At 50.4% G+C, this 103,432-nt stretch overlaps 3 protein-coding genes across 10 annotated transcripts; 1 reads left to right on the plus strand and 2 right to left on the minus strand.

The window, feature by feature from the left end:
* The first annotated feature begins 1,700 nt into the window (after positions 1-1,700).
* Positions 1,701-14,275, plus strand: NCR3LG1 (natural killer cell cytotoxicity receptor 3 ligand 1). Of its 3 annotated transcripts, XR_011075490.1 has the most exons (6): positions 1,701-2,051; positions 3,311-3,658; positions 8,410-8,736; positions 11,179-11,284; positions 11,934-12,121; positions 14,040-14,275. XR_011075490.1 is itself a non-coding variant. In XM_068556487.1 (5 exons), the coding sequence occupies exons 1-5, from the start codon at positions 1,934-1,936 to the stop codon at positions 14,056-14,058; spliced, it is 918 nt and encodes a 305-aa protein (XP_068412588.1). In that variant the 5' UTR covers positions 1,701-1,933; the 3' UTR covers positions 14,059-14,275. The 3 variants fall into 3 exon arrangements, 2 of the variants coding, with proteins under 2 accessions (XP_068412588.1, XP_068412586.1); XM_068556487.1 differs by lacking the exon at positions 11,934-12,121; XM_068556485.1 differs by lacking the exon at positions 14,040-14,275 and having other exon boundaries at positions 11,934-12,327.
* A 3,623-nt stretch (positions 14,276-17,898) lies between these two features.
* On the minus strand, positions 17,899-19,963 carry KCNJ11 (potassium inwardly rectifying channel subfamily J member 11). 3 transcript variants are annotated; one of them, XM_068555726.1, is made up of 2 exons: positions 19,824-19,963; positions 17,899-18,820 (listed from the first exon to the last, which is right to left on the minus strand). In XM_068555726.1, exons 1-2 carry the CDS (start codon positions 19,835-19,837, stop codon positions 17,899-17,901), a joined length of 936 nt encoding a protein of 311 aa, XP_068411827.1. In that variant the 5' UTR covers positions 19,838-19,963. The 3 variants fall into 3 exon arrangements, with proteins under 3 accessions (XP_068411827.1, XP_068411826.1, XP_068411825.1); XM_068555725.1 differs by lacking the exon at positions 19,824-19,963 and adding an exon at positions 18,992-19,065; XM_068555724.1 differs by lacking the exon at positions 19,824-19,963 and having other exon boundaries at positions 17,899-19,065.
* Positions 19,964-23,611: 3,648 nt separating this feature from the next.
* ABCC8 (ATP binding cassette subfamily C member 8) lies at positions 23,612-98,069 on the minus strand. Of its 4 annotated transcripts, none has more exons than XM_068554587.1 (39): positions 97,922-98,069; positions 96,485-96,626; positions 92,423-92,544; positions 86,725-86,891; positions 84,853-85,092; positions 83,771-83,959; positions 76,569-76,733; positions 73,282-73,437; positions 68,477-68,611; positions 67,985-68,147; positions 58,860-58,900; positions 57,517-57,662; positions 55,319-55,424; positions 55,026-55,142; positions 54,523-54,598; positions 53,662-53,767; positions 45,468-45,500; positions 44,111-44,146; positions 43,245-43,343; positions 42,090-42,174; positions 41,346-41,426; positions 39,928-40,065; positions 38,299-38,424; positions 37,266-37,365; positions 36,798-37,039; positions 36,532-36,698; positions 35,361-35,430; positions 34,708-34,865; positions 32,913-33,005; positions 28,905-29,007; positions 28,249-28,362; positions 27,778-27,898; positions 27,497-27,627; positions 26,561-26,639; positions 26,246-26,354; positions 25,731-25,834; positions 24,825-24,958; positions 24,297-24,359; positions 23,612-23,749 (listed from the first exon to the last, which is right to left on the minus strand). In XM_068554587.1, the coding sequence occupies exons 1-39, from the start codon at positions 98,067-98,069 to the stop codon at positions 23,612-23,614; spliced, it is 4,743 nt and encodes a 1,580-aa protein (XP_068410688.1). The 4 variants fall into 4 exon arrangements, with proteins under 4 accessions (XP_068410688.1, XP_068410687.1, XP_068410686.1 ...); XM_068554586.1 differs by having other exon boundaries at positions 45,468-45,503; XM_068554585.1 differs by having other exon boundaries at positions 84,850-85,092.
* Positions 98,070-103,432: the final 5,363 nt, after the last annotated feature.

Below are 103,432 nucleotides of genomic sequence, written 5' to 3' on the forward strand. Positions count from 1 at the left end.
ATGAGACTACTGGAATGCAAGATGCTGGAGAAAGAGATATGTGCGTTTATAACAACAGCAGATGCCACTTGTGTTCTGAACTTGGCAGTTAAATTGATTTTAAAGGTGGTCTAGAGATTGTAAAACTCGATCACTGAGCATTTTGTTTTGCTTGGAGAGGTCAGAAGCCACGTTTTGGTAGTAAGGGGAAATGGGCTGCTTTCAGACATTTGACTGAAGCATCCTGGAGATATAAATTTAGCTTTAGGTTTCAGTAATATAAGATTTTTTTTTTAAAAGAAATGTAAGTTGGAGCTGGTAGCAGATGTTCCTATTCTATAAGTTTGCTTTACATCAATATGAAAATAAGTGACATTCTTTTTTTTTTTTTAAATTATTTATTTATTTATTTATTTATTTTTGACTGTGTTGGGTCTTCGTTTCTGTGCGAGGGCTTTCTCTAGTTGTGGCGAGGGGGGGCCACTCTTCATCACGGTGCGCGGGCCTCTCACTATCGCGGCCTCTCTTGTTGCGGAGCACAGGCTCCAGACGCGCAGGCTCAGTAGTTGTGGCGCATGGGCCTAGTTGCTCCGTGGCATGTGGGATCTTCCCAGACCAGGGCTCGAACCCATGTCCCCTGCATTGGCAGGCAGATTCTCAACCACTGCGCCACCAGGGAAGCCCAATAAGTGACATTCTTTACAGGTTGAAGGGTTTATTTTTTGTATTGTCAACTGAAAAAATACGCGCAACCTAAAAGTTATGTTTTTTTTTAACATCTTTATTGGAGTATAATTGCTTTACAATGGTGTGTTAGTTTCTGCTGTATCACAAAGTGAATCAGCTATACATATACATATATCCCCATATCTCCTCCCTCTTGCGGCTCCCTCCCACCCTCCCTATCCCACCCCTCTAGGTGGTCACAAAGCACCGAGCTGATCTCCCTGTGCTATGCGGCTGCTTCCTACTAGCTATCTATTTTGCATTTGGTAGTGTATGTAAGTCAATGCCACTCTCTGAGTTATGTTTTATTCGGCGGGAATTTTTAGGACTTTAAGCCCGGGAGGCAGCATCTCAAGTAACCCTGAGAAAACTGCTCCAAGGAGGCGAGGGGGCGGGTTTATGCAACAAAGCGCAGGTAGTCAGGAGCATCAAAAGATTATTGTTAATTAAAGAAAACCAGATACCCCAAGTTAAGGAATTAAGCCCATTTCTATGTATGGGAAGATGCAAGAGTCTGGGCTCACTGAAATCATTCCTTCGATATGTACCTCAACTATCTGGGGCCAGTGTCCTGTGTTTTTGAAGGGAGTGGCTGCAGTCTGATGGCTGCTAGATGGCAGGTATTCTTTCCTTCCTGAGTTGCCTCAGGGCTCACCAGCTTACCTTCTGGTGGTGGCTACAATCCCCGGTGACTGTGACAGCCTCTGTTTACTGATATGGCAGGAAATAATCCATTTCTCAGTATCAAAATAAAGAATGACTTTTCAGAACTGTGAAAAAAAAAAAAAAGTAATGTTAGTTTATCATGCTGATGGTAAGAACAATTGCCCCCAATGCGCTCCTGCATAGTGGATCTTCCTTAGAGCAGCGCCCAGGCGATCGGATCCTGGCCTCAGTTTACAGAGCGAACGTAGAGGCTGACGCGAACCCTGTGCCCCTGCCGGCCGGCGCGCTCGGAGGCGGGGACTGCCTGCCCACTGCCCGCCGCTCCCACTCCGGGCGCGCGCGCGCAGCCGGTGGAGGTGTGCCTGGGCAAGGCGCTGGCGGTCACTTCTCTGTGAACGGAGCAACCAAAACGACTTCTCGCAGAGTTGCAGAAGGTGAAAATGCGCCATTAACTAATTCTGCATAAAGTTCCAGTCACCGCGCAAGAGATGTTCCGTCCACCCACTCCTTAGGAGCTGCCCACTCCTAAGAGGAAGAAAGGCAACTAAGAAGAAGTTCGAGGATGCCGGTTCCGGGAGGCTGTGGCCATGGCGCAGAGGGCGGCCGGCCCCATGTGGTGGGGCTCCGTGCGGTGCTCCCGGTTCTGGTGCTGGTCCTGAGGCTCACGCTGCTCACCGCAGGTAGGGCAGGAGGGAGACAAGGAAGGAGGCAGGAGGGAGAGAAGGAAGGAGGCCGGGAGGGAGGAGGCGTGGCTTTCGCTACGCTGTGAGGTCCGAGTCCGGCTGGGGCTAAATATCTTAAAAAGCCCCAACCAACCCTGAACTCTCTATTGTGAAATGCGGATTCATTTACTGATTCAACAGTTGTATACTGACGCCTACTATGTGCGGAGTCGGCACTTGTACGAGCCTGTGAGCACGCGCTCTGATGTTCTTTAAACCTCTGCCTCTCTTGCATCATGCCAGTTGCTGGAACGGAGGGGCGTGAAATAAATTTACTCTGGGACTTCCCTGGCGGTCCAGTGGCTGAGACTCCACGCTTCCACTGCAGGGGGCACGGGTTTGATCCCGGTTGGGGAACTAAGATCCCGCATGCATGCTGCCAAAACAGGAAGTTTATTTCTCACAGTTCTGGAAGCTGGGAAGTCCATGATCAAGGTGCTGACCGATTTGGTTCCTGGTGAGGGACCCCTTCCTGGCTTGTAGATGAACACTTTCTTACTATATCCTCAGGTTTGGAGAGATATCTCATATTTCTCATGTCTCTTATTTTTTATTTTTATTTATTTATTTTTTGGCTGCGTGGCATGTGGGATCTTAATTCCCCGATCAGGGACCAAACCCATGCCCCCTGCAGTGGAAGCACAAGAGTCTAAACCACTGGACCGCCAGGAAACTCCCTCTCATGTCTCTTATAAGAGCACTAATCTGATTCATGAGGGCTCACCCTCATGACCTAATTATCACCCAAAGGCCCCTCCTCCGAATACCATCACACTGGGGATTAGGCCACAACATATGAATTTGGTGGGGACACAAACAGTCCGTAACACATCCCCCAAACACATTTGTGGATTAGAAGCAACATTGCTAAGATGGCAATACTTGCCAAATTGATTTACAGATTCAGTTCAATTCCTGTTAGAAACTTAGCTGACTTCTTTGTAGAAATTCATAAACTGATTCTCAGATTCCTCTGAAATTGCAAGGCACCCAGCATAGCCAAAACAATCTTGGAAAAAAAAAAAAAAAAGAACAAAGTTGAAGGATTTTATGTGGATTAATGAGGGGCCATGAACTAAGGTCCTTTGTATCTGAAGACCCCTCCCCCTGCCCCCACAAAAAGGGAAGTTGTTTCCCATTATATGACAGTGTTTTAGAGCCCCAGGCCTATGTTTCTTCCGAGGGTCTTCCATAACAGAATTCTCATATTGCCCCAGGTTTTCTGGAAGTGGAGATGGCAGGGAGGACTCAGATGGTTTTCCTGAATGAAAATGCGACTATCTTGTGCAAGATCCCTGGTTTCCCACACCTGGACATCAACAGTATGGGTATCACCTGGTTTCGGAAGGCTCAGGTGTCTGAAACAGAGATCAAACTGTTTGAATTTTTTGGAGACCACAAAGTGGCGTTCCGACCTGGAGCCAACGTGTCTCCATGGAGGCTGAAGAGGGGGGATGCCTCACTGCAGCTGCCTGGGGTCCAACTGTGGGAAGCAGGAGAGTACCGATGTGAGTTGGTGGTCACTCCTCAGAAGGCACAGGGGAGAGTCTGGCTGGAGGTTGTAGGTGAGTGCCTGAGGGCAGTGCCCTGTGATTCCCATGGTGATGGGGCTTGGGGTGGTGATGTAGATGGGCCGAGTGGAGCAGAGCATGGGCCTAGGAGTCAAATAGATGTGGGTTTGAGTCCTGGGCTTCCATGGACTTCTAGACAACTTTGGACAAGTTATTAATCACGCTGAATCTCAATGCCCTTCCCTCTAAACAAATGTAATAGTACTTTTCTAAGAGGATTGATTGTAGGGAGGAGGCTATGAAAAATGCAAGGAAGATGCTTAGAATAGTGTTTGGCCCATTTTAAGTTCGCAGTAAAAGATAGTCAAAGTAATTATATAATTTCCCTGGTGTGTGGACAGTTAGTCTTAAATGAAGAGGTACCTCTGAAAGGTAGCTAGGGAAGGAGAGAGACTGCACTCTGGTTCCATGGATCTGAATCCTATTCTATCTAACTTTGTTGCTTCCAAACTGAGTGATTGGGTCAGCCATTTAACATCGTTACACGTGAATTTTCCCATGTGCAAATGAATTTTCCCTCATTTTGCATGTGCAAAATGAGGTGATAAGTCATACCTGCCTCATAGTGTTCTGAGGATTACACAAGATCATGTATGAAAACGCTCAGCCAGTGCTGTTGTGAGGTAGGTGCTCAGTCAAGATTTATAACAACACTTTTCCCTAAACACGTTTTTGAGCTCCACTTTCTTCTATTATAAATAGGTCAGATACTCTGTGGATGAGCTTGGGGCTGCCATAACAAAACGCCACTGACTGGGTGGCTTAAACAACAGAAATTTATTTTCTCACAATTCTGGAGTCTAGAAGTCTGAGATCAAGGTGACAGCAGGGTTGGTTTCTTCAGAGGCCTCTCTCCTTGGTTTGTAGGTGCTTGTCTTCTCCCTGTGTCTTCACCCCCTCTTCCCTCTGTGTTTGTGTATCCTAATCTCCTCTTCTTATAAAGACATCAGTCATATTAGATGAGGACTCAACCTAATGATCTCATTTAACTTACCAACCTCAATAAAAACCCTACCTTCAAACATCGTCACAGTCTGAGGGACTAGGATTAGGACTTCAACATATGAATTTGGGGGGGCCGTACAATTCAGCCTGTAACTGAGGGGCAGTGTCTGTGAGCCCTCCATAATTGTACTTAAGACTTTGAATGTTTTGTACATATTAATTTTGGTAATGGGCATGTATATTAGAATTCATTTCCTCTGCAACTGACAGAAGGCCTAAAATAAAAGGTATTTTTTTCCAAAAATTAGATACACTTTATTTTTTAGAAGAGTTTTAGATTTACAGAGAAATTGGAAAGATAGTACCGAGTTCCCATATTACTCTTGCCTCCGCACCCCACTTGCCCCATTAGTAGCATCTTGTATTTATGGTATATTTGTTATAATTAATGAACCAATATTGATACATTATTCATTAAAGTCCATAGTTTATTCAGATTTCCTTAGTTTTTTTTCCCCTGATAATTTTCCTTGTTCTGAAGGCTACTTTGAAATTCATATAGCTACTCAAGTTCTCTTTGGGTTAGTATTAGTATGGTATATCTTTCTCAATCCTTTTACTTTTAATCTATTTGGGTCCTCATATTTAAAGTGGGTTTCTTGTAGAAAGCACATGTTTGAGGCTTTTTTTTATCCACTCTGACAGTCTCTGTCTTATACTTGATGTAGTTAGACCATTCATTTAAAGTGATTGTGTATATAGTTGGACTGATATGTATCGTGTTTGTATCTGTTTTCTATTTGATGCCCTTTGTTTTTAAAATTTTTTAAATTTTCCCCCTCTTTTTATGCCTTCTCTGGTTTTAATTGAATATTTTATATGATACCATTTTCTCTCTTTTCTCTGTATATCAATTATACTTATTTAAAATTTATTTTAATGGTTGTCCTAGAGTTTGCAGTGTACATTTACAACTAATTTAAGTCTGCTTTCAAATAACACTGTATTGCTCCATGGGTAGTACAGGTACTTAATAACAGTATTTCCAGTTCTTCTCTCCCATCTCTTATAACATTACTGTCATTCATTTAACTTTTTCATATGCTATAACCACCCAGTACATTGTTGCTATTATTATTTTGAATGAACACAATGATCTGTTAGATCAGTTAAGCATAAGAAAAATAAATGTTTTGTTTTGCCTTCATTTATTCCTTCTCTGACACTCTTCCTTTCTTTTTGTAGATTCTAGTTTCTGACCTATATCATTCTCCATCTCTCTGAAGAACTTCTTTTAACATGTAGCAAAGCAGGTCTACTGGCGACAGATTTCCTCAGTTTTTGTCTATCTGAGAAAGTATACTTCATTTTTGAAGGGTAATTCTTCTGGATATAGGAGTCTAGATTGGTGGGGTTTTCTTTCTTTGAATACTTTAAATATTTCACTCCACTCTCTTCTTGCTTGCATTTAAGAAGTCCCATGTCATCCTTATCCTTGTTCCTCTGTAGATAAGTTATTTTTTTCCTCTGGCTTCTTTCAAGATTTTCTCTTTTGTTTTTTTGCATTTTGAATATGGTATACCTAGGTATAGATTTTTTTTTTCTTTTTTTGGTATTTTTCTGCTTGGTGTTGTCTGAGCTTCCTGGATCTGTGCTTTGGTGTCTGTCATTAATTTTGTAAAATTCTCAGCCATTATTTTTCAAAATGTTTCTTCTGCTCCTTTCTCTTTTCTTCTTCTGGTATTCCTATTACATATGTTACCTTTTGCAGTCATCGCACAGTTCTTGGATATTCTGTTCCCTTCTGGTTTTTTTCCCCATTCTTTTTTCTCTTTGCATTTCAGTTTGGGAAGTTTCTATTGACATTTTTAAGCTAGCTGATTCTTTCCTTGGCACTGTGAAGTTTACTGATGAGCCCATCAGAGGCATTCTTCATTTCTTTTATAATGTTTCTGATTTCTAGCATTTCCTTTTGATTCTATCTTAAAGTTTCCATCTCTCTATTTACATTATCCATCTGTTCTTGCATGTTGTCTGCTTTTTCCATTAGTGCTCTTAACATTTTAATCATTATTTAGAATTCTCTATCCGATAATTCTAAAATCTGTGTCATACGAGAGTCTGGTTCTGAGGCTTGCTTTGTCTTTTCATACTTTTCAGCATGCCTTGTAATTTTTTGTTGAAAACCAGATATTATGTATCAGATAGTAAGAACTGAGGTGAATAGGCTTTTGGTGTGAGAGTCTATGTTGCTTTGGCTAGGCGTTAGGCTGTGTTTAGTGTTAATGCTGTACCTGTAGGTGCCAGAGTTTTCCCCCTTCATTGTTTTGTTTTACTTTCCCTATGAACACCTTAAACAGAGCCTGTGTTTAACAGCTCTCTCAGTTGTAATCTACTGTTATCATTCTGGAGCTCTGTTGATGTAGTGGTAAGGTGTTGTGGAGGAGAAGCAGTCTATAATCTTATGGTTAAATCTCATTCTTTGAGTTGCCTGAACCCCTAGGCTGTCTCACCTTCAGAAGTGTTTCTAGGTGAGGCGGGAAGGCTAGAGGGGGCTGGAGTTGGCTAATCATCACTATCCCAGGTCAGGCAAGACTCTGGCAAAGTCTTTTCCCTTGAGAGCATCCTTTATTATGGAGAATGCACTGGGTATATTTTTAAATAGTTACTTTTCCTCTCCCCACTGCTCAAAATAGGAGGGAATTTTTCTTGGATCTTCACAGTGAGAGCGTGGTGGGATTCTGGGAGGTAAAACTCATGAAAGTGTTGTGACTCCCCCTTAAGACTGGGCCTTTAGGAGTTTTTTATTCTCAGTCTTGTCCACACTTATCCTTTAGCAATTTGTCAGAGTTACTGCTTAAGTGTGTCGACCAGTTTATTACTCCAGTACCTTCTGCTTAAGGTTTTATGATCTCAGCTGTGATTCTCTCAATCTGCCTGTCTTTTTTCAGGGTGGTGGTTTGCCCTGTCACCTCAATTCTCTGATGGATCTAAGAAAAGCTGTGGATTTGCAGTTTGTTCAGCTCAGCTTTTTTTTCCTGTTATGAGGATAGAAGTGATGACTTTAGGTCTTTACATGTCAGAGGGAAGCCAGAAGGCAATAGTGCTTTTAAGAAGGTAGTTTATTTTCCTTTCACAAAAATGTAGCCAACCCAGGGCATGTATGGCAGTTCTGTGATCATCTAGGACCCAGGATCCTTTTGTCTCGTCACTTTGCCATCCTCAACCTGCATTTCCACCTTGTGCTTGGAAGTGGCTTCTCCATCTCCAGCCATGACGTGGTATTGCAGCCATTCTGCAGGAAGGAAGAAGTGGAGGGGGAGAGACACTGTTCTTTTCTTTAAGATACCCTTGTTATTTCAGGAGACTTCTTAGAAGTTGCTCTCACTACTTCTGAATACATCCAAACTTCCAGACCCTTAGTTCACATGCCTACACCCAGCTGCAGAGGAGGGTGGGAGAAGTAGCTTTAACTTGGAGGTGTCATTGAAGAATGGAGATTCGCAGCAGTTAGCAGTCTCTGCCACAACACTGTTCCAAGGCTTTCCTCAGATTCTCAACGGTGTCTATGACACAGAGGGGCTTAAGAAACTCTGCTTTATAAAATTGTGGTGAGTTTCGGGGTCACAGCATATCAGCACCCTTCCAGCACTGGGACCAGCATACCCAGAACATTTAGCCTAGGCAGAATACCATTCAGTTTACTCACCTTTCCTGAAGGCTTGCCATGGGTCTGACATTGGGCTGATAATAAGCAAGTCCCTACCTACCCTCAAGGCATGATTTCTCTCCCCTGGCAGCTCACCCAGTCAGTAGCTTGTTTCTGGAGCAAGCCATGGTGAAAGATAATGAAGACAAACGTATTTTGTGTAAGTCAAGTGGATTCTACCCAGAGGATATTAGCATAACGTGGAAAAGGTGGACCCAGAAGGATCCCCAGTTCCAGGAGCTTTCTGAGGACATCATCACTGGCCCCACCATCAAGAATGAGGATGGTACATTTAATATCACTAGCTACTTGAGGCTGAAGCCCTCTCTGGAAGACAATGTGACCATCTACCAGTGTGTGGTATGGCATGTATCCTCACTCATGTGCCAGAGTTTCAACTTCACCCCAATTCTGATAGGTAAGCATCCCCCTAGACATTTCCCCAACTTTTCATCTTGAGGGGAGTATAATATCAACTTTGGTTCCCACACAGTCTAGGGGAATATGGGGGCCAATAGGGAAGGAGAGAAAGCTTGGTCTGGTGTAGCTCAGCCCCAGAGTCAGCGGTCCAGATTAGGTCCTTAAGCCGGGACAGATGGTCTAATAGGTAGAGAGTGGTGATGACCTGGCTTCCAGGGTCATGGCTCTGGTCCTGCTGGTCCAATGCATCTGCCTAGAGCTGAGGGAGGTAAGGAAGGCAGAGGCTAACTAGTGGCCCTGGGGAATGTGGTCAGGGTGTGCCAGATGGTGCTTGGGATGGCCCTGAAGGGAGAGAGAAATTGTTCCTGGAAGTAAGGACTAGGGATTGTGTGGGTGGGTGGTGTGTGCAGGGATGTGTTTAGGATATGTGTGGGGCATGGGGAATATGAAATTGAAATATGCTTTGTGTGTATGGTATAAGGGATTTGTCTGGGTGATATGTATATGTGTTAGTCCGTATGGGCTGCTATTGGGTTGGCCAAAAGGTTCATTCGTTTTTTTCCATAAGATGGCTCTATTAGCACTTAGTTGTCTTTAACTTCATTCAAAACAGTTTTGTTAGATTGTACATGACAGCTGTCATATCAGTGTGCATTTAAAAAAAGACATCAAAATTGGTAAATTTTTGTGTAGCCATTTTAATATTGAAGATGGAAGAAAAAAAGCAACATTTTTGGCATATTATGCTTTATTATTTCAAGAAAAGTAAAAACGCAACCGAAATGCAAAAAAGATTTGTGCAGTGTATGGAGAAGGTGCTCTGACTCATCAAACGTGTCAAAAGTGGTTTGCGAAGTTTCGTGCTGGAGATTTCTTGCTGGACGATGCTCCACGGTCAGGTAGACCAGTTGAAGTTGATAGCGATCAAATCAAGACATTAATTGAGAAGAATCAACATTATACCACGCGGGAGATAGCCAACATACTCAAAATATCCAAATCAAGCGTTGAAATTCATTTGCACCAGCTTGGTTATGTTCATCTCTTTGATGTTTGGGTTGCACGTAAGTTAAGCGAAAAAAACCTTCTTGACCGTATTTCTGCATGCAATTCTCTACTTAAACATAACGAAAATGTTCTGTTTTTAAAACAAATTGTAACGGGCGATGAAAAGTGGGTACTCTATAATAATGTGAAACGGAAGAGATCGTAGGCAAGCGAAATGAACCACCACCAACCACACGAAAGGCCAGTCTTCATCCAAAGAAGGTGATGTGTATATGGTGGGATTGGAAGGGAGTCCTCTATCATGAGCTCCTTCCGGAAAACCAAACGATTAATTCCAACAAGTACTGCTCCCAGTTAGACCAACTGAAAGCAGTACTCGACGAAAAGCGTCCAGGATTAGTCAACAGAAAATACATAATCTTCCATCAGGATAATGTAAGACCGCATGTTTCTTTGATGACCAGGCAAAAACTGTTACAGCTTGGCTGGGAAGTTCTGATTCATCTGCTGTATTCACCAGACATTGCACCTTTGGATTTCCATTTATTCTGGTCTTTACAAAATTCTCTTAATGGAAAAAATTTCAATTCCCTGGAAGACTATAAAAGGCACCTGGAACAGTTCTTTGCTCAAAAAGATAAAAAGTTTTGGGAAGATGGAATTATGAAGTTGCCTGAAAAACGGCAGAAGATAGTGGAACAAAAGGGTGAATACGTTGTTCAATAAGTTCTTGGTGAAAATGAAAAATGTGTCTTTTATTTTTACTTAAAAATCGAAGGCACGTTTTGGCCAACCCAATACAACAAATTGCCACAGACTGGGTCACTTTATAAACAACAGAACTTTATTTTTCACAGTTCTGGAGGCTGGAATTCTGAGATTAGTGTGCCACCATGGCTAAGTGAGAGCCCTTTTCCAGGTTTCAGACTTCTCATGGTGTCCTCACATTGTGGAAGGGGCGAGGGATCTCTCAAGGGCCTCCTTTATAAGGCACTAATCTGACTCATGAGGGCTCCACCCTCATGACCTAAAGCTCCCCAAATCCCCACCTCCTAATACCATCATATTGGGCATTAGGATTTCAACATAAGAATTTTGAGGGGAGATAGACATTCAGTCTTTAGCAGTATACAAGTGATATAGGGTAGTGTAGTAGTATGGAAGCTTTGAACGTGTGCATGGCATGTGTATATTGTATGTGGTGTTTGATATTGCGGTGTTTTTCTGGCAAGTGCTAAGCAGGCTGTTTGATGTGTGGAGGTGTTAAGTGATAGGATGGAGGACGCAAAGACGTGTGGCAGAAGGTTGGTGGTTCTATCTCTGACAGGGAAGATGACACACAACCACACAGATCCTAGAAGCAGTCGTGTGGTCTCTTTGGCCCCTACCAGTAGGTTTCCTCTTAATGTTCTCCTCTTCTTTCTCTCTGCAGAATCTGAGAAGAAAACTGACTCGTGGATTGTTTGGTTGTGTATTGGATTGATCTTTACTGGACTGATCTTAGTAATTTTATTTTTATATTTTTTTCTTTGGAAAAGGTAAGAGGCTGCAAAGCAAAGTTTAGACTTATGTTTTGGAGTAGGCTCTGGGAGTTCAGAACTCACGGCCAATGCATGGTGTTGGGGAGTTCTCAGGGTTGATGCTGGGATATTCTGAGTGTGTTTATGGTGTGTGGCTTTTTCTGATGTGTTGGGGAGGAACTGTCTCATTTGGTCTCCATGTGGTGGCCTGGGACTCTGGGGAGATGCATTGTAAAGCCCCTCTGCCTTCTCATAATAAAGTCTCACTGTAAATCAAACCTGACCTCATTGTTCACACCAGGCCTGTGAATGATGTGGGCTGCACTAGTGTTCTCACATATAGAATCCATAGCTCAGAGAGGGGAATTCCTTCCCCCAGTTGCTCATATTTTTTTAATAGCTCAATGAGATAACTTACCACCCAGATTTTACTGGTTTAACCAAGAACTTCTAACCCTAGTGAGGGTGTTTCCAAACTAAAACATGTTTCCAAACATGTTTATCCCTCTGGCCCACATAGCAAATAAAATAACTCAAGCTGTTGTTGAGACCAGTGTAAATGTGTTGGTTAAATGGTTCTAGGTAATAAAATTGCCTCCAGTTATTTATGAGCCTGCCAAGGCAGAATCTGTGCAATAGCTAATATATCTCATTATAAATGCTTTAGGAAAAGCAGAACAATCCATTAATCAAGAAAAAAGGCTGTTTGTCTAAAGTTGGCCAACTGATTCATAGAGCCTGCTGGAGGGTGAGAGACACTGGAATCAGAGCCTGCTACAGGATGAGAGACCCTGGAAGCTGGAGCTAGTTGCTCTAGTGGAGGCCAGTCTAGATCAGATGACAGCCACCAGACATGTAAGCAAATCTAGCTAAGATCATCAGCACCAACAGAACCAACTCTCAAATGCATGAGAAATACTTATTTTTTCTTTTTCTTTTTCTTTTTTTTCGGGGGTGGGCTGTGTCACGGCATGTGGGATCTTAGTTTTCCTGGCCAGAGATTGAACCCGTGTCCCCTACGGTGGAAGCGTGGAGTCGTAACCACTGGAGCACCAGGGAAGTCCCTTTTTTTTTCTTTCTTTCTTTCTTTTTTTGAGAAATACTTATTTTTTCACAGCCACTGTGTTTTAGGGTGGCTTGTTACGTATCAAAAGCTAACTGATACAGCTCCCCAGGAAGTTGAATTTTGACCCAAAAGTGTGGTTACCATGGAGATGTGCTGCTGAGACCCCCTCCAAGACAGAGCCTGCTATGAAGAGTATACTTAGCCACCATGTTCCAGCTATGGCATCTCCGGGATCTGCTGTAGCTTTTGAGCTTATGCCATGCTCTCCTGGCCAGCCAATGGCTGATCAAGGCAGGAATCTTTGGAGCTCCCTGTTGGGGTGGCTGAGATTTTCTTGGAGTTGCACCGTCATCTGACGCTCTTGCTAGCCAATCTTCCTTTCTTCCTCCCTTCACAGGTATCAGACCTATGTCAAAGTTTCAGTCAGAACTGTAGTTATTTACTTCCCTCTGGTTTACCCTGGAGTATCTTCTCTTCCCCAATAATAATGGCATTATGGGAAAAACTGGAGTTGATCAAGTGAAGAGTACGCAGAGGCAGGGCTGCGTAATAAATTGTGTAGTGTATCACTGCTTCACTCATTGGCATCAGTGCCTGGAAGGACCTAAGTATGGGGGAAAGACAGAAGTTCACACTCCTGTACCCAGGTTGGCCAGTCTAGGTAGCCTGACTTTCACATCACTCCAGAGTTGGGCCAGCCCAGAGTGGAAATAGAGTAGCGTGTAGGTAGATGAAGATGTACAATGCCCCAATCAGGTGGTCCTGGCACAGAGGATGCCAGTAATCTAGATTCTAATGCAACAAACCCACTCTTTGGAACTCAGTTCTGACCTTAATCCCATTGTTCGGCCTTTCCGCAACTCCTTTCAAGTTGGAACAGATCTGTTGTTCTTCAGGCCTGCCCCAGTCTAGGGTCAGCAGCATTCATGTCTTCTTCCCCCAAGTCTTCTGCATGTCTTGGTACAATAGGGTGTCTGACACTGCACCTGGGGAGACCTCAGAGGTGAGCCCAGAGATGTGTGGGGATCCAGGGCTACTCCCTGCAGCAAGCTCCCTAGGAAAGTTCTCCCTAAAAGAAGATGTTGGAGAGGAACTCAAGAGCAGGACAGAGCTGGGAGGATGCTACCTGAGGAGAACGGGTTCCATAGAAGCTGGGTGAGTCCTCCCCAGCAGAAAGGCTGGAGGTCCACCTTAGTGGGCCACATGTGGGCCATGCGGTGACTGGCTGGAGATGCCAAATCCAGAGGCGTTAGGCCTGAGCAGGTTTCCAGTATGGCTAGTGGGCTAGTTTTTCCAGACTAGCAATTCAGTTTCACTACTGAAGAGGGTGGCTTGGCTTCCCTCCTCTCTTGAACTCAGGACTGAGGCCCAGGACACATGTCACAACACCTGGTGTGAGTTGGGGACAGACAGGAGTGGCAGATGTGCCCCATTAGTCTGCATTGCCACCTGACTGGCTGTGGGGAAGGTAGCCTGGAAAGTAGGGACCCCAGTCCATTTGCAAGAAGGCGGAAGATGGAGGGTTCATCATGCACTGGGTGGGAGAAAGTGTTGGTGAGGTCCTGTAATAGGGAAGAACCTTTGTATTCTATTACGAGTTAATCACTAAAGGGATGTTGCCTATAAGCTTAAATTATACATAATGGCCCGTCCCTGGGAACCCTGCCTCCCACGTGATGAGCATTAAGCTAAAATACCTTTGTTTAGCTCAAAGGAAACATCCTGACCAGGCCCACCTGTGAATGACTGCAGCAAGGAAGAAATTAACACATCCCCTCTGGAGGCTGACCGGAACCAGGGCATGTTTGACTTTACCCCCTCCCCTTTTAGTATAAAAGAAGCCTGAATTCTGACTCATGCAAGATGGTTCTTAGGGGCACAAGCGCACCACCTTCTCCGTCTGCTGGCTTTATGAATAAAGTCGCTGTTCTTTGCCTCAACAACTCGTCTCTTGATTTATTGGCCTGGCATGCGGCGAGCAGTACAAGCTTGGACTCAGTTAACAGTCCCTCTGGCTCCCTTGGTGTTTTGGACGTGATCTAGGCTGTCACTTATCATAGCTGAGTCTGTGTCAGTCTCAAATCTGGGACCTTCCTGAGTTATGCTTTCCCTTCCTGTTCTTGGTCTAGAGACATGACAGTTGAGAGCAAGGGGGCACCCCTAGAAAAAGGTGGCACTCAGGAAATTGGGACTGTGCAGCAGGGGGAAGGGAGCAGGGCTGTGGTTTGAGACAGACTTGGGTTCAAATCTTGGGCCTGCCACTTACTAGCTGTGAGATGTTAGCAAGTTAACACCAAGTCTGATCCCAATTCCTCATCTGCAAACCCAGAGAACAGTGCCTCTGTCAGCAATGGACCACAGTGACATGAGCTACATCCTTGGGATCTGGAGAGCCAGTTCTGCACACAGGGTGTGGACGAGCTTGGACTGCTCCATCTGCTCTCATGTGACGCCCAATGCTGTCCTGGAGGCGGAATATCAGAAACAAAATTCTCACAAAAGTTCCTGCTGGGCTGAGTGGAGCTCAGGGGAGCTCCCTTGTCTAGTTTAGACAAGTGCCTTAAAAAGGGGGTGCCCCCACATGGTGGGAGCACTACCAGTGGACAAGAACATCCGGTGGAGGGTGTCAAGGAAGGGCTGGTCCAGCTGTCCCTCCATGCCTGGAACTTTCCAGCTCCTCCCTGAGCTAAGCCTAAAGGCTAGGGGTCTCAGAGCCGAAAGCCTAGGACCAGTGGTTCTGAGTTTTGGGGATCAAGTAGGTCTTGTCTGTGGTCAGCAGGTGGCGCTGAGCCCTCAGTTCTGCCGGTTCACTGTCACCAGCTGTTTAAGGTGCATGAGGGAGTGGAGGAAGGTTACTCTGGATGGTCCCCAGAGAAGGTGCTGCCCAGGAGCTTCTCATTAGTGAGTCTGGCCCCCTCCTCTGGTCTTAAGGACAGCCAAGCTGAGTCCCAAGAGCCAGGCACTGTCCCCAGAACTCTGGGCCAACTCTGAGTAGCTTCTCATCCCTTCTTCCTCTAAACCAGAAACAGGTCAGCTCAGCAAGGAATCAGTGTTGGGGGTCTGTGGGTGCAGAGAGGGGGCATCTTAGAGCTTCGACCAGCAGCTTCCTGGCCGTTCGGCCCTGCCTCTGGAGTAGCCTGGGACAAACTCACTGATCCAGCCAAAGCCCTCTGCAGGCCTCAAACTGCAGCATTGACCTTGGCTTGTTGTCCTGTACATTATCCATCATTCATTCATTCATTCATTCAGCACTTACTCAGGGCCAGTCACAGTGCTGAATCAGGCACAGTCCCTGACCTCAAGGAGCCATGGACTTGGGGATGGGGAGACGGACCCATAAACACAGGCAAAAGTAGAATGCCCACAAGCACAGAGGAAGGGAAGGGACCATCGCTTCCTAGAGGAATCAGGGGAGGCTTCAAGGAGGCATCACTTGGCTTGGACCTTAATGGATTTCAACAGGTAGAGATGAGGCTTGGGCAGTCCAGGCAAAGGGAATAAGTAAGCAAAAGCTCAGATGTAGGAAGATAAATACAAGGAGGGGATACTGAGGCTGCCAGTGGGACGGCTGGTTGCACAGTGTCCTGGCCAGAGAACAGTAAGCTGTAAGGCTGGAAAGCAGGCAAAGCCTGAAATGACTGGTCACAGGTCTAACCTTGACCAGCAGGTGATGAGGAACTACTGGAGGCACTTGACATTGGAGAGAATGATGTCTTTTAATAAGACCACTCTGGTGGCTACATGGCAGATGGTGTGCAGAGGATGAGATGGAGACAAGAAGCCCAGGTAACAGGTGCAGTCACAGCCCCTGTCATCGGGGTCTGAGCTGGGAGGGGACATTGTGTAGAAAGTAAGACCAGGCAGAGAAACGCATCACCAGGGGACATATAACAGCACCTTCTCTCAGCATTTGCTTGCTCAGTTGTCTCATCACGTGGCTGATTGAACAGCAGTCTCAACAGTTAACATTTATTGAGCACTGGTTATGGACGAGGCACTCAAGCATTTGACATAACGCTTTTCACTTACTCCAACAATTCTATGAGGTAGGTACTATTAGTATCCCCACTTTATAGATGAGGCAACTGAGGCACAGAGAGGTTAAGTTATGTGACAAAGGTCTTAGAACTCAAGCAGCTGTTTTGAGAGCTAACGCTCCAACTGCCACACTAATGCCTGTGACATACCCGCCTCTCTCCTTGAGCCCCTCGGCCTTCCATCAGTCCCCTGGGAGTGGAGGCAGGGCTCAGGGCTATAAGCCTGATGGGTGCCCAACTGAGATGGTCAGACGGTCTTGTAAGGCTGGACTACCGAAGGCAGGAAGGGGAAGTCTCTGAACTGGGGGAAGAGGGCCAGCCCCAGGTCCCTTTCCTGGCCTCCCAGCTAGGGTCCATGGCACCTCTGAGATGTAGGCTGGCAGCTGCCAGCCCCTGCTCTCCCTGCCCACCAGCAAGAACAGCCCAGAGTTTAGGTCACGAAGGGGGAGGCTTTATTGACAATGGAGAAGGCAGAATTCTGGGCAAGTACACACAGCACTGCTCCAAGAGTCCGGCTTGGGGGTCAAGCCTGCCAGGACCGAGGGCCTTTTTGCCTCAGGGACCTCACCCACCCCTTCCATCCTGAGCTTTCCAACATCTCCTTTTCTAGCAACCCAAAGGCCCTCCGTGGCCACCCTCTTGACAAAGTGAGTGGCAACCACTGCGGGGGGGAGCCAGGCCAGAGTACAGTCTGAGGCCTGCCAAACGTGGTGGGCCCAGGACCCCAGTCTCTCCCCAGCCTCTTTCAGCTTGGCACGCCAGGGTCCGCCCCAGCCCACTCCAGCCTCCCAGGGCCGGGGACAGAATGGGAGCAGGCAGGTGCAGCAGCCCCAGCCCCTGGAGCCCCCATTGAAGAAGCCTTGGGGTCAGGGGTAAGGGGCCCGTCTCCCCTTCCCCGTGCCTGGGCAGGGCTCAGCAAGGTAAGCCTCCTGGTGCCATTTCCTCTCTGCCAAGCCCGCCCCAGGGAGGCTCCACATCTCCAACCCTCCAGCTAGACTGTGCTCCCTCATTGCCTGCCCTCCCCAGCAGGCCAGGCCCACCCTTTTGGCCATCACCTTTTCAGAGACCAAGTAGGGGCTGGGGCCTCACCACAGGCATCTCTCAGGGCCACAGAAACAGAGCAGCAGGCCTCCCATCTGGGGACTGTTCTTCCCCAGCCACCCGCCCGGCTTGCAGCCGGTCAGTCGTGGCGGCCAAGGACTAGATGGGAGTCCCAGCTTTAGGGCCTGACACTTCTCACAGCTCCCCTAGCCTGGGGCGGGGTCGGGGGGAAAGCCAGTCCTGAGTTGGGCCTGGGAGGAGCAGGGACAAAAATAACCCGGTACAGGCTCCTGCTGAGGCCAGAAATAGAGTAGCGACAAGTGCCTTGCAACACCCTGGGCGAGCAGCAGGCGGGGAGGCTGAGATGAGGAGGGCCCAGCCTCTTAACAGGTCCTGTCCTGGCCGAGGGGCCCGCACCACGTCCGCTCTACATACCATGCCACACTGGCCTGCACACACATGAGGAGGGGGGCCCAAGGGAGCAGGGCTCAGGACAGGGAATCTGGAGAGATGCTGAACTTGGCCTTGGCCTTGGCCACGGCCATGCTGCGCTTGCGCAGGGACCCGCGGGCGAGGGTCAGGATATCCAGCAGGCTGGGGTCCTCATCCAGCTGGCGGGCCGTGCAGAGCGGCGTGGGCACTTTGATGGTGTTGCCAAACTTGGAGTAGTCCACAGAGTAGCGGCCATCCTCCTCGGACACGATGGGTACAAAGCGCTGGCCCCACAGGATCTCGTCGGCCAGGTAGGAGGTGCGGGCCTGGGTGGTGATGCCCGTGGTTTCCACCACACCTTCCAGGATGACAACGATCTCAAGGTCGTGATGGTGGTGCAGGTCGCAGGGCGCCAGGTCATAGAGCGGGCTCTTGGCGTCAATGACGTGGTAGATGATGAGGGGAGCCACCAGGAAGATGTTATTGCCACCCACACCACTCTCCATGGGGATGTCCAACTGGTGGAGGGGTACCACCTCGCCCTCAGGGCTGGTGGTCTTGCGCACCACCTGCATGTGGATGGTGGCGCTGATGATCATGCTCTTGCGGAGGTCGCCCACGCGCAGCATGAAGCAGAGGCGGCTGTGGCGCAGGGCAATGACGGCATGCTTGCTGAAGATGAGGGTCTCAGCCCGCCGGTGGGCCTGGGCAGTCTTCATGAAGATGCAGCCCAGCATGATGGCATTGATCATGAGCCCCACGATGTTCTGCACAATGAGGATCAGGATGGCCAGAGGGCACTCCTCGGTCACCATGCGCCCGCCGAAACCGATGGTCACCTGTACCTCAATGGAGAAAAGGAAGGCAGATGAAAAGGAGTGGATGCTGGTGATGCAGGGCACAGCAGCAGCCTCACCAGGGGCCAGGTCACCGTGGGCGAAGGCGATGAGCCACCAGACCATGGCAAAGAGCAGCCAGCTGCACAGGAAGGACATGGTGAAGATGAGCAGCGTGTATGGCCACTTGAGGTCCACCAGCGTGGTGAACACGTCCTGCAGGAAGCGACCTTGCTCCCGGATGTTCTTGTGGGCCACGTTGCAGTTGCCATTCTTGGACACGAAGCGGGCTCTCCGCTCACGGGCACGGTACCGGGGCTCTGTCGGGTCCTCTGCTAGCCGCGTCAGCACATACTCCTCAGGGATGATGCCTTTGCGGGACAGCATGGCTCCAGCGACCACCAGGGGGAGGTCTCCCCCATGGGGGAGGAGCAACCACCTGACTGAGCCTTCAGCCTACTGTGGGGTTTCCGCCCTGGGACCACCCTAAGTCTGCACCGGCCTCACTTCTGAGATGCCTCCCCAGCTAGACTCATCCTCACCTCCACCTGGCCCCTCCTTCACTTTATACCAGCCTCACACCTCAGCCCACCTGCCCACTGCCTACTGAACCCCCCACTCTGCCTGTTCCCCACCTGGCTCTGGATCCCAGCTCAGCTCTCCTCCACTCGCTGACCACCCCTGGGCGTCTCCCTAGGACCCTTCTCCCCACTCAGCCTTCTTTCTCAACCCACCTCTCCCACCTGGGAACGTCACACCTCCGGATCTTACCAACCGACCACACCCCACACAACCCGCACCGTGTTTCCCGCCTCACCCGTTTCTGCCCCGGGCTCCCCTCCAAGCTCCAGTTTCATACCGTCTCACCTCCTGGTACCTCTTTCCTACCCCACCCTCCGTAGCGCTCTCGCCGCTCTCCGATCTCCCTCTAGCTCTCGTCCTCTCTGTCTCCTTGGGATCCTCCGCCCTCCAGAGTCACCACCCCACCCAGCTCCACTCCTGATCCCCTCGCCCCCAGCGCGACCTGGCTGGCGAGGCCCACTCTAAGCCGCGGCCTCCCGGCTCTGCGCCGGCAGCACGCACGCCGGCGCCGCGACCCCGCCCGCCGCTCCGTCCCTGCCACCCCCCGCTCCTCGTCGCGGCACCTGCTCCTGCTCATCAAGCCGCAGTCCTCGCCTCCCCGCCCCCTCCTGCTGCCCGGGCGCTCGCGGAGGGCCGTCCGCCGGTCCTTCTGTGTGTCAGTCGGCCCGCGGAGACCGACCTGTGCTAGGTGGGGTAGAGAATTGAGGACACCGAGCGCCGGAGGCGTGGAGTGGGGACCGGGGGCCGCCAGGGGGAGCCCGACCTATTCCTGGGCTGGAGGGCTGGCGGGCACAAGTGCAAGCCCCGCCCCTCGCCATTCACCTCCCACCGCCTTCCTTCTCCCGGCTCACTTCGTCTGGCCTTGGGAGTTTTACCAATCAGATGGACCAAAGAGGTTCCTCCCAGACCACGCGCTAAGAAATTAGGGCAGGGCAGGGCAGGGCAGGGCAGGGCGGGGCGGGGCGGGGCGGGGGGGCGTGAAGGGAGTCGTGACCCGCCCTCCCATTCTGGGGACCGATGCTCTGTCGCCCTGGTCCCACCGCAATTTTCCCATCCTGGGTTGGGTCAATATCCGCCTGGGTTTTGTGGGCTCCCAGCGAAAGGCGGTACCGAGGAGCTGTGTCACCAACCTGGTGACTGGGGTTGGGGCGGGGAGATTAGGTGGCCCGAGGACTCCTAACTGACCGCTTCTTTTCTTTGGCGATGATTTTAGTATTTTCAGAGTCACGAATCCTTTGAGGGTCTGATGAAAGCCACGGACTTCCGGGGGGAGGGGTGGAGATGTACCTTAGTAGGTGTAGAAACATAGTTTAATACCCACTACAGGGGATGCTGGATGCTGCAGCCAGAAGCCTGGGTGGTTGCATCTTCTCAATCATGACCCACACTTTCAATCCCACCCCTGCATTTTATTTTATCTTATTTTATTATTTATTTATTTAAAATTTTAAAAAATTTATTTATTTTATTTATTTATTTTTGGCTGTGTTGGGTCTCGTTGCTGTGCGTGGGCTTTCTCTAGTTGCAGCGAGCGGGGGCTCCTCTTCGTTGAGGTGCGCAGGCTTCTCATTGTGGTGGCTTCTCTTGTGGAGCACGGGCTCTAGGCACTTGGGCTTCAGTAGTTGTGGCACGCAGGTTCAGCAGTTGTGGCTCGCAGGATCTAGAGTGCAGGCTCAGTAGTTGTGGCACACGGGCTTAGTTGCTTCGCGGCATGTGGGATCTTCCCGGACCAGGGCTCCAACCCGTGTCCCCTGCATTGGCAGGCGGATTCTTAACCACTGCGCCACCAGGGAAGCCCCCACCCCTGCATTTTAAAGGGGGTTTGAGCTACTGGCACTTGCTTTACACCTCCTTACACCTGCAGCCTGAGGAGCTGTGTCAGGGCTGGTTTGGGCACTGGGGGTCCTAAGCTCTTGGCCTGAAGAGGAGTGGCGTTTCTACTGCAGGCATCAACCTAGGATTGTCCTGTGGCTTGGGGCCCCTCTACTACTCATGGTAGATCTTGGGCTATACTACCAGAGATGCAGTGCTTAGGGTGGGGAAGGGAAAATAGGGTGAGCAGAGAGGGCAGCTCAAGGAGACAGAGTTACACAGGAAAACTCTGGGGCAACTATGGCTGCTCAGCCATCAGAAAAGGAACCTTGGAGAGTCTTCCCAGGGAGTTCAGATACTATCGCAGAAACCCCTGGGGTCCAAGGAGGATGGACTAGTTATTTTGTGTGGTCCAAAGTATAAACCAGTATAGACACTGGAACAGAGGCAGGCTTTGATTTCACGTATGGAAGAGTCAGTTCTAATTACCAGAGATGACCCTCATCTATGGGGTATCCAAGTCGAGGCTGGCACACCATCAGGGGAGCTATTGAGGAATTTGGGCTAGGATGGCCTTAGGCATCTCTGCAAGACTTCAGTGTGAGCTGTGACGTGCCCCTGTGCCCTTGCTACTTCCCTTTAATCCCTTGGCTGGTCGTAGGCATGGGGTGGGGGGGGCGGTGGGAATCCTCTTTTCCCTCCTTAGGCTCTGCTCCTGGGAGGCCCAACAGTGGAGGGAGTGCTGGGCCCCCAGAGGCATCTCAGAGCTGGAAAGGTTAGGACTTGCCTCACAGTGTGGCCCTGAGGCCTCGCTTGCCTGGAAAGTGAGCCCCCCACCAAAAGTGCTCAGCCTCCTGCTCTGCTCCATCTTGCACCTCCTCATACTCATCTCCCCCAAACACTGCACTTGTCAGGTCCCTTTCGCATTCCAAAACCTTCTCCACTTCCCTTTTGTGCATAGGCATGTCCCAGACTCCTTGTCCTGGCATTCAAGGCTCTCTGATCTTATTCCCCCTCCCTGTCTTGGGCCCTTTTCTCTAGCTCTCTGCTTATCTAATTCCCACCCTTCCCATGCCCAACTTAAATCCTGCCTCCCCCAGGCAGCCTGCCAGGCCTCACAGAGCTCTCCCTTCCCAAGCTCCTCTGGCTCCTGCAATAGCCAGAAGGGTCTGTGCTGGACCCCTCTCCAATGACTGGTGGATTTTCTTTACACTGTATGACTCTGACCCCCTTGCACACAACAAGGATGAAGGCCCAAGACTCCTAGGTCTGCACCCCAAGGGCCTGGTACAGCCAGTAACTGAAGGCAACATGTAAATAATAATAAAATGATAGGTAAACAAGCACCTTCCTTTCTTGGTGGGACAGGTATACACTCGTGTCTCATGATGCACATGGAGTCTGAAGACAGCTGTTTTTTAGTCTCCCCAGTGTCTGGGCCCCAGTATGTCCCAGTCACTACCTGGCTGACTTGTGGCATATGTACTGTGCTTTCTCTCTGAAGGGCCACCCTTCTCCCACTTCTGAATGTCCCTATGTGTGGGATGGACATGGGGACATGTGATTCAGGCCCCTCTCTTTTTCAGAGGGGTAGGATGTAAGCTGGAGGTGCTAGTGGCCATCTGTCATGGGGGAGGGAGAGGAAGATGGAATTCATCACCCCTGATGTCAAACACCTGGATCTAGCCGTGCTTGAAGTAGTATACCTCCTGGTCTTCTCAGTCATATGGGATAATAAATTCCACTGTTTAAGCCACTTTGAGTTGGGTTCCTGTCATTTGCAATGGAAATAATGCTAATCCGGGGTACCTGGGGACCCACAATTTTAATCCAAGAATTAAACTGAGAAGGAAAAGGGACCAAGCTATATGCAGATCTGCTACCTTATCTGATGAGATAATCACAAAAATACTATAACTCTGTTATGGACTGAATTGCATTCCCCCCAAAATTCATATATTGGAGCCCCTGCAATGTGATAGGGCCAGTGAAGAGGTAATTTAGTTTAAATGAGGTCATAGGAGTGCAGCCTCATCCAATATGTCTAGTATCCTAATAAGGAGAGAGAGAGATAAAAGGGGTGTGCACACAGAGGAAAGGCTGTGTGAGGACGCAGCTAGAAGGTGGCTGTCTGGAACCGAGGAGAGAGGCCTCAGGAGAAACCAAGCCTGCGACACTTTGATCTTGGATTTCCAGCCTCCAGCACTGTCAGCAATAAATTTCTGCTGTTTAAGCCACCCAGGCTATGGTATTTTGTTACAGCAGCCGAATACAACCTAGCAGACTAAGACAGCCCTCGTGTCACAGATGAGGAAACATGCTTTTGCCCACACTCACAGAGCTTCCTCAGGTCTGCCTGATGCTAAAGTCAGACTGCTTCCATGGGACCCACGGTCCTCCCCAGTCCCTGCCCACCAGACCCACGGCCTCTGGTAGGAAATAACCAGTCTCTTTATTTACAAGTGATTTTACAGTTAGAGAACCCGGGCGGGAGGTGGGGGCAGGGTGGGGCATGGGATGGCACTTGGGCTCTGGTAGGTCACTTGTCTGCACGGACAAAAGAGGCAAAGACGCTGTCCTTCTGGCTGAGCAGCTTCTCTGGCTTGTCGAACTCAAGGATGGCGCCGCGCTTCAGGACGATCACCAGGTCTGCACTCAGGATGGTGTGCACGCGGTGCTGGGCGGGGCAGGAGGGGCTGTCAGGGTTGGGGGGGGGCGGCCTGGGGCAGCTGAGGCATCCCTCCTGCAGCTTGGAGGAGGAGGCATGTGGCCAGAATGTCTTATCTCTGTGGTGACTGCCCTTGCCCGGTGTGGCTGTAACTCCAAACCCTCCATCTGCTAATGCCACCCTCTCCCTCACCAGGTCTCAGCTCTGCCCCACCTCCAGGCTTCAAGACTCAGAGATTCTCCCAACGCCCCCATCTCCCATTTGCTCTGGAGAAGTAACCCTAGCCTAGCTCACAGGGCCTTGGGACAGGAGCGGACCTTGGAACCTGGAGAAAGAGGGGAGGTCTGAGGGAAGTGCAGGCACAAACCCTCCTACATCCCAAATCCTGCAATCCAGGCTCCCTGCAAGCCCTCCAGACTCCTTGCCCTGCACTGCCACAGGGTCCTCTCTTGATTACCAGGCGCAGGTGAGCCCAGAGGCTGCCCACTGATGACAGCCTCAGGAGGCCAGCCATCTCCCTGGGTGTCCCCCCTGCACCCCATCATGGGCCCCTTACCGCGATGGTGACCACAGTGCGGTCTGCGAAGGCCGTCATCACCACCTTCTGGAGGATGTTTTCCTGCCAGGTCAGAGCAGCAGCTGTTGGCTCACCTGCCCAGTGGGTGGGGTCTGGCCTGGCTTCTGGCACAGCTCCCATCTGACCCCCAACCCTAGCCCCACCCCTTCCCTCTGGCTCTAGTCCCCATAGGACCAACCAGGTTCCCAGTGTTCAGGGGCTGGGTTCCGCCTGTTGGGAGCTCAGCTGTGTGCATGTGTGTGTGCTGTGAGTGTGTCTGGGTGTGCTGGGTTGTGGGGATGGGTGTGAAATTTGTGGGTCCGTGTGCAGCTTGTGTGTATGTGTGTTATATTCCAGCCTTAAGACTACCTGGAATCAGGGTCCCCCAGCCCTTCGCCTTTTCTGCTCCATATGACTCTTGATGTTAAAGGCAACTTGAGTTTCAGGACTACTTTGTGCAACCTTCTCCCTAACACCCCCGAAAACCCTCTCCAAGACCCCCACCCCATGGGTGTGCCCAGCACCGACCGTGGCCATGTCGATGGAAGCCGTGGCTTCATCCATGATGAAGATGCTGGTCTTCCTCACAAAGGCCCGGGCCAAGCAGAACAGCTGCCTCTGGCCCTGGCTGAAGTTTTCCCCGCCTTCCGTGATGATGGCATCTGAAAACAGCCCCAGGAAGGGGGCGCAGGGCTGAGTTAATTCTGCGTTGTGAGTTTAGTGGATGGAGTGGCTTGGGGTTTCAGGAAATGTGTGTACAGGGGTAAATATGTAGGTGTGTGTCATGAGTACAGGTGTGCACAGTGTGGCTGCACCTTACACAACGCAGATGCCGTCTGCTGCAGTTACAAAGAGAAGAGTGCTCCCTGGAGTTACGCACGGCTGTGGCCCTGGCATCAGCACAGAGCGTGTCCGTCCTGCATGTGTATGGGCCTTGGTGGGGTGATTTTCTGAAGCCAAGGCTTGGCCGGCCCCCACTGTCCCAGGCGTTTCAACAGATACACCAAAGGTTCTGCTGACCCCCGGGGTGGGGACACAGTCTTCCCAGTAGCCTTGATGAGTGACCTGTGCCTGTGATTTCCAGTCAGTCCTCTCCTCCCTCCGGGCAGAACTGGGCAGGCAGGTGGATGTGGAGGGCAGGGCCGAATATACCACCATGGCACTGGGGACTTGCAAGCTCTGTCTCCTTACTGTCTCCCCTGTGCCCTGTAGGAGAGGCCAGATCCTGACTGGCCAGTTGTGTGACCTGGGACAAATCACTTGACATCTCTGAGCTCCTGTATAGTGAGAAGTAGAACTTAATGGTCTCTGGGATCCTGCCAGACCCCAGACTCTAAACTCTGGGCAAAGCTAAGACACGGGTGTGAGTTGTCCCTTCCCAGCCCTTACAGGCGTCCTTTAGTACCCGGCCTGTGCTCAGCCAGGAGTAGTTACCGAGGCCTCCTGGCAGCGCCTTCACCACCAGCTTCAACTGGGCTATCTCCAGGGCCTCCCACAGTGTGCTGTCAGAGCACTTCTTCTCCGGGTCCAGGTTAAATCTGGAGGGTGACACACAAAGCCCTTAGAGAGGGGAGCAGGGGCCTGGCTCTATTCCCAGGGGACTCACAGAGGGTGAGGCTGGTGAAGGGAGCAGTGAGTGGGAACTGATTGACTTGGGGGCCTGGCTGGGAGGGGGCAGCAAGGTGCTGGCAGTGGGTGGAGGAAAGCATCCCAGGCTTGAGGGTTGGGGGACCCCTACCAGTGCCTAGGCCTAACGGAAAAGAGAAAGGCATGAGGGTGCAGCTTTAAAGAACCCGCGCCAGCCCTTCATGCCCAGAGCTAGAGCAGGGCTGCTTGCCCAGGGAGGCTCCTGGCCTCGTCCACCCCTTCCTCTCTATGCCCCAGATCTGGAGGAGCGGAGCCGGGCCTGGGTCTGGGGTGGGCCTGGTGGCAGGGGTCAGGGGGCTCACCGGATGGTGCCGCTGAAGAGGACGGGTTCCTGCAGGATGATGGAGAGGCGCGAGCGCAGGGTGTGCAGCGGCAGTTTGGCAATGTCGATGCCATCGATGATGATGCGCCCTGCATGCAGACAGTGTCACAGGTGGGGCACCAAGGAGCGGGGAGACGGTGGCGCTGGGGACAGGGTCTGCCTGGAACATGGGTCCCAACGAGGATGCGGGGGAAGGCAGTGATGGCTGGGCCTCCTGTGACGTCTGACCATACCCAGGACTGAGGTCCCATCTCGTGGTTGTGGGTACATGAGGGGTGCCCGTCATACAGCTCACCTTCGAACATGTCCACCATGCGGAAGAAGGCAAGAGAGAAGGAGGACTTCCCACTGCCTGTGCGGCCGCAGATCCCAATCTGGAAAGAGAGGAGCAGGTACGCTGTGGGCACCTGGGGTGTCTGGGAGCCTCTAGTGCTGGGCTGTGCAGGCGTGGGAAGCCCCAGCATCTCTTCTCGTCCTGGTGTTCTGACCAGCATCTCTTTAGCCAGGGCTGGACCCAGGTTTGGGCTTGTTTCCTGCAGTGGATCCAGAGGGGGCTCCTACTTGTGTGGCTGGGTGTGGTGCATGACTGCAGGGGAGCCAGGGCCACTGGTGTGTCTCTATGTGCCTGGGTGTGGCGGGAGGGCACAGGGGTGGCTGAGCGTTGTGTGCAGGATGTACCGCACCTTAAACTGGAGTCACCTCTCACCCCATCGCATCCGATACAGTGACAGAGGTGGTGATATAGAAGGATAAGAGAGGCAGGGACAGAGGTACATCTAAAGGTCAGAGATAGTGAGACAGACAGCCACAGACGATGACAAAGTGAGAGAGACAGAGACAAAGAGACAGGAGGAGAGGGGCAGCGTCGGAGCAGAGGGGGAGAGAGGGGGGAGTCAGTCAGAGTTGGATCAGAGTGCAGACAGGAGCTCCCTCCCCAGGACAGGGCCTCACTCTCTGCCCCAGGACCCTGCTCTGAAGCTCGGGGTACAGTGCCCTGGGAGAGACCCTGACCATTTGTGGGGGGCCCTGACAAAGCCCCTCTGAGTCAGAGGAGTCTGGGGGGAGTCTGTCCATCTCCTTGGTGGGTGAGTGAGGGCAGCAGGAGGAGAAGGGGAGAGGCCCGGGGCTGGGAGACTGGGGGTCTGAATGGGTGTGAGGCCTGGAGGGCCCTGAGGGCAAGGAGGTGACTCTGTGAGGCTGTCCAGCCCTCTGCCCTCCCCGCCCCCCTGACCTTCTGTCCTGGGGAGATGAGGGCATTGACGTGCTTCAGCGCTGGCTTCAGGGAGCTGTCATAGCGCACACTCAGGTTCTGGATCTGGATTTTCCCTTGGTCTGGCCAGTTCTTCGGGATCAGCGATGGTGCTGGGGGCCAGGCTGGGGGTCAGCTGCCAGGTGTGGGCCACAGCTGGTATCCAGGCATGCCCCCCTACCCCCAGGCTCCTCGTGTCCCCCGCAACCCAAACACACATCCACGCTGGGCCCTTTCCCCAGAAGTCCTCCCGCGCCCCTCACCCAGCAGCCCCTCGTAGCGCTCCGCTTCAGTTTTCAGGAGCCCGTGGATGCGTTTCACGGCCCCCATCTGGAGCTCCATGTCCGCCAGGTTCCTCACCATCCAATTGAGGTAGTTGGACACCTGTGGGGAGCAAGCCGTTCACAGCCAGTGATCACTTGGTCCTGCCCCTGGCCACCAGGATGGTTCTTCTTACAGTTGAGGATGCCTTTTGCTGCCCACCGCTGACTGTCCAGGGGGCCCTCCATGGGGGTTACAGTGAGTGTGGACCCTCACCCACCCCCATCTGGGGCCCAGGCCTGGGTGAAGGGGCAGGGACCTGCAGTAAGCCCTCCTGCCCACATGGTCCCTCTGGCATCAGACTCGCTATAGCGTGGGGTAAGGCCTGGGAGCGTCTCAGTCAGGGAAGGTGCCCTGAGCTTCCCCAGGGGCTGGTGTCTGACTCCTCCCCTGCCCCACCTGCTGCCACTCACCATTAAGGCGTAGGTAAGGCCCAGGCCCACCAGGCCGGCAGAGAGCTCCCTGTGCAGGGAGTTGGAGATGGAGGTCACGGCCGCGATGAGGACCACACATGCACCAATGTACTCCTGCAGAGGCAGTGGAGTTGGCCTGGACCCTCAGGGGTTGAAGCCACAGCACCCCTACCCCTCACTCCCTTCAGGGCAGAGAGCAGCTCAGCCAAGACTCAACCCCAGCCCCGCAACACATCATCAGACACACAGGAGGCTGTGAAGGCTGGAGCCCCAGTAGACAACGTGTGCACGTAGCTCTGCTCCCCCTGCCCCCAAGCCCAGCATGCATGCCTCACCAGCTGGCCCATACCTGTCATATGACCCACTTCAGACACACCTGTCACAGCTAAACACACAACTGTTCTCGCTCTTGGCACACACCTCAGACACACAAGCCTCCAGGCAGTGATATAAGGAAGAGAGGGCTCAGGTCAGACACGGGGAGGACCACCAGAGGTGGGAAAAGCAGGAGGGCTCGATGCCCACCCCGTATGCACACCGGGCCAGTATCCATCCTCTCTTCCCACCCTCCGGTCCCTGTTTGGCCCTTGCTCTGGCTGCACAGCCCTATCAGAACCCCCTGTCCCGAGGGTGCGGGGGGGCTGGGGGGCACTTGCCATGCGAACTTCGAGCCACCTGTTGGCGGCTGTGAGGAAGAGGGAGGCGATGTTGTTGGAGTCCGTGTATTCAAGGAGCTTCTGCTGGAACCGGGCCTCGTACCTGGAGGGAGGATGGGGAGGGTGAGGGGGAATAATCTTGGCCCACGTAGCCCTCGGGACTTTCCTCACCTGCAGAGGGGGCTACCTGGGCCTCAGCAGCCCCCAGACATGCCACCTCTGCCACCTTATGGATGCCATTCCTTCCTGGAACTCCTTCCCAGCTCCCTTCTGCTTATTCAAACCTGTCAAAGGTGCCACCTCCTTCAAACGCTTGTTTTCACCCCAAGACCTGTTCTCCTCTGCAGGGCTTCCCTGTTACAATAAAGCGCACCTCCACCCACCCAGGTGCTCAGGCTGGAAACCCAGGAATCATCGGGATTCACATCCAATCCCTCAGTCCTCTTATTTCTTTCTCCAAAATAGCCCTGGCCTCTGCCTGCCTCTGGCCTGCTTCCTGCCCACTGCAAACTCACCTGGACTATTGTATCAGCTTCCTGATAGGTCTACCTGCTATCTCCCTACAGTCTACCCTCCACACAGCAGCCAGCATAATCTTTCTAAGTCATAAATTGCATCCTATCTCTCCCCTGCTAAGAATATGAATGACTTTTAGGATAAAGAACCACCTCCTTGCCAGAAGCCTGTGTGAGCCAGCTCCTGCCAACCTCACCCACCTCCTTCCATGCCACAAATTCCCTTGCTCACTGTGTTGCAGACACAGAAATTACAGTAAAGTAATTTATTACTTTACTTGCCTTTTTTCAGTTTTGTGACAATGCCAAGTTCTACCCCACCCTAGGGCCTTTGAACATGCTGTTCCCTCTGCCTGGAATGCTTTCTCCTCTGCTCTTCCCAAGGCTGACTCCTCTCAACTTTAAGGCTTTACCTTAAGTGGCACCTCCTCAGAGTGGCCTTTCCTGGCCTATTTTTCTCCATCTCTGCAGCCTGTTTGTTTCATAACCTCTGCTCATATGTTAATTTCTCTAGCTGTTTATTGTCCATCTCCCTCACTAGACTGTAAACTCCATGAGGATGGAGACCATGTTTGTTTTGGTCACTAATGTATCCCCAGCACCTGGCACTGTCAATAAATATTTGTCGAATGAATGAAACTTCCCTGACCCTCTAAGATAGATGGGACCTCTCTGTACAAGGAACTCTGGAGGCTTCTTTCCTGCCCTCGTGCCCTCATCACGTTCTCCCTTGTGTTACTTTGTATGGATCTGCCTTTTGTCTCTGACAAGACTTGGGCTCCTGGTGTCGCTCTCCTTGGCCACACCTTCAGACTTTGCGCCAGGCCTAGAGGAGGGGGCAGGTGTACTTGTTTGATGGTGAATGAAAGAATGAATGAAAGCTGTCTCAGCATGGTCTCAGGTAAACAACTGAGGGGACTCAGAAGAACTCAAGATGGATCTCATGGGCATTTGCTTTTCACTCCCAGAAGCTGTTTGTTCTGCTTCGATTTTTTCTGGGTGGAGGGCCTGTGTCTGAATCATGTGTCTGAGGAGAGCAAAGCAAGTCTCTGAGTTGTGAGAGGGTGTGATCGCCCAGCCACAGGGTGGATGTGTGTGTGGGGGTGATGTGTCTGAGGGGAGTGTGAAGCCATCGGTCTGAGGGTTTGTGTGAGTAAGTGGGTGTTGAAGATGTGTATGTGTGAGTGCACGTGTGAGTGTCTGGGGAGTCTGAGGGGTGTGTGACTGGCCTGAGGGGTGGGTGTGCATGAGAGTGTGCGTGAGATGGGAGCTTCTGTGGTAGGTGTATGACAGTGTAAGGAATGTGGAAAGACCCCCAGTTTGGGGGCCATGTGGACCCAGGTTGGAGTCTGAGCATTATTACTTACAGGCTGTGTCTCAGGACCAAGGCTCAGTTTCCTCACCAGTAAAATGGGGATAGTAATAGTTCCTACATGGACTGAAACAACCATTCAGTGTTGGGCACCCTTGAAATTTTTCTTGGGAAAAAGCAGGGCCTCCAAAAAAACCCAGAAGGTCAGCCAGGTCTGGGTTCCAAGCCCAGCACCAGCTCTCACTGTCTGTGTGACCTTGGGCTGGTTACTCAGCCTCAGCTGTAGAGCGTGGCTTCTCCTACCTATGTCATGAGGCTCTTATGAGGATTAAATGCAATAACCCACACATATACCCGGCACATGGGAAGTGTACAACCAATAAATGCTAGGTAGCTCTCAGCAGGACAGACCTCTGGGCAAAAAGCCAATGGATTCAACACATTCAGGGATGATTTAAAAAGTCCTTCACTCAAATTTAAAACTCACTGACCATGTCAATGCAGGGTGTGGGAGGCCTCCCAGGCAGCAGTTTCTCTGGCTAACCGCTGGCTTGGTCTGAGGCTGGTTGCAGGATGCGGGCATACACTCAGATCCTACTGAAGGGTCTGGCCCACTCTAGGAAAGTCGCACTCTCTCTGCCCCAGGCCCTGCCCGAAGGCCTCCAGGATATCAATTCTAAGAGGAGCATCACCGAAACTTAGAGTAGAGGTTGGCCCAGGAGTGTTGAGGGGTCTGGAAGGTGAAGGAACTGGGGAGTTCAGGCTTGAGAAGAGGAGGAGGCTGGAAGGAAACCCTGGAGTCATGCCAGGCTCCAGGGAGCTTCTGTGGGGAAGACAGCACAGGCTTGCACGGTGGCAGGGGATGTCCAGGGAGCAGAGCCAAGGCCACAGCAGAGCTCTGCTCTGCTTTGCTTTACTCAGACAAGACCCAAAAGAGGACCTCCCATCAGCCCCAGATGCCCCAGAGAGTGAACTGGGGCTGCGGTGCTGCGCCAGGAGCCTGGGCACCTCTCCCAGGGCAGCAGCTGGACTTTGGGGGTTGAAGGGAGGAGATGCAGGCAGGCCTTCTCAGACCCTGTCGGCTGACCCTTGAGCCCTAGGGTTACTGGACACAAGGCTGGCGTCACATGGTTACTGTCATGCCCCGCACAGCTGTGCCATCCTAAAAATAACCTAGAATCACTCTCTGGGTGAGGCTTAGAGGCCAGAGCCCCAGTATCTGGGTCAGGGGTCTCTGGCCTGTCTATCTGGAGGAGAGATGCCCTAATACTTCAGACAGAGACTGAGGTGGGGAGCAACAGCCCCCTCCACTCCCAAGGCAGCCTCAGATGCTTCTGTCAAGCCCAACATCACAACTCAGAGTGGCAAGAGGATGGTGGGAGTCTTGGAGGAACTGAAACTGAAGTTTTGGGAGAGTTCCTCCAGCCTGGTGAACTCTTATCTCCTCTTTGAGTCCTAGCACTAATGACACCTCCTCAATGAAGCCTTCCATGACTGCCTCCCTTCTATGCTCCCAGAGCCTGTGTCCCCCTTTCTTTCAGAGTACTTGTCACATGGGTTTGTCCTGGCCTGCTCAAAGCCTGGACTGTAAATGCCTCCAGGGCAGGGGCTCATCTGACTCATTTTTGTCTTTTTAGTGCCTGGTATGGGGCTTGGTGAACACTCAGTAAATGTTTGTTGAATGAACAAGCAGGTTCAAATCTGTACTTTGTGGGACCTTACAGAGAGCCTCAATTTCCTTATCTGAGAACTGGGAATAATCAAGCTTTCCGTTTCAGATTGCAGTGCAGAATGAATGAGACTGGCATGTAAAGTACTCAGCAAAGTGTTTGGCTCACAGGAGAGTCTCAATGAAAGATGGCCTCAGGGCTGGCCCACACCATGTAAGGGCCTTTCCAGCATTGATTTGTGAGGAACTGTCCCAGCCTTTTCTCTTTTCATGTTTTACTTTAGTTCACAGAGGCCGTGGGCTTGGCTCTAGGCCTGAGATTCTCCTCTCTGGATCATGCCGCTAGAGCCCACTAGACCTGACACCTTGGGTGGACTGGCCTTGGGGCCTGATGAGGGGTCGGGAGACATGTGTCCTGGGCTTTCCTAAGCAGAGCCCTGAGAATTGAATCTCATGACCTGTGACCCTGGCTCCATCCCCACCCCCCTACCCCCCCAGGGTGAATCTGGTACCTGAAGGCCCGGATGGTGGTGAGACCTTCCACGGTTTCGGCAAAGTGCGAGAGCAGCGGGAGCTGGGTGGTGTCGTCCAGCTGCTGCAGGTCCCTGTGCGGGGGAGCAGAGCCAAATGGTTAAGAGGGCAGCTCAGGGCTCAGCCTGGGTCTGAATCCTAGCTCCACCTCCTACTACTGTGCGGGCAAATGGCTTCACCTCTCTAGGCCTCAGTTTCTCGCCTGTAAAGAGGGAAGACAAGGGTACCACCCCATCAAGCAGTCGTGAGGACTGGTTGAGCTCGTTAATGTAGATACTTAAGCAGAGCATGCTGAACGGTTACTGTTATCCTGGGCATCACCCACCTCACGTCTGCATCTATCCATTTGCTTTGCCGCACCGCATCACTCTGCAGCAGTGTTAGTTCCCTTTCACAGGCGAACAACTTGAACAGCGAGTCAAAGGAACAGAAAGACCAAACTCCACACTTTCAGTCCCCTCCCCGATAACCACCACAGGCTTTGGATTTAAAGAGCTCCTCGAGAGGGAAAGGCCAGTGGTTTCCATGGCAACAGAATGGTTCCTGCTCCCCACAGCTGCACCTTGACAAGTGTATTAGTGCCAAGGAGGTCAGCTTGGGAATGCAGGAAGCGGCCTTCCTGGACAAACTGTCCCCAGGGCCAGAGTGGGTGCCAGGGGAACAGGGTGGTTTCTCTGGCAGAAGAAATGAACCTTGTAGAACAGCTTGTACGGTGTTTAAAAAGCCACTGTGATTTTGTGAATATCAGTGCACTATGTTCCGTGTGGGTACCAGGGGATTCTGGATCATCCAGGCAAAAAGCCGTTTATACAAATCGTGATCCTTGTGGGCAAGGTAATTGTGGCCAAAATGTATCTAAATTTAATTATTATTATCATAGCCAATCAGTATTTTCACTCATTTCTAACAAACTCTGTGTACTTGAGAGAGGTACTTAACCTTTCTGACCACAACTCCTAGTAAGAAACACATTTTATATCACGAATCGGTACGCACACACCCCCATACATGACCAAAACAAAGGTTTCATCAAGCAAAGCTTACTGTTACTATGTGAATACAGTCTGATATTTTCTATTCTATTTCATTAAGAAAATTACTGGTTGTGATCTATGATATTGATTTCATGACCCACTGATAGGTTGTGATTGGCAGTTTGAGACACACTGGCCTAAAGATTCTTAAAAATTGTCCCTACAAATCTTTGAATCTATGAGCTTAACAGAGTCACTCCCAGAAAGAACTTCCAAGAGAACATTCTTAGAAAATTTTGAGTAGGAAAGAGTCAAGCGTGGCTCCAAGGCTCATGAAGGCGAATGTGATCAACGAGAAAGGCTGTGAGAGGCTCCCTCAAGTCAAGGCTTCCAGCCACGCTCTGGATCCACGTGGGCTGGGAGGTCTGGTTGCCATAAGACCCCTCACATCAGGTGCCCTCTGATTTTATGCATCAGCCATCAGCCTGTACACTGGAATCATACAATCCTCCTGGGAAGCACTTTGGCAAAATGAATGAAGGGCATAATCACGTGCCTACACCCTGACCTAGCAATCCCATTCCTGAGCATATCACCCAAGGAAATAGTTCAAATAGTAACTGCAGTGTGTGCGTGCTGACAGATGGTTATATTAGGATAGTGGAATATGAATATTTCAATTTTCCACTGTTTTGGGGGACACGACTCTACTACTTCTACGATGATGATTCTAATAACAGTGCTGAAGTGCCTACTGCAAAGAACTTCCCATCCCTCACCCCCTGGCAAGTGCTGCCATCACCTGGATGCCACCCGGAAGTACTTTTGGATGAAGTAGCACACGACAGCCAGGGGTAGGAGGGCCACGAGGAACACAGGTGTGACATAGGAGATGACGGCCAGAGCTGAGACACAGAGCAGGGTGGAGCGGCTCAGGCACTCCAGCGTGGACGGGATGTGCTGCAGGAGGGGAGGGTGAGAAAGGCAGGTGAGTTTTGGTATTTGATCACCTTCTGTGTGTTACCTGGCGCCATATTTTGCTCTCTTCCTTTATTACGGGTGCATGTCTTACCCCTGCAGCTACACTGTAGGCTCCCTGAGAACAGGAACTAGAACTTTGTTTTTCACCATCTAGTATGACGGCAAATAAAGAACACAGGCTAAATCAAAATGAATATTCTCCACAAAATCAGTCACCTTGGTTTAGAGTATGCTTGGAACCTTATTGTGAGCCAGAGTGGGCTTGGATGGAAGCCAAAGGGATATGGTTTCCTTCAGCCTTATTATGAGGGTCTCCCAGGGGAGGCCCCAGGTCCTGAGGCAGCATTATAATCAGATGGGGGCCACTGGGTTCCTACCCCAAGGCTCTGATCTGGGGAAGCCAGCACCAGGCAGGAAAAGCTCCTGGGGGCCTGGCCTCTCTGAACTGCGGAAATGCGTCGTGGTCCTGTGTACCTGGTCGATGGTGTTACAATCGGATGAGAACCTGTTCAGGATGCTTCCAAGGGGTGTGGTCTCGAAAAACCTAAGAGGTAACCAGAGGAGCAGTTACTCATTTGTTTACTGATTTCCTTCCTGTTTACTGAAGGAGGACAGTCATTTCTTTCGTTTCAATGTCTATGGGGTCATCCCCAGGTCTGCTTTCCCAGGGGCATTTGCCTTGCAGGTCTGTAGACATCTGGCCTGTGTCGCTGAGAATTTGTGCGGCCGCCCAAAGGGGTGGCTGGCCCCTCCCCAGCCTCTCTGACCCTACAGCCCATGTGTGACCACTGCCTCCGTTCTCAGCTTATCGCTCTGCCTGACTCACTCAGGACTCCCTCTGTGTCCTCCCGGGGTCACAGAATTCTCTCCAGAGGGACAACTCTCCCAGGGTGGGGAGGGGACAGGGCCCCGGGGCAGCTCGTCAGCCGGCTGACCCTGCAAGGCCACTCCGGCTGTCAGCACTCCAGCTGTGACCCAGAACTGGCACAACCCCAACAAGAGGATTTCAAAACCACAGATCTGGACAAATAGAGGGTAAGTAAACCCTCTGTGTCTGTGGGCCACAGAGTGCTCACAAGGCTGAAAAGTAAAAAGTGCAGATGGTGAGGTCTGGCATTGAGGAGGGGCCAGATAAGCTGTTTGCCTACTGTGTTTGTAAACCGAGTTAGCCAGCCAATTGGGCTGTGACAGCTTTAAACCTCTTTCACACCAAGCAGCCTTTGGGGTTTTTATCCATCCCATTACGGAGGATGAGAACAGCTTCCCTGTGTGTCCCTGGGGTCAGAACCTGCAGAATGGCTGCGGGTGGAGAGAGAGGCAGGGGAGGTGAGAGCTGAACCGTGGGTGGTACCTGCCTAGGGAGGGGAAACTAACATTTACGCAGAGCCTGCAGACACTCGCTGTGAAGGGCTGTGGTGACAGATGAGCTAACCATGTAAGATTCCTAGCACCATGTCTGGCTGAGTAAATGCCAGTTTCCCTCTGCTTTCTGCACCAAGGAGGGCACTTTTCTCACATCATCTCCTTGAGTGACCCCTAGAAGCCTGCGACAGAGATCGTATATCCCCATTTTATTGATGGGAGACCTGAGGCCCAGAGAACAATGACTTGCCCATAGCCCAGCAAAGCCAGGGGAGAGGCCTACCTCATGGGAGCCAGGATGATCTGGTTTAGTAGGCTGCAGTGCAACCTCTTGGCCACCTTCAGCCCTGTCCACTCCACTGTGATGGATGTGACAAGGCACAGCACGATGCCCAGGCTGCAGAGCACTGTGAACACCATGGCGTAGACAGTCTGGTCGAGGGAGCACTCCTGGGCCTGGCAGAGAATTAGGCAGGGTCCTGCAGCGGGGGGAGTCCATGCTCAGCCCTCCCCCCGCCCCAGCCCCGGCACTGGGGCTGCTGGCCACACCTGGCTGAGGGAGCAGTTCCTGGCCATGGGGTTCAGGCTCAGGGCGCTGTCAGTCCACTTGGCCAGCCAGTAGTCAATGGCCACCAAGACCATGTGCTTGAGCAGCTGGGAGAAGACGAGCAGTGAGAGAAGCAGGATGCCGGCCGAGGACAGGTACTTGGTGCAGGCCCGCCATGGGATCTTGGCGCGCTGGTGCAGCACTGACGACAGGTTGTCCTCCTCCTCACTCTCGGCCACCTCCTCTGCAGGCCGCAAGAACCCTCCCTGTGGCTTCACATTGCACACCCCTCTGAGGGGAACCAGGGGGTGTATCAGCCCCACTTACAGATGGGAAGACTGAGGCACACAGACGGGATGGGATTTCATCAGAGGCACACTATTGCCCCACTCCCAGAACCCCAAACCTTTGTCTCCTCATGGTTGATAAGACCTCAGGCCATGATTTCACTCCAGTCCCACTGTCTGTACCTTCCTCCTCTTCCTCATCCTGCAGGAGGCCATCTCTCGAGGACATGGCCCGGGGCAGGCCCTGGGGTGGCTCTGTGGCTTTTCGCTCCACAATGGTCTCCTGAAAGACAGATGGGTCTGGCCGATGTCCTTGGGGTGTGCAGAGGGGAAAAGGGAGGGTAGGGGGGCAACCACCCCCGGTGATGTCCAGTGTCAGTTTCCAAGTTGCCCCTGCATGGGGGACGGTCCAGATGGACACATGTTTGCCTGACAGAATTTATTCCTTCCCCTTCATCAGCTACTAGCACCCCAATATCCCTGTCAGAGACCACCTTTCCCCTATTCTTAGTCTCTGTGATTCAGGGGGCTGATCATTCTCCCTTGCTCATGGGGTGTGCACGTGACCCAGGACTGGTCAATCTTCACATTCCACATTCCTGACCACAGTGATTTGTTTGGGGTGGGCACATGACCAAATTGGACCAATAAGAGTCAGCCCTGGGACTTTTGCTAAACTATCATGAAAGAGGCACTTTCCTTCTGGCAGAGTTGTTGACCTGGGAGAATGGAAACCTGAGATTGCCAGTGGCCCTCATTGTTATATGAGAATGAAGCCAATGTGAGGTGAGTAGAGCCAAGGGATGGAGAGAAATAGATTCCTGATGATATTGCCTGACTACCTGGATCTAGCTCCACCTGAAGCTACGGCATCAACTTTCCAGTTTCTTGAGCCAATAAATCCTTAACTACCCACCCGTTTTTTCTTTGCTTAGCCAGTTTGCACTGGTTATCTGGAGCTTTGTAACTAAATGGTACCTGACTATCTCAGGATAAGGGGAAGTCATCCTCCCGACTCTGTCTTGGGTAGCTGGCACAGGTACTGGCTCTCTAGTAGGAGCAAGTTCATGCCCAGCTCCCACATCTGTCCTTTGTGTGTGTGTGTGGGAGGGGGGGCTTCCTGGGGCCAATGAGGGCAGGAAGGCGTTTATGAGTTCAGGTTGTAGCAAAACCTTCCCCTCAGGGGGTGGCTGACTGGCCCCCAAAATACACCCACCTTCTCCAGCTCTTGGTCCTGCCGGTTCATGAGGGTCTTCCAGTGCTCAAAGAGCTGGCACTCAGACCTCTGGAAGTCCTTGAGCGTGCCCTCCCTCTGGATGGTGCCATCCTTCATAGCGATGATCTGGAAAGGCAGAAACAAACCGGGGTGGGGGCTGGCTGGGGAGGAGGAGTGGAGGTCACACCCCTGCCTGACCGAGAGGTCTAAGATGGATGTACACAGAGCACATATCTTTTCCCCACCACGAACAGCCTCCAGCTTGCCCACTGCCCTCAGCAACACACTCCAGGATTTAGAGTCTGGTACATCTGGGGGGTGGGGGGGTATTCTCAATGGTTGCCCCGTGGTCGATAGGAGGGTTTACGGAGCAAATTAGTGCATCCTGGTCAAGCTGTCTGGTTATCCCCAAGGACTCCAGCAGTGAGAGCTGTTTCCATACACTGAAAGGGCTAATAGCACATTACCCTTAGCTCCTCCTTGTGGCAGGTCTGATATGTTCCACCAGTGTTTGGCAAAGCACCTGTTGGTCTAAGTGTGTGTGGCCTCTTTGAAATCAATAAAACTTATTTTATTTGAAACATTCAATGTTTTATACTCATGTAGACCCATCAGTAATTCAGAAACCCATCCTGCTCCTCTCACCCCCACCCACCCCATGCTGGGGTTCAGGGACGGATGCACAGGAGTCCTGTTCACTGACACCTTGAGGAACAAGGCACCTCCGTGTCCGCCTTCTTTGGACTAAAGATTGTCCTGAATTGTCTCACCAGAGTCACCACAAAAACTCAGACACAAGCCTGTACCTGCTTTAATAGCTTTTTTTAAAAATCTAAATTTTTTTCTTTTTTCTGCTTTAATATCGTTTTTGAAAAATCTGGATTTTTTTTTTTTTTCATAGTAGTGGGAAGATCTTACCACATGTAGAAGAAAGACTTATTTGGGGGGAATTAGCAGGGCCGATTAACACAGACCTGAAGCTTAGGAAGGACCTCAATGTCCCCGGACAAATTTATGTAGGATTCAGGCAAGACCCAGATTTCACAAGTCACATGATTTCCATCTTAAAAATTAAATGCTTTCCAGTTATTTGAAAAGTAACTATTGTCTTCATGTTGAGGAATATGGGAATTTAATTGATGTGGGATTTCACAAAATTGCATTCTACTGGTAATATTGAAGTTTCTATTACTACTGCCGTTGTTCGTTTCCATATTTTCCATTTGATCCTAACTTGAATCTGATGCACTAGTGGGCAGGAAGATGGCTCTCCCCTCCAAATGGGCACCCCCCAAGGCTAGGGGGGGTGAATCATCAAACTGGGCAGGAAACAGAGGTAAGAACTGAGTGTCTGCTTCTTTTTGAGACTTCTTTGTGCCAGCCTTGTGTGTACCCACATGGGCCCCGGGTCAGGATATGGATGTCTGCAGCTCTAGGTGATACCAAACCCTTGGGCTATGCAGGTTCTCCCTGATTGGCCCAGCCTGTGTGAAGCCATCCATTGCTGATCTCTTCTGCTTTGTGGCCCTCAGCAGTCGCTACTGAGACATCTGATTGACTCCTTTGAAGATGTCCGACTGCCTCTCCCACCTCAGCCCTCCACAGCTTGACCCCCTTGTGGCCCCTCACCCAGTCTGCATGCGGCAGGTACTGTAGCTTGTGCGTCACTAGGACCACTGTCCGCTTATCATCTCGGAGCAGCTCAAGGATCCCAGCCTGCATCAGGTGGTCACTCAGATGGACATCCAGAGCTGAGAAGGGGTCATCCTAGGCAGAAGGGAGAAGGTAGGGACACATGTGGGAAGAGGGGATAACAGTGAGTGTAAAAACCACCAGAGTTACATCAGCTCTGGTTTAGGGACTGACACTAACCCAGCCCACTGCGTGGTCCCGGATAGTGCAACCAATCTTTCTGGGCCTCAGTTGCCTCATCTTGAAATGGGGCTATCAGTTATGCCTCTCAAGCAGATCTAATCACAAGCATTTCCTGACTCCTGAACCTCCATTGACTCCCCATAGTTTATTGAGTCTGAATTCCTTAGCACACTAATCCAGGCCCTTTACCACCTGCTCAGTCTTCCTTTCCAGTCTCACTTCTCATCTGTCTTGTGCAAGCTCCCTACGCCCCATGTTTCCAGGGAATTTGCCATTCCAGGCCTTTGCTGTTCCCTCTGCCTGGAGTGCTGATCTGCCTCTTGTCTGTCTGGTGAACTATTACTCATAGTAATAGTGGAGGGTGGAGAATAAAGCTGGGGTCAGAGACCTGAGGTTCCTTCTTCTAACCGTCTGTCCAAATGGGTTTCCTCTTTCCTTCTGTTTAACTGACTCACTCTTCAAGACCCTCCTCTAGGAAGCCCCCCCGATTACTCTAGCCCTCACAGTTGTCTCTCTGGACATAGTCTGTGTCACACAGTTTGGCTTTCAAGTGGGCTGTGGCTCTTGAGTGTGGGTAAGCTCTGTCTCCCTAATCAGACTCTCAACCTTTGAGGCCAAGGGCTGGGTCTTAGAATTCTTCAGTATCAACTAAGGCACCTCACACAGAACTTGGCATGAAGTAGGGCAGATATAGATAAGTTTTATCTCATGTTTGATTACTAGTGGTTACCTGGAGTGCTGTGTTGAGAAGGATTCTGAGGCCAAATTAAGTTTCCATGGGAAAGAAAGCTGTGATCAATTAGCAATGTCTGCTCTGGGAATGAGATGCGAAGTGGTAACTCACCTTCCATGTATTTGCCATTTTTATAGTCGGGCTAAATAAGTGTTAATAGGTTGGGGCTGTACTACAGGGAGGAGGCCTATAATTACTACTCGCCTCCTCTCATGGCTACTGCAGAGCCCAGTGTGAAATCCACATGGGTCAATTGGACTAACCTTGCCTCAGTTTCTCCATCAATAAGATGGGTAGGTAATATCTCTGGCAGGAGAGGATTGCTCCTGGAGTGGGAGGTTGTTGGGCGATGGTGTGTGTGTGTCTATCTGTGCAGGCAATGAGCCAAGGTGGCAGCCAGACACGAGGGCCCCAAGGAGGTACCAGCTGGTGCACTCACCAAGAAGACGACGTTAGTGTGCTGGTAGAGGGCTCGGGCCACGCTGATTCGCTGGCGCTGACCACCGGACAGGTTGATGCCCTGCCGCCAAAGGGGAGGAAAGGTCATGCCCTCACAGCCCTTCAGGAGAGACTGTCCTGGCCCCTACTTGTGAGCTCTTTGGGAGGGAGGCCTGGCTCTATGCACCTCTTTGCCCCCTCCACCTGGCAGAGAGGGGGAACTTGTACATGTTTACTGAATTCATTCAGAAGCGGGGAGAATGATTCCCAAGGTGCTAGGGACCATCTGACCCATGAAAACCAGGATGGAGGAAGGGCAGATTTAAATCACACACAAGGAGGACAGCCACGGAAGAATCCTATTTGTTTAAGCTTATGGAGGAGGGACCCCGCCCGGAAAGGGAACAGGAAGAACAACCCTGAGTCTAGCGCAGTGCCGTGCTGGCTCTCAGTACATACTTGGGGCATGAATGGAGATGTCAAGTCATCTGCAGCCTGGGAAAGTGCTAAGCTGACCTCTGCACCAAGCACGACTGAAAACTTTTCGAGGACAGCCACCAACCCAGGGCTCAAGGAGATCATTTTGATCCCACTGCAGGCAACTCTTCAGCCTTCCCCCTCTCTCATTTCTCATTACCTGTTCTCCCTGAGAAGGATGTCAGGGCATGGTAATGGTGATGGGTGGGGAGCAGGGGAGGCTGAGGGCCCCAACTTTGAGAACCACCCCCTGGAAGCTGCTACTAACCCGTTCCCCAATCTGGGTCTGGTCTCCATGGGGCAGGATGTCGATGTCTGGTTGCAGGGAGCAGGCTTCGATGACCATCTTGTACCTGCAGTGGGGTGGGTGGGGACACAGCTGATCAGCCTGGCCAGAGGTGGGCCTGGGCATTTGCAGAGGGTCATTACCCTCCAGGCAGACATGCCCAGGAAGAGCAATGGCTTTAATGGGCCTCCTGATGGGTGTAAGCAAACACCCCGTGAGCTTGAAAAGAGCTGAGGGCAGCACCTGACACCATCATGAAGAAAGTTAAATATTTGAAAGATGAAATTGGATGGGAGCAAATAGCCACATAAGTGACAAGAGAGGGCCTGTGGCCCCTGTGCAGTGGGAAAAGCTGCAGCCAGAGCCCATGCTTGGAGCACTGCCAGGGAAAAATCACTGCTGGTTTGCTTAGGCAGTAAATGATGATGGCTGGTCAAATATTTGCCCAGCCTGCTCCCCTCACACTTCCCTGGTCAGCTCTCAGCCTGGGCAGGTGCCAGCCAGAGTGCATGGAGACATCAGAGTGCCTCGGTGACATGTACTTGGGTGTCAGGAAGACTTGGATTTGAAACCCATTTCTGCCACTTACTGGCTGGGTGGCCTTGGGAAAGTTACCTAACTTTCCTGAGTCTTGGTTTCCACATCTATAAAATGGGGATAATAATAGTACCTGCATACTGGGATTGATGTGAGCATTACAGGAAATCATGCATAGCAAGAGCATCTGGAAAGAGCTCCATGGATGTTAGCAGTCATTAGCACTGGAGGGATCTGTGTACAAGCTGCGGAGCTGGGGGTAGGGAATCACGAGAATGGAGACTCACGGAGGGCTGGGCGAGCCTTTTCACCAACCTCCAGAGACGGCACCAGGGTTCCTGCACCTCCCTCCCCTCCTGCCCTCTCAACCATGGGAGCTGGACTGCCCTGATGCCCAGCACATCTGGATCATTTCCAGATGGACCATATGGAACAGGCTGGAATCCAGATAAGGGGGCTGGAGAGCAGGATGGCTGGGTGAGGAAGATCGATGGAGGAGCAGGCAGCAGGCTGGGCTTGGGGGCTGGGGCAGTGGCTAATGCACGACCAGTTTCTCCCCTCCCCAGCTTGCCCCCCAACCCACCTCCTCGAGGCTTTTACCGTTGTTTGTTGAAGGGACTCTCAAAGGTGATGTTCTCCTCCACGGTGGCATTTAGCAGCCATGGTTTCTGAGAAGCATAGGCCACAGGGCCTCTCTTCCTGGAAAAAGCAGGGCAGGAGTAGGGAGGTATTCTCAGGGGGTCATGGTCAGAGGTGGTTGTCAAGCTGATGGCTTAAACTGGGGCAAGGGGGTGGGGGCAGCACTAAGATGAGGAGGTGCAGTTGGCAGAAATCTGCTTTGTGTGGCTCCTGGTGGCCTCTCGTTCCCCAAGGGCCCGAGGCAGTCTTGGGAGCTGGGTCTTAGCTGGCTGGGGGATAAGGGACCTCAACCCCTCCCTGCTCTCCAACCCTCCCTGCTCTCCACCCCTCCCTGCTCTCCACCCCTCCCTATCCCACCCTTTCAGTCTGTTCCCCTTCTTAAGTCTCTACCCAGAGCCTGGGAAGACCCCAAAGTGTGAACAAACTAAGTAAATACTTGAACCCTGATTTCCTCCTTCCTTGAGTAGCCCTCAAACCACTTGACTTTGATGTTAGCAGGTAACACTCCAAATGGAACTTTTTAAAAATGAAGAGTCAAGGAAACCACATTTAGTGTGATGTGGTTTCTGAAGACATAAAAAAAAAGGAAAGAAAGAAAAGGAAAAGATGACCACCAGACAAAAATGATCTGGTGTGAAGGGAGCAGCTGGATGCACGGAAGCAGCGGCGGCCTCCGAACCACCGCATGAAGCACAGCGCCCTCCCTGGCCTCCTCTGCAGCTGGGCTGGACCTGGGGGGCTGCCTTCCAGAGCTCTGTGGCTCCCTTGGCCTGAGACCCCCTCTGAGGAAGTCTGCCCTGGAGGGCGGTGCTCTCGGGACACAGTACCTGACATCCGAGTCGGTTGCCGTCTCCCGCTCTGGGCTGCAGCAGGGGAGGAAAGACGTACCTTCAGGGTTCACCTGAGTAGACTGAGTTCTCCATAGACATTTTGAGCTCCCTCCAACCCAGCGTGAGTGCCTTTATAATCCCTGAGACCAAGACTGCAGCCACAAAAGCCACACGCCATCCAGGGGGAGCCTCCACTGCCTGAATACACGCGGCGTGTGTGAGGAAGGCCTCAGGGGACCTGGTTAAGTTACGAGGGAGAGTGGGGGGAAGGCACCATTGGTGTAGGCTCATGGGGGTGGTGGTGCTTCCCACGTCAGAGGAGCATGAGGCCCAACATGTGGCTCCTGCAGACCCAGCCTCTGCATCAGGGTGCGGATGCACTGGCCGAGGTCTCGGGCTGACATGGCTGCACAAATATCTGGGGCAGGAAGTGCGCTTTGACTGTAGCCAGGCCAGGCCGGGCAGGCCACCGTGGGTGCTTGCAGTCTGGGGATGGTAACCCACAGCCGATGGAACTCAGTGTGGCACCTAGAGAGCTGAGAAGGGCTCCAGGTGTGATTTGCAGCCCCAGGTCCCTGTCAGAAGACAACCATGGAGCCTGGGGGATCTGCCGAGAGGGACATGGTCAACTGTGGTGCCCACGTAGCCTGGACAGACCCCAACTGCTCCAGTGTCAAATACTCCGTCCCGTTGTGCTCATCCATGCGTTCATACTTGTCACATACCATGAGGTCTGATTTTTGGCTCAAGAACTATGGTCACTATGGCTAGAGAGTCTGGGCTGTCATCATGCCCTGGCACTTGGCGACAAGGTGGGAGAAAGGGCAGAGAAAGTATGGGGAAGTGAAACCTCTGTGGTGTTGCAGAGTGAAGGCCAGAAGCTTAAACGGATTTCCAAGGTCAAGTCAACCTCCCACTCCTGACTTCCCACCACCTCCAGTGTGTCTCGATTGTCTTGAAAGAGGTGTGGTTAGGGAGGGTTTTGAAGGTCTTAGAGCCACATCAATCTATTTCACTTGGATGTTTTATACGACCAGAACATAAAGCACATTGAACATAAAGCAACACAAAGCAACAGGACTGAATTTTCTGTCTCCCTGGGGGATACCCACCTCCGCTTTTTATAGCTTTGTTTCTCAACTTCTTTTCTTTCTTTTTTTTTTTTTAATTTATTTTTTATTTTTTTATCTTTGGCCGCTCTGTGCAGCATGCGGGATCTTAGTTCCCCGACCAGGGATCGAACCCATGCCCCCTGCACTGGGAACGCGAAGTCCTAACCGCTAGACCACCAGGGAATTCTCCAAGCCCCTTCCCTTTGTTGGAACCCACTTCCAACCGAGCTCCAAGGCTGTACCTGGGGTCCTCTCCCGTCTCGCCGTCAGGAAGGCTGCTGGGGCACAAATGGGAAAAAACAATACCAGTTACTTCTCACTCCATTGCCTTCCTCTCCATCACACTGTGTCTTTGGGGAGAAGCAACCCCACAATCCCCACCCCTCCGACCCAACCCCAGTGTCCCCAAGTGGCTTCCTTGGGGGCAGAAACTGTTCTTCTCAATCTCTGTCCCTCCCGCAGCAACTGGATGGGCCCCCTCCGAACAGCAAGGGCTTCATTAGTACTCCTGGCACAACTCCAAACAGCAGTGAAGCTGGTTTGGCATCAAGACTGGCTTATAGTTGGGAAAACTAAGGCTCAGGGAGGGAAAATGACTTTCCCAAGGTCATAATCATTTCATACAGCATTTTCCAACTGTGGATTGGGACCCGAAAATTGGGTCTGAAACAAGTAAATTGCAACTGCACTTAAAAAGAAAAGAAGAAAATACCAGTGTGCATTGCATGTGGTCAAGATGTGTATTTTTGTGTGAATTTTTTTTCTCTTACCTATCAATGCATAAATGTAGTGGGCTGTGATGTAAAATGTGTTTCATACTGTGGATTACAGTAAAAAGTTTTTAGAAAAACACTGAGTGAGGTGACTTGAATTTTGGTGCCAACTTTGTCAGTGCTCTTTCTCCTGCCCCAGGCCACCTTTCAACCTTCCAGAAGCAACCTTCTCCCAATGAAGTATGTACTTCTGACATGCACATTTGGGGAAAATCAATCTGTTCTGTCTTCATGCAGATCTTACTTTAATAATAGTAAAACCAGCTAACATTTATTGAACTTTTATAAGCACTGCAATAGTATTATCTATTTTAAAGCTCAAAAAAACCATATGAAGGAGGTCCGCTCTTTATAGACAAGGAAAGTGAGACTTAGAGAGGCTAAGTAACTTGCCCAGAGTCACACAGCCAGCAAATAGCAAAGAAAATAGATCTGTAACTCCAAAGCTTCATGCTCTTAATGACTATGCTACATTGCTTCACTGTGATTACCCAGGCCATACCTCCGATAAATTTCTTGCCAGGAAAACAGGATGGACAAAAACAGGGATGGAAAGAAGCCTGATGAAATTCTCTTTTGTCCTCTGCTGAGGAGCAGAACAGAATGGACCCTGATGGATATATAATCACCAGTTCCCTATGATCCTATTCGCCGATCTTTATGGTTTCATTTCACTCCCTCAACTCAACCTAACCTCATGTTCCCTAACCATCAGACTGCTGTAGTTTATGGACAAGCTGGTAATGTGAGACAGATTAAAAAACCCAAGCTTACAAATTCCAACTCTGCAGCCACAGCCCAGATAAGCTCATCGCTGCAGTCTTCTGCCTTGACTGCTTCCAGGGTTGCAAAGGCTGTTATTTTTCTGGAGGGAAGCACATCTGTGGCCTCCCTGAGGACCCCAGCACACATTGAACTCCCTCGGCTCTAACTCAGTTTGCATCATTATCTGGGCTGTTCATTTAGCCCTTATAATGGACTACCTGCTTCTCTAATCAGTTCCTGTGTAAGTAAGTCTTTTATCCCCAGTGGGATTTTAAGGCAGGAAGAGCATCTTTTTCAGCTCCCACAGTGCTTAGCACATGACAGGTCTGTAATAAATGGAGGTTGTTAACAGACATCTTTAATCATTTGGGAGGAAGGAAGGGAGGGGGGCTAGCACTCAATGCTGGCCATCCTCATGCCAGGCACTGTGTGAAGTTGTTTGTATTCATCACTTCATCCTCACAACACTCTATAAAAAGATGTTAGTATCCCCATCTTACAGATGGAAACACTGAGGCTTAGGGTTTGCCTGATGTGCCCAATGGTACAGAGCTAGGAAGAGGGGAAGCTGGGATGTGAATCCAGGTTCATCTTCTCCTCTTTCCAGTGTAGTTCCAGCCTTCCTAGAATGAGCCTCCTCATTGTGTGTGTATGTCTTAATCTGAAAAGTAAAAAACGGTATGTGTGGCGCACACTTCCTCTCATTGATTGCTGGGCTCTTAAATGAGTGTTCCTCTTCGGCCTGCACTTTTGGGACCAAGCACTGAGCTAAGAAGATGATCTCTCCTTTTCTCTGACCCACCTCCTTCCCTGCAGCCAGCTGTGAGCTGGGTGCCTGTGTGCATGGCAACCTGAATCACTGCACAGAGCCTGCCCTCAAAGGGCTCACGGTCTGGCAGAGCGAATCAGACAGGGACAGAAGTCAGAAAGTTATAAGGGCCAAAAGAAAAGTAGGAGGCAGAAAGTACTATAGAAATTTGGGGGAAAAGTACACACAAACACATATGCAAATATGCAGAGAAAAGACTGGAAACTTCTGGATGGTGGGATATTAGGTGGTTTTTAATCTTCTTTATACTTGTGTATCTTTTCTCATTTAACGTACAATCTTTTAGAGTCAGAGAAAAACGTACTTTTTACAAGTAGTTTGGAGGAGGAAGAAATCTGAGAAAGTGAGGAAGGGCTCATAGAAGTTACAGGTGAATGGAACCACGAAGCGGGAAGGATGGAGACAGCGGAGGTGGAGGGAGGGAATTCTAGGCTGGAGGAGGAGCCTGCATGAGTGCAGGCAGTGTGAGAAGTGGAAAGAACATGGGCTCTAAAGTTTGTACCCAATGGGCTTCTCTACTCACTGGTTGTGAAATCTTAGGCAAGTCCCTTTCCTTAGGGGAGCCTGTTTCCTTATCTATAAAATTGGGGTAATGGTAGGAACCTCACCATGACTCTGGGAGAATGTATTACCAACCTAGCTCATAGCTGGTTGGAGGGAAGGACCTGGGTGGGGTTCGAGAATGAGGGATGGGGTCAGCGGGAGATCATCCTTTCAGCTCAATGCTTGGTTTCAAAGGCACAGGCAGAGGCGAAGTCCAATGGCCCCAACATTCATTTAAGACCCCAACAATAAATAAAAAGGAAAGCGGTGGAAATTGAAGTTGGAAGGGGAAGTTAGGACTTATGGGTCTCCATGGTCCATTCATCCTGCCCCAGAGGTGCTTGTTGCTGCCCTGAAATGTTACCTTTCATGCACAGTGCCCTTTCCGATTGATGTCGTTGGGTCCTAATGCCAAATCTCTGAGGGAGGAAAGGGTTTTTCTTATTGTTCGGATGAGGAAACTAAGACGCAGAGAGGTGAAGTAACCTGCCCAAGGTCACACAGCTATCAAGTGGCAGAGTCAGGACCACAACCAGAGACTATCTAGTTCCCAAGTCGGGCTCGTCATGTCCACATGGTGCCCCAGCTGTCTGCCCACCATCTCACCACACCTGCCTCCTGCAGGAAACCTGGGGTGCCCTTGAGCCCCTGACCCAACTCCCCAAAAGCTCCAAGGAACTGTATGAACAGATGGGATCACAGAGTCGTCCTGAGACAAGCCTATTTTTCATCCTGGGGAATCGGGGGTCTCAGGAGGCAGCCTTCACACCACAAGGCAACAATGTCCTGAGGCAGGCTCAGAACAAGTAGGGCCCGGGGCGCACACCTCCGGGGGTGGCAGGGGCAGCAGGGAGCTCCAGAGAGGCCAGTTTGCAGTTCCTCGTGGGGAGGTACCTCAACGCTCTCCTCGGATCCCAGCTTCCTGCTGTCTCCCCAGGGCTGTTTAAAATCAATCTACTGTGGACATTAATGGCCCTATTCTTTATTTCCAGGGAAAGAATTTCATTTGAATATATCTGCTAATTTTGAGTGTTTATCAGAATGTTTTCCTCTTAAAGATTAAGGAGAGAGTTTGCAAATTCCCAGGTTAACAGTGCATCGAAGCAGAGAGCCAGGCAGGCGCAGGTGACTATCAGTAAAGTGAATATTTGGGAGCCGCACGAGACCTGGGTTCTCCCAGAGACCTGGACCCGGGCAACAACCGATGTGCAGGATCCACTCAGGGCTGCCGCAGTAACTCTCCAGCCTAGAATGTAGGGCCTCACCCCTTGAAGCCCCCATGCCCATCCTAGGCCTCTGTCCACCCAGGACTGGTGAGCCCCCTGAGGGCAGGGGCCAGGTCTTCTCCTTTGTAGCTTACACAGAGTGGTTCACAAAATACACATCCTGTGGGGGGGCACCTGGGGCATGGCCTGGAATAGCCCTCCAGCCCCGTCTCCAAGGAGCTCAGTGTCATGGGGGAGACATGCCCCTGCATACGGTGTGAGGCGTGCACGAATAGGATTTGCACATTCCAAATGCTGGTGGAGAAGTTGGGTGGTGGAGGTCTGGGTGAGGGAAACAGCTTGGACAAACGCATGTGGGAAGGAGAGAGAGGTAAAGACGCATTTAATGGCAGTCTCCTAAAGGTCATAAGTTGTTCCTGGTTCATTCATTTAGCAAATGCATTCATTTAGCAAAGGCGCTGTGGATTCAGAGAGACAAACAAGATATGATCTTTATCCCCAGGGAGCTCACTACAGTCTCTCCTGGAGACAGGCTGGAGTATAATTAAAGAGCAATAGCGGAATTTTGTTCCTGGAATAGAAGTACATCGTCAAACAATAATATTTATAATAATATTTATAGGGCATTTGCTACATGCCAGGTTAAGCCTCACATTAACTCCACGGGTAATAAGGGAAAACTGGTACAGAAGGGTCACAGAATTTCCCAAAGCACAGAGTCCAGATTTGAACCCAGACAGCCTGCCTCCAGAACTTTTGCTCCTATCCGCTCAGCAATACTGCTCATTTTTTTCAAGGAAGGAATAAATGAATGGTTGTACACACAAAGCAATCTCCCCAGAGCATTCTCTGTTATGCCCCTCCTAATCTCCCAAGTCCCTGCCTTGTGCCTCCTGGAACTCTTTCTGGCTGCCTGGTCACCAGGTCTTGGCCCTGGTATGGATGAAAAACACCAGAGCGGCTTGGCATCGCCCCTGCCTCTGGCTGCAGACAGGCAGGCCTGTGGGAGGGGCTGCTGGGTCAAATGCTATTTTGCTCTTGGCTCATTTTGCAAGCGCATCGTTGCCCTGCAGCCCTGCAGCCCAGGGTCTGAGGCATGGAGCTCCTGCAAGTAGCGGAGGGGGGCCTCAACACACAGTCCCCACACTTAACTCATTGTCCAGGGTAGGTGGGCCAAGCAGAGCTGTGTACGTGTCCAGGATTTTGAGAGACAAACAGCAGATGAAGCCAACTGAGCCAGGTATGACCAGCCTCCTCCTTCTCCCATCCACTGTAACGAACTCCTGACTGGTCTCCCTTCCTGCAGTCTCTTTCTCCACGATCCCTCATCCTGTATCACCAGCACGTTTCTCCTACAGCCTTCAGGCTAAATCTTGTTTCCCAGGCCAGGTATACAGGGTGTCTGACCTCAGCCCAGCCCACTTCTTTAGTCCTGTCCTTCACCAGCGTCCCTAACACCCACTGCTGCGGGCACCAGAACCACACCCTCTTACTCGATCACACCTTTGCCCACGCCGATACCCTTGCCTGGAACACCTTCCTCTCCCACCCCGGCCTCTTCCATCTGATGAAACCACGCTCATCTTTCAAGGCTCAGATACCATGTCCACGTGAGCCTTCTTTCCTTGACCACAGAGTTCACTGTTCCTCTGTGCTCGATGGTGGCACTGATCTCCGTTCTCCTCCCTTGGAAGCAGCGGCCACGTCTTCACCACCTTTGCATTCCTATTGCTGTGCCCGGGGTCTGGCACACAGCAGGTGCTCAGTAAATATGGGGTGAGCGAATACATCAATGTAGAGAAGCCAGAACATGAGTTGAGTCATGAACAAATTCTCACAACTTCCTGGGGTTGGCTGCAGGCTACCCTGATGCGCTCGCTATGCTTGGGAGGGAAGCTGTGCCGTGGAGGAGGGCAAAGTGGATCCTGGAGAAAAAAGATCCTTTCACCACCACCCCCTCACTGAGCCTGGAACAGAGCCAGGACGTGGGGCCCCAGCTGCCGGTCGAGGAGAGTGAATGTCAATGCAGACAGAGCTGTGAGCTGTGCTGCGATGGTTCTGCTGAGGTGGGGCGGCGGGGTACCACAGCCATTGAGGCTGCTGGCCTTCAGAGTGGCCAGGCTAGCTATTTCTTCATGTTGCTCTCAAGGCCCTTCTCTCTCAGCACACAGTGGAAAGCCCGTGCACTTGAGCACTTAGGGGCACATCCCACTTCTGCCATTTAAGGGCTGGGTGGTCTTGGGCAACTTGCTTCACCTCAGTTTCCTCATCTGTTAAATGGGGATAATGATAATGCCTACTCCACAGAGTTTGGTGAAGACTGACTGAGACAATGAAGTAAATAAAGTGCCTTACACAGTATCTGGCACACAAGAGGCGCTCCAGCACCCTGGAGAGGCCCCTGTACCCCCTGGGGCTGGGGCAGAGGTTTCCTAAGAGAGAAGAGGCAGCAGTCAGACCCTGAGGGTTGGCACAGCTTGGAGAGGAGATGGGGGCTGAGGCTGAGCTGCCTCTGCAGAGGCCAGAGAGGTGCTGACGCTGGTGTGACGGCACCTGAGGGTGAGGGCAGTGGGGAGGAGATGAAGGAAGTGGGGCAAAGGGAACACGTTCAGAGGGGGTCTGATTCAGGCTGAGTGGGACACAGACAGGGGAATCTAGGGGTAGCCCCAGTCTCTGGGCTCTGTAATCCCATCTAGGAAAGACCTGCCCTGAGAGAGGGCCTGGATCCAGTTTGCCCTCCACATGGAATTTGGAGAACAATCCCTGGAACTAGGACCCAAGGTACCCCAGCCCAAGGCAGTGGCCAGGCTTGAGGGAAAGAGCCCAGGCTTGGGACCCTGGTCTGCACGCTGACCAGTAAGTCACCCAGCCTCTCTGTCCTCAGTTCTTACTTCTGTGAAATGGGGCGGTAACACCCAGCGGGAAGCTTCAATGAGATTGTGCTTGCGGTGCACTTAGCAAAGGGCCTGCCCATAGCAGGTGCCCAATAAATGATCAGTTGCTTTCTTCAGCTCACAGTTCACTGGGGGCTCCTGTCTTCCCATCACAGACACACACAGGCAGCCAACGGACAAGGGCTCCTCCCTCCAAAGCCCTGAGGGGCAGTTGGCACAAGGGCCTGGCAACACAATGCTTGGACCTTTCCAGCCAGGCTGTGTTGAGAAACACCCGAATAAGATGGGGAATGGATGCAGAGACCCTCTGTCCCCAGACACACCACATCCCCAGTGGAATCAATGTTCCAGAGACTAAGGTCATGGGAAACCCAAGGGGCTTGTTTGCCAGCCCACAGCCCCGTTGAGGAGGGAAACTTGCCAGATGTGTTGGGTGCACCATTCAGGGACATTTTGGAAAAACAGGAAATGGGGGTACATGCAGGTGTTCAGACACTGGTCCAAGGCCTTTCTCTCTGCTCAGTCTGCACTCAAGCTTATGAAAAAACCTGACATCTTGCCCTCTGCTGAACTGGCTGTGACTTTCATTCCTGAAACCTCAGTCGGATCTCTCTTTCTCTTGGATTCTTGGATACTGGGGACGGGGAGGTGTTGGGGATGAGTGTCGGTAGGCTCCAAGCTACGTTGTGTGTTGACTGCAGTAGCGATGTTCTGTCCAGGTTTCTGAATACCTTTCCCACCCTCTTCATTTCTTGGCTCTTCTTTTCTTACTTTAAAAATAGCCCTTATTTTATATGTATCTTTAATCAACTAGTTTCAAGTGCTTTTTGGAAGTAGGTGGGTATAAATAATAGATTCATGATTGACTCAGCCTAGGGTTATGGCTCTTTAATTAGGATAGTGATCTTTGCCCAGAAACTCACATTTGTCTGGTTTATCTCTGGCTCCTTGAAATACCCACTGAATGGTCTGTATCAACTTTGCTGATGACCAAGCCAGAAACCAATGTTTGTGTTACGGTCCCTCACACTGGGAGGCAGTGCGGCTGAGTGAACGCGGAATTTGGAGTCAAACAGAACTGCGTTCGAATTCCAGCTCTGCCACTTATTAGCTGGGTGAATGAGGGCAAAGAGTTTGGCCCTTCTCTACAAAACGAGATCTGTTAACAGTACTTACCTTGCTGGTTTTCATAAGGATTAAATGACATAGTGTGCGCAGAGGACATCGCAAAATACCCGGCACATAGTGAGGGCTTAATAAATACTAATGATGCTAATGAGAATAACAATTCAGTGCTTTCACTGAGTACTCGCTGAACACACTCAGTAAATGCATGGTTGAAAGGAGGGCTTCCGCCTGCCCACTGTCTTTCCCCACTAACGGAGCCCGGAGGATGCATGTAGTACCTGTTCCAGAAGACGGCCCCCGAGACCTTCTGCATCTCCCCCAGGGTGGCTAGGAGGAGCGAGGACTTGCCGCAGCCCACCTGCCCCACGATCATGGTCAGCTGGCCTGCAGGGAGGGAGGGCAGCAGATGGGACTGGGGCCAGGAGGGAGTCTGAACAACCACCACCCAGAAAGACAGACAGACAGATATACCCAACCCTGGGGCCCCCATTTGCTTTCCTCCTACCTAGAATCCCCAGGGAGTCCTTTCCCCCTTTGAGCCTTTCCTTCTGGAAACCTACATCCTACCTCTGGCTCCCCAGGTCCTTCCTCTTTCCTACTGTTGATCCCCCCGCCCCTTCCTAAGCACCCGCTTCTCCTTCCAGTGCTCTCAAGTGTGAGCCCAGAGTCTCCCAGTCCCAACAAAGGGCACCCTTTCCTTCCCACTTCCATGCTTTGCTCCTGCTGCTTCCCCTGCAGAATGTCCACGCTGCCTCATGGCCCGAGGCACACTGCTCATTCTCAGGATCCCCACCTCTTCCACTACGACTTCCCTGGCTACTGGGGATCGCTTTCCCTTTTGTGAAGCACCCATTCTGTCTGCAACAGATGGTTTGACATCAAGGCCCCGCTGTCTTGCCCTGTCCTTGCTGCTGCACTCCTGCCTAGCACACGGACTCCTCGGGGAAGTAGCCCACCCCCTCTCTAGCCTTCATACCCTAGAGCACCCACCAAGAGTGCACATAGAGCAGGTACTCAATCGATCCTGATTTTTCTTTTTCTCCCCATGTCACTCAGGGGGGCGTGGGGAGGGAGCACTTCAAACACGACTCCAAGGGGGACACCCCCAGACCATGATAGAGGGGTGAGCTGGGCCATACCTCGGGGGATGCAGATGGTGATGTTGGACAGTGTGGGGATTCCATCGGGGGTCCACGTGAAGAAGCCTCCAATGATCTTCATTGGCGGTACCCCAGCCCCGGAAGAGAACAGAAAGGCAGCTGGGGTCTCAGGGTGAATAGTCCGTCGCCTCCCCTCCCCCATGAAAGCCAAAAAACACTGATTCCAGTCCCCAGATCACTTCCAAGGCAGGGGAGTGGGGGAATGGCCTTCTCGTGCAGACCTCTCTGCCTGAGGCACCCTCCCCAGAGGACCGCTACAGGTCCCCCCACTTGGTGGAGATGGAAGCATTGTCCCTGGTCTCGGGACTCCTGTGGACTCTACAGGCAGCCAGGGTGACCTCCAGGGCAGAGGGCTCAGCACCCAGGTCTCTGGCCCTTCAGATGTAGCGTTTCCTCCTGGGGTTGGCGCTGGGCGGCGGGCGGCGGGGTTGCGGGGTTGGCGCTGGGCGGCGGGCGTCGGGGTTGCGGGGTCTCGGACTCACCTGGACACAGCAGTTGTCAGCATCCCCGTCTGCACCGGGGGTCAGGCTCTGCAGCGGGCCCACGAGGCCCCGACAGTCCTCCCAGGCTGGACGCTTGCGGTTCACAACCTTGAGGGGCTGGGGATGGTTAGCAGGAGGTGAGGGCCCAGGGGCTGGGAGCTGTGCAGGGAAGGGAGCTCCCCCACCAGTGAGGAAAGGCTGAGGCAGGACCAGCAGGGCACGAGCCACAGGCATTAGAGAAAAACACTGTGTGTGTGTGTGGGGTGTGTGGCAAGGGGACGCTGGGCACTCACCACCGCCTGGTACTTGCTGGCCTGGCCCCGGGGCTCGGGATCCCGGGCAGCACACTGCTCCTCGCGGATCTCTGCGCTGGACAGGAACTCGCTCAGCTTCTGCACGCTGCAGAGGAAGTGCAGACACCCCTCACCCTGCCCAGGGCAGAGCGGAGGGGAGAGGGAGAAGGGCGAGGCCTGAGAAAGGAGCTCTGAGAAGATGCCAGGTTCCAGGTGTGGCCCCCACAAAGCCCGCACTGGAGGGGACAGACAGGGGGCATCCCATGGGGGGCTATAGGTGTTACCAAGGCTGGTTAGGGTCGACTAGTCAGCTGGAGTAGGTTAGGGCGTGGATCAGGTGGGATTGGCCAGTTTTAGGGTTAGTGTTAAAGTTGATTAGTCTTGAGTTATTAGACTGAAGGATGTTGGGCTTTATCAGTTACTTTTAGGTTAGTTAGGATTAGGATTGGTTATCAACCACAACTGGTATTTTTTGATCACGTAATATACGTCAAACACTGTTAAATACTTCATAAGCACATAATATAATCCCCATAATATAATTTGATCTCGCTGGGGGAGGTGTGGAAGAGGTATTATTCCTAACTCATGGAGGAAAAGGCTATTCTCCACCCCTGGGATTTCCTTATGGACTCAGAGGAGGTTCCAGAAGCTTCACTCTTTTGATTCATTCTCTCTTATCCCTGGGGGTGGGCAAGATGCCTGGGGAATCTTGAGAATTGTTCGCGTAGCCCTCTCCCACCTTTTGCTTAAATGTCCAACAGCCTGGGGCCACCCCCACCCCTGTTTCTGTTCTGGGCATGACACCACCTCCCCACAGCAGGAGCAGACAGCCAGCCTCGCCCGCTTCCCCCTCTGTCCTTGTTCCAACACGACTTGGCAGGGGTTGGGGGGTAGGGGAGGGCTGGCCTTGGGGTCAACCTTCAGGCTGTGTCCTGTTCCCACTTTCAGCCCAGAGTCTGGTCTCTCTCTTTAAAAAGGCCTTAGCTATCCTGATGATGGTGACATGAGAACGGTTTACATAGAAATACTTCTGACTCAGGCAGAAGTATTTCCTATGGGAAATCCCATAGGTGTAGCATCCTTGAATCTGTGGGTTCTACACAGAATCACAGGCTGGGGTGCGGGTGAGGGAGGAGGGCTGATCACTAGAAGTCACAGTGCCACGGCCAACAAAAGTGAGTCAGCATAGCCGACCCTGGAAACGGGAGCTAATCCCCTTCCAGCCGGTTACTCCCTAGTCAGATACGCCTACGACCACGGTTCTACTGTGTTATGCCCCCTTCCATCCTTGACCCTCCTTCCATCAGCGACTTCATTCCAACAGCTACCCCTCCCTGCCAGCTGCCTCGGACTTGCCAGGGTCCCCGAGACAGGGGTGTCACTTCCCTCGAGGCTGGAGGGGCTTGGGTACAGAGGACATTTGTTACTGTCTGGTCCCATTGGTGATGAGAAGGGACATAGCCAGCTCTCCCCAGTGGCACGACTGGCCCTTGCTTTCAAGGAGCTGTTTCAAAGGCCTAAGGAGATCTTCACACTCCAGCTGTGGCCTTCTCCAGCCAGAGCCTCAGCCTTCTACCTTCAGGCTTTCACTCCCAAGAAGGCAATGCCTCTGGGAGAGGGGCAGAGTCACCACTGGGCTCTAGAGCCCAGAGGTGGGGCCTCCCAGAGTGCGAGCCAACTGGGGACAGTGTGTACGGGCGCCTGGAGGAAACTGCTCCACTGGGCGGGGCTGTGAAGGCGCTGAGACCCGTGGAGAGAACAGGGGCTGTTCAGCTTGGGCAAGACCGAGATTTGGGGGATACCTTCTGAAATCTGAGGCGCTGTCACGTGGGGGAGGGCCGGCACTCATTCTGTGTGGCCCTGGAAGGCAGAACTAGGACCAGTGGTTAGAACTGATGAGGTTATACCAAATTTGGCTCAACACTGAATTTTTCTTTTTATGGAGTTCTCTTGGAGGTGACACTCTCCTTGGAGGACGTAAGCACGTTGGCTAGCCCTTCTCAGGGACTAGAGGGAGGGAAGCTACACATGGCCCGTGTCCCTCTGGCCAACCACAACCAGCTTCAGTGAAGCCCAGATCAACGGGCAGGCATGTCCTGGGACCAGACAGCTGTGGTTGTAGCAGTCACCAGAGTGAGCCCTGGGGCCGACACGTGAGCGGGCTGACCACTGCCCTTGCTGGACCCTCCTCTCACCTGACCAGAGCTTTGACTGTGGACCGGACCACACTGGACAGCAGGAACAGTGGCGTCACCAGGATGTGGAAGAGGGAGAGGGAGGCAAAGGCTACCGAGGGGGAGAAGTCGGCCTCTTTGAAGAAGCTGACGTGGCCCACGAAGGTCTGCGGACAGAGGCACAGATGAGACAGAGCAGAGCGTGACTCAGAGTGTGGGCCCCTCCCTCACTGGCAGCCCTCAGCCCTGGGAAGGAAATGAGAGGCGGGAAGCAGGGGACCTAGGGGACCTTTGGGTTGGAGACACCACCATCCTCACAGTCATCTCATGGAACCGTCCCTCCCTGCCCTGCCTCCTTCATTCCAGGAATGACCAGGGAGGAGCCCTCAGGTTAGGTCAGCTCTGCCCCCTCTCAGACAGTAGTCCTCAGTCGGAAAATGTAAACACGATACTTACAAACCCACCTCGTAGTCTGTCGCCTGCCCCCCAGCCTCCGGGTACCCGGCTTGGCTCCGTGGCCTCCGCTACCCAGAGTTCCCCAAGGAACCAGGCCAGGAACCAACTCAATCAATCATGTTGAAAGTGAATTCCCAAGCGTGACTGACAGGCTGTGAACTCGCCACAGTTCAGGGACGCCGGCCCCGGGGGAAAGACATGCATCTTTTTAAAGAACTGCGGACGTCACAGAAGCCAGGGATGGGAACCCTGGGTGAGGGGCTGTGGGCGTGTGGCCTTTCTGGAGGGGTGCACTGCCGGCCCCCACTGCTCAGCTCCTACACAGCTTTGGTCAAAATTGCTTTAGAAAACCACCATTGTCATATTTAATGGCATGGAGAATTCTTCGTGTCATATTCTTACATTTTAAAAAGCAGTTTATAAACCTGCATACGAAGCACAATCCTAATTTTGTAAAAATGCCGTATTCTGTGAATCAAAAAAAGACTGGAGAAAAACACATTAAATTTGTTGCCAGTAGGATTATGGGTGATTTAAGTTCTCTTTGCCCTTTCCCTTCTGTATTTCTCAAGATTTCTACAAAAACATGTTTCACTTTTATAATGAAGTTTGATAGCAGTTTTTTTTTTTTTTTTTTTTAAAGAAAGTTTAATTGCTCTAGAGACTAAGCGTTGGGTCTTCCAGGCCAGGAGGCGGAGGTCCTGTCTGCCTGGAGTGGGGCAGTGGAGCAGGGACAGGCTGCATATATAGACTCTCCATCCGGCACCCTATTCTCAGTCTCGCTGCTGAGCTCATCTTCCGAAGCCCCTGTGCAGAAAGGCCAAACCCTGGGCGCCTCTCACGCCAGACAGCCTTCCCCACCCCGCCCAACCAACTCCCACCAGGAGGCGGAGAAAGGATCCACTTACGATGAGGACGGCTGCAATGGGGATGGCCGTGTTCATAAAAACTGCGGAGGAAGCACAGGGGGAGTTTAGTGGGAGGAAGGAGACGGCTGGAAGTGAAGCTGCCCAGGGTTGGTCTGAAGGCAGGGCAGCCTCTGGGGTCCTTTCCCCAGCCTGCGGGGTGGAGCTGGGCAGAACTCTAGCTCTGTGGCACCTCCAGCTCCTAACGTGTGTCCCTCAGGACGCTTATCTCCATCTCTGAGACTTAAGCCTTTAAATAAAGGTTGAAATGCTCTTACTCTGCTCCATGTGGACAGTGTGAAGAAAGCCCTGTGAGGAAGTGGCAGGGGAAGGGATTGGAGAGCTGGCGGCCTGTGGTCAACCATGAGGTCAGCGGCACGTGTTTCTGGGGGCACCAAGTTGCTACTCCTTCCTCTGCCTCTGGTCCTTGAATCCCCGCAAGCCAGGCTCACTCGGAGGCTGAGAAGCTTCCCAGTCTCCCATGGCTCTTAGGAAGGATTTCAAACTCACTCACACTGAGGTATTAGTGACTGAGGACTGCTGGAAGCAGGGTCTGCCTTAGCTCTAAGGCTGAGAATCCATGCCCAGGTGGGACAGTTGGTTTGCTGCAACAGAGGCCCTCTCCTTATTCTGTTCACAGCGTGGCCCTCAGACTCTTCATAGGGACCCCAAAGAGCAAAGAGGTCTGGACTTAAAGTCAGAGAAGGGCGGAGTCCCCATTATTTCTAAGCTGTGTAATCTTGGGCTGATCGTTTACCTTCCCTGAGCCTCGGTTTCTTCACCTGATTTTTGTAAACTTGTACTTACTTGTTCACATACTCTGGCTCTCTCCAAGGTGAGAGCAGGTAATGTAGGGAACAGGCCTCTGTGATGCCTCAGTGCTACCTGAGTATTATACCTCACGGGCTGCTAGCTTAGCCCTGCTCCTCTGGTCCAAGCTGTGAGATGCCCGAGAGGGCCCTGACCCCAGGCCAGAACTTCCAGAGGGAGCAGCCCTCCTGGAGTAAGAGATGCCCATCCTAGCTGCCACCTTCCCACCTCCTCCTCCTTCCTTCAAGGAGCCTCTTCCAGACCAGCCCAGAAAGGAGTCTGGTTCTGCCATTAGCCAAATTAAAGGAGGAGCCAGGAGCCAGGAGCCAGAGGCCAAGGGCTGAGCCTGTGCACATGGCCCCTGTTTAATGAATGGCGAAGTGTCTGACACTCCGAAGAATTCCAGACCGTCAACACCATTCCAAGAAGCTGATTGTCTACTTACTCCAAGAGTCCTGCACCAGCTAGCACATACATGGTGTGTGCTGGAGATGTGGAACCCCAAGGGAGTGGAAGAACGTGGTCCCTGTTCTCAGGGGGCTCCCAGTGTGAGGAAGGAGACAGGAACTATGCTCCCAGGAGACACCTTATAGGACGGGGAAAGAGGGAACATGCCCATACGGGGTTCCCAAGCAGATAGGAAAGATATTGTGCCCATCTTTGGGGAATTCCCAATCTATGCGCCCTGCCATTGGAGGCCTCCCTGTCTCATGGAGAAGATATGGCTGGAGCCCTTGGGGCACTGCCAATCTCTCCGACCACAAGGCTTTTTATCAACACTAATAACACATATGACGGTGATTTAATTGCCCTTCTTGATGAAGGTTCCATGGTCTCCTGGTGCCCACCTCAATGCCACAGCCCTCCCTCACAGCCCTCTCGTACTGAAGGGGGCAGGATAAGCATTATTGGTTTTCCCACAGCATAAGGAACCCAGATCTGGGACACAGGACACAGCATGGCCATCACTGGCTGGGGAGAGGGAGGGAGAGGAGGATGTCCATCAGGCCTGGGCCACTGACCATCACCAACCATGAAGCTGTAAAGACAGGTAGCCTCGCCCCTCCCCTCCAAGGCAGTTCCTCCAGGGAGCTCCCTCAGGCAGGGGCCACCTTCTGTTCCTCTCCTGCCCATCCTGTCAAAAGGTACCTGTGCACCCCACCTCGGCCCCTGCCCCAGGCCAAGACCCCTCCCACACACACGGGGGCTCAACTCCCAGCTAAAGAATAGGCTTGGAAGTTAGATTATAAATTCGTACAACTCGCTCAGAAAGCAATCTGGTGCGTTGTAGCTAGAGCTGCACAGAAGTTCATACTTCTGATCCTATAATCCCTCTCCTGGAAAATTATCCTGAATAATCACTCAAGAGAAGCACAAAGCCCTCAGCAAGATGGTGTTAGCTGCAGCACTGTCTGTCACAGCAAAACAAAAACCACAGCCACAGCAACGAACCACTGAAACGAAGTAAACTGGAAACATCTAACAGGAGCAGCTGTTTTAGTAAATGAGGGAAAGCAACTCCAGGGAGATTCTGCAGTCAGGAAATGTGTGACAATTGACATTTTGTTCTTCTGCATGTTTTCCCTGGTCATGATTTTTTGAATTTTTTTTTTTTTTTCTATTTTATTGTCCTTATTCTTGCAGCTGCCTGAACTCCTTTGAGGAGTGAGACAAGCTATACATAAAACTGAAAAGGAGCATTCCAAAGCTGACGCAGCAACATGGAGAATGCACATAATATAATTAACTTCTGTCCTGTTCTGGCTGATGTATGGAGATGCTAAAGAATGAAAATGTTATTTTCCATTGTCCTCATCCTCTTCTGGAGGGATGGCCTTTGTACAGAGAGCTCTGGGTCCCCTTCGGGGTGGGTGCTGGGGGAATAGACTCACCAGCTGCTTGTGTTTTAAAGGCCTCTCTGAAAATCACCCCATTAGGGTCTGGGGTAAACATGGCTGGAACTGGGGATGTCAGTGCCAGAGAGTGGGGGGCCCTGGATGCTACAGGCTCTGGCATCTCTCCGGGCTCAGCAGACACCTCTGTGCCTGAGTTGAGGGAGGGGTGCGGTGGGGAGGGAAGGCAGCTGGGCATCCCAGCTGTCATGGCTGGAAGACCTGAGAACTTGCCTCCATTTTCCTGAACCACTTAAGGGCCAATGGGACATTAAAGGCGGTGGAGGAGTGGGAAATATAACCAAGAATAGATTTCTCTCCAACTTTGGCATGGGGTGGGCTGACTCACTTAGATTTGATCTAGGAAAAAATTAAAAAAAGAAGGACATGACAGTGCTCAACTCTTGAATGTTAGGGAGTAGGGAATACTGTTAAATAACACTAAGTGGAAGCAGAAGATTATGAAACGACGTGTGAGTGTGATGCCATTATGGAAAAGTTTAGTTGCATGTAGGCAGCTCAGAAAGGCCACCTTCAAGAGGGAAAGCCTTTTTGTAATGGAGTAGAGATAAGGGTACCTATTGTTTTAATACTGCCCCTCCAACCTTTAAGAAATAATTCATTCAGAAATTCTTTTTTGAGGGTCTCCTCTGTTTCCAGGCATTGTGTTGTGTTCTGGGGGTTCCGTAGTGAACAACTGTGTCAGCTTTTCATACCCCCCAAACAAAACAAAACAACAGATCAACTGAAAACAAAGCAGGGCTCAGATCACCTGCTCCCCTGCCCTCTGGGCTTTGGCCAAGGAATGCTGCCTGGCCTTGTGGGTGGCAGTCGTCCCCCCCCACCCCCGCCGACCCCGCACTGCAATAGCAGGAGCTTTTCATTTGCAAAACATTGATAAATATTTCAGAAGCCATGCATGGGAAGGCACAGTGAGCCATTTGTGCCTCTGGTTAACTTCACCCCCTCCCCTACCCAGGGCCAGGGGAGGAGCTGCCAGCTCACAGTAACTGCAGGCTGCACCTGTAGGAGGGGAAAGGCATTTCGAAGTGAACAGAGCTATTCAGCCCGGTAGTCAGTCTGAAGTCAGCAGAGGGAAGGAAAGTAGGCAGTGGTGTGCCCGGCGCTGGAGGTGGCGGAAGCAAGGCAGGAGGCTCACAGCCACACCGATGGCGGCTTCCAGCTCCCCCTCAGACACCCAAACCCCCCGCCAGGCTATGCATCAGCAACCCACTGTGGCTGTACCGGCTGGTGGAAGGAAGGGCAGACGCTGAAGTTCAGAGAAGCCGGAGAAGGAAGGGGCACCAGGGCTGGAGGTCTCCTTGTCCCCGCACACTGGCCATTCTGAGTCAGGGCCTCCGCCGAGGAGGAGAGAGGGAGCATGAGACTCGCCAAGAATAGCCAGGCCCTGGGTTGCGGGGAGGGGCGGGTGCTGGGTGCCCTGTGAATGGGGTTCACAGGCACCATCCTGCCCACCCCACACCTCCATCCAAGCTTGGGGGCTTGTTTTTTGCTTTTCAAAACATAGCATGAGGCCAGTCACATTCATTTGATGTGAACTACCTGCCTGTGGTTCAGACCCAAGTGGGAAGAGGGAAGACCCCTGACCACAGAACACTGGAAGAGATGGCAGACCCACCTTTCCTTTAAAATCCTTCAATGCCTCTCCTGCCTCAGGAGAAAAGCCAGCACACAAGGTCCTGCATGATCTGGTCTTGTTACCCTCTCCTCACCGTGATATACTCGAGTCTTGAACACACCCGTCATCCTTTTCACTTTTAGGCCTTTGTGCCTGGAACATTCTTCCCCTCACTTGGCTGACATGTGATCCTCTGGGCATCAGCAATGGGTTTCACCTAGCACAAGGCTTCCTGGACACCCACCACCCCTAAGACGAGGTTGGGTGCCACTCTGATGGATTCCACTTTCTGTTCCTGTCACTCACGACACAGTTGCCCGTCTGGCTTCCCTACTAGACTGTGAGCAGCCTGCCGCATCCCCCAGGCCTGGCATAGGGCTTGACACATAGTGAGTGCTTAGTAAACATTTATTAGATAAGGGAGCGAAAGAAATAAAAGAGGCCAGGGCCAGGTGTGCACCATGAAAGAGAACACGGGGGATTTAGAACTGACCCTGTGGCTCTAACCACAGGCACGGCCCCTGTTCATGGCATGGTCTCCCACAAGACTGCGAGGCTGAGGACTGCGCAGCCTCCTCTCTAATGCCGAGGGCCTCAGGAGAGTCTAGCACAGACAGGAGGCTCTGGAATGGGTGCTGCACAAAGGACAGAATGAACTGGCAGCATGTCAACTGGTTGACAGTTAGGGCCTGGGACCCCTGTGTCACCCCTGAGAAGCTTGTCCTCAAATTTATGGCTGGACTGGACACCTAGAGCTACGTGGGTTCTGCAAGGAAATAAGGGTTGAATTGGTTTCTAAGGGGAGTGACCACAGCACTCGCTCGCAGCTTTTCCCCACTTTGTCTTCTGCTCATTGAAACCCTGCCCGTGGCAGATGCAGCCACGCCTCCTCTTGCATGAAGCTCCGCGTGAACTATGAGCCCGTGCAGGCTTCCTTCTTCTCTGTTCTCTGCCATTTATTGGCTGAGGACCTCAGAGAGTCCTTTCACCTCCCTGAGCCTCAGTCTTCCATGCTGTAAAATAGGACAATAGTGCTACAAACCTCACAAAGTTGTTCGGAGGGTTAAATGAAGTCAGGCTTGCTGGGCAGCAGCATGGAGCAGGTGCCCATGGTCGAGAGCTCCCTGCCACACTGTTTTCACGTATGTTAGCTCTGACTTCTTAGCAGAGTATAAACTCCTTGAGAACAGGAGCACATCTTTTGGTCTCTTGCGTCCCTGCCAGTGCTTAGCACATGGCAGGGCTCACTTAACGCCCTCTGAGTAACTCACATCTGTTTTTCTTCGAGAGGAAATGTTGATTCTGGATTTTGATGGCGGAGAAACTGTATCATTTCCTTTTCACCCCTTTGCTCTGTCCTGCCATGCACCAGCTCAGGGCTCCACAAACAGGAGCTCTCAGTGATGCCACTGTGAGACCATCAGACAGAGTGTCAGAGGTAACCTTGTCTTCCCGACAGTCTGCCTGGTGTACAATGACCAGACTGAAAGCCCAGCAGGCAGCACCAGGATGGGCCCCATCAGGAAACATGACTACAGGCCTCCTTTGCGGCGACAGGACCCCATGGCTGGTGCCAGAGGCGAGAATGAAAGATGCCCCATTACCTCAAGCCTAATGACCTGTATCCTAATTCTGGGTGACAGAGAGCAGGAGGCAGGAAGTCCAGGAGGAGGTAAATGAAAACACACTCAAAGCATATAACTGCAGCCTGGCGGTGCCCTCACCCTAACACCCTGTCTCTCCCCATCCCACTGCCGACCAACACAAAGAAACCCATCCCAGGAAGGGCGAACAAGGAGCAAATAGCACTTGGCTTTCAAAGCTCTCTCTCCCGGAGGGCTCTTCCCCTTCCTCCTCTCTGCCCTCTTCCAGGGACCAGCCTGGGCTGCTCTGTTTATCTCTCTAGGTCACCAAGTACTGGACAGGTGAGGGGCCCTGGGGAGACCCCTGTTTAGCTCCAGAGCCATTGTCATCTCAGCTCTTGACAACACGGAGCCTCCTTGCCCCAGGTCCTCCTGGCTCCGGACCCTTCACAAAGCCATGGCTAGTCTTCTGGGGGCCCCATAGGACAAAAAGCACCTACTAGACAGGCTTAGTGGGCTAGCCTGGGAACCTAGGCATCTTATGATGTTGTTTACATAGGAAACATGTCCCAGCAGTTGAAGTTTGGATTGCAGGAAATAAGCATACATCTCTTAGAAGCAAAGTAGCTGCCACCTGCCCCCACCTGTATGACCAGAGGCTGTCCCTACTTTGCTGTCAGGAATCTTGGGGACCCAGTGCTCCCAATTTCCTTACAGCTTCCCTTCCCTCTCTCCCGTTGTATCAACAGTGAGCCCGCCCTACTCCACCCCGCCACATTATTGCCAGGAGGCGGAAGACCTCCCCCACCTCGGCAGCTGTTCCGCCTGATGGGGTGTCTGGAAGCTAGGTGTCTGTAACTCACGGGTCTGTACACAGCGTGGGGTTACTGTTACCACGACCAGGCTCAGGGGTAGGCAGAGCTGACAGAGAGGCTGAAGAGGGCCTAGGGTGTGGACACTGGTTTCTCTGAGCTCCCCAGAGGCTCCTGCCTGATTTCTCCTGTCCTATCAAGTGCTCAGCCCGGGGGTGCTTGGAGGCCACAAGGTCACTGCTGAGGAACCTGGAGTGTCTTGGTGAAGAATCTAGGAATACTGCCATGCTCATCGCTCCATTCTGAGAAAATCAGCTCTTAGCAGGATTTTCTGCAGAAGGGTGCCGTGGCTGGTGCCATGATGGTGGGTGGCCTGGCCACTGGTGCCTGGACCAGGACGTCATGGTCTGACCGGACACAAGGAAGTGCTCCGTGCAAGCCCCACCTTGTGAGAACCTTCAGGTTGGACGCTGGCCACTTGACCCCACCAGACCCTCTTGCTAGGCAACGTGACTGCCAGGAACACACAGATGACCTGAAGGACCACCTCATTCTCCATGTACCTCTCTGGGAGACACATCTGGTGCACCCTCCACTGCTGCCCAGCACTGCCGTGCCCACAGGTGTGTCTCTTCCTGCCCCACCAAGAGAACCAACTTCAGCTGGAGGGGGGGGGTAGTCGTAGTGTCTACCTTTCTTAATTTCCTTCCCTATTTCCCACTCCTGTCAGAGCCCATGCTGCGTTGTTTCTCTTCTATTCAGAGACAATAGCCTGAAAATGGTGCCCATTGTGCCCTCAGTTTTCTTCACCCCACTTAGGTTCCTGGCTCTGGGTGGAAAACAGCATGAGGCTGGGAGTCTAAGAGATTCCAGAGGATCTAGTCTGAGCCAAGCCATTAACCTCAGAAGTGACCTCAGGAAGATGTCCCCCTCTGGGCCTCAATTTCCCATCTGTAAAATGGTTCTCCCAACTTACAAAAACATTTTTCATTTATCTCTCCTTGCCACATTCTGTGTAATTTCCACAGATCTATCTTTTTATTCACAAATTCTCTCTTCCGCTATGTTAATTCATTTAACCTGTACACTGAGTTGTTTTTTGTTTCTTTTTTATTTTTTTCTCTCTTGGGGCTTCCTCTTGGCCCTTCCTACCAAAATGGCTCTTAAACTGGATAGATCAGGGAATCAGAATGGGGTTTCCTAGCTGCTAAATATCTACATCCCAATTATGCACTTGGGCAGTAACCACAAAGGGGTGGATCCATGGAACCACTAGACCAACTGTGAGATAAACTTGGGCCAGGACTCCATCCATCACCTGACCTCTATATGCTCACTCCGACCAGGGGGCCAGCTGAATTAATTTCAATAACTAAATTTTTAATTTTTAGAAGTTCTTTTGGCTTTCTTTTTGCTGTTTTGCCTTGTGCCTTCCTTTAATTATTTTAACACACTTATTTTGTTGGTTTTATTTTGTTTTGTTTTTTGGCCATGCCGTGCAGCTTGTGGGATCTTAGTTCCCTGGCCAGGGATCAAACCCGGGCACTCAGCAGTGAAAGCACGGAGTCCTAACCACTGGACTGCCAGGGAGTTCCCTTTAACGCACTTATTTTATTATCTCTGTCAGACTATTCTATCATCTCGAGGTATTGAGGAACTAATTCTCCTGTTTGCTGACTCTCACTCTGGTGGTACATCTTTTCTGGAGAATTTTTATTTCTTTATTATCAGCTCATTGTTTAACATGAGCATTTGCCACTGGAGTCCTATGCTCTCTGGAAAATGGTTTTAATATGCGTGTCTTCTGGGACCATAGGAGTTTTACCAGTTTTGGTCTTTTTTTCTCTATTTTCGGGGCTTGGGGTTCCCAAACCACTTGGTTAATGTAAATTCAGTCCCTACACCTGTGAGTACCTCAAGCTTGAGCTTTTGTTCTTTAAAGAGAAATTTTCTACCTCTCATGGCCCCAGGTAGATGAAAGCTTCTTTGTAGCTTCCTTAAGGCACTGGCAGCTCAGTCTGACTTATTGACAAGAAGTCCTCAGACTTGGGAGAATTCAAAACTGCTGTTATTTATTCATTTATTGCTGCCTCTCAATAACATATCAGCTTAATAAGACATCAAAGACCACATCTGTCTTTCTCATCACTGTACCTCGAGGGCCAGCCCAGGGCCCTGCACGTAGCAGGCTCTCAATACGTTTGCTCGATAAATGACTGAAGAACACTGATTTCTGGCAGCTCGGCTACAGGAGACAGTTTGAGGCTCTCCTGGATGGGATGATTCCCAAAGTCTCCCGCTTCTGCCACCCCTACCTCCTCCCCCAGCCGTGGCACCCTATCCTGGCACGTAGGCAGCAGCACACAGGGCTGGCTGGTTGCGGGGGACTCACTGGAGATGGAGGTGTAGACGGCGAAGGCCCTGAGGCTGGTCATCTCCTTCTTGCGGGTCACCTCCACCAGCGTGCGGAAGATGTTCTCCCAGGCGTACAGCTTGAGCAGCTTGATGCCACGGAGCATCTCGTTGGTCTGCTTCAGCCTCTCGTTGGAATACTCCTGCCAGGAGTCACTGAGTCAGAGAAGGGTTTCTTTTGCCCCCATCCCACCCAAGAGGAAGGAGGTGAGTCAATGCCCTCACCATTTTACAGCCTACGCCCAGCCTCCGTCTCCTCGGGGATGCTCCATTAATCCCATTTCACAAAGAAACCGAGGCCTGGACAGCTGAAGTGACCTGCTTAAGGTCAACCGTCGTGTGGACGTGTGTGGGGGGCACTGTTTGGTGACATCTGGGGGAAGAGTGAGGAGACCCACTAATGTAAGGGGAGAGGGGGCAGTATGGGGGAAGGATGGGAAAAGGGGGCGCATGCACACCTGCAGATACTTACCAGTGTGCTCCGCTGGGCCTGGGAGAGCTTGGTGGCCACAAAATACTGGACTGGAGCCAGCAGAATGATGACAGCTGCTCCAATTAAGGCACTGATTCCGAGGATGTAGTAAAGGAGAATCACACCCACGATGATCTGAGGGAGGGTCATGGGAATGAGTTCCCTTTGATCTGGGGGCTTCCCTGCCAGGGGGTATTGGCAACCCCCCCCCCACCACCACCCCGTATCCCAGTGCCCTAAAGTGGGACATGCCTTGGTGTCCAGCTTTCAGAACTTTCTTGGGGAAAAGAGGAGGAGGTGTTACAAAGCAGTTTCAGAAGGAGGGATTAACATGATGGGCTCTCACACAAGCAGAGAATTTCTGGGCTGGTAACTAACTGCATTTATCTGCAAGGCTGGCTGAGGCATTAACTCTCTCCATGTCTACTTTCCAGATGGAGGTCTAAGAGCTGAGTTTGCACAGTGAGTGACAGCACCTTTTGTTCTGTTTGCTGGTTTTCAAGGCTGATGGTTCACTCTCATTGGAAAAAAGTGATACGTGAGCAAAGGGGCAAAATAGCTGCATCCACGCCAGACAAAACCAGTCCAGGGTCTAAGAGTTTACTTTTCATCCTTATGCTCCTGGTGTCTTTAATTTTTAGTGGATCTGGTAGGTATCCTCTAAAAAGAGAATTCATTCTGTTTCTAGCTTTATGTAAATGACAGCTGGCTTCTGAATATTTATGAGAAGTATAAATTACTCTTGCCAGCCCCCAAAGCATCAAGATGACAATTTCTCAGGTCGCCTTCAAAGGCAGACGCTTCTAAATTCAGGGCTTATTCTAGAGGAACAGATGTGCTGTCTTCCTTAATTGAAAACAAAAAGTGTGTCTGGGTTGGCCCTGCACTCCCTGAGCCCTACACCAAATTGGCACTAAGCTCCTGCACCATCTCAAGGGCCAGAGAGTGGGTGGGTGGCTCATGTTATGTCTATTAGTTAGAGAATGCCTCCTGCATTAGCAGGTTCCTAGGGGGCTGGTAAATGACCCCTTTACCACCTGCCTCCCAGTGTTTAACTGATGTTAAATGCTGGCATGGATGGGCAGAGGAGCACATTAGGAGATGAAAAACCTTCCTACTCTTGCTGGCCACCACTCCCATCATCCTTCTGGAAAATTATCCCTGGCATCCACTCTTTCCATTAGCTGTCCTCATTTGGAGGCAGTCGGGGTGTTGTTTAGCAGCTTGGGTAGAGCAGGATACCAGGGAAGCTCTCAGAGCACTGCCAGAGTCACCGCCAGGGCCCCGGCTGGGGGTCGGTGTCTGCACGCCCACCACCTCCAAGGCTGGCAGCTGCTGGGGCAAGAGCTGGGGATGTGACTTCTACTGCCACCAGCCTCCTCCTCACACTTCAACCACCCTTTGTCATGCTCCCCAGACCCTTCTGCCTCCTCTGCCCTTCTGCAGGGGTCTGAATGGACCCTGTGAGAGAACATACCAGAAATCAGGGATTCTGAGTGTGCAAAGCAAGTGTGGGGAATAAAAGGACTATTTTGTCTCCTAGTCTCAGGCTAGGAAAGCAGTCTCGTGTAGTGGTGGGGAGATCACAGTCCCAGGAGTCTGCAGCCGAGTTTGAATGCAGTCCCAGCATTTACTGGCAGTGCAATCTTGAATCTCAGCATCTTCATTTTTAAAATGGTGATCTTAATTGCCCCCTTAGCAGGACTGTTGTGAAGATTAAATGAACATATATATGATAAGAACCTAGAATAGTGCCTGACACTTAGCTGGAGACACGGTGGCTGACCCTTTTTTAAAGATCTTTTTTTGACATGGACCATTTTTAACGTCTTTATTGAATTTGTTACAATATTGCTTCTGTTGTTTACGTTTTGGTTTTTTGGCTGCCAAGCATGTGGGATCTTAGCTCCCCGACCAGGGATCACAGGGATCGAACCAGCACTCCCTGCATTGGAAGGTGAAGTCTTAACTACTGGGCCACCAGGGAAGTCCCTGACCCTCCTTCTTAAAAACAAACAAACAAGCCTCATGGGACCTCTGTCACTAGGGAACCACAGAAAGGCGATACCTGGGTATGGTGCCGCTACCAGCTCACTGTGTGGCCCAGGGTAAGGTCCCTGCCCTCTCTGGGCCTCTGATGCCCATGGGATGAGGAAGCACAGAGGTCCTCACTATGGCCACGTTCTTTGACATGGTTGCCAATAAGCTTCAGGGGGCCCACAAAGCCCCTTAAATTGTAGGCAAAATGTGTGAATGCACATTTGTTTATCTGAGAAGAAAGTTTCATTAGGTTTTCAAAAGTATATGTAGATCAGTGGTTGCTTAGAGCTGGGGGCAGGGATGAGGAGTGACTGCCAGTGGACGTGGGTTTCTTTTTGGGGTGATGAGAGTGTTCTAAAATTGTGATGATGTTGCACAACTCTGTAAACATGCTGAAGTGAACTGTACACTTTAAATGGGTGAATTATATCTCAATAAAACCGTTAGTTAAAAAAGTATATGTGAATAAAAAAGATGACAAATCAGGGAGAGCCCCTGGGGACAAAGGAACAGGGGCTCCTGAGCTAATTTCAATACCATCAAAAGCCTCGTGCGCCCTGTGGCCAACCAGGCTGCACATGGAATCCTGACCTGGTCGAAGGAATTGTATCAATTCCGGTGGTAACACTGTGTCTTGAGGGCTGGTCAAAGCTATAAGGGCAAAGGTACAGTCTTTGAGGAATTAAAACAGAAAATCAAATGATACTTCATGATAAATAAGGAAAGGTAAGTACTTTGTGGAGGTAAAAATTCTTACCTAATCTCCCACCCCCATGCCCCCCCCCCCACCGTGTTGTGAGAGTTAATTACACAAGTGATACAGGCTGGGCAGGCCAGGCACAGGGCAGGGGCTATCAGCTATTAGGTTTGCTAGCAATGGTACATGTGCAATAAACACTATTAATGATAGTAACCAGGGACTTCCCTGGTGGCGCAGTGGTTAAGAGTCCGCCTGCCGATGCAGGGGACGTGGGCTCGAGCCCTGGTCCGGGAAGATCCCACAACCGCTGAGCCTGCGCGCTAGAGCCCGGAGCCACAGCTACTGAGCCCGTGTGCCGCAACTACTGAAGCCCGTGTGCCGCAACTACTGAAGCCCGTGTGCCTAGAGCCCGTGCTCCACAACAAGAGAAGCCATCGCATTGAGAAGACCCGCGCACCGCAACGAAGAGCAGCCCCCGCTCACCGCAACTAGAGAAAGCCCACGCGCAGCAACGAAGACCCAATGCAGCCAAAAAAAAGAGATACAAATAAATAAATAAATAAATAAGTAAATAAATAAATAAAATTTTAAAAATAAAATAATAGTAACCATAACAATGCAGCAGGTCTGGTGGACAAAATCTTCCAAAACGGGTTGTTCGAGGGAACACAAGAGAAACAATAAAAGGCTGTGACTGTATTAGATGAGCTCTCCAGGCCCTTCTATAGCTTCTGTAGTCACTGATCCATCTTGGTAGAGTGGAGGGGGCCACAGGGATCTGGGTGTTGGTCAGTGGTAATAGGGAATGGTGTATGTGGCTGTTCCCATAAAAAGGACCATCAGATTTCCTGCCCTACATCCAATCTTGTCTAGCTGCCTCCCTATGCAAGCCTCTCCTTCTGTTTTTCTTTAGTGTCTCTTACACATAAACTTTACAGGTAAGGAAGACCAATAAAAATCACTTTAGATTAAGGTTTATGGAATCTACATCCCAAGAAGCAATGGATTCTGGATTGGTAAAGTTCTTACATCAAAGTGAGCAAGTTAGAGGGCTCTGATGTTTACTTAGTGACCACTCTATGCCAGGCACTGTGCTTGGTGCTTTGCTTACATTATCTAATTGAATCATCAGAACACCTCCAGAGGGTAGGAATCATCCTCTTTTCCCAGATGAGGAAACCGAGGCTCAGATAGGTTAAGTACTTGAATCAGCCTGCCTCACCCAAGTCCAGACACTTTCTGCTATACCAGGCATCCCCCGTGAAGCCTGCAGGCCCTCTGGGAATGGATCTTGGATTTCAGCTTCTGGCCCGAGCACCAGAGTGAAGATTCATCTTCAGGCACAGGACAGGAATCACAGACTCTGTGGTGGAAGAGCTCCAGATGAGAGATGGAGCAGACGAGGCCAGGAGTCAGGTAAACCGTGCCGGGGATTCTCATTCTACTGTTGGGGGAGAATGTGCCTCCTCCAGAGCCAGTCCCAAAAGTTGCCTGGCTTTAGGGAATGCCATGTTTTAGATTTCCAAAATTAACACAGGCTTATTGGAGAAGTTAGAAACACATAAACAAAATAAAAATCACTTGTAATCCCACCACGAGGACTTTCAGTTCTTTTTTTTCCTGTGTGAATCTGTGCAAATATATACATGTGTATATTCCAATTTAGCAGGAAGCACACTGTGAATACTATTTTTAACTTACTCTTTTTGCTTAAAAATACATCGTGAACACTTTTCAACGTAATTAAGTACTCTGCTATAACATAACTTTTAATGTTTGTGGAAGTGTTCCACACATGATTATTCTATTCTTTTTTTTTTAAGGTTGGCTACATTTTAAAAGTCTTAGTGACACTGCCTTCTCTGATCATCAAGAGAGATGGCTAGACCACTTGCAGAGTATAAGACAGTATAGACACCCAGGCATACACTCCATGCAGACCCCAAGGGGATAGAAGGTACAGGCAAACAAGGAATGGAAGATGGTGAGCTCCTGGCCACTGGGCATGTACCAGCGGATTCTGGTTTTGTGTCCCCCAAACCCCAACAAAGCACACATCCCTTACCTGTACTGGCATAGCCCAGAGGTTTGGGCACAAGAAGAAAAACCACATGAGCTGGTTGGTGTCGATGGCTACCAGGTTACAGATCTGCCCGGCAGTCATTTCCCCCATGGATAGGTTGGAGGTGGACAGGTGCATAATTTTATTGTAAATTTTGGTCTGGAAATGAGAGCAGAGTATTTCACGTTTGTCATCATCAACATCCTAATCACCACCCCAGGTGCCATGTGTCTCTAAAGTGCAAGGTGCTTCTCAGACATTCCCCCATGGAGCCCCAGAGCAGCTCTGTAAAGGGCACTGCGTGATTGTTCCAGTTTTACAAATGGAGTAACTAAGGCTCAGAGAGGTAAAGGGCTTTGACTATAGTTCAAGCAAGTCAGAGAGGCAGCATTCACGTGAGGAATCTGTGCTAGCATGACAAGCTACTTCCCCAGCAAGCAAGGCCCTTCCCTTGGAGACAGGACTTAATTAGCTTTTAAATCTTAAAAGCAGATTTTCACGTCCAGTTGCATTCTTGATTTACCGGAGGTCCGTGGAGAACACACTTTAGAGCCATAAAAATGATGAAGGGTGGCAGCCATCTGTTTTAATGCGGCTTCTTCAACAGGGAAAGTGGGTATGCTCTGGGGCCAAGTCCTGTCTTAATTGAGCCTTTAAATAAAACAAGGATTCAGCCTGGGAAGGTCTTCTGTGAGACAAATGCTTGTGTCGATCAGCCCCAGCACCGTCCGGAGTCTGGCCACCCCAAGGACCTTGTTCTACTTCCCCAGGGTAGATGGGGAGCAGCCATGGTAATGGCTCCCTGTGAACTCCGAACCTAAAAGCTCTATGTGCGCAGTGATTGTGCCTCCCAGAAAGATGGCAATTGTCAGGCTCTGTGCCCTTAAACAAGGAAAAATGCATTCCTTTTAGGGATGCCTGCTCTTGAATGAAATTCTACTGTGCATTCTGTTGCAAGGTGGATTCCCAGCCCTTAATTCATCTTTTGTGTAAAACCGGGCTTTTTCGTGGGTCAGGTCTGCTTAAAGCATGAACCTGTTCTGTCTTTTTCGAGTTTATATATACCATGGGTAAGGTTTAATACAATGGCAATGACATTTTTTGACAGATCTATGCTCATCCTAAGTTATGTGCAATTTGTCTTTAAAGAATAATAATGAATCTAGTTTCAGTGAAGTAGGAACATACAGTAAACTATCAAATAAAGCATTATTAAGACCAGGATACAGAGAATTACACAACCGAAACCTGGTATATGTCAAAAATTATATATAATACAGGAATCTTGCTTCACAACTTTTCATGCAAGAACTGTGGTTCTTCTCAAACTCATGAAGACATAAACCCTTATCTATAAGTTTCTGTAAATCTCTGAAAGGAAGAAGTTTTTTTCTAACTTGCTCCCATAATTAGTGCCAGCATTTTCTTTCGGGGACATAATGAATTCGTGCAAAAGATTCAGACAGTTTAATAAAAATGATTACATGCTAATACATTAAAAAAACATATTTGGCTTTTTTAGTATAATTGGAAAATATTGGGCTAGTGTGTGATTTATGACAGAAATAGAAAGTGGATTTAATTACAAAACTGCTTGACTATGAAATTGGCTGCTGTTTGTGGTGATACATGCCTGCCTGTCACTGGAGGGGTCTGGACAGAGTTTGGGATTTTAGAGAGGTTTTCTGAACTAGCAATAGCTTGGTTCTCCTAGATCTGAACCCCTACGAGTCTTAGAGGGTCTTACATTTTCCTGGGATCTGTCTACCATTCTCACTTGATGACATTCATGAGGAAATGAAAAACCACTGGAGATGGACAGCTTCACAAGCTGTGCGCTATACAACTCCAGGGGGCGCCACTCACATGGACTATACCAAGATAACCAGAGTTTGGACCCAGACACAGTCTCCAGCCCAGGCTATACCCTTCTCCTCTCAGTTCCTTTTCTGCAATGCCTCTGATCCTGGCTCCCAGAGGACCAATCAATGTTCATGATTCTGAGAAAAATTTCTGAAGAATGAGCTGGCTTTGGGATTTAGTCACAACTTCCTAGTGTTCTACTGACTTCATGGGAATTGCTGGGTATGGCAGAATCTGCCAGCTGTCCCCCACTGTCCATTCTCTTCTTTTTGTAAGAAGAATTTCTAGCCGGGCATATATGGCTGTCAAGAATAAAGACCAGGGACTTCCCTGATGATCCAGTGGTTAAGACCCCACACTTCCACTGCAGGGGGCACAGGTTCGATCCCTGGTTGGGAAACTAAGATCCCACGTGCCGCGTGGTGTGGCCAAAAAAAAAAAAAAAAAGAAAAGAAGAAGAATAAAGAGCACACTTTCTAGCCTCTCTAGGTATAGCCATGTGGCCAATTTCTCCCCAGTGGGATGCGAGAGGATCTGTGCAACTTCTGCATCATGATTTGAAAAGAAGGCAGCATTCCTTCCTATTGTCCCATCTTTCTTCTTGTTAGTTTAAATGTAGACACGATAGTGGCAATTTCAATAGTCTCATTAAACCATGAGACAAAGTCATGTAAGAAGGCTGGCAAAGCAACATTACAGAAGCAGCCAAGGTCTCTGATGATTGTATAGCTGCCGCATCAGCCCTGACTAAATGTGCAAAACAAACTTGTATCCTATTTAAACCACTATCACACTGGGTCTCTCCATTCCAACAGTGGAACCAAAATTCTAATGAAAACACTAGGGCTCATCACCACCTTGCCTAATGGGGCCCTGAATCCTTCCTGACCTTGACCATCCTTTCAACCGACTCTGAGAAGGAAGCCACAGCAGACAGGAACAAGAACCTAGACCCAGGGACTTAGCAGGCTGGATACGTCTCTCTTGTCATGACCCAAGATTTAAGAGTTCAAATAGATCTTACAGTCTATCTGGTCTTGGTATGTCAAACATGCTTCTTTGTAACCAAAGAAGACCGTCTGGTAACAGAGCCCTGGAACAACATTTATAGAAGGATTCTTAGGCTGCACTTGCAATCAGCAGGAAAAAGTGCTGTGATTGATTAGTGATGTCCGTCCCATTCAAGGCTGAGCAGTTGACAACTCAGATCTAGTCCAAGGCAGAACTAGGGATAGAACTACTACATTTCCCAAGACCAGCCCAAGGCACTCTCCACTATGTCACACTGCCTTGTCAATGGTTATTGTTTCAAAACACTGTTAAAGGGCAACAAGAAAATAAATTCACAGCAGAATCATTCTTGAGTGTCCATCAGGACAAATAATGCAGTTCTTATTGTGAAGTGAAAAGAATAATCATTCAAGTACCTGTATTGCTCCTCTCAAGTTAATTCCAGTTTCAATGGCGACATAGTAGGATGCTTGCAGAAATGTCCTTTGTAGTAGGAGGGCAAGGAACAGAAGCACGGCTAAGACGTAGGCATTAGCAAGGAACTCTTGGGATGAGACAAAGTAAACCCCGAGAAATTGTGTCTGTTGGAAAGAGAAATTCAGAGGTGGTAGTCGTTGCCAGCAAAATGACTGCCATTGGTACCTGTTACTGGGCCATAGAGGCCATTATTATAGGACCCTCCATGCTTGCAAGCCTTGTGCAACTGTTTATGAGTGAAAAATCAGACTAGCATTCTTCTAACTATAGGGAGGGTTGCCCATACTCTCTCCATCAATAAACTTAGGTGAACAGAATGTGGCCCAGTTCTAACCTCATGCCCATAAATATGACTCTCAGCTTTGTGGCCACCAGGCCAGGGGAGCTCACTCTGAATAGGACAAGAATAAATAGAGCGAATCACAGAGCAGCCAAAACTAGAACTGCTAGAACAGATCCCACGACGTGTGTTCTCTGCTACAAAAACAGAATCAGCTGAGGCTTTGTCCCACATTCACCAACAGCCTGAACTGTAGAAACTTCTGGGGAGAAAGACCAGCAGAAAACATGGCGGTAGTGTTCCCAGGCGAGAGATGGGAACTCATTGCCTATAATTGACTATTTCAGACCCAAGCGCCCCAGCCTTGTGGGCTCCTGGGACCTCCTTTTAAATGTAAGATTTCCTGCACCTCCAGCAAGATCTCAGATGATAAGCAGTGGGGGAAAAAAAAAAAAAACACTTTGACTTCATTGCTAAAGATACCAGGGAACAACAGCATGTGTTTCTAAATTCATCATCAACAGCTCCCGGGAAAACTTTGATCTTGATTAAGTCCATCGCTCCCCAGCAGAGCCACATCAGTGTTTCCATGAAGACATAGCTCTCCCCTTCCGGAGACTCTGCCCTGAACTTTGCAAGTGATTTGGAAGGGTGTGGGAACTGCTGCTGCGGGATAAAGAGTGGTGGCAACAAAGTGATGAGAGGGAGCCTGATGGCATGTCCACACCAGAGCAGGCTGAAAGGGTCAGGATTCTAAGCGGAGTCCTGTTCCTAGAGTCAGAAATTCCTGCATCCTGGATACAGGCCTTTTTGATGGTAGAGAAGATCTTGCCTCTTGGTTCAACAAGCCCCTTTAACCAGCCCTCACAGCTCCATGGAGCTGGTCCTGGTTACAACTGTATGGCCCTTCCTCTGTGGGATGGGGTCTCTCCCTTTTGGGGAACAGCAGGAAGCAGATATAGGGAGAAGTGAGGTCTCCTAGAAGGGGGTCCTACTGACACCTGAAGCCCCTGACTCTGTCTCATTTGTTAAAGTACAACAGGGAAAGGGAGAAGGGAGAAGGGAGAGAGGGTGGGGATGGCTGGAAGCAGCAAAATGGACCTTAAAACTAGGCCATGTGGCTTCAGAACCTGACCTTACAGGGAAGCAAGGGGCAGGATACAATATTTACCAGGTGCAATGCGCACAATACGCAATGAGAAGAGTACCATTATTAGCCCAATTTTACACATGAGGAAATGGAGTTTCAGCATGGTTAAACGGCTGGCCCAAGGTCACATGCTGATAAAGGAAAACACGCGAACATGAACCTGTGTGATGCCAAAATCACTACCGTAGATCCACTACTTAAGCCTCATCCAGTCTTTTGACCTTGAGTCTCCTACTGTCAGCTACAAGCTTGTGACTTGTGGGGGACTGAAAGATGCCCACCTGGATGGTCCTGGGTCGAAAATGTAGTCATCCAGGCTTGGGAAAAACCTGGTCCTGTTTAACATGCCTTGGAATTCTTCTGTTCTACCAGCCTCTGTAGAGACCCAGCTCTGGAGAATAGAGTCCATTATTTTAAAGCCACAAAGCACATCATGGGGATTTATCCCAAAGGAAATAATTTAACATAAGGAAATAGCTGTATGTGCAAAGATGTACTATCTCCGGATTATAGCAGGGGGAGAGTGCAAAAACCCATGTAAATATCTAACCACAGGGAATGGGTAAGTATATTACGATACTCATGGGAACACTATGCAGCCAAGAACACCAGTTACCATGAAAGCTCTCGAGCAGCATGGAATGACACTCATTCACTGTGTCACAATGATCAGAAAGCACATACGCTGGAAAATGAGGGCTAGAAAAATCAACCGATCTCATTGGTTAGGCTATGGGTGCTATTTATTAAATGCACTCATCAGTATTTGTACATTTTTCACAAAGCAACAAATTCTCTTTTTTCAGGTCTAAAGGCAAAGCCTTGACCCCTTCCCCTAACAACACACACACCCTGCGGTCAGAAATAATATTTATTTGGATCAAGAATTTTGTGACCTGTTAAAATGAAAATCTGCTTGCAGGTATAAGTCATTGATTGGGTCATTATTTGATCTCTCTTCAAAGAGACAGCGTAAAAGAGATGGAGGCCAGAATAGCTACATTTTGATTAAGAAGTGGGTTCTAGACTAGCCAAAGAGGCCCAGGATGCTGCCCAAGGAAGGCAGGCCTTGGGAAGCTTCAAATGGCTGTGAGAGCACTGGCATTGCCCAGCACCTTGAAGACTGGAGAGAAAAGGCCAAGGACTTACAAGTTGACATTTGGCGGGTGGTAAATGCTTTGGAAGATCAGATGCCCTTGTCTCACATTTTCACAAGCTCTCAGGGAGGAAATTGTGTTTGTTTCCAGGGGTTTCCCCAGTAGCGCTCAATAAATATATTTTAAATTAATCAGTGCATATGATCTTCATCCCCCATCTACTTTTTATAGAAGCTATACATGTCCCCATTTTACAGTTGAGCCAACAGAGGCCTGCAGAATGTAAGTGACTGCTGAAGAGCGCAGAGGGAGCTTGTTGCAGAGGTAGGCCTAGCACCCAGGACTCTTGATTCTACAGGTCTGACTCCCGTTGCCCCTGCCTGGCCAGAGGTATGACTGGAAAGGCTCCTTTCCCTTGTTCTCTGGAGCTTAAAGGAGAGGGGGACACTTGGGATCTTGCTTCCAATTTTGGCAAGGGCCAAAAAGTGAATTGCTTGTAGGTCCCAGTTCTGGGAGGCCCTGGGTAAAAACACTGAGAACTGTCTTTGACCACTCACAGACCAAGGCACCCACCCATCCATCCACAACCATTTGACATCGTGGTTTAGAGCTTAGACTCTGAGGTTAGCCATATCTGAGTCTGAGCTCTGACTCATTAGGTTAGCTACTATGTCCTTAGTAAGTTCCTCAACCTCTCTGAGCTTCAGTTTCCTTACCTGTAAAATGAGGCCATTAAGGGTTTCTACTTCAGAGAGTTGTGATGAGAATCCAATGTAACAATGTAGGTGAAAAAATTTTTTAGTAAGTGTAAGCAGTAACAGTAACATCTGCATTATTCATTGAAGAATCATTTCTCCTGTGCCTCCTGGGTGTCAGGCATGGAGCTCGGCACACAGAGGTCAGACAATGCAGGTCCTGTCTTAGGAGACTCAGGGTCAAGTTGAGGAAAAAGAAAAGGGGTGCTTTGATGGTGCAAGCGTAGGATATTATGGGAGCACAGAAGAGGAGTATCTAGTTCAACCAGAGGAAGGCTTCCTGGAGGAGGTGACATTGGAGATGCATCTTGGCAGCTGAGAGGGGGTTAGTGACGCACGCCAGACCAGAGCAGCTCATGGGCACTGTCGTAAAGAGACCAACCCACACGCTGACATCACAAAATCACAGAAATGCATATAAGTTCTCAAAGTACCCACAGTGATAGCCACAAATATAGGCATCCAAATGGGAACACAGATATACACAGAAAGAGACATACCAAGAGACACAGGGACAAACAGAAGGACATACGCATAGACTCATAAGCAGGTCTCAGGAGAACTCATTCAGAAACAATACACACTCACTAACCTACACGTGACTCCCACTGAGGTTTAGAGGCCATTTGAAGCTTTGGCCCTGAGATCAAACCCAGACTGTTCTTTCTTTTCTTCTCTGCTCAGCTCACAGCCTAGAGCAGTGCCGGCAGGTTTCAGATGCCAGCAGTTTTTCATAAATCCTTGCCCCCCTGACAGATCAGAGGCATCCGTGGAAGGTGACAGATTGTTGGTGGGGGTTGGGTGAGAGAGGGGGCTGGAAAGAGATCTACTGTGGGCTGTGCACAGCCTGGGTCCCAGCTTTCCCTGGGGAGTGGCAGGGGGACAGGAGTGCCAAAGACCTAGCAGGCTATATGACACTTCCAGCAATAAAAGAAGAGATAAGAAATGCTTGTCCTTGAAGATGCCAAGGGCGGTATGATTCTTGTCAACTGTGAGTATCCTGGCGAGGGAAGAGAGGACAGGGCAGCCACTGATAATAGAGTAAACAATGGGTGCCCGGCTGCGCTGACTGCAGCAGGATGGACTCAGGCTGAGCGGAAAGAAGGGCTTTCTCACTGAGAGGGTTGTTAAACACTGTGACGTGTAGCTAGAGAGATTCCTTCTTTGTTCATAAAGACCAGGATAGCACCTGTCTCTCTGGGTTAGAGCTGCCTGCCGGGAGGTAGGGGGGTGAACCAAGTAACTTTAATAAATGACCCCTTTCCCCTACTTTCTGGGCCCAGAAGCCCAAATGAGAATTAAGCCATATCCCAAGCAACCACACGATGGAGGACTCTTTGTTGCTGACACTGGAGACTATATTTACTTTCAACTCTCGTTTCTATGTCTGTAGTTTGCTGATTGTATTTGGGCTGCAGGGAACAAATATTAAATTTGATAAGGCCTGCTGCCACTGAGGCAGGGCCACCTGTCTCGGCGATTTATGTGCCAACAAGTAACTGAGACAAGAGCGTTCCGATGAGAGGGCAGCAAATCTCAGGGTTTGTGTATAAACAAAGAGAAAAGAGAAGGCAAAGCTAACATTCAGATGAACTAATATTCTAAGTGTTGTTCTCACCATCTCTTTGACACATCCGCCCTCAGAGTTCTTAGGAGACTGGCATAACAGTTTTGGGAAACATAGGAAGGAGAAGACGATGTGGACAAGCTGATAAGGACTCTGGCTGGTGTCACTCCCCCCTAATATTAATAACTGGCTCCATGCTGCTGCAGTTTTATCAATGTGGAGTATTTGGGGGTCACCTAAGGTCAGACTGAACCTGAAGGTGACACTCCTGTGGACAAGAGAAGCAGTCTCTTCCCCCCTCTTTTGGGGCCAAATAAAGTTCAGCGGCTCAAAAGCCACTGAAGTCTAAATAAGCAAAAAGAGTCCTCAAAGTTTTTTTTTTTTTTTTTTTAGGCTTTCTCAAGTTTATTTTTTTGAGAAATTGATACATTATATAAGCATTTTCTAAAAGCGAAAAAATTGTGAAGTACAGTAAAGTTTTCAAAGAATTTATTTCAAAGTTAATAGTCCTCACTTTCTTGATTGAACAAGAAATCTACCCATCTTAGCCTAGCCAACTCCTATGCATCTGTCAAGGTCCCATTCAAATACCCTCTCCTCTACGAATCTGTCATGATCACTGGCTGAGTTAGTCACTCCTTCTTCCCATAGTTCCTTGTATCTACTTCCGAGTAGTAGTATTTAACACATGGTATAAAAATATTTTATTTAGATTTCTCTCTCCTCCATTGGGTTTCACAATCCTTGGAGCCAGCAGTGATGGCTTGATAATAATAATCAATTTAGCATCATGATTGTAAATGCCCAGACTATGGAGTGAAAGAGACTTGGTTTCAAATCCTGACTCTGTCACTAACTAGCTGAGAGATCCTAGGAAAAATTACTTAACCTCTTTGAGCCTCAAGTTCCTCATCTGTAAAATGGGGATTAAAATACCTACCTTATAAATTGTATGGTTATGTGAATTATATCTCAATAAATCTGTTACAAAAAAAACTTACCCTAAAGGGCGGTTTTAGGGATTAAATGAGATAACCCATGGATAACTTCTGCACACAGCCAGGCATGTATTAAGGGTCAAGAAGTGGTTGTTATTATTGTTAGTCCTCCTCATCGTAACCATTGCCTCTATACTCCCACAGCCTAACCCAGGTCTGGCACATGGTAGGGTTCAATAATCATTTGCTGAGTAAATCAGACAAACAGACTTGGAGTGTCTCATATTCCCGGCCAAAAGTACTCAGCTGATTAATTATATCTCTGGAAAAAATTCATATGACCCTCCTGAGGATTAAATGGTATCTGCAATTTTGGAGCCCACGAGATGAATAACATTACACAAGGGAGAGTCGTAAATTAGTAGTCAGATCCCTAATTAGTAATTCCCTGCATCATTTTTGGACTGTCTGTTTGTGGTTAAAAGGTTATAATGATGTTCCTGCTGGGAAAATAAGACTCTGAATTTTATTAGAGGTGAAAAGTTTTCCGTTTCGTGACCATCTAAACCTAAGTGGCAGCAAAGAAACAGATGGAAGAATTAAGTACTCCACCCTCACCCCCAGAGTGGATGCTATTGCCCCAAGGAAGGAAAATAAACCCCAGAACGATTTTCTGTCTCTGTTGTCCGAACAAATTTCAGTCTGTAGCATCTTTAGAGCCGGAAAGGCCATCGGATATCATCTAGTCCAATGGGTTTCAAATATTTTTAAGACATGGAACTCTTTTTTAAAAAGAAATTTTAATGGGCAAGTCTAACATATTAATAAAACTGGGGCAGCTTTTAATAAACTTTGGAGCGGAGGGAGAAAAAGCCCTACACACGGAGGTTTCCCACTCTCCTCCCCCCAACAGCGCCACCAAAATGGCCCTGCCGAACATTGAGTGCTGTGCATATACAAAACTGAAGAAGATAGATTCGCGAAAAGTTATTTAGAGTCTGTTAAGATGACATGAACTAAAAGCTAACAAATAGAAGCTCTAGACACTGGATAAACAAATGCACTTCCTGCAACTTTCTGAATGATGACATAACTGAGAGAGGTATTATGGTGATTATGGTACGGTGAAAAGAGCAGAGTGCCATAAATCCTCTAGGGGCACAAGCTTGCCTTCTAACATTTCTGTTGACCAGATGCAGAGCATCTCCTAGAGGGGGATATTGCTAAGGGCTCTGTGCATGGTAAGGAGCTGCCCCGGTGCAGCCACAGATCACACACATCGGCCTCTTGCCCTTTCTCACCCGTGAGTGAAAACCTTGCAAAGGGTGCCCTGCTCTACCCCTGGGTGGCCTACCTTGGGCTGGAAGACGTGATTCTCCTTCCCGAGGTGGTCCACGATTCCAAAGATGCACAGTGGCCCGGCGAAGCCCAGCAGGTCAGCCAAGATGCGGAAAGTGCTGCTGAGGACCAGGCGCCTCCCGAAGGCATGGCAGAGGGCCTGCCAGATGGCCCGGGCACCCTGTGTGCTTTGCACGTCCTTCCGCTGCCCAGAGAGACCCATGGCCAGGTCAGAGTGGCTGAGGGCCCATTCACAGCAGGGCCCAGCCTCCCAGGGAGCTCCTGGCTCCTGCTGCCTGGGGAAACCCAGTGGCATCTGCTGCAAAAAGGTGAACTCCAGGAAGAAATTATGGAACCACCAAGCGTGTGGTTGTGTGGGTCCATACGGGGACCCAACATGGTCCAGATGGGGAAACTGAGGCCAGATGACGGATCAAGGTCACACAGCTGGTCAGGGACTATGTGGTGAGCATAGCACTGTAATGAGGGAGTAACATATGCCAGTCCAGTGCCACCGTGTCTGCCTCAGCGTCTCCCCTTGATGCTAGGGCAGAAGCAGCAAAGGAGCACTGGACTGGGAGTCAGGCAACTGGCTCTACTACCCACCAGCTGTGGGCCAGCTCTGGGGAGGTCACAGCCTTTCTCAGGGCCTCAGTTTCCTCATCAGTGATTTGGAGAGATGCCTGCCTGGCCCAAATCATAGAGTTATTGTAAGGATCAGGCTACTAATGCCCCTGCTCTCCAAATGGGTGAAAATTCCCACCTTTACAGTCACTGAGCTCCAAAAGGAAGAGCACAGGCCATGGGAAATCAGTACCTCCCTTCAGGGCCTCAGTTTCCCCACATGGACAATGAAACTGTTAGACCAGATGAGCTAATCTGTGAGGGTCATTCCAGCTGTGACTGTCCTATGAGTCTTTGGTCTTGGACTTGTCCCTGGTTCACTGTGTGACTTAGGGCAAGCCTCTTCCTCTCACTGGGACTCAGTTTCCCCACTGTCCCATCAAGGGTTTGACCTGATACTTTCTGATGTCCCCATCTGTGACTCTAAACCAGAGGACAGGGAATGGATGGTGTGGCCATGCCCCCACTGACCGCCTGGGCATCGAAGGCCTCGCAGAGCCGCTGGTAGTTGGTGAGGGCCCTCATGGCGATGGGCAGCTTTCCAATGGCTCGGAGATCAATGGGCTTCTTGTGGGCAGTCTTGATGAAGGCGTTCATCCACCAGTAGGTGCCTTTGGACAGCAGGTTCACAAAGGGCTGCAGGAAGCGCACCCCCAGGTCCTGCAGGTCCTCTGGGGGCTTCACTTCCCTCGGCATCTTGAAGAAGATGTATCTCTGTAGGGCACATGGGTCACTGGGGATGGGTAAGTGCAACTTCTCACCACCCTCCATTCTGCCTCAGCAAAGATCTGGAGTTGTGACATCCCACCCTTGACCTCTAATAGATGGGGCCATGGTTTGCCTACTCCCAGGAAAAGGATCCCCCAACTCCTCTTGGCTACCAGTGCCAGGGCCTCCTGACTCATAACTCTTCATCGAGGGCCCCTCTGAATCCCCTGGGGTGGGTTGGGCTGGGGAGGAGCAGCTCCCATATACCATCTTCTCCTACAATTCTGAAGATGCCATTGTGTTTCATGTAGGGTTTGCAGAATGTGGAGCCATGCAGACCTCGGTTTGAATCCTGCCTCCTCCGCTTACTAGCAAGGCGTCTTTGGACACATCTCATCTAAAGTGTCTCCTCATCTAAAAAGGGGATCATGTGAGGGTCAGTGGAGGTAGGGAATATAGAAGCCTCTACAGGCTGCAAATCACCAACTAAAGCAGAGGAGTCAGAGAGTGCAGATTAAAATAGCACTTTTTGCTCATCAGACTGGCGCAAATTAGAAATGGCTATAGCCCCCCTTGCTGGTTGGAGAAAGGGAAAGCGCTTTCTGATTCATCGCTGGTAGGTTACAGCATTTCTGGAAGGTAATCTGCAGCATCAATTAACATTTAAAATACACAGGCCCTTTGAGCCAGTAACTCCATTCCTTGGATTCTCTCCCATAGAAATAAAAGCAGCAATACACAAAGATATAGGTATGTTGAATATGCCATTATTTATGAAGGTAACAAGTTGGCAACAAAGTGAATGCCCATCAATAGGGTAATGGCTGAATAAATTATAGCTCATCCCCACTATGGAATATTATGCAGCCATTAAGGAAGCTAAATTAACCACATCAGACTTGGAGGGAGTCCCCAGGGATATCTGTTAGATGAGAAAAGCAAGCTGTGAAAAACTATGTATAATATGATCCCATTTTTAGAAAACTAATATTGAAAGAAAAAAACAATACTTATATGTGTTGAGAAGAAATTCTTAACAGATACAAGTATGTGGTATTATATTAATAAAAGCAAAGAATGGAAGGACACATGCTAGGCTGTTAATCTGGGTTACCTGGGGAGAGAGAGGTTGGGGGAGGGGAGGGTATGAATCTCAGAGAGGGAAAGGGGGCAAGCAAAAATGATAAAAAGACAAAAGACAGGTATGCAGCCACATCTGCCACATTTACTCATTCATGTGTAACTATATGAATACGTAAATAAATCTCCCTGACCTCAAAAAGAAAAAAAAAAAATAAATAAATAAAAAATCAAACAAACTCAGAGAAGCCAGTACCTGAAGCTTTTATTTCCTCTCTGTGGGATTAAAGCCAGAATCCTACAGCCTCAGCTGTCACTTCCTCTCCCCCTGGGAGCCTGGGGTAGAGGGCAGCTGAGCCGGATGCAACGTTCCTCCTGAAACTTTTCCCACTGGCCTCAACTCTCCTTTTGGGGGCGGGTAAAAGAAGCTGACTCCGTCTAGGGCTTGGCGAAGAAGAGGGTGGCGGCCCACACCCAGGCGCAGGACACGGGTCAGAAGCCCCGCCCGGGCCCAGGTGTGTCCTCAGGTGGGTGGCAGCCCAGGAGTGGCCCGCTTACCCTCACCCTGATGACGTTGACCTCCACGAGGAGCAGCATCCCGTAGAGGATCACCAGCAGCCCCGTGAGGCAGAAGCGCAGCTGCGAGAAGCCCATGTCGTGGTCGTAGAACTTGACAAACTTGATAGTCTTGGTGATGAAGGCCAAGGTCCAGTAGGCTAGCAGGGCTGCCGAGGAGAGACAGGGGAGCACGGAGGATGTGTGTGCACGTATCCATGTGTGTGTGTGCAACTGTGAGGAAGAGGACAGAAGAATCAGTGTGTCAGGGAAGAGGCGTGTGCGTGTGGACAAGCAAGTGTTATGGGTGTGAGTATGCACACTTCTGAGTAAAGGGGTGCCCGTGCGTGTGAATATATGAGTGTGTAATTTTGAGACGATTGTGCATACATTAAAACATGCATGATAGGCATGTTCAAAAATAATAATCATCTTGAAGTCAAGCGGTCAGCCAAATTCCCCTTTACAACAAATAAGAAGAAAAATAGTGGAAGTAGTGCTTGAATTTAACTAAGTTATAGGCACCATACCAAATAAGCACTTTAATCATATTTATCTCATTTATTTCTTACATTAGCCTTGTGAAGGAAGTGCTGCCGTCATGCTCAGTTTAACAGACAAAGGAATCGAGGCTCAGAAAGGTTTGGTGACTGATCTAAGGTCACACAGCCACTAAGTGGCCTAGCCTAGTGCCGGAGCCTGTGCATGTAGGCTCCACCCTACAATGGCTTCCTTGTGGAATTCCCAAGCTGGGAAGATCTTAAAGGTCCTTCAGTCCAGCCCTTTCACTTAACAGATGAGGAACCTGAGGCCCAGAGAGAGGAGGTGACGTGCCCAAGCTCACTGCAAGTTAGTGACAGAGAGAGGGTGAGGGCCTAGGTCCCTGGCCCCCAAGTCCAGGGTCCACTACGGCATGATGATGTTCCTCAGGGAGCCTGGGGAGTGGGGGATACAAAAGAATGAGTCACAGTCCTGAGAGGCAGTGTGTATAGTGGTTAGAGCCGGGCCTGCAGCCAGATACGCCTGGGCACAGATCCTCTGACTTAATAGCTATGTGACCTTGGGTAAGTCATTTAACCCATCTAGGCTTCACTTTCTTCATCCATAAATGGGAATAATAATAGTACTACCTCAAAAGTCGTCATGAGCAATGTATGGAGAGCATTTAGCACAGTGAGCCTGGCACACAGTGGGTGCTCTTTGGATATCAGCTGTTAATATATTTGTTATCTCCAGATTTCAGACCTTGGACCCTAAACATCAGGAGCCATCTGTGGATTCTATCCTGTAAATTCCCACCCACCCCCATCCAAATCCACCAATAAACCACAGTCAGCTGGTGACAACAAAAGACAGCAGTAACTAAGTCCCCCTTTAGGGGGTGCTTTAGCACAGGCAGTCCTTCCCCAATTACTCCCTAGAGTCATATGCTCTGCGATATATGATATATATGATCTTACCTATGCTATAAGGTCAGCCTAAATGCCTAGAGCTCCTCTCTAGAGGAATCACAGAGAGGGAAGGAGACTGTCACCCTGCCTTCATCCCTAGGTGGGCCAGGACATAAATGCCAGGGCATCTCTTGGGGACAAAAGCTGGGGTCTGTCCCAGCCTGGCTCTGGGCTGGGAACTAGGTTGAGACATTGAACTGGGGAGGGACAAATGCCACCTGAGTGACAGCATTAGGATAGAGGGCAGGAGCATCTGCTTCTGGTCCCAGCCCTCAAGACTGGGATGATGTCCCTCAGCTGGGTCAGGTCTCCAGGTCACAAGGAATCCCCTAGCTGGGGGACATCCCCCTGCATCCACACCTATACTCTCCCAACAGACTCTATCCCAGGGACCAGAACCTCTTCAGACCTTCGTGAGGGTTCCTCCCGGGGCCAAGACTTGAAAATATGTCTCAGATTGGTCTTGCCTCTAACACGTAACAGATATGGTTTGATTTGATCTTTATAAGAACCCTATGCCTTAGGCAGGGACTTACTATTCCTGTTCAGATGGGGAAACTGAGGCTCAGAGAGCCTGAGTGTCTTGTCCAAGGTCACACAGGGACTTAGTTGTGGACCCAGGACTAAGCCCAGGGTTTATTTCCACAGTTCCATCCTACAGTGCTGAGCCCTCAGCCTGTTGCCAGACACAGCAGCATTCGGTAAAAGCTTAGTACATGTCTGAGAGAACGGGAGAAAGGAAAGAAAGTAGTAAAACACAGGGGCTGCTGGTGAGTTTTAAACTCTGAATTCCCATTACCTCTGCTTCTTCCTTTCCTCTCCCTCACCCCCACATCCTACCTATTACCAAATTCTATTTTACCTCCTAATTATCTTGAATCCATTCACTTCTGTCCATCTGGGTGGCCACCTGGGTCAGGTCACCATCATGTCTCCCCTGGACCACCTTAAGAGCTTTCTCATGGTTTCCCCACTTCCCCTCTTGCCCTCCTCCAACCTAGCCTCCGTAGAGCAATACATTTAATCAAATATGATCTCAACACACCCATGTTCATAGCAGCATTATTTTTAATAGCCAAAAGGTGGAAGCAACCCAACTGCCCATTGATGGATGAATGGATAAACAAAATATGATGTGTGTGTGTGTGTGTATATATATACACATATATATATATACACACACACACACACACACACAATGGAATATCATTCAGCCTTAAAAAGGAAGAACATTCTGACACGTGCTACAACATGGGTGAAACCTGAGAATATAATAAGTTAAATGAACCAGTCACAAATGGACAAAATAGTGTATGATTCCACTTATACGAGGTGCCTAACGTAGTCAGATTCATAGAGACAGAAAGTATTATCGAATGATGGTTTCGAGGGGTTGAGGGGAGTTACTGTTTAATGGGTGCAGTTATTGTTTAATGGGAAGATGAAAGAGTTTTGGAGATGGATGGTAGTGATAGTTACCCAACAATGTGAATGTATTGAGTGCCACTGAACTGTACACTTAAAAGTGGTTAAAATGGTAAGATTTATGTTAGGCATATGTTAACACATACACACACACATCCCAATCCTCAACGGCTTCCCATCGCCCTTGGGATAAAGAATAACGCCTGTAGTGTGGCCTTCAAGGTCTTGCCCCACCTGCCACTCCAACCTTCAAAGTTCAGCTCCCTTCTGTTCTCTGCACTTCAGCTGCTGTTTTTTGCCCAGACTTCCTAATGCGCTTTGCATCTTCTGCCTCTGGGCCTTTGCACATGCTGCTCCTTCTGCCTGAAGCATTCCCCTGTCCCTTCTCGCAGTTAGTTCCTACCTATCCTGCAGTTCTCAGCTCAAACATGACTTTCTCACAGAACACCTTCTGATCTCACCTGGGTCCAGGAACAAGGTTACTTCGCGGGACAATGTAAGCCGCATCATGGGTCACCTTTCTGCAGGACTCCAGACCTGTGACCGGACAGTAGCTTCCTCAAAGGGCCAACTATTCCCCTAATACCCGCTGCCCTGCAGCTCATGGGGTGCATCCTCTTCCCTTTTCCCTGTTCTAGAATTTCTGGCTTTGTGGAGAGCAAAGCTCTACCAAAGGGGGGGAGTTAGTCTTTGTTCCTTGGAGAAGGACTGGTCCATCCATGGGTGGTCATTTGTGCTTTGCGGAGATAACATTATGCACTTTCTGGAGAAAGAGAAAATGAACTCGCCAGATGCCCAGACAGGGTGTTTCCAGGGGCACCGGTCAGCCAGGCCTCGTGGTTAATGAGAGGTCTCTGTGCATGAGGAGCTGCTTCAGACACTGGCGCGGGAGGCTCTCCGAAGCCTGTATTTAACACCTCTCCACCTGCTGCTGCCCCCTAGTCCCCCAACCACACTCACTTGGGGGCCCCTGGGGTGGGGGCATCACCAGGATGATCCTGATGGAGCCAGCTCCCACCTTACACAGGAAGGTAGACCTGTGATTAGCTTGGGAAACATCCTCTACCCACTCATGACACCGTGCTGTCTCTGGCTTAGCACAGAGAGTTCCAGACTCCAGGTGTCAATTAGATGCTATGATTCCTAAAAATCATAGTCTGACTTAATGACACACGGTCTGACCACAGCCTAACAGTCAGATGTACAGCCCCGGCCTTAGACATGCAGACTGAGCCCCACACAGAGGCAGATCTGTGGATTTATACCTCTGGCCTAAGCACAGTCTGAGGACCCTTAAACACACAGTCTCAGCCTTTTTAAGAGCCTGCTTGGGTGCCAGACTCCTGGGATCTAAACCTGGCTCTGAGGACTTCCCTGGTGGTCCCGTGGTTTAGAACCCACCTTCCAATGCAGGGGATGCGGGTTCGATCCCTGGTCAGGGAACTAAGATCCCACATGCCACGGGGCAACTAAGCCTGTGCGCCACAACTGGAGGGCTCGCGCACCACAACTACTGAGCCCGTGCGCCACAACTAGAAAGAAGCCCGCGTGCTGCAATGAAGAGCCCACACGCCACAATGAAAGATCCCGCATGCCACAACTAAGACCCAGTGCAGCCAAATAAGTAAATAAATATTAAAAAAAAAAAAAGAACAAACTTGGCTCTGGCCCTTGACTAGCTGGGGAGACAAGCGCAAACCACTTAACTAGTGAGCCTCGGTCTCCTGATCTATAAGAGGGAAATAATAATGGTACCTACCTCACAGAGTCGTAAGGATTAAATGAGTTAATATATGTAAAATGCTTAGGATCGTGCCTGACACATAGCAGGTGCTAAATGAGCGTTCACTGTTATTATTTGTAACCTCTCTGAGTTTCAGTGTTCACATCTGTAAAATGGGGATAGCAACGGTACAAGAGGGAGAGTGTGGGGGTTAAGTGAGATAATGCATGGAGGAAGCTTAGCACTGAGCCTGGCACACAGTACACACTCAGTAAATGTCAACAGCCATCACCGTTGTTTCTGACTGGGACCCCGGCCACATGGTGTCAGAAGGTCTAAGCGGGCACTCCTAAATGTTGGCAAACCACAGGCTCTGGTCCTGGGGCCCTTCTCTTTCCTCCAGGTTACCTCATTTGGGCTCAAGATGTCACCTATAAAGCCATGACTATCTTAGACCTCCTCTGGAACACCCAGCTTGTTTATCTAACTGACCGCCTGACACTTGAGCTGGCTGTTTCAAACTCAACTGTGGCCTAAACACCCCAACTCCTGCTCCTTTGCCATGTCAGTTACTAATACCACTGTTCACCCATGTACTCTGGCCCAAAGCCTAGGAGTCTTCCTTGTTCCTCTCCTGGCCCCTGACCTCATCTCCTACCATTCTTCCCTTTGCTCATTTGCCTTCACCCATACTAGCCTCTTTGCCACGTTTGTTCCTATCAGAAGGCCCTTGCGCTTGCTGTGCCATTTGCACGGAAACATCTACCCCCGAATGTCTGCATGCTCGCTCTTATCAGAGACCTCCTCTGAGCATCCTACACAGACAGCAGCACGGCCTTCACTCTCTACCCCTTACCTGGCTCTACGTTCTTCACAGCATCCTCACTGCTTATTTGTTTGCTTGTCTGTTCACTGTCTTTGCTTGTACGTCTCCTCCACCAGACTGGACGCTCCACAATGGCAAGAATTTTTCTTCTCTAATTCTGAACCTCTAGCACTTAGAACAGTACCTGGCACATAGTAAGTCCTCAGCAAACATTATCTGAAGGAACAAATGGAAGTCCCTATCCCTCCCCGTTTCCCACTCCTCCCCTTTCCCTACCAATCAGCAGCTTGGGGAAGTTGGAGGTCTCAATGTTGTGATAGTAGATCACAGAGGTGACAGCAGCCATGAACGCCATCCCGGCCGGCATGTACAGGTGGAGATGGCGGGACTCGGTCACCCTGAGATAAGGGCGAGAGAGAGAGAGAGAGAGAGAGAGGGAGAGAGAGAGAGAAAATGTAGATGAGCTGCGTCGTACCCTAACAGAGTAACCCAGGCCTCGTGCTTAGGGCACAGCACACAGTGGGGCCTCCAGAACACACATGCCATAGAGTTCCATACCATATGCTGGCAGCTCTGCCCAGCCCATACCCCAAACACGCCTGTTAACTAAGGGGCCCAGGCGTTCACACAGAGATGCTATGAGAGCTCGGTGTTCAGGCTTTGAAATTCATGGCCTTCTCTCTCTGGGTTCACGCTTACAGAATCTGGCATAGGGGAGCTGGCCTTGGCAGTCGCAGCTGCAAAGCTGGCTTGGAACCAGCTTATCCCCCTACAGAGGCCTCAGTAGGTGGACTCTGGTCTGGTGATAAGCCCCATAGGGAGCCAGAGCTCCCTCCCAGAACTCAGCTTCCCCACGACTGTTGAGGAGGCTCAACTTGACTGGTCCTGATCATGCCCTTCCAAGGCTCCCTTCTATAGAAAGCAAAACTCAACGGCACAGGTGATGTGGCCTCAAACCTTTTTTCCAGCACTGCCCAGCCTGCTCTTTCTAGTGAAGCTATGGTTAGGAACCCCTCCATTCCCAGGAGGCCTCCTCCAGTCTTCTGCTTCAGCGCTGCCCTTGCTTGCGCTGCTCCTTCTATCCAGTGTGCAAAGAGTCCCTGCCCTCGAGAAGCTGACAGTTCGGAAGGAAGCAACCATGCTCAGAGCTAACCGTCGGACTAGGCAGTCTAGGGAAGTGGTATTGCAGATGGACAGAAGGCTGAGAGCACACAGGGGAGGGTGGGCAAGCAGGGAATGCTTCACAGAGGAGGTGGCACAAGGCTGAACTTTGAAGGATGAGCAGGAGTTCAACAGAGAAGGTGGGGGGCATGAAGAGAGCCATGTTGGGACCCCAAGCGGTCTGGTGGGACTAGGATATAGCATAGAGGCAGTGTGTTTCCCTTCTTCCTCGCTAGAAGAACCACAAGTTTGCTCCAGCAGCAATGCGCCCAGCCCCAGGGAATGGATGGTGATTGGTTCAAGCAGCCATGCAATTGCACACTTCTTTGTCAGTGATCGGTTTAAGAGTGGCCCTATAACCCAATTCTGGTCAATGAGATGTAAGGAATGTCTGTAGAAGATGATCTCCTGCATAAAGAAGAGGCCTGTGGGCAACATGCTCCCTTTTTCCTTGCTTAGTTGATGCCTGGAGTTGGGCAGCCATCTTGTAACCATAAGAGAAGATATGGTGGACACACAGAGTATCGTATAGAAAGATGTGGAGAAGCTGGGTTCCTGATGCCATTACTAAGCCACCACACCAACTAAAAAAGGTGGCCTCCAGATTTCTTGTTAAATGAGGCTGTACACGTTGATATTCTTCAGGCTTGATTAGTGGATAGTCTCAGTGCAAGGTCTTCGCACTGTTACAGGAGGTACAAGGCAGTCACTAGCGGGGGCACTGGAAACAACCAACACCCTGTCCAGGAGGTCTTCAAAACTCTTGCCTCTGTACTCCTTGAAATAATTTTGAAAAACTCTGTACTCCTGCATACATTTTTAAGTGACATCTAAAATGTTATTTCATAAGTTTAAGTACATTCATTTTTTTTGCAGTAGAAGGCAGAAATGATAAACATTTTATAAGACGAAACAAGACAGTGAATAACCATAACTGAAGTAAGTATTTTATGACAAGACTTAAATAGATTTAGGCTGCTTTACTGAATAATATACACTGACTTAGGTAAGAAATTAGGTAAAAGTTTTATATATGGCTTTTTTCCAGTGTATGGTGGTCTGGGAAAACATTCTATATTTTAAAAAAATTTCTAAATAACCTATACTGCTCTGGTTGTTGTGAATTCAGAGCATCACAGAGAAATAATACTTAAAGGAAGACAAGAAGCCCTACAGGTTAGATGCCTTAATTAATCACTAAATGAGGCTTACCTTAAACTAAACTCAAGTTTAAAGGCCGCAGTTTTAATGGCCCCCCTCTCTCATCTGCCCCATACACTTCCGGCAAGTCTGCCAACCCAGGACAGGGACTGTGGCTTCTCTTCATGTCTGTTCCCCTTCCCATCCTCCTTCATGCTCCCCTGCCCAGGGGTGTAGGCCACAGATGGAAACCAGCAAATACCAGATAAGTGCCTATTGAGGAGCTGACCTACTCTCTGGGGAGGAGATGGCGATTTGCACTGAGCTGGAGAGGTTTGGGATACAGGTGCTGCCCCACACAGGAGGGGCTGCTGGACAGCCAGCAGGACGGAGTCCCCAGCCGTATTCTATCCAGTCTCCCACATTCTGGGAATATACTAGCTGCCCAGGGCTCTGCCACTCTGCACTCTGCACCCTGTCTATGCTCTAATTTCATCCTCCACTGCCCTATGAAGCAGGCAAGGCAGGGATTATGATGCTCATTTCACAGGTAGAGAAAGTGAGACCCAGAAGGGCTGGGTGACTTGTCCAAAGTCCCACAGCTGGTACGTGGCATAGCAGAAATGCTAGCAAAGACCCAGGTCTACCTTCTCTGCAGGAAGGGTATTTTCCCCTCTGTCGCTTTGTTCATTACAGCCCGGTGCGTATATTCTGGCCGGAGGGCTCACAAGGCATCCCTCCCGTCTCTAGCATCTGTGCTGCTTTGGAAGGGGTGTTGGGATGGAAGACGGCAGGCAGACTTGTCACCTGCTAGTTATGTGGCAGTATGCATTCTGGTCCTGCTCATCTGAGGGCTTTGATAGTCAGGAGGAGGCCCAAGGCAAGCAGTTACCACAGAGATTACTGCTGAAGCCAGGATGCAGGGACATTGGGAGTGGGAGGGTGAGGGAGTGTGTGTGTTGGTGGAGGTGAGGATCCCATCCTCCTGCCATCCATCTGCAGGAGCCAGGGCTGGCAGGAGTGGAATCTGGGCATACTCTGATTCCAGCTCAGAGGGATTGGAACTCAAGTATTTAAGCCAAATGTCCACCACCCTCCACCACCCCTTCACCCAAGCAGTCACTGAGCCTTGCCGATCCTTCCATTCTTCCTTAGTGAGATGGCTGCTTCCCACCCCTCCCCACTCGCCTGTGGTACCTTTCTCACGACTCCCCACTGGCCCTCCCTCTCTGGAACTCCTCTGCCTGTCAGAACCCTAGTCATCCTTCCAGATTCTGCTCAGAAGTCCCCTCAACCATGAAGCTTGCCCAACTCTGCCTTCCTTTATCCTCCCATAGCACTTACTTGTAACGTTATTTCATTTATTCTCTTAAGGAGTCACTAAGGGTCTATGGAGCTGTCTCATGTGCCTTGCACTGTGAATACAAAGATGAATGAAATGCAGATTCCAACTCTGAGGCCTTTCTGACTTAGGGGGGAGACAGTTTGCAAATAGATATAGATGTTAACATACAGTATGATCTGTGCTGTGGCAGAGGTGTGAAGAGTATGCTGTGAGGCCCAGAGGCAAGGTGGGCATGGGGAGAAGGCCCTTAGGAATGAGGCTAGAGAGAGGGAGGGCCGACTGTGAGGAACCTGGATGCCAGGCTGAGGACTTAGGACCTCGTAAACAACCGGGAACCAAGGAAAGATCTTAAGCAAGAGTGATTTTTTTCCCTCCAAGAAGGTAACCCCAGCAGCTTGTGGGAGAGGCTGGGCATATCCACTCTAATAGGCTCTAGTATTATTTCACCAGGTCTTGGTGTGCAGATCTGGGTTCCCTCCACCCTGCTGCACTGAGAGCAGGGCCTGGTTCTCACTGTCCAGTGCCTGGCACAGAGTGGCTGGCACACAGATGTTGGGTAAACAGTTGCTGGATTTACTAGCAAATGAAACGATATTGGCTCATGGAATGCAGCTGAGCTGGGGTCTCCCTGGGCCTTTTAGGAAGCACCCTTGAGTAGATCCACTCTCCTGGGTCCTCTGAGAGTCACTCACCCATCAGACAGGATGCCCTCCGCGATCTCACACACCAGGACGAAGAGCAGCATGAAGGTCAGGATCCAGCGCAGGTTGTGCCCCGGGAAGTGGAGCCATGTGCTGTGGTGGATGTGCACCTTGGAGCTCTGACTGCCCCATCCTGCAAGGAGAGACAGGAAGAGGTGGGAAGCCTGGCTCACCTGGAGGAGGTTTCGTGAACCCCAGGGGGGTGCTTAGGCACTGGGTCCATGGTGGGGATGAGGAGTGTACCCATGACAATGCCCCAGTCTGGTACACATGAACTAAATGTCCTTGCATGAAACCCCGGACCCACAGAGGCCCACATGTGCAGGTACCCATTTTATATGCGGACTTCTTGTGTGACAAATAACCGCATAAATAAACCATTTGGTTGAGAGCAACAGTGTAAATGCTGGTACAGTTTTTGATACACATGTGAGCATAAGCTTCCTTCCTATTTCTAGTTGTCTTTGTCAACAACTAGCAACTTTTTGCTTCTGCAGCATCCTCCTCTTTTTAATTTTGTAGCAATTTTTCCTTTCTTTTCAAAAGCTGTATATGAATCTTAAGATTTGCCTTTTTTTCTTAATTAGAGCAAATTAACCCGTTTTGGGGGAGGCAGGGAACACCCTATGAGTTGACAGAGCTAGCTAGCTTGGGAAATTCGAGGTCTTGGAGAGAGATAAAGGAGACCCTAGGAAAGAGGCACACACGACTGTCTGGGCGGTGACGCCGAACTCTGCACAGGGCTTTCAAACAGGGGCGCTGGTGGCCTCCGTCCGGGTCGCTGCCAAGTCGGATCGGCTCTGCCCCGAGCCCGAGAAATTGCGCTCCGGAGACGCGCGCGCCGCGGTGGGGTTATCTGGGGAAGCGGAGCCTCTTCTCGATCGGGGCGAGTGGAAGCCCAGGATTGCCGGAGGCTACCGACCACTGTCGGGCTCAGCCCCTGGGAAGCACAGGGCTCGCAGGGCCCCCAGCCCAGCCTCTGAGGCGCAGGCTGCACTCCTCCCTGGGCCCAGCTGCGGCTGACGAGAAGGGTGCCTTGGGGGAGGGGTGGCCCGGCTCCCTACACAGCGCCTCTGAGGTTACAGCCCGACCCCCTCCCGACCTTTCCAGCGCGTACAGAGACCCCTGCTTTCCCCTTTCTCCACCCCAGCTCTGGCCCTGCGGTGGCAAAACTTGGGGGTCCCCTGGGTCAGGAGCTTCCGTTGTGGTGCGTGCGGTTTCAGGGACACCCCGGGAGTGAGGGCTGTGCGGGTGTGCGAGCGCCGGCACCGCGGGGCATAACACAGAGCAGGGGACCCCAAGAGGGAGGCGAGCGGCGGTCGCCTGGCCGCAAGGGGACGCGGAGCGCTGCGGCGCGCAGCGCCTCCTCCTCCTCCTCCCTCCCGACCTCCGTCCTCCCCTCCTCCGCTGCTCGCCCCGCGCGCTCACCGATGAAGAGGATTGGGAAGGTGATGAAGAGCAGGAAGACGTGCGGCACCACGTTGAGCGCGTCCACGAAGCAACCGTTGTTGAGGACGCCCTGGTCCACCCGGTAGGCGGCCGAGTGGTTCTCGCTGCCGCAGAAGGCCAGGGGCATGGCGGCGCGGGCTCGGGCTCGGGCTCCAACTGCGGCTGGCTCCACGCGCCTCCCGCGCTCTGTCCCCTGTAGCTCCGCCGCCCGGCCCGGCCGTCAGGCCCCAGCCCCCACCCCGCGGGCCCCGCCCCGTCGGCGCTCCGGCTCTCCCACCCCGCCCCGCTCCTCTACCTGCGGGGCCTGGGGGGCGGCGGGGAGCCCGACCCGCCGGGCCGCGCTGGGGCAGAGTTCCAGCTGTGGCGGCCCGCACGATGCGCTGGGGGCCGCCTTGTGAGTGCCCCGCCGCGCGCGTGCGCTGGGGAAGAAGGGAAGACAGGCTGGGTGGGTGGGCATGCTCGAGTCTGGATGGGAGGGTGAGTGGTGCAGAAGAGAGGAGGAGGGTCCTCGCGGCTCCGGAGTGGGCGCGGTCGGAGTCTCGAGTGTGACCTCCCTGCCCGGGGTCTGAGCTGTGAGCTCACCTGGGCCTGGCTCTTGCGGGTATAGTTAGAGCGGAGGGTCCTGGTGGGGCAGTGTGGGACAAGCCCCACCCCATATGAATAGGAAAAGCATTCAAAAACATTACCTAGCGGGGAGCTTCGAAGGTTTTCGAAAGTGGTTCCAAGCGGGGGACGTTCATAGGTGCTTTACAGCGTATCCCTCGCTTTCACAAACGGAATCTTCCAATACTCCTGCTAAGTACAGGTTAATTGCTCCCATTTTTCTGGTGAGGAAACTAAGGCTCCGGGAGGTTACATGACTGACCCAAGGTCTCACTGCCGACAAGTAGGGAAGCATAACTTGAACTCAGCTCATCGAATTTCAACCCGCACTCCCCAGCCCCCATCTACCTCAGGCATGCGTCTATTACATTATTGAAACCTCCAGCGACTGGCAGGTGAATGGACAGAACAGATCACGGCCCAAGGTTGAAAAAGAGGTGCTTGTGGAATTATATCCAGTGAAGGCAATGGAAGGCAGCCAAGAGGGGTGGAAAGAGATAGTGTCAGATACCCTAGGCTGTATCATTAACCTGACACAGACAGGCTTAAGGAGTTCAAGAACCTGGTGAAATCGTAAAGACAATATCATGCCTTCCTATACTTTTTGGAGAATTTCTCACAGGTCTGTGACCAAAAACGTTTACGTCCTATGAAGAAAGAAGACAAAAGGGGATTTGGGGTTAGATTTTAGAAGAAATTTCTGAGTTAGGGATATGGAGCATAAATGCATCTGTTCTCAGGAGGAGCTAGGGGGTCATCAAGGAAGCTCTCTTCAGCCCTTTTCCCTATGAGCTTCACTGAGGCTGTTCTGAGGCTGCTTTGAGGCTCGAAGCCTTTACAAGACACTGTCAGGCAAGGACTCAGCTTTGCCTTAGGACTTGAGAGAGGCCAGGGCAGAACCAGGAACCAGAGCAGAGGGCAGGTGGGGCTGAGTGAAGAGCTTGGGGTGGGCAGGAGCTCAGGGTTCAAAGTCCTCAGACAGTCTCCGACTTTTTGGGTATCTCTCTGAGGCCAAAAGATGTTTCCTGCATTATCAGCCAAAATAGTGAAAACTTGGTGGCTGTAAATGTCCCGTACCAGTGGCAGGAGTTAATTAATCTGGGTGAATGCAGCCACTGAAAAAGTGATTGCTGAGTCTATGTAGTCAAGTGGGAAAAGCTTATGAGACAATGTCAGGTGAAAAAGGAAGGAACAAAATTGTGTGTTTCCTTTGATTACAGCCATATTAAATATGTATGTTTGAATGCAGGCCCACGGGAGAAGCTCAGACTTGGAAATGGCTGTTACATTAGGGTGGTGCATAGTATACATTAGCTACCGTTGCTGTGTTTATAATTACTGTTATTACCATTCTCTTTCTGTAAGAATGAAACAACTGAGGTTCAAAGAGATGAGATGGGGAATTCCCTGATGGTCCAGTGGTTAGGGCTCTGCACTTTCACTGCTGCCGAGGGCACAGGTTTGATCACTGGTTGGGGAACTAAGATCCCACAAGCCTCGAAGCACGGCAAAAAGACAAAACAAAAAAAACTAAACAAAGAGATGAGATGTGCCCTTGGCCACCTAACAAAATTGCTTTTAGGTTTTTGTTTTCAGCTCCAAGTTTTTTTTTCAAACTTTCTGTTGCCATATTTAAAGTCCTCAGTCCTGACTCCACCACTACTAGTTGTGTCATGTAGGACAAGTTACCATTCTGTGCTTCAATTTCCTCTTTTCTAAATGGGGAAGATCGTAATACAGACCCCAGAGGATTAAAATGAGGTCACAGTTATAAATGTGCTGTGTAAGCCTGGAAGATGGTCCTGGCTACCTCATCCTCTGGGTGCCCACCCATGGGACCCCCTCAATCAATCATGGTTATCTAGTGGTCTTTCCCTTCCTTGGCACTCAGCACACAGTGCCTGGCACATCCCACACACTTGCCTCTTCTGGGCCATTTGAAATAAACAAAAAGGCTGGTCCAACCCAAGCTGGACCCAGGTGTAAAGGACAATTAAGGGATCACCAACTGGGACTAAGAGGAGGCTGGAGGGGGGCACCACGTTTGCCATCTCTAGCACAAACCTACTGCGTGACTGTGGGCAAATTCCACCTTTTCCTACACCTAGCTTTCCAGTGAGGATACCCATCACCCTGCCCATCATGTGGGTGTTATCTCGAAAAGTGTGGAGTCAGGTGCATAAAGAGGCATGAAAGGACTCCTGCTGTAACATGGATTGTGATCTTGGAAACACCCAAATGTTCATCAATAGAGGGCTGGTTAAAATAAAACTAACACACGAACAAACAACATGATAATTCCATAATGTGGAGTACTGTGAGGCAAATACAGAGAGTAAAGTAGGGTTATGTACACAGACACAGAAAGATGTCCAAGGCATAGATGTAGAGCAGTCAGTGAAGCATGAAACCATTTTATTTCTGCAACAGAAACAGACGCAGAGCTACAATGTCTCTGTGGGGAGGCGCTGGATCTCAGTCACGCTTTCGCATCTCCAAAGTTGCTTGCTCGCTTCTGCTGCAGGGAGATGGAAGAAGGATTCACAACAGGAGCAGGCTTGGAGCAAGGGTATTCCCCTTTGAAAATTCTCAGCCTTCCTCATAGCAGAATGGAAAACCTGGGAAGGATTTCACGGACCTGGATTGTTGCGCTCCCGGGCCCACTAGGTGAGTGTGGCCGCAGGCAGGGCCCCTCCCCTCCTTTGTGCAGGGAAAGGAAAGCGTGGCGCAAGGCTTCAAAAAAGTCCCTTCTAGCTCCTCTAGCAAATTCCAGGTGGAGAACAGACAACTGGTGTATCAGAGAGAGAGTTCCTGAGATCACGAGACTGTGCTCAGCCTCCCTGCCTGCCTGTTAGTCACTCCTTAAAGGGACGCTGAGGGTACTGAGGATTTTACTGCCTCTCAGTCTTCATCTCCTGAGGAGGGCGTGCAGCCCCCAAAGAACAGACTTTTGGAGAAACCTGCACATCTGTGCATTAGGCCTCTTCTCTGTGTTAGAAGCCAAAGGAAATACCCAGTCACGGCGTCAGTCACTGGCATTAATCAGGGAGCCAGATGGGAGGACCTGAGTGTGAGGGGGTCCTGCTGAGTGGGGCCTCACCTGTGGGTGAAGAAGGCTCACAAATGACCCGGCAGTGATTTGCTTTGGAGACAACTTCCATTAGTGATGGAGGGGAATGATTGCATGTGAGCTGCATGGGGATCCCATAAGGTGCACTGGCCTGCCCCTCTCCCCACCCGAGGCCACACTGCAGCAGGATCCCCATCTGGGCTCAGACAAGGAGGATGCCTCTCTCTGGCACAGCCTGGCCCCTGACAGGTGCCTCTGGCAGGTACAGCACAGACTCAGCTCTCTGGGCCTGGAGGGCCCTGCCAGAGCAGGAGCTGAGGCCAGGCAGGGGTGGGGTGGGGGGGTGCTGCTGGTACACCTGTCTTCCCTTCAGCTTCTTCCCTCCCCCCCACCCCAGAGGGACCTCAGCTCCTGTCACCTGAGGAGAGGATCCTGGACCCAGCTCTATGCTCAGGAAGTTCAGGTCCCAGCTCTACCCTGACCAGCCATGTGACCTTGGGCAAGTCAGCCTCTCTGATCCTCAAAGAGGAAGAATAAGCCCTCTCTTATGGATCAAATGTGTGAGAAAGCCTGGCAAACAATAGACCTCATATCAAGTTTTTCAATTCTCAAATCAGCTGAGGGCTTCTTATCCAAAGTTAAGACACTGATCAAGACACTGATCCTCCCCCTGCTAGTTTTATTAAATGTAATTGACATAGAACATTGTATAAATTTAAGATGTATGACATAGTGATTAAATATATGTATATGATTATCCTTGTGTTTAGTTAACATCCATCTCCTTACATAGCTATATTTTTTCTTGTGATGAGAATTTTTAAGATCTACTCTCTTAGCCACTTTAAAATATACAATTCAGTATTGTTCACTATAGTCTCCATGCTGTACATTACATCCCCAGAACTTATGTTCTTATAACTGGAGGTTTGTACCTTTTGACCACCTTCATCCATTTTCCCTATCCCGCATCCCCACCCTCCATCTCTGGTAACCACCAATATGCTCTGTTTCTATGAGTTCAGCTTTTTTAGATTCCACACATAAGTGAGGTCATACAGTATCTGTCTTTCTCTGACGTATTTAACTTAGCATAATGCCCACAAGATTCATCCATTTTGTTGCAGGGGGCAGGATTTCCTTCTTTTTATGGCTAATATTCCATTATCCATTTTCTTTATCCATTCATGCATCGATGGACACTTAGGTTGTTTTCCATGTCTTGCCTATTATAAATAATGCTGCAACACTTACTGATTTTTAATAATTGATTGAGTTCCTACCTAAAACTTAAGTGGGCAAGAGCAAAGTGCCAAGCCCCTTATAGCGTTATCTAGCTTGATCATCATCTCCCTTTAAAGCAGGTGATAGAATCATCATTACACAGGTGAGCATAAGGCAGAGAGGGAAAGTCACTGGCCCAAGGACCCCCAGCAAAGTAGGTAGCAGAGCTCAGGTTGGAACATCCTGCTGAGAAACAGGGGTGGGCTGGGGTAAGGGTGGGCTAAATGAGGAAGGCCAAAAGGGGCGTGGGAGCTTTCCAGTTGGAAGGAGGTGCGAGGAGGTAATGGGGACTTGTTTGGAAGTGTGTCTGCAGAGCAAGACCACGGTCCTTATTTAGACTTGGCCGCTTGAGTGTAGGCCTGTATGTAAGTACACAGCCTACTTCTTGGTGCACTGGTGAAAACTTGGTGTATAAATGGAGGTACGTGTGGGCATGCCTGCCACTGTGATTCTTTTTTTTTTTAAATTTAATTAATTAATTAATTAATTTGGCTGCGTAGGGTCTTCGTCGCTGTGCGCGGGCTTTCTCTAGT

This window comes from Eschrichtius robustus, chromosome 11 (genome assembly GCF_028021215.1).
Source record: "Eschrichtius robustus isolate mEscRob2 chromosome 11, mEscRob2.pri, whole genome shotgun sequence".
Lineage (NCBI taxonomy): Eukaryota > Metazoa > Chordata > Mammalia > Artiodactyla > Eschrichtiidae > Eschrichtius > Eschrichtius robustus.

Coding starts and splice junctions, on each gene's coding strand:
- NCR3LG1 (XM_068556485.1), top strand. CDS start 1,934: ATGCCGGTTCCGGGAGGCTGTGGCCATGGCGCAGAGGGCGGCCGGCCC. Junction 2,052..3,310: donor GCTCACGCTGCTCACCGCAG/GTAGGGCAGGAG, acceptor ATATTGCCCCAG/GTTTTCTGGAAGTGGAGATG. Junction 3,659..8,409: donor AGTCTGGCTGGAGGTTGTAG/GTGAGTGCCTGA, acceptor CTCCCCTGGCAG/CTCACCCAGTCAGTAGCTTG.
- ABCC8 (XM_068554584.1), bottom strand. CDS start 98,069: ATGCCCCTGGCCTTCTGCGGCAGCGAGAACCACTCGGCCGCCTACCGG. Junction 83,960..84,849: donor AGGCCTTCGATGCCCAGGCG/GTCAGTGGGGGC, acceptor CTCTCTGGGCAG/CGGAAGGACGTGCAAAGCAC. Junction 34,866..35,360: donor ATTGTAACACCATCGACCAG/GTACACAGGACC, acceptor CCCCTCCTGCAG/CACATCCCGTCCACGCTGGA.
- KCNJ11 (XM_068555724.1), bottom strand. CDS start 19,065: ATGCTGTCCCGCAAAGGCATCATCCCTGAGGAGTATGTGCTGACGCGG.